The 129,065-nt window shown below is 48.5% G+C and overlaps 1 protein-coding gene and 1 long non-coding RNA gene across 2 annotated transcripts; one reads left to right on the top strand and one right to left on the bottom strand.

Annotated features, from left to right (window-relative positions):
• The first annotated feature begins 13,435 nt into the window (after nt 1-13,435).
• On the top strand, nt 13,436-51,708 carry Neurl1b (neuralized E3 ubiquitin protein ligase 1B). The gene is made up of 5 exons (XM_004836376.4): nt 13,436-13,646; nt 31,358-31,903; nt 43,517-44,236; nt 46,281-46,406; nt 46,739-51,708. The coding sequence occupies exons 1-5, from the start codon at nt 13,616-13,618 to the stop codon at nt 46,981-46,983; spliced, it is 1,668 nt and encodes a 555-aa protein (XP_004836433.2). The 5' UTR covers nt 13,436-13,615; the 3' UTR covers nt 46,984-51,708.
• Nucleotides 51,709-66,528: 14,820 nt separating this feature from the next.
• LOC147822951 (uncharacterized) lies at nt 66,529-86,931 on the bottom strand. Its single transcript, XR_015444783.1, has 3 exons — nt 86,264-86,931; nt 84,822-84,922; nt 66,529-71,556 (listed from the first exon to the last, which is right to left on the bottom strand). It is a non-coding gene; the product is annotated as an uncharacterized LOC147822951 (long non-coding RNA).
• Between the last annotated feature and the right edge of the window lie 42,134 nt (nt 86,932-129,065).

Here is a 129,065-nt window from a genome sequence, read left to right as displayed (position 1 = left end):
TATCTCTGTAAGACAGGATAATTCCAATGGCTGCGATTCTCCAAGGCACAGGATTCATGTTTCTGTGTGTCCCAAATCAGAATGCATTTTGCAATGCACCGCATCTTAGGCTTGATGTTATGCAAAACAGCACCTGCCACCCACGGCCAAAGGCTCAAGGGGAGGGTAGGAGGAGAGCCCCTTGCTGGGTGAGTAGCAGAGCAGAGCCCAGAGCACGGGAGTGGCCACTCCTCCGAGGGTGACAGGCTTTCAGAGCTGGCCTGAAATTTTCTGAGGAGGTTCCTCCCCTCACCCTTTCATTCCAGAGCCCTCAAGGTGACAACGACGCCCTGTTACAACCTGACTTACACAACAGGCTCAGTGAGCTGCTTGCCAGAGCTGCTGGCCAGAACAACACAATTGTCTCTATGGGTGGAGTCCTTGTCCTGTCACTGTGGGCTGTGATCAAAGTCCTGTCTAGCTCCCTGGTGCCCCCTCACTGGCTAATTAGGCAAATGTTATATGGACTCATTCCTGGCCCTGTCCAGGTTCATTCACTGAGGAGCAAAGCAGGGCTGGGCTCAGTGCTGACTCCAACCTTGAATCTGCTCTGCAGCTCACAGGGCTGTGGAGGATCCCCACATACAGGCTGTGTGACCTTGAGCAAGTCGTTTAACAACTCTAGCCTCCATTTTTTCATCTCTAAAAAGGGAAAATGGCACAGGCTTGCCGAAAGTTGGGAGGAATCACTCATTCATTTGCTTAACAGGTGTTTATTGAGCACCTCCTATGTGCTGGAGAGGCTCCAAGGATAACATCTGTGGACAAGGCAGATAAGATGCCTGCTCTCATGTTGGGCTTTGAGTAGGAAGAAAAGCAATAAATGAGTAAACCTGCCAGAAAGTCTTTGATGAAAAGAGCAAAGAGCTGGGATAACCCAGGCTTGAGAGAGGAGGAACAGAAAGGTTAAATATGAGCAGTGTTTGAGGGTCTCTCAGAGGAGATGACTTTTCAACCGAGACCCTAGTGATAAGATGCAGCCACTTTAGAGATCTGGAGGTGGTGGAGGGACATTCTAGGCAGGAGAGGAAGCAGGTGCAAAGGCCCTGGGGTTGGACAAAGCTCAGCATGCTTAAGGAGCAGAAGGCTGGTGTGGCTGGACCATGGTGACACAGGCCAGCATGGCGGGAGATGGGTGAGGGTCCACAGGAGCTGAATCAGGGAGGACCTTATGGGCAGGTGAGAAAATGAGCTTTACCTACTATGCAAGAGGACACTCCTGGAGAGTCGCCCAGGGGCATGTCATGAAGTGAGAACTCTGGCACTATGCACAGAGTGATGCAGGAAACCCAGCTGGGAGCCCTCACTGTGATTACTGTCCCTTCCCTAGAGTGGAATCCCTCATGCTGACTGCCAGGATTGAGCACTGGGACCCCACACACCTACCAAGCCTGCCAAGCTCTCCCTCTTCCCCAGAACCTCAAACAGTGATTCATGTGGGGAGAAGGTCCACAGCCCATGCATACACAGAGCGTGTGTGGTATTAAAAACCCAGGGAGCATGTATTTCCAGCACAGGGGATGCCAAAATGTAGCTGCTTTATTTAAGGAATTTTCAGGCTGGTGCGAACGGATGTTTATTAGAGCTCTTGCTCCTGGTGGGGGAAAAATAGGTATGTGCAGCTTGGTTGCTAAAAATAGGGGAATCCTCAGTCTGTTTTCATGCAATAGGTCCTGAAATACTGCCCCCTCCCCACTTCCCACCCTCAGACTGCTCAGCAGAGCAGAGCTTTGACCTAGAGAAGCTTCACTGGGAGAGAACCTGAAACCATAGGGTGCAGCCATCCCCTAAATTTGCATGCTCAGCTCCCCGAAAACCAGGTCCCTCTGGGAGGCAGGCTGTGTCTTTGCAGTCTGAATCCCAGCTTGGATCTTCTGTCTCCCCTGTGCAGCCTTGTGTTTAGATGCTGGTCACAGAAGATAGCGGCAGTCCAGGGGTTGTGAGTGGGGTGCACAGGGCTGGTGTCTGTGCTGGGTGGGGTAGACCTACTCATCCTGGGCACATCCCTGGTCAGGTGGGGCAGGGGCCTTCACAGCCTGCCTTGCCTGCCTTTGGCCAATGGCGAAAACTGACCCAGAAGCAAGGAGAGGTGCAGCCCGCTGGAAGAGTCCTCGATGGGCCCATTTTACAGATGGCACTGGGAGGCAAGGTTAAGGGAGGCTCCCTTGAGTCTAGCTCTTCATAGCATTCCTCTAATCTCCTCCCTCGAGCCTCCTGATATTACTCTCCATGCTCCCTGCCTGTCCAGGGATCCCCTTCATTCATTCCCTTATTCCCTCCTGTGTTCCTTCATTCACTCACTAACATCTAGAAATTGTTCTTGGACCATTTTACAGCCCTGGTTCAAGTCCTCGCCTGGAGTGCCTGAGACCAGGGAGATTAGACCAGGGGCCACTTTGTCCTCAGCAGCACTGGGCAGCATCTTCCCTCTTTGGCAGAGTGGCCCAGGATGGCCAGAGCCATTCAGAGGAGCGCTGGGTCCTGGTTTCCTCCTCTGAGTCCAGCTCAGGGGAGGCCGGGACGCTGGGCAGGCAGCAGCTTCTGCAGGGGGCACTTCAGGGTCAAGGGCTTTGGGGTCAGAAAGACCCAGTTGCCATCTCTCCACATGGCTACTGGCTCCCAGGTGGCCTTGAGTGAGTTTCTTTGCCTTTCTGGGCTGCCCTTTCCTTAGGTAGTAGCTGTGTGTTTGCCATGTCCCTCCCTGCTCGTAGCCTTGTGGTCCCTGCTGCCCAGTGTGCACATCCTCAGACCTCTGCCTGTTTTCCTTCCTCTTCCTCAGGGCCCTTCTCGGAGAGGCCTTCCCTGTCCACCCTGACTCAGGGCCACCCCCACCGACACAACATGGTGATTTCTTTTCCTCTTACCCCACCCCTTATCACCCTCGTAGCATGTTATATACATCAAGCTTTTCCCCTGTCACCCACCAGCATGGATTCTGCCTTAGGAAAGGGACTTCAGGTCCCCTCTGTAAATGGCTGCACTGGAGACCTACTAAAGGCACAATTTTACTTTGAACTTTCTGCCACACTGGCATTATTTGGATTTCTAAAAACAAATATATATTATCCTTTGTACTGACAATTTTTGAAAGCGAGAGTGGCCCTGGACCTGCTTGTGAAGTCTCCCCCATCCATCTCTGTACCCAGGCTAGGTGGCAAAGTGGCCTTCGACCTCCCTCCCCTGCCCTATCTGGCGAGGACAAGGCCTGTGTTGCTGAGAGACTCGCAGTCGTGGGGGTGGGGATGGTGGCAGATGGGTGGCCACAATTGAGGCAGCTGCTAGAGCAGGGAGCCTGCTTTATTGAGTCTTTTCAAGCTGTGGTCACACACAATGGGCACCAGGGACGCCCCATTTTTTATTTCTTCATGTACACCTGCTGGACCACCTGTTCTTTCCAGTCTTGCGGCCTCTCGCCTCCTCCAGGCTCCCTGGGCCCTGCCTCCCCTCTCTGAGTCTCCTCCTGCTCCTCATCCTGAGGCACTTGGGGTGTTCCTCAGAGCTCCATGGCACACTAGACCTGCTCCCCCTCCCCGGGGCCTTCACATCATAGTGTGGCTTCCAGCCCTTGTGTGGGCACTGTCCCTCTCTTCCTGCTTATCTTCACATGTGGGAGTCTTAAGAGAATTTTGAAAACAACATACAACGCACAAACATGTTTGGTTGGCATATGAAGGTTTTCAGCATCAGCGTAAATAGTGGAAATGGGTGTAGCTCCCTGTGTCCTTAATACTGTACATGTGCTTTGAATAAGAGCTCATCAAAGCCTCAGAGCTGCGGCTTCTGCTTGTTCATTTTCCTGAAAACTTCATCACACACACCCAACGGCCAGGCCAACCCTCCTCGCCCAGCCACACACCCACAGCAGGCTGCTGTCAGGTGGAAAATGATGTAGGTTCATTTTTCAGTTGGTAAACATGCTAATGCATCTCTTCGGAATGCTAAGTCAAAGCTGGATAAGGTGTCTCATGCCTTGGTGAAATACGGTTGCATTGGCTTGGTCTGGTTTCCTGTAGTGCTGTCCCGCATGCCTGCCCCAGGATGCCCTCTCAGCCCAGGACCCTTCCCATTGGTGTTCTCACACTGCACTGGAAGGTTTGGTCCTTTTAAACTTTTTAAGTTGAAATTTAACACAAAGAGAAACCATTATGCATGGCTGGAACACACATGAAAACTAAAATCTGCAGCTCATTTATCAAAAAGCCACAGCCAGGTGAAAAACAGAACATCTCTAGCTCCCCAGGAGCTCCCATCGGGCCTCTCCTACTTGCTACCCTGCCCCCTGTGCAAAGGTGGTCCCCATTCTGAAACCAACAACTGTCATTTCTCATTTTTCTTTCAGTTTTATCACCCACTCTTGGCTGCTTTCAAGTGTCATTTAAATGGAATTGTGCAGTATGTGCTCTTCTGTGCCCAGCTTTTTTTGGAGAACATGACATTTGCAAATCATCCCAGTAGTTGGCTGTGCTTTGTTTTCCCTCATTACTGTATGATCCATTCTACTGTGGATGGACATTTGGGTTGTTCTCAGTTTGGGTCTATTTTGAATAAAACAGCATGAGCATTCAACAGGTCTCTAGGATTATATACGTAAGCATTTGTTGGGCGTATTTAGGAGGGGAACTGTTGGGCCATTAGGGTAGAAGTGTGTTTAATTGTAGTAGATACTGCTAAATGTTTTCCCAAAGAGGCTATGCCACTTCATGTGTTCAGTGGTATATCACAGTGTACTACAGTATACTGTACAGTATACTACTAGTATATTACAGTATTACAGTATATTACATCCTTGTCAACTCTTGATATTGTCAAAATTTTAAATTTTATCCAACTAAGTTGGGGTGCCCAACTTAGTTGGGGTACCTCCTTGTGATTTTAATTTAAATTTCTCTGATTATTGATATTCATTACCTTTTCCAACATTTATTGATCATTGAACTATTCTTGTTGGGAAGTGTTTGGTTTTTGCCCATTTGTTAATATTGAATTGTTAATCTTTTTCATATCAATTTGTAGTTGTGTTTAAACAGTAAGTTCTTTGTTGATTATATGTATATGAAATATCTTTTCAAACTCTATAATCTGCTTCTTTATTCCTATATTAATGTCAAATTCTTTTGACAAAAAGGATTTTAAATTTTACTGTAGTTGATTTACTCCATCATTTTTATGGTCAGAGCTTTCTGTGTTGTTAAAGAAACTTTCTACCATTCTGAGGCCTTTTGTGCTACTTTCTAGAAGTTTTACATTTTGCCTTTAACATTTAGACCTACAGTCTCTCTGAAATCAACATTGTGATTGGTGTGAGGTAAGGGTGAAGTTTAGCTTTTTTCTGTATGAATATCTAATTGACCCATCACCCATCATTGAAAAGATTGTCCTTTCTCCCACTGCCTGGCAGGGCCAGACTTGTCATACACATGTGTCCATTATGTTGGCTTCTCTCTTCTACTCTGCTGATCTATTCATTTATCCTTGTACAAATATCACACTCATTTATCATAGCATTATAATAGGTGTTGTTATGTTGAGATTTAGCTCAGTGGTGCTGCTACCTGCCTTGCAAGGGCAAGGTCCTGAGTTCAATCCCCAGTACCAAAAAACACGAAAACATGTTGTTATCCAGTATATCCAGTAAAGCAAATTCTTACACTTTGTTCTTTTTTAAAAAAAAAAAAAAGCTATCCTTCATCCTTTTGTCTCCTTATAAATATTTTTTGAAAACTTGAATCTGTTTTCCAAGTTACACATATAGCACACACACACACACACACACACTCAAGGTTTTTGTTTTTGTGTGTGTGTGCTGGGGATCTAACTCAGGACCTTGTGGTTGCAAGGCAGGCAGCGGCACCACTGAGCTAAATCCCCAGCCCTCTCACGGTTTTTTATTAAGATTGTATTCATTGAATCTATAAAAGTTTGCAAAGAATTGACTATTTTAAAATACTGAGTCTCTCCATCTGAGAATAGCATACACCGCTTCATTTATTTTAGCATTTTGGATTCTTCTTAATAATGTTTTTGAGTATTTTTCAGGTAAACCAATTTTTTAAAAAAACTATTAAGTGAGTGATACTCCAGGCAACATGGGGACATGGCAAAATCATAAAGATGGGCACCATCGAGCATGTTCCCAGAATGTAATTATTGTGCCCCCAGCTGTTCTGGTATCAAAGAGACTTGAAGCTGAACCCTCCTGGCATGCCCACTTCCTTGGCCATCGTACTTAAGCCTAGTAAGTATATAGTGAAGTCAACATGACAAACACAATCTCATCCCATAGTGCTTGCTCACTGCCAGGAAACCAACCATCCAACCCATGCCAACAGGCTTAGGACAGGGCAGACAGTGTTTCACCTCACTGTATAAAGCTGCAGTTTTCACAAGTAGATTCTTGAGGTCGCTCCCACTAGAAAAGTCTTGTACATATTCATTGTAGAATATTTAGAAATTGCCAACAAGTAGAAAAACGTTGTACAAAAACACTTACATTCCTATTATTCAGAGATAATCAATCACTGGTCATATTTTGCTGCATTTTCTTTCAGCTTGTTTCTCTACACAGTTTGTCCTTGCTTATTTTGTTTAAACAAGCTTGAAATCATTCTGAGTGTAGAATTCTGTGTTCAGTCTTCCTTGCTTAATATTAAAACAGAAGCCTTCTTTCGGTGACTCCAAACTCTTCAGAAGCATCGCAGCCAGAAGCTCTGTAAGCTGAGTGGCTGGCCTATTAACCAGGAGGCGCTTGTGACTTAACGCTGGGGTATCTAGCATGCAGGGAGTATCTCTGGCCACTAACTAGCTCTGTGCCTAGAAGCAGGATCCAGACTCACAGACAGCAAAGAGTTTGGGAGATATTCGATAGCAGGAATTGGCACTTATAACTGTGGCTGATTGGACAGGTGTTCCTTGAGCACGAACTACTGCCAGACACTCATGTAAATGCTTCAGGCTTATTAACTCGATCCTCACAACCTTCTCAGCTAGTTTCAGATATTTTCCTTACTCCATGGATACAGAGCCTGAAACACAGAAAGGTTACATGACTAGGCCGAGGTCACTCAGCATGCCCCAGCGAGGCACTGGGCTCCAGGACCCTGTGCTTATACCCCTCAGGATGCTGTGCGTCCTCTTGTGGTTCCTTCCTCTTGACCTCTTCCTTCTGTAATGAGATGTAGGGGATCCATCCGTGGAGTCCCCAGGACAGGCCCAAGCCCTCTGTGTCCCAGGTGGGTGGCCAGGGAAAAATCCCACACCTCTCTAATCTTCAGTTTCTTCATCAGTGAAATGGGAAGAAGGTCTCATGAAGATAAAAGAGGCCATGAAAGGAAAATGGTCTGTGAACTTGAAAGTGCTGGATCTCCCCAGATGGTCTGAGTACATGAACTCTAGGGCTGGGGGAGGAAGGTGTCTCCCTCCTGGTCACTCAACTCCAGCTGTTCCAGGACCCCAGGCCTTCCCACCTTGCCCTGGCTGATTCTCTCAGACCAGCAGGCTGGGGCTACTTGGTGTGATGGGCTGTCCTTGCTGGTGACTCAGAAGGGTGGCTGCTCACCCATGATCCCATGGGCAGAGGGGCCAGTACTCCAGCAGTAACCATGGCCTGGAGTTTCAAAGAGCCCTCCTAGGATGTCACTTGGTAAAGGGACCAAGGGTGGTAGAGCAAGTAGGTCTGGCAGGGGCCAGAAACAGTGAGGGCAATAGAGAAGAGAAAGGACACTTTTCTTTTTATGCTCCTGGTGACACAAATGACCCTTAAGTCTAGCGTGCCCTTGTTTCCCAAGACCCTGGCCTGACACTGAGTCCCTGATGCTCTGAGATGTAAAGGTAAAGTCGCTTGCCCAAGTCACATGGCAAGAGAGAAGGAGAACTGGGACTTGAATCCCGGTCGCTGTGGAGGTGCCAAGAAGTGAGGATACCACAGTGTTTAAAACCAAGACAAGTAACTTCTCCTCCTGGGGCACCCATGTCCCCACTCGGTTCTCTTCCTCTAGGAGAAATGTGCCTCTACCCTGAACAACTGTCCCTGGGGGGCAACAATAATTAATAATAATTGTGGCTTTCTTTTATTGAGCAGTTACCACATGCCTGGCACTGTTATAAGTACCTGACATGTGTGATCTCATATATTACTCAAAGCAATCCTGTACGGTAGTGCTATTATAGGCTCATTTTACACTTGAGAGAAGTGAAGCACTGGGAAGTTGAGCAACATGTTCAAGGTCACACAGGGAAGCTAGATGATGAACCCCGACAGCCAGGTGAGAACAGCTTGGGCTCTGGGGTCACAGTAAGCCAAGGGCCAGCCCTGGTCTGCTCCATTTTGCTGTGTGGCCTTGGACATGTTGCTTTACCACTCTAAGCCTCCCAGCATGCAGTGTAGAATGGAGGTGATAACGGCCCCCACTCTGCAGGGAGAGGTGAGGATTAAGGGAGGTGACAAATACAAGGGCTTGAGAAACAGCTCCTTAATCCTTTCTTAACTCTCTGTCTTGTTCATGTGTTGTTATGAGGATTAAGTAAAACAGAGTCTAAAGTACTGAGTCAAGTTTCTCTGCCAGTGTGACCATGGGCCAGCTATCTACATTCTCTGGGCTTTCTTTCCTCATACTTAAAATGGGCACATAGCCATTATTGCCTCCTAGGGTTATTGCAAGGTTAGTACATCCGAAGGGCTTAGGAGGCACCTAACATTCAATAATCACTAGCTACTTCTGTCTTGAAATTATCAGTAACTGCACAATGCATGCAAGTCCTTAGGGTCATGGGCTGATTTCACTGCAGCTCTGCCTTAGGCTTCTGTCCTGGGCCTGTGACATGTTTCAGAACCTCCATACCCTGCCTCTGTGTTGTAGAAGGTAGAGTTCAGGGCTCCCATGACTCTGGCCTCTGGGAGAGCTGTCTCTATGAGATTTCAGGAAAATGCCAGCCTTTGGCCTTTTCAGACGGCCACCAGGGGACCCATCCATCTGGATGTTGTCGATGTCTTTAGGCATAGTCAGGATGAAATTCTGTCCACTCACAAGAGGAGCTCCCTTTGGAAGTGGTTTCAGGACAGGACTAAGCATGTGTCTGCAAACAGGACAAAGAAGACCATGACATGAGCCTTCTTTCCCTTTTTGCCTTAACTGCCAGATTCCATCTCACATAGAATGATTTGCTCACTGAGGGCAGGGCAGTGTGAGTGTGGGCATTGAAGCCAGATAAATTCAGACCTCCACCCCTGTGCTCATTGCTGTGCCACTTCAAGCAAGTGGCTTCATCCCTTTGAGCCTGTTTTGTCCTCTGTCAAAACAGAGGAGTGGGAACCCTGTGAGTTCTGCCTTCTGCTGGCTGTAAGAATTCGGCAACAATACTCACCTGGCAGGGGAGATACCATGATCACAAGAATTCGGCAACACCTTTCTCTTCTGAGCTTTGGTGTCCTCTCCTGCAAAATGGGACCTGTGTCCTTGACCACACTGTCAGACTGTGATAAGGACTCCAAGGGTGCAGCCTAGTGCTCCCTATGTGGTTGGCAGTTTGTAACTGGCAACTGAAAAATGATGCTTTTGCAGGTGAAGACCCAGGAGGTTTGGGAATCGAGATTTTCTAGGCAGGTTTACAAAAAAATCAGAGTCTTCCTGTAGCAAGTTTACAGCCAAGCTCTGTGGTTTGTCCCTAGCCTGGATTCTTAGTTCTTGAGGTGTGGGGAGGGGCTGGGCCCACACCCTGGAGTATGGGATCGTTCTACTCCATCTCCGAAGTGGTCTCCCCACCCCAGCTCCTTCTGTGCTCTTTCCACATGTTGCACCTGGCTGCTGCTCCGAGCTGTGATCCTGCCAGGTCCCACCACATGGAGCAGTGCCAGGGAGCTGCCAGGCCCTTCCACTGCCCACTGATTGTGGAGGCTCCCTGGATATTGCACAGTCAAGAGGCAGCACATGCACCCAGCAACCCCTGAAGCCCAAGTGTGAGGGGCTGTGCCAAAGGAAGGTGGCCTGGTTTGTGTATTGCTAGATGCCGTGTGTGTGTGTGTGTGTGTGTGTGTGTGTGTGTGTGTACATTAAGTCCAGGAGCAGCTGAGACTGGAGACTAGTGTCCAGGCCCAAATACACTCATCCCCTGTGCCCTGGCACTCAGGCTGACTATCTTCTGTTACTCTGGGGAACCGAGTTTAGAGAATGAGGCTCAATGAGAGACAGGCCTGGGTTCAAATCCCAACTCTTCTTAGTAGTGGAAGAGCCTGAGGCAAGGAACTGCACCTCTCTGAGGTTCCATGTCCTTGGCTGGAAAGGAGAATGGTAGAAGCTCTCTCCTTTGGTGTGACATGACTGAACCTCTTGGAAGAAGGGAGACTCAGATGCCAGCCATGGTCACAGAGACTCATGCGCAGCCAATGCACAGAGCCCCCCAGTCCTTCCCTTTCCTTCTTACTCTCAGCCCCAGGGCCCTCTCTGCAGACAGAGGGTCAACACTGTTCCAACTGGTCATGCTTGGGAACTAGGTTGGTGGAGAAACCAACAGGGCCTCATGTCCCAGGAGACCAGCTTGACACCCATGCAACAGACAGGGGAGGATGTTTGGCATTTCTCCTGGCCTTGAGCATGCTCAGGGTGCATGAACTTCATGCCACAAGCTGCTCTTGGGGCCAGAAGGGACTTGGTGGATGACCACCCTGGAAGATAAACTTCCGGAGATGGGTAATTTAAGGAGCCCTGCCACTGCAGGCCTCCCTGGGAACCCCACACCTGGTTTATGCACCTCCTGGGACAGGGGTCTTCCTCCCTCCCAAAGCCACCCACCCCACCTTTGTGGAGCAGCTTTGTTTTCCTTCTCCAGTGCAGTACTCAGAGCCAAAGCAACTTCTAGAATGATCTAATCATCATGTGCTGGAGCAGCAAGCCTCTCCTTTGCTCTGAAGCTGTATTTCTGTTTTGCTTGTTTTCTTTTCCCTATGTATAGCACCTTGATCATACCAGGGTCCAGGGTGGGCTTTATCAACTAAAACTCATCCCTTCACCTCTCTTCACCTCTCCTCACCTCATTCCTTCCCTCCCTCTCTCCCTCCCTTTCTTCTGTCTTTCCTGCCTTCTTTCTTGTCTTCTCCCAGATCAGAGCAACGCATCTGTGCATTTTACCCAAATATGTATGGAGCAGCCCTGCATGGGCACTGGGGGCTCGTAGATGAATGAGTCTGTATCCAGAACTTTCCATGTGGCAGTGGAGAGGACAGAAAGGTAACAGCGTAGACACCAGTGGCACTACCCTGAGGGTTTAATCAAGGGACAAGACAAAGTACAGAGGGACCTCAGAGGGGTGAGCAAGCACTGCATATGCCCAAATATAAGGCAACCCCAAAAAAGATTGAGGGCCACCCTCATTCTCCCCACAAGAAGACACACAATAAAGTTGAATAATATAAACTTTATAAGGTAGAGATAAAATAATCAGATGTCTATTTGTAATATTTATTACCCTAGACATCCATATTTAAAACTGTTTTTATATAAAATACAAATGGAAAGACGGCTTTTGTCCACTTTCAAACTTTAAGAAACTGTTTGATTCAAATTCTCTGTGTGGCTTCGACACAAATGTCCCCATCATGAGAGAGTGGCAGCCTTTTTTCTCAGAGCATGTCCCAGTCACAGGGATCTAGATTCTAAAAAGCAGCCCTTGAAATCCATACATCAGGCCCTCACTGGACTGGCCTCTCTGCCACAGCTGGATCACACCAGGACTTCATGGGAGAAAGTGAGCATTTGTCACCTTCATAACATGGCGCCTCACTGGGTATTCTGAAGGCGACCTTGAAAAGGCCTGTGTGCAACAGCCTGGTACCCTTCAGGTCACAGAGTCCTGTTTGCTCTCCATTGCGCTGGATAAAATTCCCCAGCCTCCTTCTGGAGCAGTATTAACCTCTGGGTGTGTCCCAGACTCACCTGGACAGCAGGTGCCTCAGCTAATGGACCTTTCCCACCAGATCATGGAGGTTAAAAATTAAGTCACTGAGAGGGCATCTGTAATGCATGAAATTAGTAATTCAAATACGAGGCACCACGGCAGACATGCAGACATGTGATCATTCTGGGTGTGGCTTCCCAGAGGTGGAGCCCTGAACTGACCTTGAAGAAGGAGAGACTTCTGCAACCAACACACACTCTAGGCAGAGGGCACCAGGGAAACCAAAGCCAGAGGCTGTCTCCTGGATACTCCCTCTGTATTCACACAGCTCCAGGCTGACCTTGCAGCTTCCCAGCTGGGAGATCTTGGGCACCTCGCCTCCATTCTCTCTGAGCCTCAATTTCCCTATCTGGGAAGGGGAGGTAATAACACATTTCATAAGGGCTTAAGGGATACAAAAGGATGGCAATTTCAGTAAGAAAAAAAAAATGGTCTGGAATTGGGGCTCCTTGAGCAAGTCTTTGGTCCTCTTGGACCTCAGGGTTTCAGTCTGTAAAACAGAGCTCAAGGAAGGCATAGACTAGAAGCCCACCCCCACCCCCCACACACACGTGTGGCAGGGCACCCACACAGGACAGGAGCTCAGAAAAGACCTCAGGGGCGAATGAATAAATGAATGAATGAATGAATGAATAAACGAGAAATGCCTCTTTGCCCTCTGCAGGAGCGCTGGCGACCTCTTCCCATGGGTAGTTCCTTCCTTTCCAACAGGTGGAGTTTACACCCCCCACCCCAGATGCTTCCTAAAGCCCCCAAACAATGCCACTCGTCTTATTTTTTTCTTCCTGGGTTTGATCACTGTGTTATATGACCTTAATTGTTTGTCATTTCTCTCTCCACTACTAGCATGCCCTTTCCATGACAGTGGAGACCTTGTCTGTATCTACCGGACTCAGCTCAGTGCCTGACACATAGCGTGTGCTCCAGAAACATTTTAATGAAAGACTGTGAATTAATAAATATGGGTGCCCTCCTCCCAGTCTTGCATGCAGCGTAGAGAGTAGAAAAGTCCCCAACCCCAGGGCACCTTAGCTGGATTGTCCTCAACCCCTACACTGCCCCTGTGACCTTCTGCCTGTGTGCACGTCTCCGGCCCCACCCCACTTGTATCGCCCCCGGAGCTGGGCCATAGCCCGAGGCGGCCTGGCTCCTGGAAGAGGCCTTGACACACAGTAGGCTTCTCGAGTTATGGGTCTGAGTAAAAGGCCAGCAGACCGACGAGCCTGGCATAGACCGTACCCAATTGCCGCGCGCGCCTTTCAGGCCCGGGCGCGGGAGCAGGAGGGCGGGAGGCCGGGCCGAACCTCTCCCGCCGCCCGGTGCAAACTTTCAAAAGATGCGGCGGCCGCTGCAGCCCCGCCCCTACACGGTTGGAGGCGGTGGAGGCGGGGGCGGAGCCGGCGGGCCCGGGCCGGTGGCTCCGCCTCCTCCTCTGGCAGCTGCCGCCGCCGCCGCCGCCGCCGCCGCCGCCTCCCTCCCGGCGCCCGCCCAGCTGCCGCCCGCCGGCTCGCCCGTGCAGCGGCAATGCCCGGGAGCCCGGCTCCGGCCCCGGCCCCGGTCCCCAGCCCGCCGAGGAATTAGCCTCCGCGCACCGCGAGCGCGCCGCACAGACCTCGCACCCGAAGCAAGGATGGGCAACACGGTGCACAGGACCTTGCCAGGTACGCCGCAGAACCCTGCTTGAGAGGCGGGCGCCGGGCTTCTCCTCTCCTCCGGGCACCGGCAGGGTGACTCCCGGGGAACCACCCCACACCCCTCGGAGCCCTCGGCCCTCACCGCGCTGGAGTCTAGTGCCTCCGGCTGCCCGGCTCCGTGCGCCCACCCCACAGCTGGGCTTTGCGCTCCGGGAGGCGGGTACCGAGTCCGGGTTACCTTGGGGACCCCCGTCCTCGTTCTCTTGGCTTTGGGCAGATGCCCGAAAGAGCCGCTGGGGCGATGCCGCCTGCCCCCTCGCCTTTGTTGCAGCCCGAGGGCGCTGACTGACTAACCTGGGGCAACCCGGGAGTGACTGGAGCCAGGCTCGCCCGGGTTCCGACGGTCAGGGACCGCGGGCGGTGCGGAGGCTGCAGCTGCTGACGGTGGGGGAGGTGTTCGCAGGGGTCCTCCAGTTTGCAGCCTGCTACAGCCTCCGCGGCACATGCTCCCTTGCCTTGGCCACGTTCCCCCGCGAACCCCTGCGGCGCCCCCCTCTGGTGTGCGCTCAACTAGGGGGTCCTTAGCCTCATTGGAGTCGGAGCTGCAGAGCGCGTCGCCCCCTACCTAGCCTACCTAGCTAAAAGCACCCTAGAATTTCCGGGACCCGAGTAAGGGGATCCAGAATGGTGGGGTGGGGGAGTTGGGGGTGAGAGTGAGAAAATACCTGGTAATTGCGGGAACTCGGGAGGCTGTGGGCCCAGTACTTTGCATACCCGAGCACCGGCATGTGCGGTATGCAGAGAAGCTGACCACAGAGGCAGGCATCCCCCGTTTAACACGTGAAGAACTTGAAGCTAGAGAAGGGGAAACGACTCACCCAAGGTCTCACAGTTACCAGTGGTAGCATCTGAATGGGGCTGATCTGTCTACCTGTCCCCCACCCCCAGGGCTCTAAGTCTTTAAAAGAAATAGTTTGGGTTAAAGGCTGGACATTTATAGCATCCTTAGAGCAAAAGGCGAGTTCGGGGTGTGTGTATATGTATGTGTGTGTAAAGTATAAAAGCACAGCTCAGGTGAGAAGCAAGTCAGCTGTGGGTCAAATTCAGTGTGAGGTTTTGGCAGAGGGAATAATAACCCCATATCAGCTCGAATATTCCCTCATACCCCTTTCTTCTGGGCATTATCTGCAGTTATCAAAAACTACTTATCCCCCCCCCCCCCGGAGGGAACTGCAATACATGGTGCTGAGCCTGGAGTCCCAGGGATGGCTATGGAAAAGGAGCACACTCCTTCCACCAAATAAGCCTCTGGGCAACTTCAGGGCAACTGCTCTGCAACTTTCTAATTCTGACAGGCGGAGTCACCAGCCAGTCAGTGGCAGACATAGGATTGGAACTCAGGTCTGCTTACTGGAGGGTGGCCTCTACTTCCTGTGCAGTGGCTATGGCAGGGCTGCGGGGACCCAGCCTACCCACCAGGAAGGATTCAGGAGGCTGCTGGAGGTGGTAGCAGATGTCCCAGCCACAAAAGACACTGGCTAGAAACACCGCCACATGGGCTCCTTTATTCAATTTCTTAATTAAGACATGTTTATGCTATTCTTGTAAAAAAAAAAAAAAACACAAAAAAACCCAAAAAACACTTCTGCCACCTGTGGGCCAGCTTGGAGTGACTGAAGGGACAGACACACTCCTGGGAGGCCACATAGAGCTGAGAATTCCTGCAGTGTCTGTCCCATCTGGCCCTCTCTGTGGACTGGTGTCCTAGGCTGAGGGTCCAGGAGTAAGGCTGACTACCCATGCTGCATCTTTGAGGGGGAGAGCCTATCCTCCATGAGGCTTGAGGCTTGCATTCATTTGAGGAAGGGGACAGGATGGGAATTCCTGAGTCACATCAGGTAGTGGGTGGCAAAAACACAAGGGAGCTGTTCTTGGTTTTCTAATCTACCTACTGTTAGTTTCTTGCACACACTGCACTATTTTCCATACATCTGTGCTCAGCAGGTGATGCCCCTTACAGCACCTGGAATGTCCTTTGTTAGCTAGTCTGTTTCTCCAAAGCCAGTTCGGAGGTCACTTTTTCCAGAAAGCCCTCCCCGATCACTCACAGTCCCATCCTTTTGCTCCACAACCTGGATCCCTCTGCTTGTTCATCTGACCCCAGTACATTATCATCTCCAGGACTCTCCTTAGGGTTCCCCAAGGACAGAACCCATGTCTTGATCATCTTGCATCCCTGGATGCCCATGCCAGAGCCTAGTGCCTGGCAGGGGCTTAAAACCTGGTGCTGGAGCTCAGATAGTGCCTGAATTTTCAACTGAAAGAACACTTGGCTCAGCCTTGCCCTGAAGAATCCTTGAGCTTTCATTCTCAGGAAAAGGACACATGCGTGGGGTTCTTTCTAAGGGACTTGAAATAGAGAACTGGCATTTGCCGAGCACCTGGATTCCATGCCAGGCTTTCTGCATATGTGGCTTCGTTTACATGCCAAGCACGAGTCTCCTTAAGGCTCCTGCACTTGCTGGTCCCTGAGCCTGGAACATTCTTCCCCCAGCCCCTACATGGCTTCGCCGTTGCCTCCTTTGGGTCTCTGTTCCGATGCACTGCCTGCCAGTTGCCCCTACTGCCATACCTCCCCTCCCCCTTCACTCTGCTTCATGTTTCTCCCTAGTATGTTCTACATGCTGTCTGTGTGGCTAGCTGCTTATTCTCTGGCTCCTCGGGTAGATTTTTGTCTTTTTTTCACTGCTATATGTTGAGTGGAGCAGAGGCTAATACATAGTAAAGGTTCAGTAAATAGATATAGAATAAATGGATTGAATTCTCCCAACAGTCCTACAAGGTAAGAATTATCTTCCCCATTTTATGAATGAGAAACCAAGGCCCAGAGAGGTAAAAGGATTTGTTGCAGCCCACATGGCTCATCCAGTTGGCAGAGCCAGGATTAAAATCCAGGTTTATAGAGCTCCAGAGTTCTGCATTCCTCCCCCAACATGCAGTATCCTCCCAGCCGTGATAAACATTTACTGGATGTCTCACTGTGCACATGCTATGCTACAGTGTGTAATAAGGAAATGCCAAGGTGACGGAAGTTCCTTCGTGATGGATGACAGGGAAGCCCCTTAGCAGCTCTCACAAAGTGCATTAGCTTATTCCGATGAATGTGCCCTTTACACAGGAGTGCTTAGGGCTCTACCTGGGGCTTTGCGTCTGCTAAGCTCCTCCTATGTGCTTCACCTGTTCTCTTTCCAGTTGCAGTTCAGCTCTGCAAAGTGGGGCGCCACTCTCTTCCATTTTACAGATGAGGAGACTGAGACATAGAGAGGTAAACACACTGGCCCCAACTCACAGGGGTAGTAGCAAAGTTGGGATTTAGAAGACTGCCTGTTTCTGAATACCACACAGTCCTTTACTCGCCACTCCATTAGCCTCCACCTGGGTTTGCAAGGGGAAAATAAAAGTATAAACAGGTTGGGGGCAGCATTCCAGGATGAGGCAGTCAGTCTCTCCCCAGTCCATTCTAACTCCTTCCCTGTGTGCCTCCAGGCTTCACTCGGAGTTAGGGCTGGAGAAGAGACTCAATTTAAACTGCAAGTTGGGTTTAATCATTAAGTTGGTCCGCGCTTGACCAAGCCAGTGGCTTTTTACTGTTAGCTCAGTCCTCAGGCATCCTGGAGCTTTGGGGTGAGGAAAGTAGGTTGGCCTTGCTCTGCTATGGGCATCCCAGAGCAGGCCAGAGCAATACCCACATTATCTATATTCACTTCACATTAATATCCATGTATAGCATGAAAAAATGTTCAACATCACTGGTCATTCGAGAGATGCAAATGAAAACAACGCTGAGATTCCACTTCACTCCTGAAAGAATGGCTGCTATCATGAAATCAACCAATAACAAATGCTGGCAGGGCTGTGGGGAAAGAGGAACCCTGCTGCACTGCTGGTGGGAGTGTAGACTGGTGCAAGCACTGTGGAAATCGGTATGGAGATACCTCAAAGAACTAGGACTGGAAGTCCCATTTGACCCAGCTATTCCACTGCTGGGGATCTTCCCCAAAGAATTAAAAGGATCATACCACAGTGATGTATGTGCGCCTATGTTTATAGCAGCACAGTTTGTAATAGCTAAAACTTGGAAACAGCCCAAATGCCCATCAACTGGAGACTGGATAAAGAAAATGTGGTTTTTTTATAAAATGGAGTACTACTCAGCCATAAAAAATGAGAAATGAGAGACATTTATAGCTAAGTGGATGCACATTGAGGCGATACTCTTAAGTGAAATAAATAGGACACACATGTGTAAATACCGAATAGTTTCTCTAGTGTGAGAAACTGAAAGCGTAAATAAGGACTAAATGTATAATAGGTCATGTGAAATAGGAAGAAAAGGGGCAAAGGGGAAGGAAGTGGGAGGGCTAGGGGAAAGGATAGAAGGGAATGGGATTAATATGAGAAAATGGAAAAATAGGAACAAAATCTTTGTAAATAGGGAGGACTGGAGGGGTTGAAGGGAGGGCTGGGAAAGGGTGAAAAAATAAGAACCAAGAGAGACTATGTAAAGGTGCAAATTTCCAATGCTGAATGTCATTATATTGTATACCTAAAATGTACCAATGATTAGAATGAATAATTGATAATGTAAAATAGGAAGAAAAGGTCCAAAGGGGTAGGGGTAGTGGGAGGGACAGGGGAAAGGAAAGAAGGGAAAGGAAAAAATGATGAGAAATGGAAAAAATGGAAATAAAGTCTTCGTAAATAGGGAAGGGTGGAGGGCGTGAAGGGAGGGCTGGGAATGGGGAAAAAATAAGAACCAAGATGCATTACATAAAGGTACAATTCCCAATGAGAAAAAAAATCCATGTATAGGAGCTATATTTGCCCCATTTTACAGGGCAGCAAATGAAGGTCCCAAGGTCAAGGACGAGGGTACCCAAGGTGTAAGGAGGAGAACCAGTCTTCCAAATTTAGGTGGATGGTGTGCAAATGCTGCATCCAGAGTGGGGATGCATTTGCACCTACTCAGTGTACCCCCTGAAGAACCCCTTTCTCTTTAGGACCTAGGTGAGGAGTCCTGTGGCTGCTGAGCCTCGTGGCCAGATCTGCTGCTGCCTGGCTGCCCGTCTGAGCCATGGCAATAATGCTGCCAGGTCCACTGGCTTCCCTGCCTACGTTAGCCCTTGGGAAGTCAGCAGCCTTGGTCACCTCCATGCAGCAATGACAGTGGCTACCCAGAGAGCCAATGAGTGACACTCCCCTTTCTCCTTTCACCCCTCTACCTCTTTCACCCAGCCCCAATTCAGAGGTAAGTTGAGCTTTCTTTGACTTACCCCTGGCCATTAAGAATTACTTCTAGAGATGAGCTGAGACTCTCAAAGTGATAGTGGTTCTTCCACCAGCCCTAGAGCCTACCGGGCTGTCAACCATAGTCAAGGTCTGGCTAGCCAAGGCTCCTAGTGGTGGTCTGCAAGGATGCCAAGGGCTGGGGCTTGGACAGGGCGGTAGGAGCAGCCCATCAGGAAGTAGGAAGAGGGAATGGGGTCTGGCCAGTGTGTAGGGAGCGTGGAAAAGTTGCTGGAAGTAACTAGGCTTCCTGTCTTTACCCTCTTGTGGTTGCCTCCTCTGCTTCCTTCTCTCTCGCTTTCCCTGGCTGTAGGAGTCAGGGAAGGCTTCCTGTAGGAAGGAACATCTGAAGGAACTGCAACTGGGTGCTTGCCCTGCCTGGTGTCTTTACGTGGCTTGGTCACCCCGTGGCACCAGCCTTGTGGGAGCCTGAGGTGTCCTGGCACGGGGCGCAGGCGTGCGGCTGGCCCCCGATGGAAGAGGGCAATGGGCCCTCATGGAGTGGGCCGAGCAGCTGGTCCTCTCACTGGCAAACATAGGTTCTGCGACCCTGTCCCAGAGAGGGAGAGGTCAGCACCCAACTCCCCAAACAAGGCATGGTCACCAAAGTGCTCTGTCTACTGTGGCTCATCCCCAGGGTAGGAAAAATCTTTAATAAAATAGAAAAAATTAGTGTACTCACGTAAGGTAATTTTGCTTCAGTTGTGCATGTGTGTGTGATGCGAGTGTGACAATAGTGGTCCCCTCAGTGGGGCACAGTGATGAGAACTGGGAGGCACGGGACTAGGGCGGGGAGAGAGTGGGTGTCAGAGCCTGGAGCGGAGTCCTTGGAGTCAGGCCACCCCTTCCCATGGGTGTGACCAGTGTCTCCCCCATGAACCAGGGAGGACAGGGGCTGCTCCCTCAAGGTGGTGAGAATTGAGCGGACAAGAGTGTCAGCACCATGCCCAGGATGGCACTGCCATAGTTACTGTTTCTGCCAGGGAAAGAGAGCCCCTGGTGGGTCCTGTCCCTGGGAGCTCTATTGGGCCTGGCTGACAGATGACAGTGAGCCTGGACCCCAGAGGGTGGAGTGGGGGGCATCCTATTCTTGAGCATCCTGGGTTTCGTGAGCCCCCTCCTGGGCACCGCCTTCTGATGAACAGACTGCCAATCTGCAGTGCATATCATTCCTGTGTCGACCAACCTCAGCCGGTGAACACAGTCTGGGTTTAGAAAGTCAAGTTCGAGAGGGAGTGACCAGCAGGGACACTCAGTTACAGTAAGTGGTGGAGGGAGATGCAGGGCAGGCTCCGTTGAAGAGGTGCTCTGTCTGGCGGAGACAGTTCCATGGCCAAAGGGCTGAGGGAGGGAGAGCAGGGCCTGTGGGGTCCTGCAGCATTCTGGGGTCCCAGGGCAAATGAGGATGGCAGGAGGGACTTAGGTGGTGTGTGGTCCGGTGAGGATCTGGGGTCTGCACCCCCTCGGGGATAATGCGATGCTGCCTCTGCTGGGGCTGCGGCATCCTGGCTGCTTTGTGGGTGCCTGGAGCAGGCTGCTTAAGGCGCCTCACAGAAGAGCTGAGGTAGCTGGGCCCCTCTTGTAGACCAAAGGGCTTTCTGTAGTCAGTGGTACTCTCTGAAGTCTTAAAATAGAAGCCCAAAGGCTGGGCACGTGGTCAGAGCTTGAAGCAGAGCTAGGACGCTGTGCTGCCCCCTGCAGGTAGCAGCACTCACCTGAGCAGGTGCAGGTGGGCAGAGCTTCCACCCCTTGCCCCAGCCCAAGCCCTTTACTTGCTTTATCCTGCTGAAATCCTCAGGACTAGGCTTCCAGAGGTCTTCTCCCCATGTCACAGGTGAGGAAACTAAGGCTCAGGGTGGTGAGGAGACCTGCCCTGTATCAGGCAGCCTGGGAGTAGCAGAATTGAAAGGTATTCCAGGCCCCTGCAGCTGAGTCCCTTCCCTTCCGTCACACTGGCCAATGCCCTTGGTGCCTGTTGGGTCTCCTCTTCTGATTACTGCTGCCCTGTCTTTATCCCCACCACCACAAGATGCACCTTCTGGAAAATGTCCACCCTGCCGCCCCTAGCCCACCTCACCCCAGGCCTATAGATTCATTAGCTACAAGGTCGATGTGTCCTCTGGGAACCAGAGAAGCCTCGGTTTCTCCTGCAGAGAGTGGTTAATGATGTTACCTCTCAGGCATGCAAAGCATCTGGCAGGTGGAAGCTGCTCACATGGGGTGGCACCTGTTAGAGTTATGTGCTCACTAGTGTACCTGCTCCATGCTGAGCCCTGGGTCAGGCACTCCTGAGGGAGACACACAAAGAATGAAAACAACCACCAACTGGTATCATGCAGCTCATCTGTGCCAGACACTGTTTAAGAAGATGTACTCATTTAACCCTTGGGACAGGGCCTATAAGATAGCTATTATTAGTCCCGTACAACTGGTGAGAGAACGGAGGCACAGAGAGGAAAAGTAAGTTCCCCAAGGGCACACAGCCCAGCACTCCAACGTGATTCCTCCTAGAGGGGAGGAACGAATGAATGTTCGTGTGGAAGGAAGACTGCCAGGTAGAGGTGAGGGGGTCAGGTGGGGGGGGCACACCCCATCTGCAGTGGAAGCCTTCACAGTATCTAGCAGAAATCTGTGAGCATTCAGAAATCCTGGCAGATTAACTTTAGCTGCTCCCCCAGGTCCTCAGTTGCTTGACCCACATCCCACCTCAAGGCAGGGGTGTGGCACTCTCCAGATGGCATGTGGGCACACCGTGAGGGACAGATCTTCAACCCTCCTGCTAAGCAGGTCAGGAAGGGCTGATGTCCTGAGGGCTTTCTGGACAGCAGAGTGAGGGCTGCGTTATCCTCAGGGGAGCAAAGAATCCCCAAGACATAGGGACTGCAGAGGCCGGAAAGCTGCCTGTGGACTTGATGGGGAAGGGCACTGAGCCATGGCAAGTGTGTGGACATCTCATAGAGGTGTGACTTCAGTTCAGCCGAAGGAAGAAGGTGCTAATGGTGAGAACTGTTTAAAAGCGGGGAAGGGGGAGGGAGTACTTGTCACCAGGGTGGTACTGGTGTTTAGCCCAGCTGGGTTTGACATGGTTGTTTCAGAGGCCACTGAGCAGCCAATGGGACCTGGATAATTGTCTGTTAAGGAGCCTCTGGGTCTCCTGGGAAATGCTGTCCAGTGCTCATCTGCTGAATTCCTGCAGAGCTCCTCCCAGTCTTTCATTTATACTTCTGCCAATTCTGCATGGTGAGGGAGTAGCCCTCATTTTAGAGATCAGGACACTGAGGCATAGAATGAGGAAGCTACCTGCCTCAGCCTGGGTCCCTTCCCTCCTCCTGACCCCCCAGCCTGAGCCACAGGTGTACCAGCAGGTATTTCCAACAGCTGCCCTTGGAGGGCCCCATTCCTTCTCCTCCCATTCTATTCCTGGGATTCAGAGTGACTCAGAGCTGGCCTCCTGCCTCACCTCTGCTTGGCAGGGGAAAGTTCTTTAATGAGTAAGCCATTTGGGGAACTGGGTGGGCTGGGGGATCTTGGGCTGCATTGGCGCTTGGCAGAATGCCCACAGCTATTACAAAGTGTATTTTGTTTGCATCCTCAACATCACACTTTGTTTTTATCACAGTGATATCCCTGGGGCACGTGTTTTCTTTCCTCATGCCCCAAGGATGATAGATTTATGAGATGGAGGGGCACACACCCAGTGTCTCCAAGGGCGGCTCCTCTGGGTAACTTTCCACTCCAGATAGCGGGTCTTCAGTCCTCACATCAGCTTCCTGTCCCTCAAGGTTCTGGGCCGTTCAAGGGCGGGAGATGGCAGAGTGGAATTTGCAGTGTCCTGGATATGGCGTAGAACTCCCTCTCCACAGACAGGGTGGTCTGGGGGCTCTAATGCCAGGACCAGTATACTTCAAATCACCTTGTCCCACCTACCATTTAGGGGATCAGGACACTGAGGACCAGAACCTTGCACAGGCTCACACAGTAATTATACACTAGGTCAGGCCTAGGATCCTAAGAGAGGTAGGGGCATGAGCACTGGTTTTGAAAGCTGTCCCAAGTTCACATCCCAGTTCTATCATCTCTAAGCTGTGTGACCCTAGGCAAATCTCTTTACGTCTCTGGGCCTCCATTTTTCCATCTTTAGGATAAGGATGATGATGGCATCTCCTTCCTTCATGGGCTTGTGATGATGAATACATAGGAGATTCCACAAAAAGTCTGAGCCCAGCAGAAGGTGAAGACTCCAAAAGCGGCCATGACTTTTCTTCTTTGGAGCCAAGGAGTCTGTGCTCCCTAAACTGGTGCAGAGAGGAGTGGACATTAGGACCGGATTGTCCTGCTGAATTGCATGTCTTATCCCCCGGAGACAGATTGTTAACGTAACTGCTGGTGCAGTAGGGAAGCAATTCCATATCATGGCCAAGAGCACGCATGGGCTTTGGATTCAGATGTGACTGTGCCCTTTGCCTGCACCATGACCTTGGGCCACCACTCCCCACTGGGCACAATGTTCTTGTCTGTAAAATGGGCTCGCAGGGCTCTAGAGAGGCCCGAGGGAGCCAAGGACTCTCAGGTCATCTGAGCTCAGGTCTGTGGGGTAGAGATCCTCTCCGGGGCCCAGAGTTTGTGTCTGCCAGTGTCCATCCTTGCACCTCCTGGGGAGGGCAGAGGTCCTCACAGGTGGCCCTTGGGTGTCCTGGTCTACACTTAGCTGTTTTCATGGGCACTGTGGGCATCTGCAGCACGGTGAGGGAGGGGAGAGCAGGGCGTAGCGTAGTGGCATCGATTAGAGGCACTCATCGGTCCCTCTAGGGGGCCTCAGAGCCAAAGAGAGCAGGAAGGGAAACAGCTGTGTGCCCAGCCCTGTGCTCTGTTCCTTCCCTGCTGGAATGCCTTTTACACTTTGCCCAAAGCAGCCATAGCATTTTTGTCCCAGCCCTGGGAGCCAGGTTGGCAAGGGCTCAGATGCCAGCTTCCTGGCTGTTTGGCCCCGGCAGCTCTCCCAACCACTCTGAGTCTTCCTTCTTCACTAGCAGGGGGCCTGAGCAACCACCTCCTCCAGCACTGTCAGGAAGAGGATGGAGGTCTTGAGGGCTCCCTAGGAGATCTGCCTCTCCCATCACACCCCACCCCTGGTTCTTTTTCAGACCTCAGCGACACTTGGCACTGGGGCTCCATCCCCCTGCCCTGTGATCAGTCACTCGCTTTCCTTTTTTAGATGCTTTGCTTATTGTTCATCCCGAGTTCCACCAAACTGTGGCCTTTTCAAAGCTCAAAACAAGCTGATTGATGACATCTACTGCCACCCCTGCCCACCCCGGGAGGCCTTCCTTCCTGCACCCTAGCCAGGCCATGGCTCACCCTCTCTCCCAGCAGGCAGCTTCAGTGGCTTGCACATAGCCTAGCTTTTTGTCTTTCCACCCTGTGCTGGGCTCGGGGCAGACATTTCCTGAGCAGGCACTGAGGGCAGGACAGGCCAGGACTGTGCCGGCCATTGGAAATACCATTTGAGGGGCTGGGGATTTACCTCAGTAGTTCCACTGCCTGCCCTGCAAGCACAAGGACCCGGGTTTGATCCCTCCAGTACCAAAAAAAAAAAAAAAAAAAAAAAGATAATGCCCACTTGCAAAGGATGGGATACAAGCCTGCTGTGGGCATTGGATTGATGGAAGTAACATTTGAAACCTGGATTGCTTTTCTTACTCCTGCTATTCTGGGTCATTTTGACAGACAGGCAGGGAAAAAGTAAGGCCCAGGGTTTGAATCTCATTCTTCAGAGAGATGGATCCACAGGGCTTTCTTCCCAGCCCCAAATCCATCAGCAGCCCCCAGAGCTTTCTTGGGGACTTTGAGCTCCTCTGCTGAGCCTTTATACCCTTTGTGATGCTGACCACGGCTCCATCTCCACCTTACCCATCCCTTCTGCCTTGTCCCTTCTGCAGTTTACCAGTGCTGAGCTCATTCTCAGCTCCAGGGCTCCGCTGGTGCTGGTTGCCCTGCCTGAAATACAGCTCCTGTTCTTGATCAGCCCTTCTGCTGAACGGCTCCTCTGACCACTGCCTGCAGTCCGGGTCTGTGTGTCCATCCCCGCTGTCATCTCCCAGCTCCAGAGCAGGGACTGTGTGACTCGTTGGCATGTGTGTCTGCCCCCGCAGCCAGCACGGGCCCTGGCATGGTCAGAACAGATGCTGTATAACTGTCAGCCGAGGAGGAAGTGAGGCATTGAAGAAGGAATGAGGGACATTCCCGACACCCTCACACCACGGGGGCCTAACCATGGGAGCTGGCGCCTGTGAGATTGAAGTTCCCGGGGTCCCTTTATCAAGAAGAGACCTTGGCCAAGGGGCCCAGCAGAGGGTTGGAGCCGGCTTGGAGGGGACACTGGGATGACCTCACCCTCTGAGAACTCTCACATCAGAGCCGCTTGGGGCCACTTAGGCCTGGATGGGGTGGGCTTCCCCAACCAGCGGCAGGCTGTGACCTCCAGCCTCCCATGACCCCCATTCACCTCCAGGTGTTGGCGGGCCGGCTGTTTGCAAAGGGGAGGGGAGGGGAGCTGGGGCCTCCAGCGTGGGCTGGCCCTCTTCCTCTGGGGTGCTGCTGGCCAGGCCTCTGCGACAGAGAACAAAGTCCCAGCGGCCAGCGTCAGTCCCCTGGGCTCCTGTCACTGTGTGCTTGGCAGCAGTGAGGGAGGGCTGGTTATTTGTTTTCTAACCCACTTCAAACCCAGCAATGGAAAGGGCTCCTTGTAGTCAGAGGACACCCATAACCTTGGCCTTGCTCTGGTGAGAAGGTTGCTTTTTCCCTCTCTCTGAAGCACATGCTCACACACACACACTCACACTCACACCCCACGCTGCTTCCTACTGCCGACAGTACTTGCTTGCGTTTGGCACTTGGGCAAATGTCACTTCAGCTACAGATGTGTTGTTCAAGGTCTGCAGTCCACAGATGCATGTTGTAAGGGTCAAGGAGAGCCCGAAGTGGAATGTCAGGTTGGGTGTTTCCAGGCAGACAGGCTGCCCGGCTCTCACTGCTAGTAACAAGGTCCACCCCACCTCTGACCTAAAGGTTACACACAGCTGCACAGGACTGAGGTGTGGGCAAGGACCGTTGCAGAGCCTCAGTTTCCACTTCTCAAAAAGGAAGAAGGTAAGGCAGGGGATTTAGCTCAGTGGCGCTGTGCCTGCCCCTGGCAAGCGCAAGGTCCTAAGTTCGATCCCTGGTAAAAAAGAAGGAAGAGGTAAAAACTACTCTGTAGGGTTGTCCCAAAGGTGAAACCCCATAAACAAAGGCATTCCCTGGCACATAATAGGAGCCCTGTGAAAAGTGTTAAAAGGACAGGGCAGAAGAGATGTTTCCCCCGGTGAACATTCCCTTTCCCCGTAGAGAGGAACCTGCTGAAAGTCGCAGCCAGAACGCCATCTGCTGAATGCCAGAGCGCAGGATGCCTGGGTGTCTGCAGCCAGAGCAGCCGGAGTGTGTGCTTCCTGCTCTCCTCCTGGCAGTAAATGCTATTTCCTTGAGCTCTTTTTAGATCAAAGGAAGAGCTGGGCTGGAGAGATGAGTGAGGACTACAGCACGCATTTGGGACGCTGCTGGCATGGCTTAAAAATAGGGCTCTGTCCTTGAACGCCACACAGAAGCAACTCAGGGTTTTCGAAGGGCCTGTCCGGCCAAGGTCATGAGCCTTTGGGGAGAAACCTTTCAGAATATGTCTCCCCTGCACCACTGGGAGGCATCTGTGACCCAGAAGCAAACCTTTCCAAGTCAAGGCCTCAATAAGGTGGCTAAAGGGAGACCAAACGTTTAATGAGCACCTAAATGTGCCACGCGCTGTGTCTGGTGAACTTGCCTTGTGTCATCCTCACAACGAATAGAGGTGATTTTTACCAGTTTTCTAGGTGTGCCTGAGGCCCAGCGAAGTTAAGCACAGACTTCAGGATCACAGAGCCAATGAATAACAAAACCCAAAGTTAAGCCCAGGTCTGTCTGACTCCAAGCTCATGCTCTTAGCAATGAAAATCTTCAAGAGATGGAGGTGAGGGGCTTATTTGTTGGCTGGATTTTGATGAAGTTTATTGAACATCTACTATGTGCCAGGACTTCTGCTGGGATCTTTCTGTGATCTCATTGCCCCTGCCAATGGCTGAGATGGGTGTCTAAGGTCACACACCATTTACAGATGACAAAACTGCAGCCTTGGGAAGTGACTTGTTCAAGGGCCTTCATACAAATTAGTAGCAAAGCACAGATCTTAGGTTGACCTATCTTCCAGAAAGATTTGCCTAGGGCTGGCCATGGCTACACTGATGTTGCAATGACGGATTCCCTACCACCCTAACCATCCTAAGCCACACCTCACCCACCCTGAGAACCTCCGAACATGTGTTCAGAGTTCTCTTGACTAAATGCTGTAGAGAGCCTCCTGGACTGGGTTCGGCTAGAGCAGCCCTGGTTACCATGAGGGCTGGGCAAGGACTGTCTCCTCCTCCTCTGAACCAGAAGGGGAGCTGCAGAGGACTCCACCATGTCCCCAACTCACAGAAACCTCCCTGCCCTGTTTGTACATCCCCCTGGACCCAGGGTCTGGCTGAAATCAGAGGCGCACTCCCTAGCTACTACCAACACCCTCCCCAAGCTGGTGGGGGCCTTGGCATTTTCGGGGAGGATGGGGACATGTAGTTTGTCCCTAATGTGGTTTGGGGCTTCTTCCTGGCAGAACACCCTCTCCCCAGAGACGCTGTCCATTTGAATCTGGTCTGGACACCAGCAGCTGAGGACCTCTGACCCCATAGATACAGCCCTTTGGGGAGGGGTACCATGGGGACATTTGGACTCCTGATGGACTATTCTGCAGCCATGGAAGGGCCACAGTGAAGGCGTGGAGCCAAGTGGGGAAGTGCTGGGTATGTCGGGTTCGAGAGGAAAGGGCAACATACAAAATGGGCTGTGCGCTCTGATTACAAGAAAGTTAGAAAAAATATTTAGTGCTACTTAGTCCTTCAGGACTTAGGGAAGGATGTCAGGACTGGGAAAAGAGCACTGATTTGGGCTCAGGGGGAGCTGAGTTCACATCTCGGGGCTGTTCTTGCAACTGTGTGAAGTGTCATTGCTGCCTAGAGCCTTGTTTCCTCCTGGAAAATGGGGTCAGTAATTCTGCAGGTGAGAGCTCGTGTTGAGAATAAGCTGCAGTCATATTGGAAAATTTCCAGCACAGGTCCTGAGGTATCATAAGTTCTGTATCATATGGTGCTGTCCTGGGTCAGGGCTGAGACAACAGGTTGCAATTAAAAGTGCAATTCGAGTCAGGTGTGAGCATGGGAAGATGCAGGTGGGCAGTTTTCTCTTCTTTCCTAAACTTTCTATAATGTGGCTGTCATTTATTGCAGCAACTTCAGTGATGCAGTTGAGGTTTCCTGCTGACATCTCTAAACCAGGCCACTCTGTCGGTCCCCTGGAGTCCACCTCCATATTTTTCTGTTCCCTGTATGAACAAACCTCTTTCCCTGAACCCAGCTAAAAGCAGATGTGGGTATGCAGTTTGGAGATCGCTTATTGTTGTTCTTTATTTTCAGCATCTCTGATTTGTGTAAATAGCACATCGTCTTAGAACGGTTTCACTCTGGTTTTCTTTATCACATGTCAGGGCTCTGGCCTCAGAGAGGGGAAAATAAGAGTGTTTATCCCTCATTCCCTGGAGGAAGTTGGATCATGTAATCAAGATTGAACAAATATGTAAACTTTGCCAGTGACTTGGCTGCATTTTATCCTAACATATAGTTGGGTTTGCAGGACACTTCCCCTTCCAGTAACAAAGCAGTATATCTCCTGGAGCAGCCCACCTTCACTGAAATTGTTGGACTGCTCCAGGGAAACATCTGCTTGGAATTCCCAAACTGTTTTGTAAAGGAACTCAGGTGGAGAGATAACATTGGGTGGGTGGGGGGACCAGTTTAGGGGAGGGGAGATAAAAATAATCAAATCAGCCTTTTGATCGTGGTATCGTGTTTTGTTTTCTGGAGGCTTGGCCAGTGGAAGGGGACCTTGGTCTATGAGCACTGGAGGAAGCTATAGCTGAGAGGTTGGGTGGCTTGGACAGGGCCATGGTGTGTGAAGGACACGGGCCTCTGATGTCCCCACTCAGCCTCTGCCAATGGTGTGCACTGGGTAGCCTACTTGAGTTTTGTCCTTCTGAAACAGCGCCCCTTCCTCTTAGCCTCTGGTTCCGGAGATGGCCTGCAGCCTACTTCTGAGCCTGCCCCTCCATTGCAGGCAGCCTTGGCCTGGTGGGGTCCTGATCTGTGGGGAGCCCTTTCATAGCCCCCTCTGCCCTTTGCTGTGTGGCTAAGCCCCTCGGCTTGGCATTCAAGGCCTTCCCTCTGGACCGAGGAGCGTCTGCAGCACCCTTGGCCCTCACCGCTGCAAGACAGTGACACCCGGCCTCAAGGCCCTCTGCCACAGCTGCCCTATAGTCCCGTAGGCTTGACTCAGCGACCAGTGTCCTTGTCTGGCCCTCCCCAGCTGTCCGCTCTGCACACAGTTGTCTGAGCAGTCACACTTCTCTGCTCCGAAGCTTCAGCAGTCATTTCCCGTTCAGAGTGAAGCAGTTGAAGAGCTAGCGAAGAACTCTAGGGTCCCCTCACTCTCCTCCCCCACTCATTTCCAGAGTTCTGCTCCCCTGCTGACACCACTCTGGCTCCACTGGCTTCCTTGTCCTATTAGCACAGTCCTCCCTCAGGGCCTTTGCACCTGCTGTTCCCCCTGCCTGGAATGCTCTTCCCCCCCAATACCTTCATGGCTCACTCTCACCTCTTTTAGGTCTCTGTTCAAACATCACCCATCAGAGAGGCCCTCTGAAAATCCCAAGATAACATCCTCTCTCTGCCCCCTCACTGGTACATTTCTGTCAGTAATGCACCTCACTGGGGTACAGAGCAGGCTTATTTATTATGGGACTTTTCCCACTGGAATGTCAGCTCCATCCTTGTGGAAGCCTTGTCTGTCTGGGGAATTGCTGTCTCCCAGTGTCTACCGTGTTGTCTGGCACTTACTGGACACTCACTTAATAGTTGTTAAATGACTGAATGACAGAAACCTTTAAGTTCTTTTCTAAAGTGGGGCCTTGGCTTTGTTCCTTGCACTTTGTCTTCTGTGGGGCAGTGGCTTCTGCTTGAAGAGGGGGCTCCCAGCTTCCCTTCAAGGTTCCCCAGCTCAGTGACCAGGGCTCCCTTCTCCATGGGCTGGGGAGGAGCCAGGGCATTTTCTCCATCCTGGCCCCCATGAGCCTCAGTGTTCAGCGAACCCACCGCCTCCACCCGAGTGCCAAAGCGCAGTGTGGGCTGTGGCCTGTGTGGGAGGAGGGTCCCTGCTGTGACTTCCCATTCTCCAAGGCTGCCACTCTCGCTGCACACCGTGGGCTGCCTTTGAGCTGGACCTTGGTGCTGCAGTGAGACTCAGCCTGTGGTAATCACCCACCTGCCACCACCCGGGCCTGCCCCTGGGAGGGGGAGGTGACTACTCCCACTCACTACAGAGCCACCTGGGGCCCTGACCAATAGCCAGAGCCTTTGAAAGGAGACCACCCTAGATCCTAGAACAGAATTTCCTTAGAAACAAACTCCAAAGGCGTGTGTTCCAGAAAAGCCAACGTGCTCCCAAAGAACGCCTTCATCTTCTGAGGGGAAGGGGAAGGTGACAACATCATTGGGTTATTAGCAGCCGGTGAGACCGTACTCTGCCAGGTAGTGGTTAGGGGCTTCATCTGGGTTATCTGTCAGCAGCTGGGTGAGTTAAGTTATGCTGCCATTCCACGGGCAAGAGAACTGTATGCCTGGTCCCGTATCACAGAGCCAGGAAGCACCAGAGAGCTGGGATTCCCGGACCACCTTGGGGAGCCCAAGAGAAGGCTCCCCATCTGTAGCCTCTGGTGTCTTGCTTCTGAACAAAACTCGCACAGAGAAAAGCTGCCAGATCCCCTCACCACTGCCCAAGAATCCAGGGCTCTCAGTACCCTTGGAGGAACTCTGCAGCCCAGAAATGGCCCTGAGAGGAAGCTTCCAGATCTGAAGGGATTTGATGGGGATGGAGAAGTCATTTGACCCCAGGCTGGCTGTTGTGACAACCTCACTGGTGTTAGCCTGTGTGAGAGTGGAACAGCTCTCATGCTTACAATACACACAGACACACACATGCACACATAGCATTAGGCCTCAGTTGGGCCTTCTGTGGAATGGGTAGAATGCCCTGAAAAAAATAGGGGTGGTCTCCATTTGGTCTAGGCTGGAATCTTCTAAAGTTTATCAATGACTTTTCTATTAAGATGGAATTTAACATGAAAATGATTATGAAAAGACGACTCGAGCCCTAACCTTCCTACCTGTTTCCTCCTGCAGACCCGAGTCCCCCCACACGCCTCCTGGCCACCCGTCCCTGCTGTGGCCCCGGCCCCGAGCGGCGCCCAGTTCTGGGTGAGGCACCGCGCTTCCACACGCAGGCCAAGGGCAAGAATGTGCGGCTGGACGGCCACTCACGCCGGGCCACGCGGCGCAATAGCTTCTGCAACGGTGTCACGTTCACACAGCGGCCCATCCGCCTATATGAGCAGGTGAGGCTGCGCCTGGTGGCCGTGCGCCCCGGCTGGAGTGGCGCGCTGCGCTTTGGCTTCACGGCGCACGACCCGTCGCTCATGAGCGCCCAGGACATCCCCAAGTACGCCTGCCCTGACCTGGTCACACGGCCCGGCTACTGGGCCAAGGCGCTGCCTGAGAACCTGGCGCTGCGCGACACGGTGCTGGCCTACTGGGCCGACCGCCATGGCCGCGTCTTCTACAGCGTCAATGACGGCGAGCCTGTGCTCTTCCACTGCGGAGTGGCCGTGGGCGGCCCGCTCTGGGCTCTCATCGACGTCTATGGCATCACCGATGAGGTGCAGCTCCTTGGTAGGTGTTGCGCCCTGGACGGGGACCGGGTGGGAGGTGCCTGGGTGCAGGCTTTCTGGGCCACAGGCAGCACACAGATGGATCAGACGCAGCCCATGATTCGCTGGGGAAGCAGACAGACGTGAGTCAGCGCTCACATAGCGGGCAGCCACCATGCAGAAGTCCTGGTGTTGGGAGCTCATTGGTTACACACACACACACACACACACACACACACACACACACACACACACACGCTCTCTCGCTCTCTCTCCCCTTACAATTTAAGGTTTTTTTTAATTGAGGTAAAATTCGCATAAGAGGAAAGTATTTTAAAGTACATAACTGAGTGGCCTTTTGTTGCCAACCGTCACCACTATCTAGTTCCAAACATTTAACCCTCCCAGTGGACACCCGTACCTGTAAGCAGCCACCCCCTTCCTCCCTGGCAACCACCAGCCTGTTTTCTGTTGGAGACCTTAGCTCTTAAACCTGCAGATTGCACCCGAACCAGCCAGCCTTGATTCTGGGTTAGCAAAGGGAGAGCAGGCTTTTCAGGGGTCTGGACACTGCGGCGCGTATCACCACCTGAAAGGAAATGCACAGATCTAAGGGGTCGGTTTGACATTTGTACACCTGTCCCTAAGCCCGGAAGTTCGCACCTGCCAGAGTCAGTCCCCCTGTTCCCTGGGGGGAGCCCTCTGCTGATTTATCACAGAACTTCACCTAAGTGGGATCAGACAGTGGGTGTGCACTTGTGTGTGGGTTACTCAGCACAGTGTTTTGAGATTCAGCTGTGTAGTTGCAGTATAGACCAGCAGTTTGTTCTTTTTTGTTGCTGAGTACTGTTTTACAATATGGATTTCCACAGCTGGTATGTCTGAATGTTTGGGCTGTTTCTGGTTTTCAGCCTTGTATCTTGAAGGAAACCCTGGCTTGGAGTCCTTGCCCTCTGCCCCCACCATTGGGCACAGAGGGAAGATTCGTACATCCAAGCCCTTTCCCCCAAGAAGTAAGAAGGTATAGAACTTCTGAGTGGTTGGGAGCACACCCAGGCTTGGGAGTCACAGAGCCCTCTGTCTAGACTTGGCTCTACTCCTCTGAGCTGTGTGGCCTCAGCCAGTTGGCTAGACCTCTCTGTGTCTCAGCTTTTTCATCTGTAAAACAGGTTCATGATAGCACCTACCTCAGGACTTGCTGACAGGGTCCCATGAGACAGTGGATGCAAGGGGTGTAGCACAGGGCCTGCTACATAGAAAGCACTTGAGATATAACAGCTAAGAATAAAAAGCTCTACCTGTTTGCAAGTGGGCTGTGCCGTGCCTGAATTCCAGGCTACCTGCCCTCCACGCTGGGGCCCTGCTCTGGCATTGTAACCTGTCCCACCAGGTTGTTTCCGGAAAGGTTTTGGCACTTCACCTCCAGAAAACTCAGGTCTCTAAAACCTCCCGGGTCTCCCGTCACTCTCAGAGCTCTTTATTCCTATGGCGCAGGGAAGCAGCCATTCCTCCTCCCTCTGCCCATCCACAGACCCTGTCTCCTGGTGGCAGACCGGGTGCCACAGCCACTTGACAGTCAGCACAAGTGGGTTTGGATTTTAAAAAATACACATTGGAAGCAGCCTTGATGATGCAATGAGACAGAATAAATCTGGGGGACCTGTACTCTTCCCACACACTTTTGTTTTCATTTGCTATACTGGAGATTGAACCCAGGACCTCTGCACTGAGCTACATCCTCAGCCCTTATTTATTTTTATTTTGAGACAAGGTCTCACTAAGTAGCTAAGTTGCTCAGGCTGGGCTTGAACTTGTGATTTTCCTGCTTCAGTCTTCCAGACCACTGGTTCTCCCTTTTCATTTGCTTATTCTGCAAAACTTCATGTGACCCCAACAATGTTCTGCAACCCTTTGAGGGAAGGGAGAGGCAGAGTCCACTGGAATGTCAGTGTAACACAGCAGACCTGAGCCTCAGTTTCCCTATTTGCGAGTTGTCCCTGAGCTGTGCTGGTGATGGGCTGTCCCTGGCACAGATGTCACAGGGCAGTGATCACACAAATGCACAATAGGAGGAAATGAGATCAGAAGGAGCCGCATTGCTGGGTGATGGGACCAAGAGGAATTTCACTCTTCTTGTATCTGTACAGAGTTGCCTTTTAAAGACATATACTAGGGGGCTACCCACTCTGGATGCCTCCTGCCCCTCAGGAGCTTTCCTATCAATAAATATCTTCCTACAAAAAAAACCATATACTAAGGCTGGGTGTTTAGCTCAGTGGTGCCATGCCTGCCTCGAAAGCACAAGGACCTGAGTTCAATCCCCAGTACTGAGAAAAAATATATATATATATACTATGTAAAATATTATATATGTGTGTGTATATATATATATATATGTTATATATAGAAAGGGAGAGAGAGAGCTTGTATTGCTTTTTAAAAATTTTTATTCCCATAGGAGATCGAACTCAGGACCTTGAGCTTGTGAGGCAGGCGCAGTGCCACTGCACTAAATCCCCCAGCCCTTGTATTGCTTTTATAGCCAGAAAAAGCAATAAAATTATTTTCCTTTCCAAAGGTTATATGTGATAATGGAGAGGAAGTTTCTGGCATGTGATTTCTGGCATGTGATTGCCATGTGTAAATGTTTGTTTCCTTCCCAAGGGAAAAGCAAGTTGACCTGAGTCACATCTGAGTAAAGGAAGGCTCAGTGGTTTTTATTGCTTTTTTTCTTCCAAAATTAATGATGATTTATAGTGGGGGGGTGAGTGTAATAAACATAAGCAGAAAGCTATACATTCATGATTTTGTATGGCTTAAGAATAGGCAATACGTACCTTATTGTTGTCAGCACAAGACTAGGCAATGGGAGAACCTCAGAAATCCTCCCAGAAACCTCCTGGTTCTGGGAGAGCTTAGCTTCCTGAGGGTGGGGTCCCCGGAACCAGTGGATGGATGCACATGGGCCAGATGTGTCCGTGTTCTCCGGGGCCCTCTGGACTCCTGTCCATTACGAGGAACAAGGAACACCGTGGTTCCCATGGAGGTTCTTGGCTGGAAAGTTCCAGAATAGAAAGCCCCTTAGGGCCTCTTCATCCTTCCCTTGCCTCTCTCAGACTCCACTGGGCAAAACCTGAAAACCAAAACCCAATGATGGTATCTGGGCAGAGTTGTCAAATTTAGCAAAAAAAAAAAGATTCCCAGTTAAATTTGAATTTAAGATAAACAATGAAAAAATTTTAGCACAAGTTTGTCCTGTGCTAAACTATTTGGAACATACGTATGTGGGGGAAAATGTGTTTATCTGAAATTCATACATACCCTGGCATCCTGTATTTTATCCGGCAACACTAGCCTGGGAAACACCCTCCCATCTTGTGTGTGGGGCTGCGGTTTAATTGGCCCAGAACTTGAGGCAAAGGTAAGTGTCAGAAATCTGCAGGCTCCACAAGCCTCAGTGGGTTTGGAGCTGGTGGTACAGCATGCTCTGCCCAGTGCCTTCCCGCCTGGGGCCAGCTGCAGCAGGGAATGCTGCATCTGTGGGGCCAGGCCCTGGGGTGTCCTGTTAGGTAAAGAGTCTGAGGTTCTGAGAAGGAAAGCGACCAACCAGCCTCAAGCATCCCAGCTTGTAAGTGGTAGAGCCAGGATTAGAAGCAGTTATGTCTGTCTTTAGCTCACTCTCTTCTTGTTTCTCCGTCCCAGCTGTACATTGAGACCCCTGAGGAGCTTTGAAAGTCCTGCTTCTCAGACTACACCCAGACCAATTAAATCAGAACCCCTGTGGGGCGGGGGTGGGATGCATGCATCTGGATTCCCTCATCCTCAGGTGACCCTAGGGGACAGCCAGGATTGAGGTCCCAAGGAACTGTTTTCCTGGGTACATACTTTCCTCCTTTCCTGCTTGGAAAGCTTGGGTGCCAAGCTGAGTCCCTCAGACTCTTCCATTCAGGGTATGGCACCATCATTTGCCCATGAAAGCCATGAGCTCATCACCTGAACATGCACTGCCTTCTGATCTTACTTCCCCATTATATATTTCTACGATCATTGTCCTGGCTGTGGCAGGTGAAGCCCATTATAGTACATCTGAGGGATGACTTGCAGATAAGGAAACTGAGGCTTATGTTTGCTAGATCTCATTGGCATTCTAGCAGACTCTCCCTTCCCCAAAAGACACACAGAACAGCATAGGGATTCTGTGAATGGTTGCTGCACACAAAAAGGTTGCCCTTTTTGCTTCATTCCCTCTTGCCAGGCGGCACAGTGGTGATCAGCATCATAGCGCCTCTGTCCTTCCTCTGCCCAGTGGCAGAAGGCTGATGAGACTGAACAGACAGTGCCAACCCAAGGCCATGATATTGCATACTAAACTGTTAGGAATTTCTGTTTGCAAGTGACAGGATTGTGGTTCAATCTCATTTAAGCAAGGAAAGGGAATCAATCTCTTGTGACTGAAATTCCAAGGAACATCTGCTAAAGAATAGCACCTGGCATATTTGTCCATCTCCATCTCCTGGTCCTCTGCTGTCCTTGTTGGCTTCCTCCTAAGCAGGCTCCCTTTGGGGCAGAGGGAAGGCACCAGCTGCTCCTGGCCCATGTCCTGCCAGCTTAACACATCAGGTGGAAAAGCTGCTTTCCCTAAAGGTTTGATAAAGTCTCAAGACTGAGCCGCATTCCTCCAACTTGGCTTACACACCCACCCCTGAACCCATGTCTGTGCCCTGGGGAATGGGATAAAGTGATTGGCCAGCTTAAGGGGCCCCTTATCCTCCAGGTAATGAAAAATGGGGGTGGCGCAGTTCTCCCCAAAGAAAGGCTGGTGTGGGTACAGAGGGAAGTGGCTGCCAAGCAGCCGGAATAACAGCCCTCTGCAGGTCTGGGAAAGCAGTCATTGACTCAGCTCTCTAGGAAGCATTGAGACCCTTTGTTACCACAGTTGTCCCTCAGTATCTGGGCCTCCTCACCGTGGATACCAAAATCCACAGGTGCTCAAGTCCTTCCTGTGAAATGACGTGGGACTTACATAACCTAGCACATCCTCCCATATACTTTAATCATCTCTGGATGGCTTATACTACCTAATACAATGTAAAGGACATGTAAATAGTTGATACAGTATTGTTTAGGCAATAATGACAAGGGAGTGATTCAGTACATGTTCCGTACAGATGCAGTTGTTGTTTTAGAATGCGTTCCATCAGCACTTAGTAGGATCCGCTGATGGGAATGCTGCAGATAGGGAGGGCCACTTGTGATCCATACTGGGCACTTACATGGCTAATGTTTTTACTCCCTACAAGAACCTGATATGGCCGGAAACAGGACCATCCTCATTTGTAGGCTCACTGTAGATAGATGATGTGGCATTGACCACTGATGTTTTCTCCCCAAATAAGCCAGGCTGCAGCCTGGCACCCACTCTCTACCTAACCGTGAGGCACTTGCTTGGCAGGATGGACTAAAGAGTTATCCTTTGCTAGTCTGGAGAGAACCTCCACTCTGTGGCTGCCACCTGTCCTTCTAAGGGCTCCTAAAGAACTACTCTGTGCTAGACATGATGCCACGCACCTTGTTATTCCACAGTTCCACCCTGTTTAATCCCCCCACAGGCCTGAAAGACTTTCTACTTTGCAGGTGAGGAAACTGAGGTCACAGTCAGGACTGGCCAGGGTCCAACCAACGTCTATCTACCTTAGTCCAGTTTTCTTTTGGTTGGCAGAAGAGCAGCATCTGAATCAGTATGGGCTCAGTGGCCAACAGACTGAGGATCAACCCTAGCATGCTCACACTGACATTCCAGTCTTCTCTCCTTGAGCCCTCACACCCACTCTCTGGGTCCCCTCCTCCTCTACCTGCCTTGCAGTGGCCATGGCTACTCCTGGCCCCTCCAGCCTGTTCCTACTGCACATCCACTTTTCTCAGTCTCTACCAAATCATTCCCATGAGTGCAATAGAAGAGCTCTGGTAGCTTCCATCTTTTTGTTTTTTGTTTTGTTGCAGTGCAGTGCAGTGCTGGGGACTAAACTCAGGACCTCACACATGCTAGGCAAGTGCTCTACCCCGACCCATGCCCCTACCCTGCTTCTATCTTTTTTAAGAGCCCTTGACTGTCTCTTCCAGCAGCTACTGCCTCACTTCTCTGGCCTTTTTCAGAGCAAATCTTTCTCGAAAGTATTGTCCCTACCACCCTCTCTGTCTCCCTCCTCAGCACGAGGCACAAGTCCCGCCTTCCCTGAATTGCAGCCAGGCAAGCCTGTCTTCAATCCCACACTGCCAGGCCTGCGCTCATGTCCCTGTCCTCATCTTAGTCTCTCAGCGTCAGCCCAGGTGGTTTGTCCTCCACTTCTAGAAAACTTCTCCATGCTTCTGAGCCTCTCCAGCTCCTGGTTCTCTTCCCACTTCCCTGCTGCTCCTCTGCTGCCTGTCCTGCATATGTTGAGAGTCCCAAGATTCTAAACAAAGCACACTCTTGCCTTTTTACTTTCTTAAACTGTGTAATACAAATGCATATAGAAACAAATAAAAACTGCAGACTTGAACAAGTTATCATAAAGCAAGGCCATTTCTCCTTATCTACCCTCTTTCTTCAGATGATCTGAGCATATCAGCAAGCCCTGAATGCCCCGTCTAAGCTGTTGGCTTCTGTATTATTTTCTGCTGCTATAACAAAATACCAGAGGCTGGCTATTTTGTAAAGAAGAGATTTATTTAGCTCACAGTTTGGGGATCTTAAAGTCCAAAATCAGGAAGCCTTATCCATTTGGGCCCTGGTGAGGGCCTCATGGCAGATGGCATCATGATGATGGGAGCCTGTATGGAAGAGATCACATGGTGAGACAGGAAGCCAGAGAGCTTCAGGGGTCAGGCTTTTTTTTTTTTTTAATAACAGCCCATTCTTGGAGGAATTAAATCACTCCAAAAGGCCAGCAGTAATCCCTTACAAGGGCAGCACCCCCAGAGACATTGTGCTAAGCTCCACCTTTCAAAATTTCCATCACCTCTTAATACTACCACACTTGGGACCTAGCATCCAATACAGGAACCTTGGGGGACAAACCAGAGCAGCTTCGAAATTCATACCCCAGCCCTGACGCCGGCCCTGAACTGCAGCCAACCCTCCACCTCCCATCCTCTCCCCTGGTGGCTGGGAAGCATCCCACCTCCTGCCCCACCAGCCCTTCCCACTGCCAGCAAATGGCCCCACCCACTTGGAAGATCAGTGTAAACACATAGGGTCCTCCTTGCCTCTGCTGGCTTCACTCAGCCAGCAACTCCTGTTATTTCTGTCCCCAGTGCATGGCCTGAATCAGCCCTCCAGAGACAGGTTGCTGACGGGTGGGTCCCTCTGCCCGCAGTTCTTCCTACCTTCATCTTGATCTGTACACAACCATGATTACTTTTGGGTTATAAATTCTGCTTTACTTTCATCTGCAGATAAATTTGAGCTAAGAAAGGAGAGGGAAGGAAAGGAAAGAACTGGCTTCCACCCCAGGACCAGAGCCAGACCTAGAGGCCAAAGCAGAGAGGGAGGTTGCCCTGCCATACCGGCCTCCCCATGCCTGGCCTGGGGACTGGTGCCAGGATGGGTCTCCGAGGATGTTTGTGGGAGAAAGAGGGTGCCTGGCTTTGGAATCCCACAGCCTGGATTGGAATCCCACTTCCGCTGTGACTGTAAGACCTACAGTAACTTGCTCCATCTGCGGTGTTCCCACCATGAAATGTACAGTTCAGAACTGTGGAGGATAGTGGTGAGGGTGAAACGGGGGTGCTTGCACATGTATTTGAATTTGAGAGGCACTCCGGGGCATGGCTGTGTGTACTTTCATCGGGTCCAGAGAGGGCATTTGGAGACAAATCACAGGTTAGAAGCTGGGTGGTCTTGATGTGCTCCCTTGCTGACCTCTTGATGTTACTGGATTTCTGCCTGTCACCTACAGGTTCTCCATAGAGAATTATTGAGACATGGATTCTGACATGTTACACTTAGGCCAGCACTGTGCATCATAGGTCTGGCTCAGAGAGGGAAATGGCCATTGAGGACAAAGCTCCTTGCATAGGATAAGGGAACCCTGCCTCTTCCTGGGGCTATAAAACAGTGGGCCCCGGTCTGTGCTGCCATATACATTATAACCCAGCTTCGTGAACACACCAAGCTTCTAGGACTCAGTGTTTAGGCCTGCTTAGTCACTTTCTTCATTGCTGAGACAAAATACCCACCCCTATCAATTTAAGGAAGGCAAGGTTTGTTCTGGCTCACAGTTTGTAAAGGTTTCGGTCCTTAGCTAGTCAGCTGGCTCCAAGACAGATGGTATGGCAAGGGGCATGGGGAAGAAGAAGCTGTTTGTGGCCTGACAGCAAGGGGCATGGGAGAGGAGAAGCTGTTTGTGACCTGACAGCAAGCAAGCAGAGAATGGAGGAGCTAGGTAGGGAGATAAACCCTTCCAGGCCGTTCTCCCAATGCCCTGCCTCTTCTGACCAGACCCCATCTCCTAACAGCAAGTCAGCAATAAGCCTCCATAATCCAGTTACCTTCCAAAATCCTCACCTGTGAGCCAGTGAGGCTCTTGAGTGACATGGAGCTATAAACCATCTCCACCTACTGTTGCCTGTATCTTGAGCACTTATGTCTACTCTTAACTGGCCTCTTCTCCCTTGGCCTTCGGGTCTCAGCCCCCTTATCACTATCAGAAGCCTTTTCTGGTCCACTGTCAGGCCCCACTTTAAGCAAGTCCACTTTCACATACTCTCAGAGAATCCGAGACCTGCCACTCCCTGGCTCTGTGACCTTGAGTAACTATCTCTGAGTCCCAGAGCTCCCCCGATGAAATTGTCCACTTTAGAGCCATATAGGATGGTGGCCTGTGGTGGCACTCTTCAGTTCCTCTGGAGCAGGAGTGCTGTGAGCACAGGAGCCACACCTGTTTGTTCGCCTCCCTTCACCCAGCACCCAGGAGCTCTTGGCACCTCGCCAATGCTCTATACCTTTTGTTGAATAAAATAATGACAATTCAGCTTTTGAACACATAGTGCCATGCTCTGTTATACTCTTACAAGAGTAACTCAATCTCCTTAACATAGGGTGTTGGGGCTGCAAGGTGAGTGTTACGCCACTTTAAGCTGAGGCTCCAAGAGGCAAAATGACTTCTCTAAGGTCCAAGAGCCAAGGAAGCCCGAGCCAGGACTTACACCTAAGTCTGCCCATCAACACAGGCCACACTGTTGACCCAGATGCTACACTGAGGCTCAAGGTACTATGTCTTGTACTGGGTGCAAGAAGAGGTACTGGGATGGGGGGACAGGCTGTGTGGAGCCAAGAGCAGGGCCCTGAGCAAGCAGGGGCCAAGGCAAGCAGAGGCCAACGCCTGTAGGCTTGCCCTGGCAGGACAACCCAGGGTGGGGCAGGGAGCCCTGGGGAAAATGCATTACACCAAGAAACTCCCAGAAACTTCCACTTGTCTAAAACAAATGACTTTTCCAAAAAGGTTCTTGTTTTATTCTAGTTTTGTACATGCCTTTTTTCTGATTACAAAATCTGTATTAGAAAAAAATGAGAAAATCAGAAAGCTATAAAGGAAATTTCCACCCAGAGATCGCTGTCCTTAAATTATGTACCTCCTTCTGTTTTTCATAGGCACCTATTTCCTCCTATGCATACACTAACCATAAAGTTAGAATCATACCACAGATTCAGTTTTGTACCCCCCTTTCATTCAGTGTTTTATTGTGGGCATTTTCTCACATTGTAATACATTAACTAAAAAATTTTTTAAAAAATATTTGATGGTTTTCTGGTAGGAATGTGTAGTAGACATGTTTATTACAGAAAGAGAAATCTAAAGTATCATAATCTCACTCGCTGAGAGATAATTACTGTGTTCTTACATCCTTTTCCAGAACCTGATTTCTTATGTACATAAAATGATACAGACACATACATGCTTTTTTTAAAGAACCAAGTTGAAATCCCACATCTTCCTCAGGCCATATATGGAAAAGCATTCTCTAAGATTTGCAAACTCAGAACCAGGAAGTAGCTGAGTGGTGAGAGGGCCACCTCAGGACCTTCTGAAAGGGGAAAGCAGACCACCTCAAGTCAAAGGCCAGTTGCAGCCTGTGTTACCATGCCAGAATTCAGGCCCTTTCCACACTTCCTGATTTTCTGAGGAGCTGTAACTCTGCTTATGTGGAAGGTATCTGGGGCACACACTTTGAAGAGCATGTTCATTATTATGACTTCATTGTGTATTGGGCAAACTAAAAAGGAAGATATCCGCGCCCCCCCCCCCCCGCATGATACAAACTACAGAATGGTAACATTTAACAATGTCCTGGTTAGGTAGGGTTTTAAATTTCAGAAACGTTTTGTTGTGTAGTTATTATGAGTAACAAGAATATTTTTATCGCTAAAAATCTTCAAATTATTTTTAATGAGTGTCTGCATGATTGCTTTATTTAGTATGGTGGTATCTCAGAGAGGAGATCTTGGTCATTCACTCATTCTTCCAATAAACTATTCTCCCTAAGCTTAGAGAACATGGGGTGAGGAGACTTGCAAAAACCCTGCCCTCCAAGGACTCACATTCTAATTTGGTAGAGAGAAAATAAACACATCTACCTAAGTAGGAAGACTTGTATTATCTAAATAAAAAAATGTTTTTACTTTTGCTCGTTAACTGAATACTGTATAACATCATGAACATTTTTCCAAATCACTAACAGTTATTCAGAAATACTTTCTTAAAGCTTCACCTTAGTTTTGTTGTCTAGAATAAGTGGCTCTCTTGTAAAGACCTTTTGCACTCTACCCATCTGGAGACCTGCCCCACCCAGCCATTGGGCTTCATGCTGCCACACAGTAGTGTAGACAGCCCAGGGCCTGCCTTCTCTGAAGCAGGGTGTGAAGCATCCAGACAGCCTAGGTTCAAGTCGAGTTGGGTGTGCCTTTGGTCATGTTCCCTATCCGCTCTGCCTCAGCTCCCTTGATAAATGATGGAGTAACAGTGCATACCTTGCAGGGTCGCTGTGAGGGTTAAATGAGATATTGTGTGAAGGATGACTGGTACCTGCTGCATGCCAAGGTTGCCAAGACAGGGGCCGCTTTTTGTTGGGGAGATAAAACACTACTAGGGCCTTTTCCTATGCCCTTTAAATGCTCAGATAGTATGAAAACGTATGGAGGAAGGGGATAGAGGAGGAAGAAAAGAAAGGGTGAGAGGGAAAAGGAAGATCAGTGAGAGGAGAAAGGAAAAGGAGAAAACAGACAACAGGAGGGAAAAGGAGGGGTGGAGAGAAAAGAGGGGGAGAAAAAAGTAAAGAGGGAAGGGGGGAAAGGGTTGAATAAAGACGAAGAGGCGGAGGAAGGATGGAGACAAAAAGGAGGGGTGTGGAAGGAAGGAGGCAGGGGAAAGAGCAGGAGGGTGAAAGGGGCAGAAAAGCCTCCAAAGGAAAGAGCACGTTCAGTTAAACCAAGGGTTGTGCTTAAATTAATCCAGTTGTGCGCACCTGTGGCTCGCTGCGTGCACAAGCCTGCAGACACAAGGGATGCGGCGGGCTGCAGGTCGGGGTCTGGGGCCCGGAGCGGACGGGCCGGACTCCGGGCCCGGGGCGCTCACACCACCTCCCCTCCCGCCCGCAGAGAGCGCCTTCGCCGACACGCTGCCGCCCGCGCGCCTCAGCCAGGCCCGCTTCAGCGCCTGTCTGCCGCCCAGCAGCCACGACGCGGCCAACTTCGACAACAACGAGCTCGAGAACAACCAGGTGGTGGCCAAGCTGGGCCACCTGGCGCTGGGCCGCGCGCCGGGCCCGCCGCCCGCCGACGCCGCGGCCGCCGCCATCCCGTGTGGCCCCCGCGAGCGCCCGCGGCCCGCGTCGTCGCCGGCGCTGCTCGAGGCCGACCTGCTCTTCCACGCGACGCGCGGGCCGGATGTGAACCTGTCGGCAGACCGCAAAGTGGCCTTCGCGCCGCGGCCCGAAGGCGGTCGCACCCTCGTCTTCTCGGAGCGCCCGCTGCGGCCCGGCGAGAGCCTCTTCGTGGAGGTGGGTCGCCCGGGACTGGCGGCGCCCGGCGCGCTGGCCTTCGGCATCACGTCGTGCGACCCTGGAGCGCTGCGGCCCGCCGAGCTGCCGGCCGACCCTGACACGCTGCTGGACCGCAAGGAGTACTGGGTGGTGGCGCGCGCCGGGCCCGTGCCCAGCGGCGGCGACGCGCTCAGCTTCACGCTGCGGCCCGGTGGCGACGTGATGCTGGGCGTCAACGGGCGCCCGCGCGGTCGCCTGCTGTGCGTGGACACCACGCAGGCGCTCTGGGCTTTCTTCGCCTTGCGCGGTGGCGCGGCCGGCCAGCTTCGCCTCCTCGGTGAGTCCCGCCCCGCCGCACTGCGCTTGCGCGGGTGTACCACCACTTCCCTAGCCCCTACCCCAGCCTACCATCAATATGGCTCGCTTGTCAGGAGCGCCTGTGACAGTCTGCTAGCCCAGACTGTCCCTGGTCGCACCCACCTCAAAGCTTCCCTTTCGTAGGTCTGGGCGCACCCTAGAAGATGCATTCCTAACTGGTCCCCCAGTGATGCGGGCTCTATGCCCTGGACAAACGTTTTAAACCATTTATCTACCTCGGTAACTGACTGGTCTCAGCCTGCAGGCTGTATCCAGTCTATAAATGGCCAGTGTGGTTTGATTTTCCTTCTTATGATTTATTAGTGTTTTTCATGACATACATAATATATATTGAGTATATGTAGGAAACAAAGTAAATTCAGTGGCACATGCAAGTGGACATCCAGGCAGAGAGAAAGATGGCTTGAGCCATTCTATTTTGGAATGACTCTTGTGTTCACCCATGCCTAATAGACACGGAGAACCCACAAGCAGTGGGTCAGGCCCTGGGCTCCAGGATAGGACCCCCACAGAACAGGACACCCACATGCATGTGAGCAGCTCACAGGTGTGGTGTGACAGGACTGCAGCAGTGGGGCCTCTCCCAGCATGGCCGAGTGCGGGCAGTGGTCAGGGACGCTCCCAGAGAGCACAGATCCCCTCTCATGGCTCCAGACGTCAAGACAGGAGGATCAGTTGACTTTTCATATGCTGCCTCACTGCATGTCAGCCTCCCAGTGACCTTCTGTAAACATTATCCCTATCTACAGACAGAGGAATTGAAGCACAGAGAAATTAAATGACAATCTCAGAGACACAGCTGGTCAGCTGTGAAGATGTTGGACCCATCACAGCCTCTTCTGAGTCTCAGTTTCCTTTGGGGTAGAATAAGAGTAGCACCTGCACAGTGAGTTTGTCATGAGGATGAAGGGAGGGGTGCGCCCATGCCTCCCGCAGGTGTCTGGCACAGCCTTCTTAATCAGCCATGATAGTTACAGCAGCAGCTGTTGGTGTCTGAATGAGGGCAGAGGAGGAGCAGGGTGTCAAGGGTGGTTGTTGGGTGGTTTTATTTTTGTTTTGAAGAACCTTCAGACATAAGCGTCATTTCAGCCTGAGATGATTGCCCAAGTTCCACTGGGGCTTCGAAAGGACTAAGCCTAGAATCGTTTTTACCTCACCCCCAGCACCTCTATAGTAACCAGGCAGAGGCTTGAGTGGTCAGGAAGAGAGAGTAGAAGGGTAGGGAGTGCTTCTAGAGGCCAGGGACTTGTTCCCTTGATCCCTTCCTCAGAGTAGCCCCAGTGCTACATTATCTGACTGTTCCTCTTCATATAGAGGAAGGGAAAGGGCATTTCTCTTTGACCTAAGAAGTAACATCTTGTTACCTGAATCAGTGGGCCTGGGGGAGAAAACTTATCCATGTTGACTACACTAGCAGTGAAGGACCTTAGAGTTGCCAGTGACAAAAACCCCATTTTTAATGCTCTAAGCAAAAAGGGAAATTTATGAGCACATCTAACTCAGAAGTCTAGGATGGATTCAGGAACAGCCCAGGACTCCATCTCTCTTTCCATCCCAACCCTTGCCATAGGGTGGCTTCTGTAATGCCAGACTTACCTCCCAGTAGAATGAACCCTTTCTTGCCCAGCAGGTGTAGAGGAATTCACAGAATAGGGCCTCAGTGGCCCTGCTGGGCTGTATGCCCTTCCCCGAACCACCCCTAGGACTGAGGAGTAGAAGTTCTTACTGGCCTGCTCTGGGCATGTGAGAGTGAAGTAGTGCCCCAAAGAACATCCCAAGTGCTGTTTCCAAAATAAACAGACGTAGAGGCCAGGCAGGCAAAGAGCAGATGGCCACCCCACTCACATGAGCTCCTCATCCTCAGAGAACACTAGAGGTGGGCATGGCTCTTGTCCTCTCATTAGTCAGACGGGAAGGCTCAAGTGTGAAGCAGGGAAGATGCAGGGCCCAGCAGGGTGTGTCCAGCCTCCCACTGGCACTCATAGAGTCTCTCTGGGTCTCAGGTACCCTGCAGTCCAGTCCCACAACTACAACTCCGTCAGGCTCCTTCAGCGGCTCCCAGGACGATAGCGATTCAGATATGACTTTCAGTGTCAACCAGTCCTCCTCGGCGTCAGAGTCATCCTTGGGTAAGGAAGTGTAGACCCTTGCGGGGGTCGGGGGCCTGATGCTGGCTTGGCTCCCTTCCCCCAACATCTACTCCTTCCCTCTGCTGTACTTTGCTGGAGAAGGAGGAGCATGCAGCTGTGGCTCCCACAGGGCGATGATGGTGGCATTTTATCTCGATGCTTGGTGGGATGGAAGGGTAGGATGAGGTGCACAACCGGAAAGCTAAACCAAAATTGTTTCCAAGTCATTTTCCCCACCGGTTCCTGGGTAGAAACTTCATTCTTGGGGTTGCCCCAGCACAACCCAATTGGGAACTGCATATTAATGGATGTCTTGTTCTCCCTTTGGGCAGTGACGGCCCCCAGCTCCCCACTGAGCCCCCCGGTATCCCCAGCATTCTCCCCACCAGAGCCAGCGGTCAGCAAGAATGGCGAGTGCACGGTGTGCTTTGACAGCGAGGTGGACACTGTCATCTACACGTGTGGACACATGTGCCTGTGCCACAGCTGTGGCCTGCGGCTCAAGAGGCAGGCGCGGGCCTGCTGCCCCATCTGCCGGCGGCCCATCAAGGATGTCATCAAGATCTACAGGCCCTAGCCTGGCCCTCCAGCCAGCCTTCGGTGCAGCAAGGTCACCTTTCTGAAGCTCCCACTGGGCTGGGCAGCCACCATAACCACCAGGGAGTCCAAGGGCAGCAGCCATCTCCCGTCTGCCACTCTCCAGTGGTGGGCAAGGCATGACAGTTGTAGAGATGAGGCCCTGGGGGTCTGAGCCCAGGCAAGGGTTGCTTCTGGCTCAAAAGTGCTTTGCCCCCAAAAGGCCATCCCAAGCAAGCTCAGGAACTGCCTGGTAGATGCCCTGTCCCTTGGTGACCTTTCAGCTGGGAACCAGCACCCTCTGTTGGTGCAATGCTTCTTTCTGGGGTTGGGTTGAGTGTGTGAGGGGGGAGGGAGGGGGAGACTGCACAGAGAGAATGTGAGGAGAGAGCCAGGAAGGCATGGGTCTTTTACGCAGGGATGCTGGCTCTGGGAGGTTATTTAACACTAAGGACTGTGCAGTCCAGAGCCCAAATGTTAGTGGAACTAGAAACTTCATTTTCTGGGGCTGGGACGGAAGCTGGTTTTGAATGTACATGGCCTGAACCTACACAGCACTCTCTTGGATGGTATGGAAAAGAGGCACGGAGATTTTCTAAGGGAAGGCAAAAATAACTCATTGTTTACAGCTCCGAAGCAGCCGCTCTTGGTGGCAGGAAGGTGGGTGGAGAACATCAGAGACACTCACTTTTTTTGGTTCTTAGTCTGGGAGGAGCGTTTTCATGGGTGCTAAGGCTGGGCACTCTGGGCTGTGGCATCTTTTCACCCTTTACCCTCAAACAGCGTAATAAGCACATTGCACCTTGACTCAGTCCCTGGATGCTTTCAAACTTTGTTAACACCCTGGCCTTCTCCAAGGAGAAGACTGGAGGAGGCACTTTTGTCCTGGGGAGAGGGAGGACCTTAGAGGCAGGTGACTCAAATGGAACTTGGAAATGCCACCACAGAGTACAGACAGCTGTCCGTATTTCCGGGGGTGGCCCCTGGGCCTGGCACTAAGGGGCTGTGGCATTCCCAGGGCCAGAGGCTGCCAGTGGAAGCAAGAGGGGAACCAGACTTTGATGGTCCTTGCTCTGATTCTCAGCACTTCCCTGTTGACTAGTAAAGTGTGGACTGAGGAGTGAGTTAAATAATCATTGAGATATTAACTGACAGTGCTGACTTTGGGATTCTTCCCCTTCCGAGATCTGCTTGCTTGTGCTTCCCATGACCCTGGCCCTGACCGCCTGGGCCCTCACCCAGCCCATCTCTGCAGACCCCGTCTCTGCAAGACATGGGGCTCATGGGCTGACCCAGGCCTGCTCCTCGTTTCCTGCCCCAGTCTGGGCTCCCCCTCTGTCCTGTTCCAAGCTATACCTTTGGGGGAGTTCCTTGGTCTTTCTGTTTCTGGGTTCCTAATTATCAGTCAAACACCTGACTCCTCCTCTATCAGCTCTTAGGAGAAGGGGCCCAGCATTCTAAAAAGTTTGAGCTAGGTTGCAAAGAGCAATTAGCTTCTTTCTTTTTTTTTTTTTGGTACTGGGGATCGAACTCAGGACCTTGTGCTTGCCAGGCAGGCGCGGTGCCACTGAGCTAAATTCCCAGTCCAATTAGCATTTTTCTTACAGCTCCTAATCACTTCATCTCTTGCTGAGAGAGAGAGAGAGAGAGAGAGAGAGAGAGAGAGAGAGAGAGAGAGAGAGACAGACAGACAGAGACAGAGAGAGAGAAGAAAAATGTTCAGGGAATTTTTTCGTTCACTTAACAACCCCTTGCTGGGAGCCAGGCTAGGCTGGGCCTCCTGAGATCCAGTTCCAGAAGACCAGCCCCCCACCCCCACCCTAATCTGGAGGTCCTGGGCCAAGCGCTTTTTCTCTGGCTAGGAGTGGTTCTGGTTTTCTGACCTGATCTGGACTTCAGAAACACTACTGTCTTGCCCAGCCAGACGCCCTGATCTCTGACTTTCCCCTAATGAATCTGCCCAAATTTTACCTTTGCAGCAGAATCTTTTGAGGAGCTACTAGAACCCCAATGTTTGCCATGGTAAGAATTTAAGAATCAGGCAGCCCTGGGTGCCCAGCTGAATTTGTTCAGCAGGACTTTTCCGTTTCCCTGTGTGCTGGGTGGTGTGGCCAGAGCCACCAGAGGCTCCGTCCCCCAACCGGATTGAGACAGTCACAAATTCCAATGGCACCAGTGGCCTGGGAGAGCTGGCTGCCTCCTTCCTGCCCCTTGCCTTTCCCAGCTGACTCCTTGGTTCCAGCAGAGGTCACATGTAGCCAACCCCGGGAAGCCAGAGCTGAGGGCAGGACCCAGGGTGGACCCGGCCTGCTTCTGGTGACCTGTTACCTGGGAAGAAAGGAGCCACCGGCCTGTTTAACCTGCTCTGCAGCCACTACAAATAGCCTCCCTGTTTCCCAGAGGAGCTAAGGGGGTGTTTATGCTCTGCAAACCAGACATTTCCTGATACTTAGGGAATTGGCACGTCTTCTACTATGCTTTGTCTGGAGAAGGGGTGGGAGATGGAGGAAAAGGAACGAAGATGTCTTTTATTCACACCTACTATGTGCCTTGGCGCTGAGCTACAGAGGCACCTTCATGCATTGGCCCCAGGAAGCCAATCTTAGTGCCATATCAAGCCCCTTCTAAGACGCCTCTGATAAGAAGACACCATTTTATGTACCACTAAGAAACCACTGCCAATCTTAGCTAAGATGCCACAACTATATAATCCCTTCCAATTGGAGGTGTTCAAGTGTGAAGAACTGTGATTCTTAGAATCCAGGAAAGAAGATATTGTCCCCACTTGACAGGTGAGAGAATTGAGCTTCTTTAAGTGAAGTAACTTAAGGATCGCATAACAGGAAGTGGGTAGGACTGGGATTCAGGCCTAGGCACATCTGGCACCAATCCCGTGCTCCCCACTGCTGGCCCCTGGGCCCCAGAAAGCTCCAGGTGGTCCGTGTTTTCTTCCTTGAAACTTCTGACCCGAGCCTGGGCATGTGTGCCTATTGAAGTTTCCAGGCTACAGCCCCTCTGCTGCCTGTACCATGCAAGGACAAGTGTCCTCCTTTACTGGCTCCTTGCTCACTGCCACATTCTCCCAGTCAAGCTGAGCATGGGAGAGCTTGGCTCCAGCCCGGGGTCTTCTGCTACTCAGAAGCGCCCACGAAGGCAGCCTTGTGCAGGGCCCCTAGCCCCCAGCTTACCAGGCTCACTGCCCATGGTGAGCCCTTTGGGGCTGTAGCGGCCAGGGCTCCACAGGCAGGATGGGAAAGACCAGGAGACACCACATTTGTCATGGTCTTGTCCCTGTCCACTCGGAGCCTCCTGGAAAGCTTGGCTGCCTCCAAGGCAAATCCAGCCCCCTTTTCTAGTGCATTCCCGGAACGAGGAGTCTTGGGATTTAGCCACTGGGGCAGCTGCTCCCTGACCTGCAGCCCCACTTCCTCTGTCATTTGACATTGACAAGAACAGGATATATTCTGGGCACAGGGTTGAGAACCGAGACCAAAGGCAAAGCCAATAAGGAGCTCACAGTCTGGAGGAAATGGTCAGATTGCAGCAGAAGCCTGATTATCAGTGTTCAGGGGGCTGGTACAATAATTCTAGATGCACAAAGTCGTTCAACAAACACTTGCTAAATGCCCCTTTGCTATGAGGTGCAGGGGATGGAGCAGAAGGACCATGCCCCAGTTCTGATGCCAGAGGTATAACATTAACAGGGTCCTGAGATGTGAGGGGCAGAATGCATTAGGCTTTCCTGGCCCTTCCATTGTCTCCTGTCCGTCTAGGTAAGTGCCCATTGACTGCCTTCCCAGCCAAGAGTCTGCAGCATGCTTTGCAGAACCTCTTCTGCATTAGAAATGGGGGACCCCTGGGATCTCACAGTCTCCTGCAGGTCATGCCAGGGGGGAACTGGGGAGATGCCACCTGCTACTTCCAGGTCCTAGAACTCCCTCCCAAGGCCCAGGAGAACCCCAAGGGAGTCCATGCCAGCTGAGAATGTGGTTGTGCAAAGACTTGGTGAACGAGAGGCAATAACCTCCCACTGCTGGACCCCATCAATGCCCCAGTCTGGCAGGGGGACACCAGCTCAGGAACATGTGGCCTCCTGGTATTTCTTGGTATTTAACTGTCTCATTGTCTTATCCAAGTCCCTAATGAAATGATTTGTACAACAATCTGTCTGTGCCTTATGAAAGTGTCTGTGCACTTTTTATCCTTTTTAAAAGCAACTTTTTAAAAGTGGACGGGGGACAAGCAGACATGGTAGGGTTCTGGAAACCTGTGGTTAATCATCAAAACCCTCTTGCATTATTGTGGATGTTGGAGTGATAAAGTGTCCACCCTCAGCCCACTCCCCACAACCTGTGTACAGACCTTTTAAAATGTCTATCCCTCTTATTTTTCTGTTTCAATACTGTGACCTCTCCAATACAGTCTAATCTTTGGGGAACTATACTAAAGGTTTTAAAACTTGGGGGAGTGGGTTGGAAAGGGTTTGCACTGGTCTTTGTGTATTGTGCTTTTGTGTGTTGTGTGTTTTGATTTTTGTCTGTTTTTATCTGTTTTATATTAACATAATTTTCCTGTTTGAAAAACAAATATAACTTTGGCTTGTTAAAAAAATAAAGTTTCGGGCCGGGGATTTAGCTCAGTGGTTTTGCCGCCTGCTGCGCAAGCGCAAGGACCCGAGTTTGATCCCCACTACCCAAAAAAATAAAATAAAATAAAATAAAGTTTCTTCAAGACTCAATTTTAAAAATCACACCTGCATTCAGTGTCGGAGAGTGGAAGTGAGGGATCCAAATTGTCACGAGCCTTAAAGCAAATTGCAGACTGTCTGTGGAGCCCTGACAATGTCCAGCCCTTTTGCCAAGTAACTCACTTCCACTAAAATGTTGCAAGGAAATCACTGTAACCAATGATAAGCTGTATGTGTAAAGATGATGGCTGCAGTGTTATTTATAATGGTAAAAACTGAGCAGCCCTAATGCTCACCAAGCAGAGTACATTCACCAAAACTCTTGACCACAAGTGACAGGAAACCAGTTTGAATGGACATAAGGAGATAACCAACTAGGGTAACAAAGTTCATGGGCAGACTGTGCTTCGGGTGCAGGTGGGCCCAGCATTTGAAACACTGCATTAGGGACTCCGTTTTCCCCCCTGCCCTCTTTTCTGGTCCCATTCTCAAGCAGGTTCTCAAGATGGCAGCCTACTTCCTGCCTCAGGTCTTCCCTGCTTGGACCAATTTGGATCACATGTCCCTTCCTGAACCAATCCGTGATGCCAGGGAAATACAGGCTCTGATTGGTCAGACCCAGGATGTGGTGGACTGAAAGTGGCCAATCTCTTCTCCCAGAGAACCTTGGAGCAAGAAAAGATGCAGCCTGGACAGGCAAGCAGACATCTCTGTAGGGCAAGGTAGTGTTACAGAGCTTTAGGCATGAAGTCAGCCTGTGCCTGACCATGGCATCGGGTTAGACTCTTAACATTTTTCTGCCTCAATCTCCTCCTCTGCCCAGCAAGAATCATAGTAGCTCCTGATTTTAGGGTATGCATAAACATTATTGACATGCTGGTAATGTGCTAGGTGTAGCACCCGACACTCGGCAACAGTTGTTAGAACAGTTTATAACACGGGAACAAGTTAAAATGGAGTGGGAAAAAAGTTATAGAATTGTGCATACGTTCTGATCTTGTGGGTGTGAAAAAGCAATCAATTACCCAAAAACCTGACCATGCAACGGAAAGACCAGCAAGAAGCAAGATGTCCCCGAGTGCTATGTCTGAGTGATGACATTATGGGTGATTTCCCTGTGTTTTCCACATTTTCTATAATGAGCAAGTATGACTTCTCATTTAAACTTGTTACTGAGGAAAAAAAAATTATCTCCTTACTCTGTGAAAACCAAAGAGAACAGCCGGCCCTTGCTGGAATTTGTCAGGAATTCCCAGGCTGATCGCTTGGGGTTTAACATCCAAATTTAGTCACGGTGGAGATAAAGCCTGTAAATTTCACGAGGAGGCCAGGCCAAGCTGACATGTTTGCTTGGGCTTTCTCCAGGCCAGCGCTGAGCCTCAGCCTTATGGTGGTATCAGGAGAGGGGAGTGGAGTAGAAGGCACTGGAGCTGCCCCAGCCTGTTCTTCCTGCCTAGTGACAGCCCAGCTTGGTGACACTGAATTTATAGTGAATTTGAAAGAAATGAGCCGGTGTTTATTGAGCAGTAGAAACCATGGTTTTCATGCATTCTCACAATGAGTCTTCCCAGCAATGTTCTCCACATTTTACAGGTGAAGGAACCAAGGTATCCTCCAGGGTAAAAACAGGATGAGCCTGCTCCAGAATTGAGCCACGTTTTATACTCCTTCCCCACGGCCCTGGACAGCGGCAGAGGCTCCCCAGTCTACCCAGAGGCTCCTTTCTCTAATAGTATTCTTCCCATGATGCCATCTGATTCTACTGGGCCAGAGGACATTTTCACAGATGCCATCTAATAGTCAGGATATTTTTTAAAATAAAGGAAAAATAACCATATTAATCTAGACTTTGATTGTTAAGAGACTGAAACTCAAGAAAGTAGAATTTATTGACTTACACAACCAAAGTTCTGGCTTCAGGAATGGCTGGATCCAGGTGTTCACATGGTATCATGTACCTGGCTCTGTCAGTTCTGTTTTCCTCTGGGTTGTCAGTAGGCAGGCTCTCCCTTTGTAGTACTCAAGATGGCCCCAGTATTTCCTAACTTACATCATGCCAGCTTAGTCACCCTTTAAAGAAGCTTCATGAAATCTCCCATGCTTGTCTGACCCCATAGATCTAAGACCCAATCCCTGAGGCAATCTCTGTCACATGGCCACTACACACATAACACAAAACCAAGTATGACATGGCCCTTGCTCTCAAGAGCCAACAATCTGGAGCAGAAGGCTGACTCTTAAACAGAAATGTTCAGACCAGTGAAGTTCCGAGGCTTAATTTAGTGATGTAATGAGTACCCTTCTTTCTCCTGACTACTTGAATTCGTACTAAGGCCTGTGCCATGCTCCTTGGCCTGTCTTGTTTCTCCTCCAATGCTTTGGCACCCTGACCTTCCTCAGCCCCTGCTGCCTGAAGCTCAACCAGCTTCCCAGGAGTCTGGCCACAGTATATATACACACATTTCTTTTTCCTTCATTCCCTGGGGTGCTGCAGGCCAAACAGTCCTACGCAAAGATAATAACTAGTCATTTGCTGAGCATTTCCTATACATAAAGAACATCAATAACGTCATTACGTCCTTTCAACAGCTCTTTGACATAGGTTTCATCACAACTTGCACTGTACAGGGGAGAGAAGACCCAGACTTGAGACTTGGTGTTTATCCCACTCTCTATGGCCTCTCAAAGACCAAAGAATTTTTTTCTTTCTTTCTGTTTGTAATTATTTCCCAGGATCAGGGTCCAGCGGTCTCCAAGGGCGAATGGGCCTGGGATATTTGCACCTGGGATGTCGTTGGGTCCCACAAGCAGCCTCTCGTAGGTATCATCACCCCATTTTCCCAATCCATGAGGAGGAGCTCGGAGAGGGCAGTGGCCGCCCTGGATCACAGAGCTTGTGGGCCAGGACGGGAGCCGGACCTGGCTCTTTCCAAGGCAGGCACAGCTTGTCTGGGAGTAAATTGTCAGGAGGGAGGGGGGACAAAGAGGGAGAGAAAGCAGGAGCCAGAAACAGAGAGAGAAATAAAAAGAGAAAAAACAAGAAGGGTCCCGGTGGGACACCTAGCCGGGCAGAGAAGAGCCATCCTGGGTGCTGGGCTCACACGCTGTCCTTTCTCTCCATACCAGGATGGGAGCTGTGTGTTCCCTGCACACTCAACTCTCCCGGATCTGGGAAGCTGGTTTTGGCTCCTACACAGGGATGCAGAAAACATGAATATTCCAGGCATCCAGCTCTGGGAACAGAACCTGACCTTGACTGTTAAATGCACCAGGGAGAAACTTGGAGAAGCCTGAGGGGAGGCTGTGTCAGCGCCGAGCACCTCACCAGCCTGCTCGCCTCTCCTCAGCTGCCCCCTCTCCCGGCTGGCCTGCCCGGGTCTGAACCTTTCTCCTCAGACTGAGAGCCCTAGAATCCTTTCCCATCCCTCCCAAGCTGCTTGGGGAAGGCTTCAGGGCTCCAAAGGACTGGCTTAGGGTCATCTGAGCAGGCTCAAGTTCCTATCCCTACTCCTTCCCAGCAAATGGGCTGACGCCTCCCTGAAGGGTCTCCCATGTGAGGGTGCCCCACAAATCAAAGTGACTGTGCCCCTGGAGCTGTGTGAGGATGAGGAGACCCCATCTCAGAGCCTCATTCTCTTCAGTCGAAGTGGGCCCTGTCAGAGGAGGCTGCATCTGGGTATCTCAAATCAGAGCAGGTGCTTCTGACTCTAACACAAAGTCTAGATTGGTGGATGACAGTTCCCTCTGGCTGAGACAGACAAACCTGGGCCAACCTGGGTCCTTCTGGGGGATCTTGGATGAATTACTTGCTCTCTTTGAGCAAGTTTCTGGGCCTTTGGAGAAGTGGAGTGTCAGTCACCTTATAGATTATACCAGGTTGAACTGTCCGGAAGTAGCTGTCATTTAGCAAGTACTAAATACAGTAGTACTCCCCTTATCCTCAGTTTCCCTTTCTGTGATTTCAGTTATCCATAGTCAAACTTGGCCCAAATATTACATGGAAAATTCTAAGGTAAACAATTCATAAGTTTTAATTCATCACTGAGTAGTGATGAATTCTCCCATTGTCCTGCTCTGTTCCACCTGAATTGGGAATCCCTTTGTGCAGCGTATCCACACTGTATGTGTTACCCAACCTCTACTCATTTAGCAGCCACCCAGCCAGGGATGTAGCTCAGTGGTGCCATGCCTGCCTGGCAGGTGCAAGGTCCTGAGTTCAATCCCTGGTAGCAGAAGAAAAAAAAAGAATCATTTAGTAGCCATCCTAGTTGTCAGATCAACTGTGGTGGCACCACGGTACCTGTGTCCAAGTGACCCTTACTACTTCATGGTGGCCCCAAAGCACAAGAGTGGTGATGCAAAGGAGGTACCAGGGCATGAACCACAGAGAGCAGATCAGCTCTGGTCCTGTGTGGCTACACTGCCTGGCACATAGGAGAAAATATACGGTATTGAGGGTTGGATACTTTTGGATGCTTCAGCCATCCACTGGGGGTCTTGGAGCACGATCACCATGGATAAAGAGGGACTAGGCAGCATTGCTGGCTACACCATGTCCCATCCCTACCCTGGAGCTGCCTGTGTCCTCCCACAGCCCCCATCAGAGCCCAGTGTTCAGTGACTGCCCCACAACACTCTTAGCAGGAGCTACAGGTGATGTTCTGTAGCCCTCAGCACAGGGTCCACAAAACAGCCCAACTTAACCCTGACCAGTGTGCAGTTTCTGGCATTAGTACACCTCCTTCCCCCAAGAACAAAAACCCAGGAAGGTCAGATAGATGACTGGGCTTTCGGGTCCTGTGCTGAGCCTGCCCCAGCCCCTCTTCCCTCTCTGTTTTGGCTCCTGGTCAGGAATGCTGGCCCCAGGCCTGGGAGGCTGACTGACCTCGGCTCCAGAGGGAAAGTCACACTTCTGCTCAGCGTCCAGAAGCGGCCCAGCATTCCAGGGGAGGCGTGGGAAGGGCCAGGCTTCCCAACCAAGGGGGGGGGGGACCTGCCTACAGCAGCAGCTCCCACAGTGTGGGCACTGGCCCATGCCCACCTTGGGTCCCCAGGAGGATCCACCCCACAAGGAGGGACAGAAATGGGGCCCTGGGAGGAGACCCCACAGCCACCATAGGACAGAAACATCAGAGTTCCCAGTGGGCCCTGCTTGGCCCTCCGCATCCAGTCCTGGCTGCCCAACCTCACTGGCTCCCCTCTCCCTGTTCTGTTTCACCCTCTCTGCCTTGAAAGAAGAATCCTCGAAGTGATTTCTGGTGATTCTGGCCTTCCTTTTGCTGTGTCTCCCTCTGACAGGTGGTCCCAGGCTGTCTAAATTGTACATAGGGCCATCCCCCAGGCCTGACCTGCCATCCTGCCTCCAGGGATGCGAGCTGCACTTGCTATTAACAGAAGTCCTGTGACTGGGGACCTTCCCTGAGGCCGTGCAACAGCTGGGCCGCAAAGGCTGAGCAGCTAGCGTTGGCCATCAGAGAAGACAGGCTGAGTACTCCCAGCAGGAAGCAGCTGCCTGGGCCAAAGAGCTGAAGGCGCTGTGCTGGGGGAGCTGTCCAGGGCGGGACTACAGTCTCAAGTGTCATTCTCCTGTGACAACCCCGCCCCGCTCCGCCAAGACGTTCCCATGATTTCTGGCTGGCAGCTTCTAAGCGAGTTTCCTCCACCGGGCCAGACTCCCGTAGCCAGTGACACTGGGTGACGGCTCTATACCCTGTGGACCACGCTTTCTCCATCCTCTCCACAAAAGTGTGGACCTGGAAGTCCTAAAGCTCAGGGAACGGGCTTTCCAGGCAGGCTCCTCTGAGGATTGGGGAGAGACGGGTCGGTTTCCTTCTAGGAGATGGAGCACTCTCTCCCTCTAGTGGTCATGGTGAGAAAGTGCAAAGATTTAAACAAAGCCCGCTGGGCCAGCCCTCCAGGCCCAGGCACTAGACAGATCTACTCTCCCCTCCACCCCAGAACGTTCTTCAGATGTCACCAGAACCAGACATCCTGGGAAGCCAGGATCCTGTGAGTGACCTTGGCGATCTGGGTAAGCTTGAGGAGGGCGTTCAGGGCGACATTGGGTCTGGGATGGAGTTACACCTGAGTTTGGAACTGCCTGCCTCAGTTTGGGGTGGGGACCCAGGTCAGGCAGGCTGGTACTGGGAGCCAGCACAGGCTTCCTTCCTAGACCCTGCCCCACTGGGAGGGTGGCTCATGGCACCTAAGTCAGGACCTCCCTCCAGCCACTGACCTCACCAGCTTCATTTAACCCCCACATCCAGCCCTGGGCCGGGCACATTAGAATAAACAAAGAGGAAGATATGTGACCTTTTAAAACACCCTCAAATATAGATAGCAATGGCAATGCTCTAAAACTGCCTTGGCCCTCAGAAAGATGTGCCTCCCCACTGTGAGACATTTGCAACCTGGCTGGCTCAGGAAGTCCAGTCTGGGTAAGTGACAAGCTCTGTAGGCTGCAAAGCCCACTCTTTCCAACAGGGCAACAGAAACCCAGCAGACAGGCCAGTGTCCTGGTCACCATGGAGAGTGTTCATCAGCTGCCGAAGTGCTCGATGCCCCTGCACCAGGCTGGAAGGGCCAGGACAACGACAGGCCACCCTGCTCTCCATCCTTACAGCAAAAAATCTGAGCCTGAATCTCACCAGACTAACTTTAGTATGAGGTGAACGTCACTGACGAGTTTTAAAGTTTACACAAAGTTATAAAACCATATATACAAAATGATGTTATTTAAATCAAGATTGTATTCAGAAATCACAAAATAAACCTGTATAGGGCTGGGGATGGAGGTCAGGTGTAGAATGAGTGCTTAGCATGCTTGAGGCCCTGGATTGGCTCCTCAGCCACAAAAATAAGTGAATAAATAAATAAATATTCATGATAAGTCATGGAAAAAAAGCTGACAGAATATACCAAACTGCTAGCAAATGCCATCTTGATGGAGGGATGACTGAAGTGAGTACAGAGTGGTTTTCTTTTCTCCTTTTGCTTTTTTGTGTGTAAAAATTTAAAAATAATGAATTTTAAAATCTATAAGGAGCACATATTGTATCATAACAAGAAGAATGTTATTATCATTAGTGTCAGAAGGGTTGGTGAGGGGCATAATGAAAAACTGAGAAGAGGAAATGGTCTTCAACAGAGAGTGGCCAAAGTGGGGCCACTTTGGGATTCAATCTCTCGGTACTGGGGTCTGGTAGAGCAAGATTAGCAAGTTAACCCACCACACCTCAGTCTCTTCCCTCACAAACCTCCTCATCAGGGGGCAGGGAGAGAAAGAGTGGAGTGGAGAGGCCAGTGTTGCGACCAGAGTGAGCTCCGCCCGTCATGGGAGTCGGGGTGAGGAGCCTGAGCACGTGGTCTCCAGGTGGAGATGAGGAGGGCTTGCCGGGCAGCTAGAACGGCCTGTCTAAAGGCCTGAAGCAGCTCCCTCTGCTTGGGTGACTCACCAGGCTAATAGGAAATAAGGGTATATGAAAGGCCTGATTAGGGAGCATATTGAAGTCCACCTTGAGAATAGCTTTTGAATATTTCTATTCAAGTCATCCCTTTTAATTTCCCTTCCTCCTTCACATAAAACAGAAAACACTACAGCTCTGATCCACCTGCTAAGCTCTCCCCTGAGCTGTGGCTTGCCTGATAAATTGCAAAATTGACCTGCTGGTCTTACAAAGTTAAGGCAAATTAAATGAGAAGAGAGAGCTGCCGAGAGCTGTTTATCATTCACTACCTCTTGCAAGGGGAGAAGGAATTGTGCCCTGCGCTGTGGATAAGACACAGGCTCCAGTAATGCAGTCGCTGACATCCGCCACCCTTGGATTCTCTAGCAAAGGCGTGAACTTGTGAGGGGCTGGTGAGAGCGCCCTCTGCTGGAAAGAGCAACCCGCTCCTGCTTCGTGAGTAAAAAAAAAAAGAGGACAGGATGTGAGAGCCCACCCCACTCTGCAAAACGGCGTGCCTTGGGTGCCTTGAAATATGTTGCTCAGAGTTCACTGCAACCTTTGGAGTCAAGGTCAAGCTCAGACTTCTGCATGCAACATTCAATTTCTGTGCCTTAAGCCTTTGACTCCTGCAGCCTCCCGTCTTGCTCCTCCATCGTTTCCACCACCAGGCTGCATCTTAATGCACCCCAGCCAGGATGAGCCACCTCTACAGATGTGAAAGGCTCCTGAATTTTACATATTTCCTGGATCTCTCGAAGCCCTGGCATTGCCTACCTCTCATGGACTCTCTCCCTCCCTCCCAGCCCCATGGAAAGATGCTTTAGGGCAGAAAGTAAATAGGAAGGAAGGACTCAGAAAACTTGGTGCTCTAGGCCCAATCTGGGTTACCATGGGGACACCTAGGCTCTCAGCTTCCATGCTAATACCTTTGTACTAAACAAGGCCCTGGAACTTGGCCATGACCTTGGCAGAAAGGGAGGCAACCGCCCACGTAATGGAGCCCCCAAATAGAAACTAAATTGTTTCTATGGGAAACGAACCCATGCCATGCATGCTTGGGTTTCTGATTGAGACTCATACCTGTTGACCACATGTTTCTCTCTTAGTCTAGAATGTCCTCCTCTCACATTCCAGGTACACACACACACACACACACACACACACACACACACACACGCATCCTGGATCACCTCTACTCAGCATTCAAAGGTGTCCAGATGACTTCTTCCAGAAAACTTTCCCTGCTGCCAGGTCTCACCCCAACCCCTACACTGTCGGGCTTCATTAATCTGTGATCATTTAATTTCTCCTCTGGATTTCAGTAAACCATTAGTTTCTCAAGGGCAAGGGCACTGTCTAGTCCACTGTTGAATCCATGATGCTCACAACAGTGCTTGGCACTTAGTAGACACCCATGAGTATTTCTTCACTAAACAGATGGTACCAGGTGAGTGAGGAAGACAAGGGCAGGAAGGTGTCCAGAGGGGGTTGTTTCCCATTCTGCAGTGACAGAAACTGGCCTCCAGGCCATGCCCAAGGGATAGCAGAATTCCCGGACAGCGCCAGCTGAGCCTTCATCCTCCAGACTTCCCTGTTCCACGGCTCCTCTCTCCCCTCTTTGGGAGGGTTCTGGGGAGGAGAGACAGAGGGGAAAGCACAAGAGAGGCATGCAAGTTGGGCTAGGGGGAAGGATTTTGCCAAATTTGGAATCCTCTGTGGGTGGAGAGGGAGCCAGGATGTTACCTCTTCATGGTGACTGAAAAGTATAGGTCAAGGGATTGTGAGAACTGTGGTTTTTTTGACATTGCTTTTCTTTGTTTGCTGGACTGTTTGTGGTTCTATGATTCTCAGGTGGAACCACACAGATCACAGCTTTATAAGCGTTGTATCTTCGAGAGACCAGGGGAGGTAGCCTGCCTCTTCCTCCATACTCCTTTTGAATCCAGAAAGGGAAGAGAGATTTCTCTTTGGCATGCACAGCCCGTCATACCCATTTGCTCTCCTTGAATAAACACTCACTGAGGCCTGGCGTGTCCCCCATGTGGAAGGCCCCTGTGTGCTGCGCAACTGCACAGAGCAGCTGTCCTTCAGTGTCCGTGGAGGGCTCGCTCCAGGACCCTTGAGAACACCAAAGCATGACTGCTCAAGCCCTTATAGCAAACGGCTAGTGTCTGCAGGTAACCTATGCACTTTCTTGTACGCTTTAGATCCGCACTAGCTGACTCACAGTTGTCTCCATTATCTCCAGTTTTGCTTCCCATAGTTTTGGTTTCCCAGGGTCAACCTCAGTCCAAAAACAGCAAATGGAAAAACTACAGAAATAAATAGTTCATGAGTTTAACATTGTGCTGCCTTCTGAATACAGTGATAAAATCTCAAGCTGGCCCTGTTCTCTCCTGCCTGAATGTGCATCATCCATCTCTGTCCAGTGTGTTCACACTGTGTATGTTACCCTCCCATTAGTCACTATATGGCCCTCTTAGTTGTCAGCTCGACTGTTGCAGTGTTGGCTTCCATTCAGATAGCCCTAATTTTATTTCATAGTGGCCCCAAAACACAAGAGTAGTGATACAAAGGAGGCTCCAGGGTGTGAACTACAGAAGGACACATTAACTCTGCTGCTGTGTAGCAGCCTTGCAGGGCACACAGGAAAAAAACAATAAATACAGGATTAGCTACACACTGACATCAGTTTCAGGCATACTTGGGGGTTTTTGGAACACATCCCCTGTGGATTGGGGGACTGCTATAATACCTAACATAGTGTAAATGCTAGCTGAGTGGTCATTATATTATTTAGGGAATAAGAACAGAAAGAAAAGTTGGTACATATTCAGTCTAGACACAACTTTAAAAAATACTTTTGACCTTCGGTTTCTTGGATGCGTAGATGCATAATCCATGAATGGAGGGCCAGCCCTGTGCTCCTTGATACATTCACCTTGGCTCCTGAAGAGGACGGCTATTGTTTTTCCCACTTAGCCATCATTCCTCTTCTTTTGGAAACAGCCCCTCAGCTTCCTCAGGAAGCCCCCAGCCCACCCAACTCCCCTCTGTGGATCATGTGAGTGGATCTCAGGCCCTGCTCCAAACATGGCCCTGCTGGTCAGTGCTTCCCTCTATACCTGACCCTCTGCTCCCAAGATCACTGTCCACACAGCAGCTGGAGGGATGTTCTCCAAGGATAAACCACGCCCTGTGATTCCCCGGCTTAGAATCCTTTGAAGAGTCTCCTGTCACACTCAACCTCCTCACCACAGCCTGCGAAGCCTGCACGAATGTGTTAGTTTCATCCTGAGTGTCACTGACTCAAAAGCATCCCTATGACCACAGCATGTACCCTGCTGGTTTTCTTCACAGCACTGATCACATTTTCCTGGTTTAATTCCTCCCATGCCCTGTTAGAGGGTGAACACAGGACAGGTCTATCTCTCTCACTTTTATTCCCAGCACCTGGCATACCAGAGTGGGTGCCCAACCATTGCTGAAGAGGGTGCCTGCAGTGGTCTGGGACAGAGATGGGGCATGAGCACTGGGGGGAGAAGGACAGACACAAATGGTTGGAAGGAGGGTCTTGGTTTCTGACACTGTAACAGATGAAGTCAGCTCCTTTTCGTCTGCAGCTTCTGAACCTCTGGGTTCACCCAGCCATGGATTGAAGATATTTTGGGAAAAAAATTGCAACTGTACTGAACATGTACAGATGATTTTCTTGTCACTAAGTGATACCGTATAACAACTATATGCATAGCATTTGTGTTGTATTAGCTATTATAAATCACCTGGAGCTGGGTTAGGCATGCAGGATGACATGCATAGATGATATGCAAATACTCAGCCATTTTAGACGAGAAACTTAAGTATCCCCAGATTAGTATCTGTGGGGTTCCTGGAATCAGGCCCCCTGGAGCACCAGGGGATGCCTGTATCATGGCCTAGGTGCCTTATAAAGCACACATTTTTTTCTCACAGTTCTAGAGGCTGGAAGACCCACACCAAGACACCAGAAGACTCAGTGGCCAGTGAGGGCCCATAGATGGCACTTTCTTCCTATGTCCTTACATGGTGGAAAGGACAAGGGCGATCTCTTGGGTCTCTTTAATTGTGGCTCTAATCTCATTCATGAGGGCCCCACTTTCCTCTCCTAACATCATTACCCTGGGGCTCAGAGTCTCAACCTATGAATGAGAGGAGGGCTGTAGACAATCAGACCATGGCTGGGAAGTTGTGTTTTAGGGCAAAGATAACAGAATGTGCTTAGGAATTAGCTGTGAGGGAGGAGCCAAAGATGAGCCCTACATTTCCAACGCGAGCCACTGAGTGAACTGTGGAGCAGAAATTCAGGACAGTGGAGGGGCAAGTTCTCCAGGAAAGCTCACTTTGAGTCCAAGACAGGCTCATGCTGGGACATCTGTAACACTCCTGAGGAACTCTTGCAGAGGGACTGGACCTATGAGTCTGGAGCTGGGGGAAAATTCTAGACTCAAGATATAAATATGAGCATCAACAGCATATGGGAAGTACTTTAAAACATGGATTGTAGGAGATCAACTAGGGAGACTGCACATGAGGAAAAGACGAGAACTCAAGACCACCACACTTGAGGATCTTCAAGACTATGAGATCAAGCAGAGAAACAGCAGCTGCAAAGAGAGCCAGGCAGGTGTGGTGTCACTGAGCTGAGAGAAGAGCTTCTCAAGCAGAGAGAAGTCCACTGTGAAGCTACCACTGACAGATGCAGGATTTGGGCAATGGAGATGTGGACATTAGACCTGCAGCAGGAGGACACTGGAGCTTGACAAGAGCATGCCCAGTAGCTGCAGGACCTGGATGCTTGATTAAAGTGTCCTGAAGATCGGCTTCCCGCAAGTTTGGAAAGAAGAGGAGAGAAATGGGGTGGCAGCTGGGGATATATGGTGTCATGAGAGGTTTCCTGTGTGATCAATTGATTGATTGACTTTAATGGTGGAAGAACTTGGCACTTGGGGTAAAAGAGTTCTTTGTGACCTGGCACTATTCTGTGTGCTTCCAGATGTTTGACATACCTGGCTCCTCCCAATAAAAGCAGAACTTCCCAAATACAGTGCTGTATAATGACAACCAAACTCCACTCACACTGCCCAGAGCCTACTAAGAGGTGTTACCAAAATGTAACTAAAAACTAATGATCTTGCACAGAGGCCAACAGGGTTTGTTTTTTTTTTTTTGTAAAGGGCCAGAGAATAAAATTTTTCAGTTTTGTGGGTCATGTAGTTGCTGTGGCAACTGTCCAATAGCAGCCATAGACAATACCAAAGCAAATGGCTATAGCTGCGTTCTAATAAAACTTTATTTACAGACACAGTTGGAGGGCCAGATTTGGCCTGTGGCTTGCAGTGTGCTGGCCCTGCCCTGGTGTGTTTGTATGCTGTTAAGGATGCAGGGCAGGGAGGATAGTGACAAGAGGGTGAGGCCAAGGGACAGGGACAGTGACAATTATGGAGCAAGTGAACAGGAAGTGTGGGAAATCAGTGGCAGAGGTCTGGGCCCTTGGATTTGAGATGTCCAATGTGATGCAGTTTCTGAGAGCGACAGCATCCACATGTGTGCAATGGAGGCAGGTAGCTGAAGTGAGGGGACAAGAAAGTCACTGGAGGAGGGGAGGGGAAGGGCCAGCAAAGTCACACCTGAGAGGCTGAACTTCTCCTGTCAGTGCACAGGAGACGTCCAGTGGCTGGAGCATGGCAGCTTGACTGAGGAAAGGTGGCGGCATAAACTGAGGACAGACTCTCCCAGGAGAAGGATGGAGGAACCCATAAGCTGAGCTCCAGGCTCTGGGGCCCCTGGTGAGGGTGAATCATCTTCTACCTCAGAGGCATCACGTCCTCAGATCAGCCCACTCTGGTCAGGCTCTGCTGAAGGTTCTCTTCCTGGATTGCAGGTGCTGCCTTCTCGCTGTGTCCTCCTGTGGGGTGGGGACAAGCTCTCTGGTGTCTTTCCATAGGGGCACGGATCCCAACACAAGGGGTCCACCCTCATGGCCCCATTGCCTTATAAAAGCCTCCCCTCCTTATGCCAGCCCCCAAGGTCACTGCCTGGACCAGCCTTGGGATGCAGATCTTCACAGATACAGAACCCTCGCTGATCCTCAAGCCCTGCACAGAGCATGCAGGAGGTGCAGGGAGAGGGTGGGGAGCGGGTGTGAGTGAGCGTGAGTAGCAAGTGAGGGTGAGTGTGTGGAAGTATATGAAAGAATGTCCAGTGTGCGAGTCAAGGATAAGGAGGAGTGTTGAGAATGTGTGCAAAGTACAAGTGAGAGTGGGGTGAGCATGGGAAAGTATAAGCCAGGATGTTGGCGTGTCCCCGAGTTTGAGACAGTGGGTGGGTGAGTTGGGTGGGAGTGTTATGTGTGGAACTGTGTGTGAGAGGGAATACGGATACTAGATGTGTGAGTGTTGCTGTGTGGGAGTGTGTGGGAGGGATGAGGAGGGAGAGGGGAGACCTGAGGATGGGGTCTGTCACCTTAGGGCTTGGACCAGGCAGCACTGTGACAGTCCCCGAGAGGCTGGAAGCTGGGTGGGGCCTCCTGTGGACTGGGGAGGGCAGCTGCCACCCAGCTCCTCTCCCAGGTGCTCAGGCCTCAGGGAGTGGTGGCTTCCAGGGCAGCTGCTCCCCAGATTCCTTTCATTCACTGATGGGCACTTTCTGGGCTGCTGCTGTCTACTTTTATCATTCATTTCAAGAAGTACACATTATTCCATTGTTGGATGCTCCATAATACATCATTCCTTTTTAAATAAACATTTTTGTGGGGTTTTATTTTCCTGTACCGGAGATCGAACTCAGGACCTTGCACTTGCCAGGCAGGTGCTGCACCACTGAGCTATATCCCTGGGCCAATAAACACTTTGATTGTACAAAAAAACTTTCAATTATCAACAGCACTGTTACACAGGTCCTTGAAGCTCTCTTTTTGCTCTTGCCCAGTTGCTTCCTTGAAGAGGAATTGTTAAGTCAAAAAAATATGCAAAGATCTAAGAAGTTAGAACCAAGATTCCCCAACAATGGGGAAAGGGCCTCTTTCCTACATCCTCTGCCAGCTATTAGATACTTTAAATACATGGCCTCTCAGTGCTGTTGCAATATACTGTTGTTTGATTATTAATGGACATTTATACTTAGTATTTCAGTTTTGGTCACTTTTTTATTTTATTGGTACATTTTAGGTATACAATATACTGATATTCATCATGGGAAATTTGCACCTTCACATAATCTCTCTTGGTTCTCATTTTTCCCCCTTCCCCTTCCCTCCCTTCAACCCCTCCACCCCTCCCTATTTACAAAGACTTTGTTTCCATTTTTTCATTTTCTCATATTAATTCCATTCCCTTCTTTCTTTCCCCTACCCCTCCCACTTCCCCTTCCCCTTTGTCCCTTTTCTTCCTATTTCACATTATCTATTATACCATTTTGTCCTTATTTACACTTTCAGTTTCTCACACTAGAGAAACTATTCAGGACTTACACATGTCCTATTTATTTCACTTAAGAGTATCGCCTCAATGTGCATTCATTTAGCTATAAATGTCTCTAATTTTTCATTTTTTATGGCTGAGTATTGCTTCCATTTTACTAAAATACCCCCACATTTTCTTGATCCAGTCTCCAGTTGATGGGCATTTGGGTTGTTTCCAAGTTTTAGCTATTACAAACTGTGCTGCTATGAACATAGGTACACATATATCACTGTGGTATGATTCTTTTAATTCTTTGGGGAAGATCCCCAGCAGGGGAATGGCTGGGTCAAATGGGACTTCCAGTCCTAGTTCTGTGAAGTATCTCCATTCTGATTTACACAGTGGGTGCACCAGTCTACACTCCCACCAGCAGTGGAGCAGGGTTCCTCTTTCCCCACAGCCCTGCCAGCATTTGTTATTGGTTGATTTTATGATAGCAGCCATTCTTTCTGGAGTGAAGTGGAATCTCAGCGTTGTTTTCATTTGCATCTCTCAAATGACCACTGATGTTGAACATTTTTTCATGTGTTTATTTGCTATTTCTACTTCTTTGTATGAGAAACATCTGTTCATTTCAGATGCCCATTTTTGGATTGGATCTTTAAATTTGGGAGGTCTGATTTTTTTTTAAAGTTCTTTATATATTCTAGATAGTAGACCTTTGTCTGAGGAACAGCAGGTGAAAATTTTTTCCCACATTTTGGGTTGTCTCTTCACACTGCTGGTGGTTTCTCTTGCTGTGCAGAAGCTTTTCAATAAGAAGAGATCCCACTTGTTGATTGTTTGTGCTAGTTCACAGGCAACTGAGGTTTTGTTCGTAAAATCTTTTCCTACACCAATATCTTCAAGAGTTCTACCTAACCTCTGTTCCAGCTGGTTCAGCATTTCTATTTTAATATTTAGATCTTTACGATTTCGATTTTAGTTTAGTGCATGGTAAGAGATACAGGTCTAGTTTTAATCTTTGGCAAGTTGAAAACCAGTTTTTCCAGCACCATTTATTAAAGAGCCTATCTTTCTTCCAGTGAGGGTATTTGGCTCCTTTGTCGAAGATGAGATGGTTGAATGTGTCTGGAGTTGTTTCTGTATCTTCTAATCTGTTCCACTGGTCCTCAGGTCTGTTTCTTTTCCAGTACCATGCCATTTTTATCACAGTAGCTTTGTAGTATAGTTTCAAGTTGGGGGTTGTGATACCCCCTGCCATGTCTCTGTTACCTAGAATTGCTTTTGCTATTCTAGGTCTCTTCTTGTTCCAAATGAATTTTTGGATTGTTTTCTCAAGGTCCGTGAAGTATGCTCCTGGGATTTCAATTGGGATTGCATTGAATCTATATAGCACTTTTGGAAGTATGACCATTTTCACTATTTGATCCTTCCTACCCAGGAGCAGGGGATGTCTTTCCATTTTGGATATCATCTTCATCTCTCTTTCCAGAGTGCTATAGTTTTCAGAGAATAGGTCTGATTTCTTTTGTTAAGTTGATTCCTAGGTATTTCCGTTTTTTGGATGCTATTGTGAAAGGAATTGTTTGCCCTATTTTTCACTCAGTAAGAGAGAAAGCTATTGATTTCTGATGTCCATGTAGAGGAAAGCTATTGATTTTTGTGTGTTTCCAGCTACTCTACTGAATTTGGTTTTTTGGTTTTTTGGGTTTTTTTTTTTGGTACCGGGGATCGAACTCAGGTCCTTGCACTTGCACAGCAGGCAGTGAAACCACTGAGTTAAATCCCCAGCCCCTGAATTTGGTTAAGTCTAGAAGACTTTTGGTGGAGTTCTTGGGGTCTTCTATATAGAGCATCATGTCATCTGCAAATAATGACAATTTGATGTCTTCATTTCTTATCTTTATTCCTTTTATTTCTTTCTCTTGTCTAAGTGCTGTGGCTAATGTTTCCGAAACTATATTGAACAGGAGTGGTGATAGTGGACATCCTTGTCTTGTTCCTGATTTTAGTGTGAAGGATTTCAGTTTTTGATCATTTATTGTGATATTGGCTGTTGGTTTTTCATAGATGGCTTCTATCAGATTGAGGTAGAGACTGTCTATTCCAACATTTTGTAGGGTTTTTATCATAAATGCATGTTGGATTTTGTCAAATGCTTTTTCTGCATCTATTGAGATGATCATATGGTTTTTGTTATTGGCTCTATTAATATAGTGTATTACATTTATTGATTTGGATATGTTGCACTATCCCTGCACCCCTGGGATGAATCCCACTTGGTCAGGGTGTATGATCTTCTTGATGATCTTCTGCATTCTATTTGCCAGTATCTTATTAAGGATTTTTTTACATCTATGTTCATTAGTGAGATTGGCCTATAGTTCTCTTTTTCAGTTGGGTCTTTCTCTGCTTTGGGCATCAAGGTGATGCTTGCTTCCAGGAATGAATTTGGGAGTATTGCTTCCCTTTCAGTTTCATTGAAGAGTTTAAACAGTAGAGGCAGTAGTTCCTCTCTAAATGTCTTGTAGAATTCAGCAGTGAAGCCATCAGGACCTGGGCTTTTCTTAGTTGGTGAGTTTTTAATTACGTTTTCAATTTCATTGATTGATATTAGGTTGTTTAGAATTTTTTGGTCTTCTTCATTCAACTTTGGTAATTAATACATATCTAGAAATTTGTCCATTTTTCTGTGTTTTCCATCTTATTGGCATATAGGTTCTTGAAGTAGTTTTTGATAATCCTCTGGATTTCTGCTGGGTCCATTGTAATTTCAGCCTTTTCATTCCTAATTGCATGGATTTGGGCCTTTTCTTTCCTTTTTCTGGTAAGGTTGGCTAAGGGTTTGTCAATTTTGTTTATTCTTTGGAAGAACCAACTCTTGGCTTCATTGATTTTTTGTATCATTCTCTTAGTCTCCATTGCATTGATTTCTGCCTTCATCTTTATAATTTCCTTCTTTCTATGGGCTTTGGGTTTCTCCAGATCTTCTTTTTCTAGAAGCTGGAGGTTCAGCATCAGGTTGTTTAATTGGGCTCACTCTGTTTTCCTAATATGAATATTCACTGCTATGAATTTTCCTCGTAAGACTGCTTTCATTGTGTCCCATAGATTCTGATATGTTGTATTGTCATTGTCATTTAATTGAAGGAACTGTCTGATTTCTTCATTAATTTCCTCTGTGACCCATTGGTTATTCAGAAGTGTGTTGTTCAATTTCCATGTGTATATGAAATTTTTGTGGTTTCTTTTGCTATTGATCTCCAATTTCATCGCACTATGGTCTGATAATATACAGGGGATAGCTTCAATTCCTTTGCACTTACCTAAATATGTTCTATGAGGAGTATGTGGTCTATTTTGGAGAACGACCCTTGTGCAGCTGAAAAGAATGTGTATTCTGATTTTGTGGGGTGGAACACTCTGTAAACATCTGTTAAGTTCATTTGTTCAAGAGTTTGATTGAGTTCTAGTATTTCATTATTTATTTTTTGTGTAGTTGATCTATCTATTTGTGACAGTGGGGTATTGAGGTCCCCCACTACTATTGTATCATGTCCATTAGTATTTGTTTTATATAGTTGTGCACACTAGCATTTGGTGCATAGATATTTATGATTGCCATCTCTTCCTCTTGGATTGTTCCCTTTACAAGGATGTAGTGTCCTTCTTTGTCTCTCTTAATCAGTGTTGGTTTGAGATCCACTTGATCTGCAATGAGGATAGCTACTCCTGCTTTTTTGGGGTTCCCATCACGTGGAGTATTGTTTTCCACCCTTTAACTTTCAGTCTATGAGTTTCTTTTTGAATTAAGTGTGTTTGCTGTATGCAGCATATTGTTGGATCTTCCTTCTTGACCCATTCTGTCAGTCTATTTCTTTTTATTGGTGAATTGAGACCATTAACACTGATGGTTATAACTGATATGCACTGAGTTATCATTGTCATGACTTTTTCTTTTTGTTTGATCCTCCCCTCTTGCTTTTAATTTCTTGTCATGTCCAGTGGATTCATTCTGCTGGGCTTCATGGCATTGTGATCCTCATTGTCTTTTCCTAGGATTTTGTCTAAAAGTTTTTGGAGTGCTTGTTTGGTATTCATGAAGTTTCTAAGGTGCTCTTTGTCATGAAAGTAGCTTATTTCTCCATCAGTTTTGAAAGATAGTTTTGCAGGGTACATCAATCTGGGTTGGAGGCTGTTTTCCTTTAGAGCTTGGAATATGTCACTCCAAGCTCTTCTTACCTTGAAGGTTTGCATTGAGAAGTCTGCTGTGATTCTGATGGGCTTTCCTGTGTATGTGATTTGTTTCTTTTCTCTAAATGCTTGTAGAACTTTGTTCTTCTGTTGGGTTTCTGGAATATTAACAATTATATGCCTATGTGCAGACTTTTTATCAAGACTAGTTGGAGTCCTATATGCCTCATTTATCTGTATGTCAAGTTCTTTTCCCCTGCTTGGCAAGTTTTTTGCCATCACTTCTGTGAACAGTTTTTTTTTTTATGTCATCTGCACACTCTCCTGTTTCTTCATTGAGTCCAATCAGTCTTATGTTATTCTTCTTTGCCTCATCTAGCAGCTGCTGGATTGATTTCTCATGGTCCCTTACAATTTTAAAGCAATTCTTCTTTTCCTGGTCACTAATTGGAATCTTATCTTCTATATCTGAAATTCTGTCCTCACAGTGGCTCATTCTGCTGTGTAGACATTCAGTGGAGTTTTTAATCTCCTGGAAATGTTTGCATCTCTTTTATGGATTCCATTTGGTTCCTATGTTGGGATTCCATCATGTTCCTCAGCTCCTCTCTAGATTTATTAATCATTTCTTGCACTATGAGCACAATTTCTGCTGTTATCTGAGAAATTATTTCTGATTTCATTTTTTCCAGATCCTCTTTTGTTGCCAGTTCAGGGAGTCCAGGTGATTGAGTATCAGAGTGTTCCAGGGCTGGGGATTTAGCTCAGTGGTTCTGCTGCCTGCCCCACAAGCACAACGATCCCTGGTACCAAAAAAAAAAAAATCAAGTGAAACAGAGTGTCCCATCTCATTTCCCTTTGGGGTTGCTGTAGGTGATCTGGAAGTCTCATTTTGAGACTTGTTTATGTGTCTTCTCATTTCGACCGGGTGTATGTGTGTGTGTGTGTGTGTGTGTGTGTGTGTGTGTGTGTGTGTGCGCGCGAGCGTGTGCTGCCGCCGCCCATGCAGCTCACCTCCTCTGTGCTGGGAGTGATGCTACAGCAGCCCGGAAGCCTCCTCCTCTGTGCTGGGAGCAGTGGTACGGCAGCCCATTTTGGTTATTTCTTGTGAATTCCTTTTCCCTGTCCTTTGCTGGGTTGCTTTTTGTTTGTTTGTTTGGCAAAGTGCCATTGTTTGGCTAATAAAGAGTCCTAATAAAGACAATCATTGGTTGGCATTATATATTTTTGTTTGGTTTTTGAGACAAGGTTTCATTATATTGCCCAGGCTGGCCTTAAATTTGTGGCGATCCTCCTGCGTCAGCCTCCCAAGTGCTGGGATTACAGTGCCACTACACCCAGCAGCACTGTAATATGAAAATATTCCTCCTAGTTTATTATTTGACTTTCATTTGGAATGAAATTGAATTTTTTTCAATGAAAAGGCTGTTTTTATTTTTAACTACATAAACATCTTGATTACTGAGAATTTACATCGTTTAAAATATTAAATTGTCCCATCCAGACAATAAGTATTTCCATTATTTTTTCAAGTTTTATTTTTGTTTGCTTGTAAAATGTCGCTGTTTTCTATGATAGGTACTTTCATGTGTCAGTAAGTTTATTACATGAAGATTTCCCTTTCCAACAATGGAAGGCAGTACGTTACCTCGTCTCAGACCAACCCTCCCACCTAGAACCCCCAGAGAAGCTGGATGACATATTCTATAATCTGTCTAAAGAGTCAGAGGTGCAGATGGCAGACAGGAGCAGAGGGACACAGGCTTGGCGCCAGCTGCCCTGAGAACAGCACAGGCTCAGCCACATGGAGCACACAAGGCTTAGGCCAGTGGGGCTTCCAGAAGCTACAGTAGCACAGAGGAACAAACTCTGGACTTCAAGGCCCACTGATCAGAGAAGCAAAAGACCTTAACAATCCAGGCCCTCACTGAGAGCCCTGCAAGGCAACTCTCTGAAAGTCAGAGGAAACCAGGAAAAGGTCAGATTTTAAGACTACGGAAGTCCAGCACGGCATCACTTTGGTCCTCCTTAGATCCAGGTGATCTCTCCAGATGCCCACCAGGAACAAAAGCAAATCCTCTCTGGAGAAAAACTGAATTTCTGGGGTCTCCGTAGTTCATCCACGATGCCTACCATTCAATAAAAATTAACTAGACAAGAATTCAGTGATAAACAAAACAACAAAAAGAAATGAGCAAGCAAGAGACATGCATCACATATCAAAGTTATAAGACACAAATTTAAAATAACTGTGATAACTGTGATTAATATGTTGAAAGCCTCAATTGCCGTGATAGAAATTTTCATATGAGAATTGGAAGCTATTTGTAAATGGGAAAGTGGAAATGAAAAACACAATAACTAAATAGATAACTAAGCACAATAACTAATAGATGAGATTCAAGAAATGATTAAATACCACTGAAGAGAGAATTGGTGAACGACAGCATTTGTCAAAATGAAGTACCAGAACTAAGTGTGGGTGGTTAAAGGATGGTGAAGGCAGAAGGAACTGTAAGGGGTAAAGTCCACTGTGTCGTGGTCTGGCATAACTGCCTCAGTCTGCTCAAGCTGCTGTAACAAAACACCAGACCAGGGAGCACAAACAACAGACATTTAATTTCTCACAATTCTGGAGCCTGAAGACTCAAGATCGAGGTGCTGGCAGTTTGGTTTCCTCTGAGGCCTCTCTCCCTAGCTTGGAAATGATCACCTTCATGCTTCATCCTCACAAGGCCTTTTTCCTGTGCACTCCTGCACAGTGTTCCTCTTTGTGTATGGAAATAATTTCTTCTTCTTATAAGGACACCAGGCACATTGGATTGAGGCCCACCCATGTGACCCACTTAATATCAATCACCTCTTTAAAGGCCCATCTCCAAATACAGTCACATTCTGTGATACTGGCGGCTGGGGGTTCAGTACATGCATTTGACAGGGACACAACTCGATCCATAACATACACATTAAATGTGACTTCAAAAAGAAGAGTAGGGCTGGGCATGGTGGTGGCACACACCTGTAATCCTAGTGCTCGGGAGGCTGAGGCAGGAGGATTGCCATGAGTTCAAGGCCAGCATAGACTACATAGTAATTTCAAGGCCAGGCTGAACTAATAGCAAGACCCTGTCTCAAAAAAAAAGAAAAAAGGAGGGGCAAGGGATTTAGCTCAGTGGTGCTGCTGCCTGCCTGCTTTCTGAGCACAAGGTCCTGAGTTTGATCCCCCCGTACCCAAAAAAAACCCCAAACAAACAAAAAAAGAAAAAGGAGAAAGGAAGGGAGGGACAAAAAAAAAAAGTGAAAATGCAAAAATGGAAACAAAGTTTTTATACATAAGAAGGGGAGGGGTTTCAGGGAGGGGACAAATGGGATAAAATAAAATTTATGTTTTTAAAAAAGGAGAGAAGAGGGCCAAGGATTTAGCTCAGTGGTTCTGGTACCTGCCTCGCAAGAGCCAGGGCCTGAGTTCGATCCCCGGTACCAAAATAATAATAAATAAATAAGGAGAGAAGAACAGCTACATGTGGTGGTGCATACTTGTAATCTGAGTACTCAGGAGGCTGAAGCAGGAGGACTGCTGTGAGTTCAAGGCCACCCTAGGCTATATATCGAGACCCTGTTTCAAAACAAACAAACAAACAAAGAACAGAAAAATAAACAACAACAAAAAAAAGGAAAGGAGAAAGAGAAAAGGCTAGAAGCAGTATTTGAAGAGATAATGGCTGAAATTTTACTAATGTTATGAAAGCCCGCAAGCTACAGCCTCAAGAAGGGGTTCAAACCTCCAAACAAGACAAATACAAATAAAACCTCATCTAAGCACATCCCAGGAAAATGGCTGAAAACTAAAGACAAAGAAAAAATTGTATAAGCAGCTGGAGTGGGGAGGGGGGTGGTATTCCTTTCAAAGAGATTTACAGCTAACTTCTCAACAGTAATGATGCAGACAAAAGACAATGGAATATTTCCAAAGAGATGATTTTTTAAAAAAAAAAAGTCTTAACATGCAATTTGATACACTGAGATAGTCTTCAAAAACGAAGATGAATACTGGGGATGTAGCTCAATGGTAGGGTGCTTGTCTGGTGTGCATGACACACTGGGTCCCATCCTAGGAACGCTGGCACCAAAAAAGGACCTTCCTCAGGGCACAGAGGAAGGCTATGGAAAGGGAGGGGAATGTAAAGAAGTGGGAAGCATTACAGGACCAACCACACAGTGGAGGGTGGGGCAGGAAGGGGGCATTTGGAGATGGAGATGCATGTGGTACACTGAGCCTGGATGAGATCTTTGAGGAAGGGCAGCCCAGCCCAGGCAGAGGCATGCCTTGGGGGCTGGGTGCTGTTCAATCCAGAGAATCCAGCCCTGAGCATCCACTGCATCCCATCCATCCTGCCTTAGTCTGTTTGGGGCTGCCATAACAAATCACCTGAGACTAGGTAATTTACAAAGAACAGCGATTTCTTTCTTATGGTTCTGGAGCCTGAGAAGCCTATGGCAAAGGCACCGGCACCTGGTGAGGGCCTAGGGCGAGCAGAGGATGTGCACTGTGTGTCTCTGCAGGGAAGAAGAGTAGAAGAGAGCGAACCTCCCTGTGAGCCCTTTCTGTAGCTGCATTAATGCACTCGTGAGGCAGAGCCCTGGTGAGCTGAAATCTCTGCCAAGACCCCACCTCTCAGCCCTGTTGGTGGGGCATCAAATTCCAACACATGCACTTTGGGGGACACACTCGGATCATGCCACTTAGATTAGTCCACCTGTTGCTGGTGGGCTCTGCCTGGCATTCAGAGCCAGCCCTGGCCCCACATCCTCTCACTCATGCTCACTCATGGCCTTACGAACCCCCAAACCCAGGTGACTCCAGAACCTCTGCCTCACACAGGCTTCTCCCAAGTACTGATCCCTGCAGTGTGGACACTGGGCAGCTCCCCCAGCACAGCCTAGAAACTGCAAACTGCCCTGGGCCTCTTGCATACTCCAGCAACTCACCCCTGCCAATCAATCACTCAACCTAATAGTCAATCAACTAACAAACCCAAGTCCTCATCTTCTGCCCTCTGTAGCTGTGAAGTCCTGGGTCTCAGGAGTTAAGCTGGACCTGCTTTCTAGTTCATCAGCTAGTCCAGGGATGTCACTTCCTAGTTAAGTCTGGAATGTGTCCCCTCCCCGTCTCCCAGTTAATGTCTAACCAACCTCTCATGGCAGGGCCTTGGCCTTGGCTGCCAGCCCAGCCAGTCCCTCAAGCATGTACTCCTGTACACCCTGAACTTTCCCTTCATACCTCTCTGTTTATTTTAATTTTCTGGTGCTGGGCTTGGCATAGAGCTCTAGCTTTGAGCCACATCCCCAGTCCACTCCCACATATTTCCAATCTGCATGAGCATATGCATAACCCTGTCCTCTCAGATAGAGCAGCTGTCATGTCTGTCTTGGTCCCAGTGTGTCTCATGCGTCTAGTCCAGTGGTGAGCACTCAGTAGCTGCTTCAAACATTTTGTGGAAACCAGGAGTGGTGGCACACACCTGTAATCCCACCACTCAGGAGGCTGAGGCAGGAGGATCAGCATGAGTTCAAGGCCAGCCTGAGCTATATAGCAAGGCCCTGTCTCAAAGACGATGACAACAACAACAACAACAACAACCACTGGAGAAGGTGAGCCAGTGCCAGAACCTGGAAGGAAGCTCCGCTGCCACCATCTCAAGCTCCTAGGGCAGAGAAGTTGAGCCACGTGAGCGCCAGAAGCACCACCCCTCCCCCGTGGAAATGAGAAGACACGTGAACAAGCCTCAAAAACAGACTTCTGGATCACCTACAGGAACCTCAAAGGGAAATGAGATGGAACAATCTGACACTCAACTACCTGGACTCTCTGAACTGGCAACAAAAGAGGATCTGGGAAAAATGAAATCAGAAATAATTACTCAGATAACAGCAAAGATTTTGCTCATGGTGCAAGACATGATTAATAAATCTAGAGAGGACACAGATAAAAAAAATAGAGGATCTGAGGAACATGATGGAATCCTAACACAGAAAACAAATGGAATCCATAAAACAGATGCAAATAGATTTCCAGGAAATTAAAAACTCCATTGAAAGTCTGCACAGCAGAATGAACCGATGTGAGGATAGAATTTCAGATATAGAAGAAAAGATTTCAATTAGTGACCAGGAAAAGAAAAATTGCTTTAAAATTGTAAAGGAACATGAGAAATCAATCCGGCAGCTGCTAGATGATGCAAAGAAGAATAACATAAGACTGATTGGACTCAATGAAGAAACAGGAGAGAGTGCAGATGACATAAAAAAAACTGTTCACAGAAGTGATGGCAGAAAACTTCCCAAGCAGGCGAAAAGAACTTGACATACAGATAAATGAGGCATATAGGACTCCAACTAGCCTTGATCAAAAAAAATCTACACATAGGCATATAATAGTTAGGATTCCAGAAATCCAACAGAAGAATAAAATTCTACAAGCAGTTAGAGAAAAGAAACAAATCACATACACAGGAAAGCCCATCAGAATCACAGCAGACTTCTCAATGCAAACCCTCAAGGTAAGAAGAGCTTGGAATGATGTATTTCAAGCCCTAAAGGAAAACAGCCTCCAACCCAGATTGATGTACCCTGCAAAACTATCTTTCAAAATTGATGGAGAAATAAGATACTTTCATGATAAAGAGCACCTCAGGAACTTCATGAATATCAAACCGGCACTCCAAAAAATTTTAGAGAATACCCTAGGAAAAGATAAGGAGGATCACAACCCCAGGAAACCCAGCAGAATGAATCCATTGGGCATGACAAATTAAATGCAAAGGGGGAGAATTCAACAAAAAGAAAAAGTCACGACAAGCCTTTTAAAACGTTTAACTTCATCTCCCTAATGAGTGTATAATTCAATCTTGTTATTGTACTGATTAGTATTTTTCTGATTCTAGAGTTGCACACCTTTCCTTGTGCTATACTGGCTATTTATCATCTTCTTGTATCTACTTTTTAATTGGGTTGTCTATTAATGAGCTCTAAGAATTCTTTATATATTCTGGTCATAGGTTATATGCATTGTAAATATGGTCTGTTTAAGGACTACTTTTCATTTTAATGATGTCATTTAAAGTTCTAAATTTTGATGGAATCTCCATTTATCAATTTTTTTCTTCTATACATCATGTCTTTTGTATACTAAGTAGTTCTTGCCTGCTCTGAATTCATAAACATTTTCCCTTATAATTTCTTCTTAAGGTTTTATACTTTTAGGCTTTCATATTTAGGTTCATAGATCCCTTCAAGTTATTTTCATGTATGGAAATAAAGGGTTGAGGTTAATTTTTTATATACGGATACCAGATGTTCTAGTGCCGTTTGATGAAAACACTATCTCTTCCTCGGCTCTTGAATTGAGTTTCTATTCTATAAAATGCTAATGTTAAATAATCTTTCAAAACTCAGTGGACCATATATGTGTGGTTCTATTTCTAGATTCTCTGTTTTATTCCAATGATCTATATGTCTTTCCTTACACCAACACTGCCTTGATTACTGCAGCTTTAGAAGAAGTCTTAAAATTAGGTGCTAAATGTCTTTCAACACTGTTCTTTTTTTTTGTTTTTCTTTTTAACTTTTCTAGGTCCTTTGTACTCCTACATAACTTTTAAATTTCAATATCCGATTCTTCATTTATAGGAAGTATACACAGACCTGAATTTTTATATATACCTTGCGTATTCTAATCCTGCTAAATTTAAATACAAGTTCTAGGGGCTCCTAGAGATTTCTTAGTATTTTCTCTGTAGATGATCATTTCATCTACATATAAAGATTTTGCTTCTACCTTGCCAATCCTATCCTAATTGTGTCATTTTATTGCCAGACTATTTTGGTGGGGCCTAGGTTTCAAAGTTTAATGGGCAGATAAAGAGTAAATATATCTGCCCTTGTTCCCCACCTTAAGGAGAAAGCATTGTATCTTCTCCATTCATATAAGGCATTCTCGCTGGAAGTATGGAGTACATGTCTTTAATCTGTTGAGAAGGTTCTGTTCTACTTCTGGTCTCCTGATAGCTTTTACCATGAACAGCTGTAGAATTTAGTCCAATACTTTTTCTCCAACTAGTGACAGGATCATATGGCTTTTTCCTTTCCTCTGTTTAAATGATGACTTTTGGGGGTGGATCTTCCAATGCTGAACCAACACTGCCATTCCTATAACAAAACCACTTTTTACATCCTGCCAGATCTGACTTCTAATAGTTTGTTTTGTTAAACAAATTTCTATCTATGTTCATACTTTTTTCTATTATCTTTATCCAGTTTTAGGATTAGCACAATGTTGAGTTCCTAAAATGAGGGGAGAAGTGTTCCTTCTTTTTTCTGCTTTAATTGTTTGATATAATTTATCAGTTAAAATGTATATGAGCCTGCTGTTGTCATATAGGTAGGTTTTCAAGCCAGGAATATACTTTCTTTAATAGGTGCTATTCAAATTTTATATTTCCTCCAGAGTTAGTTTCATTAATTTGTCTTCCAAGGTACTTCTTAGAAGTTGTCAAATTTATTTCAAAACAGACTTTTGAAATATGCTTTCTTTATCCTTTTAAATTCTGTAGAATCTGTGGTAATGTCTCCTAAATCTTGATATTGTAGTTTAAAAAATGTATAATTGATATTGTGTAACAGGAAGAAAAGGTCTAAAGGTGCAGGGAAAGTGGGAGGGGTAGGGGAAAAGAAAAAAGGGAAAAGAAAAAATATGAGGAAAGGAGAAAATGGAAACAAAGTCTTTGCAAGTAAAGAAGGGTGGAGGGGGTGAAGGGAGGGCAAGGGAAGGGGGAAAAAATAAGAACCAAGATACTCATGTAATGGTACAAGATCCTATGATGAATGTAACTGTATTTTATACCGAAAATGTACCAATAAACTCAATGGGGGAAAAACAACAACAACAACCACCAACACATTTTTTGGAACAGATAGTTGAATAAAACGGATAAACCCAGTACAGAAGGGATCAGGCTCCCTGCCGTCCTCTCCTTTGCATGCTGACCAGTAGGGGGCACCATAACCCGCGAATTCGCCAACTGATTCACCTGGCTGCTGCCTGTGCAGTCGTCCTCCCCTTGTTCTCTGGGAGTGCCGACTTCAAGAACCCAGTGGATGCCTGAAACCGCAGATACTGTAGTATCAAAACCTGTATACACCATCTGTTTTCCTACACCAACATACACAGATTTAAAGCTTTTCCATGATATCTAAGAACCTAGCACACACTTGTGGCTGTAAGTTTGGCAGTTTGAGAGGAGACAGCAAAACTGGCAAGAATTTCTTTCTCCTTCACAGTGTCATAAATCTTACTATTGCAAGTCTCAATAACCTCAGCATATAATTCTTTTCATTCTGTATTAAATCGAGAGCTTTTACCTTTTCACATAAGTGAAGCATATATGAATTACCAGCATCACTAGTCTTGCTATTTGGGCCCATTTATTAAATCAAATAAGTGTTACTAGATACAAGCATTGCCATACAGCATCCAGTCTCACAGGAAGATAGATATGTATAAGTGGGTAGTATATATAGAGTGGATACATTGTACAGAAGGATGATTTCTTTCTCAGGTAAGATAGAGATTTCATCACACTACTCAGAAGGATAGACAATTCAAAACTTATAAATTGTTAATTTCTGGAATTTTCCATTTAATATTTTCCAACCTAGCCAAGTATGGCAGCACATGCCTGTAATCCCAGCACTCGGGAGGCTGAGGCAGAAGGATCACCACAAGTTTGAGGCCAGCCTGAGCTACATAGTTCAAGGCCAGCCTGAACTGTATAGCAAGACTGTCTCAAAAACAACAACAAAGTAATTTTTTTATGACCATGGTTTTAACTGCAGGTAACTGTAATCATGGAAAAGGACAATGTGGAGAAAGAGGGACTACTAGAGTTGGAGGGGTGTTTCCACCTGAGGGAAGGAGCCAGGCCCCAGGGATCTCCTCCTTCAAGGAGTGAATATGGCAGGTAGCCAGGGACTAAGCAGTTACTGTTCACATCCAGATGTTCCCCCAAAGCCTCATGTGATCGCTGGGGGCTGATTCAGTCATGAAGAGATTGGAGCTGACACATGTTAGGAGGTGGGATCTGGTTGGAAGTAGACAGGAATACAGTATCTCCCTTCCTGACTCTTCCTTTCCCTCTCTCTGCTTCCTGGCTGACATGAGGTAAGTAACTTCTCTTCCACTGTGTGGCTCTGCCATACTGTTTCTTCTTGGGACCCAGCCCGCCATGGGCTGAAACATGAGTCAAAATAAACCTTTCCTCCTTTTCGTTGTGGGTGTCAGGTATTGTGTCCCAGCTAAGAGAAAAGTAACTAAGACACTAAGCCCTAGCTTTACTCCTCCCCTGCTGCTTCCCAACTGTGACCAGTGGCCACTGTGTCCCTTAGGGCAAAAAAATCCATGCTGCCCCCATGGGAACTGGAGCCCAAGAGACTGGAGAAGGGACAGATGTATTTGCACAGCAAGCATTTGTGAACAGAGCTGGCCTGAGAAAGGGCTTCTGAGTCAGGGAGAGATAACTTCTAATCCTCTTTTCCTCCTGTGCCCTTCAATCCTCACAGCTCTAAGAGGTAGGAGGAATTGCTGTTCTCCATGTTTGCAGATGAGGAAACTGAGGCACAGTTACACCCAGTGCAGCTTGGTGACCCTCTCCCCACCTCTTGCCTCCCTCATGGCCACCCCACACCTGGCTTCCTCCACACCAGAGGTTCTCAAAGTGCGGTCTTTAGAGCAGCACCTGGCACTTGGCTGCTGTAGGTCCCAAATCAGAGACTGAGGGAAGTCCCATAGTCTGTGTCTCTCCAAAGCCGCCATGAACAGCCCTTGCTGTCCCTCTGCAGGCTTACATTCGGGGCCCTCGGGCATGGGAGGCTTTGGACTGGGTGGACCCAGGTGTGGACTCTGACACTGCCCAGCCTTGGCCCTATGACCTAGTACAGGACTGGTCCCTTCTTTGTCCCTGGGATTTCTGTCATACAGAAAGTGGTTCTGATGAAGAAATGAGAGTAGTTACAGGCACCAGAAATGGCTTGGTACATTTACAGGGGGTGTAATCAGGCTGGGGAAATATGGACAGCAGGAGGCCATGGGCAGAGGTGAGTCACAGAAGAGGCTGGCCCAGGAGAGATCTCAGGAGAGGTTGAGCAGGCAAGAGGCTGCACCAGGTAAAGCCCTTTGCGCCAGCTGTGGGTGACTGCTCAGGTCAAAATCCCTGCTCTGCCCACCCCCACCCCCGTGGACTTTGGGAATCAATTAACCTGCTGGCACCCAGTATCCTTATCTGCCAAAGGAAGATGAAAAGATTACCAGTGAGAATTCAGTGAGAGGGCCAGAGTGAGCACTCTATCCATGGCGGCCATCATGGTTGTCAGTGAGACAGACTGTGGTCAGTGACAGCCAAGCCACCTGGTCGGGTAACCAAAAGGGACAAGATCAGTGAAGGCCTTTTGTGAGTAGCTCTGGGGACAGTGTAGCCCTAGGGCAAGTACAACAGACCCCTTACTCCTCCCTGGGTGCCGTAGCACCTGCTGGAAAGGATGCTGGATCCGGCCATCCTCCCCGTGCCCTGGCTTGGGCCCGCCCACACAACCCAGCTTCCTGTTTGTGATGCTAAACTGGCAGGAGGAAATCAGAGCCCCCACCCTGGGGCTGGAGGCAGGAATGTGGACGTGCTGACGTCAAAGTGTGTCCTAGTTCTGGGGAAGTCGGGATGGGAAGGGCTTCCTTCGGCAGCGCCTTTGATCCCCAGCTTGTGTTGGGGGAGCTGGCCTGGCACAGAGACCCAGAGCTTTCTCCATTGGATGCCACAGGGCAAGCACAGGGCCCTACCCCAAGACAACTGTGGGATCCTGGTCAGATGGCCTCAGCTTCCAAGCCTCGGTCCCCGCATCTGTAAAAAGGGGGTGTGAGTGTGTATGGAGTGGGGGTCATTCATCAGAGACATGGGAGCTCCCACTGTGTACTTGCTCCTCACTGAAGGAGCTAAAGGAAGGTGGTTCTTACCTTTAAGAAGATGCAGGCCTTTAGGACAGACACTGCCTGGGCTGCAGTGGGCCCCTGCCAGCACCCCTTGGCCAGGCTGGGAGGGGACAGGGAGGGGAGGCAGCACACAGAGGCACAAAGCATTTGTGGAGGTGGCTGGGAGGAGGTTTCCTGGCATTCAGGCTGTGACTCAGGCTGAAGCCAGGGCCTAGGCACTTCCTGGCCCAGTAACTCAGTTTCCCCAGCTCTGCAGAAGGATCACAACACAATGCCTGCTTCCCAGCCTTGAGAGGCTTTGAGGGAGCAGTTATCTGTCCATGGGGGGGGTGTCCTTCAAATACCACTCAGGAGGGATTACTGTATGCTCTGGACTCTATGTCTCACTTGATCCTTGGGGCAGCGGGGGGGGGGGGGGGGGGCTGCAATTAGATCCATTTTACAGAAGGTTAAATTGAGGCTTAGAGAAATGAAGGAGGTTGCCCAAGATCATGGAGCTACCAAGCAGCAGAGCCAGGAAAAGAGGTGTCCTCTGCAGATACCTCCTGAGCCTGGCAAGGTCATCTTGGAGCACACAGGAGGTCTCCGGGGCCACACCACCAGCCCAACCCTCAGGCTCTTGAACTTGAGCAGCTCATATAGGCTGTGACCATCTACCTTCTCCAGGTGGGTCACCTGAGTCCCCAGGGCAGCAGTCAGGTCTCAGTCCTGCTCTCCTCTGCCCTACATTTCTGGGAAGCTGTGGCCTGGGTTCCCCACCCCTGTGTACATCAGTTTCCTCTCTGTGACACTGGCGGGGTGTGTGTCTAGGGAAGGACAGAAAGATGTCCTGAGGAGGATAAGGCCTAGCGACAGTCAGACGCTGAGAGGAAGTGACCAAGCGCAAGCCTTTCTGGAGTCAGCTGTGCCCTGTAGAGTCTCTGACCTTCCTGCCACCCTCTTCTTCCTGCTCCACTCTTTCCTAGTTCTTGACTCAGGTCCATTTTGAGGCCAGTGAGACCTTGGCTGGAATTCAGGCCTAGCCATTCTCTGCTGTGGGCCTGCACCAAGCCATTCTGTCTCTCTCTCTGAGCCTCAGTTTCCTTTCTGTCTGTGCAAATGCACAGGAATATCACCAGCCACACTTCAAGGTTCTTGGAGATGAAGACTGCTTGCCTTTACAGTACTTGGCTTACAGAGACCTTTTAATAAATCATAGCTGTTGTTACGGCTGTCCTTGTTGATATTTATGTGTGAATGTATGGCGGGGCTCTCTGGGTGACCCTAAGAGCCCTTTCCCCAGATACCCAGCAGGTGGCAGCAGAGGCCCCTGGTTGGTGCCCAAGTGTTCAATCTGAATGAAACCTTCCCACCATGGGTGAGAATCTAGCCTAGGATTTGAGGCACCCTGGAGGATTTCTGGACTTGCTCGTTAATCCCATCCATAGATGGTTCCTATGCACTCCAACAATGTTCCTAGGCAGGTCCACCACCGTTGGACGAAGTACAGGAGGAAAGCCCGGGCTCCCTACCCGCTGTCGCCCTCCCTGACCTTCCACAGACCTCCAATGTCCCCCTCTCCTCCCCTTCACCTCCCCCTGCAGGCCCTTTCTTCCTTCCTCCTCTCAGCACGTGTGCGCTGTGCACCTGCTCCGCACCCAGCTCTGTCCTGTGAACTGGAGGTACACAGGGAAGATAAACGAAAGGGGGAGTCAGATAACAAATGAATACATCAAAGAAAGAAGGCCCCTTTATATCCTGGAGTCATCTGCAGAAAATAAAACACAATGGTGCAACAGGGACTGAGGGGAGGGAGCGAGGAGGGAGGTAGGGAGGTGAGCAGGGGGAAGGCTGAGCCAAGCGGGGGAACCAGGTACCCAAAGGCCCTCATGCCAGCCTGTCATGCCATTGGGGGGCATCCAGAGCTGGCAGTGGGGTCAGGACAGACGCAGGACATGAAATGCCAGCGGAGCCCACAGTTTGGCAAGGTAAGGGCTAAAGAGTCAAAGGACTTAGAGTGACCACAATAGCCACTAGTATTAACTGAGCACTTACCAGGTACTGGGCTTGGGTACTGTCCCACTTTACAGATGGGGGAACTAGGAGGATCACAAGCAAAGCAGGATTTTCAAGGGTCCTGGAAGTCCCCAGAGCCACTGGTGAGAAGAAAGAAGGAATGGACAAAGAACATTACATTTAGCCGTCCTAGATGCCTGGACCCGTGCCAGGTTGTCTGGTTGTTTTATGTATTTTATCGTCATCTCTCAAGAGTATTCTTGAAGTAATGAACCTGGGGTTCAGAGAAGGAGGTGATCTTCCCACAGTTATAGACAGGGTCATAGGAGGTCAGAGCAGACTTGAGACACGAACTCAAGTCTTCTCCAGGTAGACAGGTGGTTCCCTGTGCCCCAGAAGCCTCAGAACTTTTGGGAGGGCTGTCCTTCCTCAGGCCTACAAGTGCTCAGGCTGCAGCTTCTTAGGATTCCTTGAACCTACCCAAGAAGTCCACTCCATGCCCCGCTGGGGTCCCCCCTCTCAGCACTCCCAGAACCTATCACCTCTTACTGGATGGCTTGAGCCTATTTCCTTGCTTAATGACACTGACAATATAGTCATGTGGGTTTGTCTCTCCACCAAATCCTACCCTGGCTCCTGTGGATCTCACAGCTTTGTGCTTCAACCCCGAGCATCCTCCGCACTCCACCACACCGAGGTGCCTATTCAACCTTTTCCTCAAAGAGCTTAGCACTGTGCCCAAGAAAGGTCTTGTCGAGGATGAATGGATAGCGGAACAGATGAATGGACAGGTGGATGGAGGGAGGCTGAATGGCGGGTAGTCAAACAGATGGATAGAAAGATGGACAGATGAATAGACAGATGATAGGTAAATGGATGTACAGGGGGGATGGATGGATGGATGGATGGATGGATGGATGCATAGACAGATGATGGACTGGATGAATGGATGGACAGAGAATACACAAATGAAAGATGGATACAATTTCCCATAGGTTGAAGCAATGAAATATAAAAATAAAAAAAGGAAAAAAGAAAGATGGATACATTAATGGATTTGATAGATGGATGGATGGATGGAAGCGTGCATGGATGGATGGTAGAAGACTATTTGAGCTAAGCCTGTGTTGGCCCCTTGACACAGGCAAGGTCAGAGAAAAGATGGCAGCATTAACCCAGGTCAGCAGGTCCTTCAGTATGGGGCCATCCAGGGCAAAGGGAGGTGTGTCAGTGCTGGGGACAGGCCATCAGCAGTTCTAACAATGCCTTGTGTGCAAAGAGCAGTGATGAGTGAACCCCATGACGTGAGCTGGAGCATCTCCTGGGGACAACAGGGAGAGGACGGACGCCCCGGAGCTGCATGGGCACTGAGACACGTCAAGGGGCTGACTCAGCCAGGAGCCATGGAGTTTGGGAAATTGGTTGCAAATACCCACCCTAAGCACAAGCAAAGCCCTAGACAAGGTACAGAAGACTCTCACCTGTGATGCCATGACTGGTCCTGCCATGAAGGGACTCTGCCCATTATGCTGATAAAGAAACTGATACTTCTGCAATAGAAGAGATTTGTCTAAAACTGCTGGGCCAGAAAATGCCACTGCTGACAGGGGGACAGGCTCACAGGAATTCAGGGGGGAATTGTGGAGCCAAATGACTCTGGAAGGGCCAGAGGCTTGAGACCCAGGGTCTGTGGAACCAGAGTCAAGTCCTCAGATGCAGACCCCAGCCTGGCTCTTTGAGTGAGCTTCCCCAAGTCCAATCTGACGTATCATGCTGGCCTTTGGAACCCTTCCATGGCTCCACATTGGTAAAGGATCCATCCCTGGTATTGGTTTGGTCATCTGGTTCCTTCATCCCCTAACATCTGAAAACCTCTCCACTTAATCTCCCCAAACCTGGCCCCCTGCCCTCCCTACTCATGTGCTTCCCTTTTCCTGAACATACTGTACCTCTTCACTAAGGTGTGCACAGGCTGAGCCCTCCCTCCATCAGGAAGGCTGGGAAGGTCCCCATCCTGCTGTCTTCAAGCTCTAGCCCTGGCTTTGACAGCCTCTGACCCGCACCCAGGCAGGGTGAGGCCACCCTACTTTCTGCTTTAATTACGTGCTGTGCAAGCTGTGCCATTAGGGCAATTAGCATAGGTGATAATTAGCTAGAACTAGTCTGCCTCAACTAGACTGCGAAATCCAGGTGGACTGGCTTCATGACTTATTCACCGGTATATTTGAGGAGCCTGGCATAGCACCTGGCTGGAGACTTTGTCACTATTTGTAGAAGGAAGAAAGAAAGGGCTGGAAAAGGGAGGGAGGGAGGAGAGCACTTTATAATTTGCCAAGTATCCACTTAGGTATATTATTTTATTAAAAGTTGGGGAAACAAGCAAAGTTTCAGGGAAGTCAAACACCTCAAACAGCACTACCATGCAGCTTTGTACACCTGATAGCAGCAGAAGGAAATGGCGCCAGAGTTACATCCACATTAGACTTAGAATGTGGACACACAGAGACACAACTTATTCTGGAGAAAGGACTCAAGCTTTGGAATCCTGAAGTCCCAGGTGTCAGACTGTTTCCAGTGGCGAGAAATAGCCTCATTCCAAGTCTCCAAGCGGCTTAAACACTAAGGGAATTCGCTGCCTGGTGTGCATGGAGCAAACATTGAGAGTGCTGCAGGCTCAAAAGCAGCATTTCTGTCCTTGCCACACCTCTCCAAGTCATCGTAATCCTGAGCTGTCCACAGAGGCTCTTGGCGCCAATTCCTGTCCAGCAGAAGACAGGGCCCAGGATCTACTCAACAACCCATTACATAGTTATTCTGACTGGACAGTCTTGAGTCACACACCCATCCCTGAACCAATGTCTGCAGGATTGATTGGACAGTCCATAGCATTGATTAGATGGATCATATGACCATCTCTGAACCAATGTCTGGAGCCTGACTGAACAATCTTGGGTCCCATGACCACCCCAAACCAATGCCTGTGGCCAAGAGAATGAAATGTGCCAACTGGTTCCAGTCCATCAGAACACTTCCCTGGAGCAGAGGGAAGATTCTCAGCTAACCCCCAAGCAAGCAGGCTGAGGTTGGGAGGTAGATCTCAGAAGGTGATCTGGGAACTGTTGGAAGGAATGGGTACAAGAAAGGCAATCAACAAGTGTCCTGAGCACCTGTGCTCAAAATTTGTCCCTACCTCTTCTTAGGTATGTCACCTTGGGCAGGTCACTTCACCTCTTTGGGTCTCAGTTTCCTCATGTGTAAATCAGGAGAGTCATGTTCATGTTGAAGAGCTGTTGTGAAGATTCAGAGAGACAGAACCAAACTCCATGGGAAGGCCCTGGGATTAAAATTTAGTCTCATCTATTGGTTCCTGTGGTTCCCAGGCTAGCCCACATTTCTTCCACTAGGGAGGAGTGGCCCATCCTATGAGAAATGTTACCCTGTAAGGGGCAGGTCTTGCTGTCTTCGAAACAAGACAGTATGCTTTTCCTCAGCAGAGCAGCCAAGCCAATCTGAGGACAAGAAGGACCTGCACTTTACCTGGCTTTGGAATCTGTCTCAGCAACACCAGGCACACCCTCAAACTCAGCCCTGATCCATCCCAAACTCACTGGAATCTGCCATGCTTCTTTCTTCCCTGGGCCTCAGTGTTCCCTTCTGCAAAAGGGGCCTGCCCAGCCATGCTGCCAAAACCACAGGCTCTGGAGTCAGACCTTCAAGTTTTTAAAACATTTTATTTATTTATTTGTGACCTTGGGGATTGAACCCAGGGCCTTCACACTGAGCTACATGCCCAGGCCTTTTTTTCCTTTTTTAGTTTGAGACAGGGTTTTGCTAACTTGCTAACTAAGTTTCCTAGTCTAGGTTTGAACTTGAAATCCTCTTGCCTCAGCCACCCAAGAGTGCTAGGATTACAGGCAAGCACCACCACGCAAAGCTTAGCCATGCCAAGTTTGCATCCCACCTGGGCAATTTTAACCTCTGTGTGCCTCAGTCACCTCACAGATATAATGGAGATCATACAAAATTTCTGCCTCACAGTGTTGTTTGCAAAAATTCATATGAATGGGGCCGGGGATTTAGCTCAGTGCTTTCGCCATCTGCTGCGCAAGCAAGGACCCAAGTTCAATCCCCGGTACCAAAAAAGAAAAAAAAAAATCATATGAATGAAGCACTTGGTCAGTGGCTGGCACAAAGCATGAGTTCTTTGAGTTGGTTAAATAAAAGCCAGTGTATTTACTCAGTGAGTCTCATAGATTTTTTAAAATGATTTTTGCTACAACTGCAAAGTGCTTGTTTCAAAACTTAATTTTTATCGTTCATTGGTTCGGTGAGCTAAATGGATCCTAAAAGGAAATATTGTATCACTACCCTGAATGGAAAACTGGAATTACTTCCTATCCATGGAAGGTTGTCATAAAAGTGAATATAACTTGTACTTATCATGTGCCGGGGCCCTTAGCCAAGCACAGGGCTGACATTAACTCATTCTTCCCCATTAACAACTCTTTGAAATGGGTACTATGCTATCTCAGTTACACAGATGGGGACAGGTCAGGGATTTAGCTTGATGGTTCCTCCATCTGCCTCAAAAGTGCAAGGTCCTGAGTTCAATCCCCAGTACCAAAGAAAGAAATCAGATGGGGAAACTGAGGGACGGTGCTCCTAAACTACTTTCACAAAGTCCTCGCTAGAAAGCAGTGGCATTATAATTTGAAAGTTGGGCCAGGGATTTAGCTCAGTGGTTCCGCCGCCTGCCTCGCAAGTGGTAGGACCCGAGTTTGATCCCCGGTACAAAAAAAAAAAAAAAAAAAGATATAATTTGAAAGTAGGCAATCTGGTTCCAAGAAGCAAACCAACATCAACAGAAAGATGCATAAAACAATGTCACATCTTCTATGTAAATACCTGCAGGCTGGTTCCTGAGGCCTCCGCTCTTTGCTAAAAAGTAAAGGGAGATCAGGAAGCGGTGAAGGGGGGTTAAAGCTGCAGCATCACCAGGGTGAAGCTTTCTCCTTGAAGTAATCAGAGAATGAGAGGAGAATCTGGAAGGAAATTAATTTCACACCTGTGATTTACTGTTCTTCAATGTCAGGTTTATGTGCCACAGTTTCTATAGTGCTCAACCCACTTCTTGGGAGACCCTGAAGCTGAAGGAGCTCCCTGATATATTACCAGCATTTGAATTTCCCCTCCCCTGGTATTTTTACTTAGGACATAGTCAAAATCAAGGGAGACAGAGTCAATGTGAGAAATTCAGAAAGATGTTGTTATCATTTGTGCTAAGTTCATGGTTTCACAAGGTCAAGGAACAAAGTTGCAAGCCAAAAGGAGGAAGTTGGGAAATTTTTTATTGGAAATAAGAAGAGGACAGGCACAGTGGTGTATGCCTGTAATCCCAACACTCAGGAGGCTGAGGCAGGAGGGTCACAATGAGTTCAAGGCCAGCCTGAACAACATTGAGAGACCATGTCTCAGAAAGAAAGAAAGAAAGAAAGAAAGAAAGAAAGAAAGAAAGAAAGAAAGAAAGAAAGAAAGAAAGAAAGAAAGAAAGAAAGAGAAGAAAAGAAAAGAGGGAAGAAGAGGAGAGAGGGGAGGAACTCCTGGATTTTCAGGAGGGGTCCTGAGTGGGTGGCCACATGGCCCCTCTAACCTGACCCAAACTAATTATAGATAAGCAGTCCACAGGAATAGCAATTGTTTAGTGGTCACCGATCACAGGTGGCTATGGATTTAAAATGACCAATTGGAACTCAGCCTCTCTAACCCAGTTGTTCAACATGTAGAGTTTAAAGGAAACTGTGATTTTAGAGAAAAAGCTTGGTTATTTTGCATTTTAAACTCCTTGGAACTCAGGAGCTTAGGAGGGAGGGGGCTGCATTCCATATTTGTTTTCAGTGCAAAACAACAAATTTTAATTTGTTCACAGTTAAACACAAGTAAGTGCCTTGACATTTTAAAACATTCTAAGGACAGCAAACCCTTTGATTCCAATTTACATTCACTGAGCTTGTAACATGTTCTCTTGCAGTACATATTTACTGCATTTGATGTTGATAATTTGATCTGCTTTTAAAATCAAGCTGGGAAAGTTGAAACCTTTTGATCAGAAATAACTTTCTTCCATATAACTAAAAGCTGTCAGTTTAAAAAATTGGATTATTTTTACTGACAAGATCCTTTTAAACTGCAACTTACCCATATATGGTTGACCCGTGGTTGAATTATAAAACTAGATTTTTTTCTGCATGCATTCCATATTGTCTGAGGAAGTTCATTGCATTTTAAGTTCCTCAAAATCCGAGTTCAGTAAGGAGTGGCTGAAAGTCCCTTCTACAGGGAGGGGACTGCATCCCACACTGGCTGAGGAAGTTCATTCTTGGCCCAAAGTCCTAGTTCACTGTCTTTTTATTCTTACTTTAATTCCCATCAATATGGCTGATTACCCAACTCTAGTTTCCTCACTCATAAGCCAACTAAATAAACTTTTCTACAATGCTAAATCCAGTCAACAAGAATAGACAAAAACCACAAATTAAACAGTCCTGTGTCACTTCATGATGGGGTCACATACTGAGAGATGCATTATCAGGTAATTTCATCACCACACTAATATGGTAGTGTGCATTTACACAAACTAAGATGGCTACAGTGGCATCAGTGGGTGTGTTAGCTTTCCATCACTGGAATAAAATACCTGAAATAATCAATTTAAAATTTAAAAAGATTTATTTTGGCTCACAGCATTGAAGGATTAAGTCCATAATAGGGTGAACCTGTTGCTTTTGGGCTGGTGGTGAGTCAGCCCATTATGGGAGGGAGCACACAGCAGAGCAAACTGCTCTCATGGTAGCAGGAAGCAAAAAGAGGGGGAGTGAGAGGCCAGGGTCCCACAATCCTCTTTGAGATTTCCAAGCCCCTAGTAATGTAAGGCCTCCCTAGGCCCCATCTCTTAACATCTCCACACCTTCCAATAGCACCAAGCTGAAAGCCCGTCCTTTACCTCATCAGCACTAGGCTGATTATGGTAGATAGGTCAGTTTATTGGATATCAGACAGGGGGCGCCCTGGAGGGGTCAATGTGAAGGATGATGGAGACACAATCACTGAAGGTCAGCATTATAAAAAGAGAGAAACTACTACACACGTACTTCCTCTAGGGATGAATAGCAGTGGCTGATATTCTAAACAGGTATTGATCACCTGGGTGGGGGACCAAGACCTTAGCCCATCCCTTCCAGGAAAGGTCCCTGACCCATCCCTTACCCACAATCCTTGTTTGGTCCTTGTAGCTTGCTACGTGACTTGCTTCCCCATTTGATCCTCATTTAATCAATATTACCTAAGTGACTACACTTGTAATCTTATTGGTTGATTATAGTTTTGTCCCACCTCATACCCACCTTGTGATTTCCCATTGGATCAGTATTACAGAAGTGACTGTGCTTGTAATCTTACTAGTGTTTTGTTTTGGTTTTTTGGTACTAGGAATCGAACTCAGGACCTTGTGCTTGCCAGGCAGGCACAGTGCCACTGAGATACATTCCAGGCTCATAATCTTACTAGTTGACTATAGTTTTATTCCACCTTAAACCTGCCTCACCTTGTGGCTTTGCTCCATAAAAACCTCCTGGGAAACAGGGTCCCTGGGTAACCCACTTTCTGGTCCCCCTTCTGTCTCTCTTAGACAAAAACTATCTTTCTCTCAATAAATTTTTCCCACTCTTAACCTCCATTATTCCATTCATTCTTCAATTTTAGAGAACATGAATTTGCGTTTAGATATCTAGTAGGTTTGGGAGTTACATCTATTCCCCATATCAATATCACCATGTGGGACTGCTGTGGCAGTGGCTGTCTATCACTGACCAAAACATTACACAGCACACAACCATTACCATAAAAGCAAGTTAACTCACTGCTACCATGACACTGTGATACGGGGGATGCTTCCGAGAGGGGGAAAAGAACAAACCCACAGAACCTGTTAGCATAGCCTGAAGATACGTCACCCTTAATCTAAAGGCAATAGACCTGGAAATAAAACCTGAACTTTAATGGGTTCTTTGTGACAGGTCCCTAAATTGGACCTCGCCCAACCAGAAGAGAAACCGCTAAGCAGACCCCCTACCCACATCCACAGGAGCACAGAGATAACAAGAAACCTCCCTGCTACTCCTACCACTACCCTGTTTATCAGCCAGCCCCAGGCCCATGACCCATGAAACTCTAAAATTTTCCACCCTCTCAACCAGTGCCCCATCCCCTACCTAAACTCCCCTGTATCAACTGCTCGCACTCTCCTCTCAGTGCCAATGGCCTTTTTGCCCTTGGCCAGTCTGCACCCAGATAGCAATAAACTCATTGCATGTTGCTTGAACTTTGCCAGCCTTGGTGGTCTCAAGTGTGCCTTGGTCTGACCTTACACATTGTAGTTCACCAAGTCTGAAACTCTTTTGTGAGTATTGTAGCACTGAGCACCCAGAGCAAATATATTAATGTTGTTGGGAATCAAGGTCTTCACCAAGGGTACATAAGGAAAGAAAAGGTGAAAAAGGAGCCTATAGTTAGGCTGGAGTTTGAGATAGATGTAGGAGCAATAATAAAAGAGAGGGAGGAAGCTAGGCATGGTGGTGCACTCCTGTAATTCCAGCACTTGGGAGGCTGAGGCAGGAGGATTGTGGCAAGTTTGAGGCTGGCCTGGGCCACATAATGAGTTCAAGGCTGCCTGGACTAAATAGTGAGACCTTGTCTAAAAAAAAAAAGAGGGAGGGATTTATTGGACAAAAACTCAAAAGCACACATGAATGTTGATTCTACCTCTGTCTGCATTTAGGGTCTGGAATCAGTGATACCCCAATATGAATGAGTCACTCCCTCCCAGGCCTCAGTTTCTAAATAGCATTCCCCAGTAAAAGGAACCAGGGTGATTGGGGAAAGAGGTGATTCAAGGCTGAAACAGGAAAGATGGGAGATGAGCCTGGAGCATCAAATTTTGGCAGAAAATACAACAGTGGCCAAAAAGTATAAGGGATTTGCTGAGCATGGCATTGCACACCTGTAATTTCAGCACTTGGGAGACTGAAGCAGGAGGATTACTTTGAGTTCAACTCCAGCCTGGCCTACATAGCGAGTTCAGGGCCAGGCTGAACTACTTAGCAAGAACTGTCTCAAAAAACCAAAAACAAAAAGAAAGAAAGAAAGAAAAAGAATGATAAGAATGTATAAGGGAACAGAGAAGCCAACTTATTTTTAAAGAGGCATAAAGGGATTTATTAGGCAAAAATTCAAAAGCACATACTAGTGGGCCCTCAAGAGAGAGGGGTGGTACAGTTTGGAGCTGAGGATATTTATGTGGTTTTGGAAGTGGAAATCTTTATGAATATATAGAAAGTTCTGTCATGGTGTTGGTTTAATGGGAACAGGGATGGCCCAGCTACAGAAAGATAATGGCCTGGCTTACAGGTGAAAGGCATGAGCCCTACCAATTTTTTTTAAAAAAATAAGGTTTCACTATGTTGTTCAGCCTGGCCTTGAACTGTGTAGCCCAGGCTGGCCTCAAACTCACAGTAATCCTCCTGCCTCAGCCTCCCTGGGTTCTGGGGTTAGAGGCGTGCATTACCATGCCTGTCACTCCATCATTTTTTGTTTAATGAGTAATCTAAGATGTTTTGCCTAAAAAGTCTTTTGAACTCTCTTAATGTGTTTCTTCATTTTAACATCAGGTTTCTTCTCATTAGTTAATGAACTAAGCTCATTTATGGATTTAAAGTGCTGTATCTTTAAGGGATCTTGGGTACGATGGGCCTAGAAGAAAAGAAGCATAAACTAATCTAAGGAATACTGATTTGGATAATCTTGGGTAACTGTATGTCCCAGAGTTACAGTCTTCTTAAAAGTACAATTTTTTTAGTTATGATTTTCCTTGTCTCCTTTCTATCATTTTTTGGTTTTTTGAGATAGGGTCTTACTATATAATTCAGACTGGCCTTGGACTCATTATGTAGCCCGGGCTGACCTTGAACTTGCAGCAATCCTCCTGCCCCAGCCTCCCTACTGCTGTGTTTACAGGCATGTGCCACCACATTTGGCTCCTTCCTGCCTATCTTTATTTCTTCTGTCTTTTCTGTGATCAGGTAGCTCCTTCTAAAAGTGGCTCGCCAATTAAACATTACCGGGTTCTGGATTGCTCACCTCTCCCTCTGGAGTTAGATTCCAGGTTCTTCTCATCTCAAACAAAGAATTAAACAAAATGAGCAAAAAGCAGTGGCCAAGTTTACTTGAAAAAGTAGAAAGTGAAGAGTAAGGGAGAAACTTACTCTGCAGAGTGAGTTTGGGCTGTGTAAAAAGAGAAAAAAGCAATAAAAAGACACCCTGGAGAAAGCAAGGTAGGCTACCATAAAGAAAGTCATGATAGTGGGCTCCTCGTGGCGGCTCTGTCCTTATATGTTGTCCAGATATCAAGGAAACCTTCAAAAGCTTCTAAATACTGGTCCTAAGAGGTGGTACTGGAATCCAACGACCCAGGCTGACCGCAGATGCAGGCATCCTACTGAAAACCTGCTCAGCTTCTCCAGAGAAGTCCTCATGCAGGGCTTTGGGAACCATTCTGCACATATGTCTGGGATCTTGTAGTTCATAGATCATGCCTGCTTCCCCAGCCAACTTTGCTACAGAGGGGCATTGATTTTGTCTAGCCAGGACTCACCCTGACTGATCCAAAGGAGACGAAGGAACATAGGTATTGTTTGATGAACTATCATCTTATGATAATCTGGAAAAGAGACAAAAACATTAGCAAGTTGACACTTAAATTTCATTTTATTACCATGTTATAAAAGCAGGGACCAGAAATTAAAAGAATATTGATGAATAGTGACTGTGTGTGGCATAGGCCTTTTATCTTTAATATTAACCTCTATTTGTTTTGCGTGTGTTTACTCAAGTACAACAGGTGGAATTTAACAGCACTATAGACCCCTCCCCATTTGTCAAGGAAATCAAATGTTCTCTTATTTTAATTATAACAATGGTGAAGGAATATATTAAAGATTTCTAAGTTTTTGTGATCGTTGGGCCATTAAATTTTTTTACTATAGGGCTCAGAACTTGCATCTGGCCCCTATTTTGTAAACCTGAAGACCTATTGTAGTGACCAGACCAAGGAGCCAATTTAAAGAGGCCACTGATCCAACTGTGGAACAATTTGACTCACAAGGGACAACTGAGGACTGAACAAGGACAGCAATGGATTACAGTATATTCCAGATCCTGATAAATATAAAATAAACAGAAAATAGGGAAAACAGGAAGGAGAAACTTTCAGAAAAATGCAAGTGCTAAATGAAGAGGGAACCATTGAAAATTAAATATAAAATAAAATCATGCATTGGCAGCTATTGTAATAAAATTTTATTTATTTATCACCAATGGGTGCTGGAGGATCAAGTCAGAATCGTCGAAGAGCAATGTAATTAGAAAACCATTTAACCCAAAAAGAGTAAAACTTGAGTTTGGTAGGAATCGTGGGTGGAAGTTTGTTGGGAGGAACACCATCTCAAAGCACCATTCTGCATGGATAGTACTGATTACTCCTTGTCCCCGAGGGAAAAGTGTTCCTTTAGAGGGGAGAAATCTGATAGACACCACTTTGAACAAGAGTTCTGCTGAGAATTGACACTATGTGCCCCCCCCATAGCATTGTGGCATGCTGGCCCCAAACACAGGCTCAGAGTTTAATTATGAGGAAGCCATCAGACCAACCCAAGGCCATGCTACAAAACAACATTGTCATGTCAAGGTCATGAATGAGGAAGAGAGCTAAGAAAGGGGCTACTCTAGATTAAAGGAAAGAAAAGACACACGACAGCTGAGTTCGGGTTCTGAGTGGGTTCTGGGTGGGAAAACTAAATGCTATCAAGGATATTATTGGGACAAGTGGCAACATCTGAAAAGACACTGTGTATAAGATCATCACAGTGTATCAAGGTTTCAGTTATTACACATGTAATGTAAGTATGGAAAGGTAGCGGAGGTTGATCAATCCTTGGATGGCCTGGAAAGGGGAACAGCGAGGGCTGAAGAAAAAGACAATAAAGACTTCTGTAGTTTCAAATAATGGGGGGACGCTGAGAGGTCAGTGCCCCAGAGTGGGCAAAGACAAAGACATTCCAAGCTAGGCACTGTTTATTGGGTTGGTTCACAGGGAGTATCAGATGACTCAGCCGGTGGCCATAATCCTATGAGGTGAAGATCTTATGCTAAGGAGGATCTTAGGTCGATGAGGGGCTTATGTTGATCAGGATGGTGGGATGAGCAAAACATTCTTACAACAATAGGTGGGCTGAGTTAAGCTGATAAGGAATTTGTCCCTCCCCAGGTGAAACTTTTCTCTTTTTGTATTACTACTCAGTTCTCAAGGACCCAGGATGTCTTCAGCTGATGTAATCTTGCCCTTGAGCATCACAGCATCACAGGACTATAGAGGCCTCAGACAGCCCTAATCATAATTTAATTGTGGGCCCAGGATTTAGCTCAGTGGTTTCGCCACCTGCCTCGAAAGCACAAAGTCCAGAGTTTGATCCCCAGTATCAAAAAAGAAAAGTCACCCATAATTTAATTGTGGAATGATTTTTCCCCTAAATTATGTAGAATGACTTCCAACAGAAAGGGGGATACTGAAGTATTTAGGAGTAAAGAGTCATGATGTCTACTCACAAAGGGTTAAGCAGAATCCATCTACCTACATGGAAAGAGAGAAGGAAGAGGGCAAGGGAGAGGGAGAGGGGAGGGAAGGGAAGAGAGAGGAAGGGAAGGAGGGAGGGGAAGGGGAGGGAAGGCAAGACAGGATGAGAGGACAAGAGAAGACAAGAGAAGAGGAGCTATGAATAAAAACTTTAACCATTTAACTGTTTAATTTAAACATTTAACCATGCAGAAGCTTGGCTTATGTGGAGTCTGCTAGCTAACTGGAGTTTTTTTCCAGCCCACTATTTGTTCAGTGTTGGTTTGGGGGATCTTTCTGAAACAGATCACATTCTCTGATGTCTTGTTGGTGCTTGAGATGCTTTTTTAAATTATATGGAAAAATGTTTAAGTGCTTTTCAGTTTTGTTTTGGTTGAGTTCAATTGTATTTGAATATCATTTTAGGGTTTTTTTCCCCTTGCATTGTTCTTCTCTGAATGGTTTTAATTTTTGTATGTGTGTGTGTTTGATAATAAGGTCATTTATTTAAAAAAAAACTTTAACCATTGATCAGTTTAGGGCAGGGTCTCTAAACTTTGTCATTGACACTTGGATCAGATAGCCCTTTGATGTGAGAGACAGATGGCCCTATGTCTCATAGGAGAACTAGCAGCATCCCTTGCCTCTATCCACTGGATACCAGTATCACCAACAGTTGTAAGAACCCAAAATGCCCTCAGACATGTCCACTGGATGAGAACCACTGTTCTAAGTGATGGACACATGGGTGTTTATTGCAGTATTTTTGCAACTTTAGAAAAATTTCCAAGTAAATTTTAAAAAACAAGCAACCGTGTACCATAGGAAGATGGCTCTGCATAGGGAGGCTGAGAGCAGAAGGGTGCCTTCTCCAGCCAGGTTTTCACAGCTCAGCCTCCCCTGCTGCCTCCAGGCTCCTGCATCCCATCTCCATCATCCGCGGAGTGATGCACATCCATGCCTGGCAAATTAATGACACCGGGGAGCCATTGTTTGGCCACTGGGCAGGCGTGTCCCCAGCTGGCGACCCAGAGCCAAGAGTGAGCCGAGGCAAGACAGGAAGAGGCACCCTAAGCCTGAAGGGCAAGGGAGAAGGAGACTGGTTAGGTGCTGGCAGGGGCTTCGGAAGACGCTCAGCGTGCTAGGCAGGAACCACCCACTGTGCGGCCTGGAGGGGGACAGAGAAAGCCTGGAGTCATGAAGTTCCCTTTAAATACCAGCATCCAATTAGATGATGTTGGAACCCTAAAAAAGGTGAGAGAGAAAACCAGGCCAGGTCTGGAAAGCAGCCAGGCAGAGGGAACAGGCAGTGTGAAGCGTCAGGCAGGAGGTCACCTGGTGCTTTCAGGGAGGCCAGTGTGGCCCAAGTAAAGTGAGGAAGGTAGAAGAGGAGGAGATGAGGCAGGGGGCTGAGGGGACCACGTGGCAGGACCAAGGCCACGTGCGGGCTTCATCTTTCACTGTGTTTGGGACACAGAGCCACTCCAGGGCCCATGAATGCGTGGAGGCGGAGGTCAGAGGCACAGTGCCTGCAGCAGTCTGGGGTGAAGACCACAGGGAGGCCTGTGTAGGGGACGAACTGGAGGGGAAACTCGCACCTGGAAATACCTGAGAGTACAGCCGACCACTCTTCCTGATGGATGAGATTCGGTGTGTGGGAGAAAGAGAAGCACCCCTAGAATGCCAGAGCTGCCCAGTCTTTTACAGATGAGGAAACCAAGGCCCAGAGAGTCAGTAATGGGCCCTAAATCACACAGCTGGTCTTGGTAGAGCTGAGATTTGAACCAGAGCCCTGGCTTTGGATCCACTGAGCTCCTCATCTGCTCCCCAGCCTGCTTTGGTGCTCAGCAACTGTTGAACTTGGAAAGAAAGATTTTTGAGAGAAAGAGATAGAGGCTGAGTCAGCTCCCGGGGCAGAGATGAAAAGTGTAGCTTCAGGACACCCAGTCTTGGGGGCTGGAGATTTAGCTCAGTGGTTCCACCGCCTGCCTCACAAGTGCAAGGTCCTGAGTTCAGTCCTCAGTACCAAAAAAAACCCCATCCAGACTTGGAACTCCCACGGCTGGCCAGTCCTCGAGCTCTGGCACCTGCCTGGGTGAAACAGAGGCAATAACGATAACTGTTGTTGTTTATGCAGTAGACCTTGGACTTGCCCCACATTACCCATTAATCCTAGCCTCAGCACCTCAAGGTGGGTGTTAATATCCTTGTGTTACCAATGAGGAACCTGGCGGGCAGCTAAGAACCAGCAAAGCCAGGATTTGAAGTAGAGTCACCTGGAAATCTGAGGCCTGAGTACTTAACAACCCTTCTGCCCACCCAGACTGTTGGGAGAGAGGACCAGGAGCATCACACAGGGTCCCTTGAGCCATGCAGGCTCCCCTCCCTGCTCATGTTCCCTGCCGTGCTTCAGCCTGGGGGGTTGGACTCCCATCGAGGCCCATGTGTCCGCGGCACTGAGGCCTGGCTGCCCCTCGGTTCTACCTGGAAGGCGCTGGCCTAGGATGGGCCAGCTGTTCCCCGCAGTGTCCCCGGATGGGAACAGCACTTCAGATATCTGGCACGGACACTACTCCCTCGCCCCCACACAGCTCAGGGCACCACCCATCACCGTGGAGACGCACCAACAGGCCGGTGCATTATCTGGGCAACAGGAGCTGGAAGGGCTGCTCCTCACCGGAGCCCAGGCCCAGGCACGTCAGGGTGTGAGTGGGGTGGGGCTGGGGAATTCTGGGGCTCAGCCTAATGGCCTCACACAAGAGCGGAGCCGAGGAAGGGGCTCTTCACACCCTTTTTCTCATGTCCCCCTCACTCAGCCCCACCAAAGAGCACACTAGTCCCACTCTGAAGATGGGGAAACTGAGGCTCAGAGAGGCAAGGTCACTTGGCTGAGGTGAAACAACCAAGCAGTGGTAGAGCTAGGACTTGAACCTGGACACCTGTTCTTCCCCCTGCCCCAGCCCTCCCTTGGCCCAGCCAGGGTCTTCCATTCTGCTCACATCCCTTAAAGGGCTCTCATTATGTGGCCCCAAAGATTGCTTGGCAAGTACCAGACCCACCACGTATGAGCTGTGAGACCCTGAGCAAATAACCTTGTCTTTCCCAGCCTCGTCTGTAAAATGGGGTCATGACCCTGCCATCCTCGCCAACTTGTTTGGGGGCATCCCTCTTTTAAGGCATCCGCCTGACCATGCCACTCCCCTGCTCTAAAGCCTGCCTTGGCTCCCTACAGCTCTCTGGATAAAGTTCCAGAGCTGAGGATTTAGCTCAGTGATTCCACCGCCTGCCTCACAAGTGAAAGGTCCCAAGATCGATCCCTGGTACCAAAAAAAAAAAAACACTTCCAGAGCCTTTGCATGACCAGAACTGATGGGAAGCTGTTTCTTGATAGCCTTTATTTTTTCCATTTTTCAGACATTTTAATGTAGAAGCATCAATGCATTTATGGGAGAAGTTCCTCCCTGAATGTATTGGGTGATAAATCATTTATTTTCCTTTTTAAAACCTGAAAACTCAGACTTCTGAAACTTCTGTCCTCAACAGTTTGGGGTAAGGGACTATAGACCCCTAGTGTTCTAAGGCACCTTCTGTTTGCCAGGGTAACACCTCATTTCAGCCACAGCCAGCAGGAGATGACTTTGAATGCTGGTTAGAGCCTTTAGGCTTTATCCAGAAAGCAATAGGGAGCCATGGGAGGCTTTAGAGCAAGGAAATGGCATGCCTTTATAGAATGGCATTCACTCATGAGCACGCAGCAGAACCTTCTAGAGGGCTTGTTGAACTCAGACCCCTGGGAGGAAGGGAGTGGAAGGGGGCAGGGGAGGGGCAGGGGAACTCTTATTTCTAACAGTGGGGAAGGTGGCAGCAGCATCTGGAGTATCTACTGTGATAAGGGCTGTATGGATGGGACGCCTGCCAGGGACGGAACACCCAGGTCACTTAGTCTCAGCTCACATGTGACGCGACACTGAGGGTCAGTGGAGAAGCTACCTGCCTGGGGCCACACAGCTTGCAAGTGGTGGGCCAGGCACTCTGTCCTGGGGACTTGGGGTGCCAGAATGATCCCCCGCTGTGCTGATACAGGCACTGGAGGACATGCCTGGCTCTGTGTCCTTAGCAGGCTGCACTGAACCATCACTGCCTCCGTTAGCAGTCCAGGGGGAGGCAACTAGACAGGGCCATGTTCCAGGCCCCATCGGGGACAGCCTGCCCTCTCCCCATCCCTGCAGCAAGGCCATGAGCAAGTCCAGCCGACACCCTGAAGCTGCCTCGGAGGAAGAAGAGCAGGGCGAGCCCAGAGATCCCATGCCCAAGGAATTCTCTGCCTCAGCCTCCAGTCCCCAGATGGCTGCCTCAGAGGGATCAGTCTGTGTCCCTCGAGGCCCCTTTTCTCCAAGCAGCCTTGTCCTCAGCACCTCTTGAGAGGACGCAGCCTCTTTCCTATCTGCAGACTAGGCTGCCTCGTGGGCTTCCAGATGGCACACAACAAACAGTGTCAGAGAAGCACCATGTCCTGAGCACCTACTGTGTGCCCTGCCAACTGTGAGGCGCCCAGTAGGCACCATCTCCCCAGCACGTTGGCGCGATGGGTAGAGGTGCTCTCTCTCCCCAGCAGATCCATTTCTCCGGCCTCGCTGCTCTGCTTGCTCCCCTGACAAACCTGGGGACACCCCTCTGCCACCCCCTAGAAAACAAATCACTGGGCCGGGGATTTAGCTCAGTGGTTTTGCCACCTGCTGTACAAGCACAAGGACTGGAGTTCGATCCCCAGTTCCAAAAAAACAAAACAAAACAAAACAAAACAAAACCAAAAAAATCACTAAGGGTTAAGTAGGAGCGATGTGTGCTTGTCTGGAGTAGGAATTTCTGAACTTTTCCATGTGCTTGAGCTATGTGTTGATGCACTCACGCCAGCCCACGGAGCATGAGGCTGACTTGGAAAAGGGAGGCAGCATTGGAAACCAAGTTGGAGATGGCGCAGCTCCCGGCCATGCAGATGTGGGGATGGAGAAGATGGGAGGCTGTGACTCACAGAGAGATGCCAGCGTGATCTGGATGTTTCTGAAACTTTGAAGTCCCCCGGGCCCTGTGAGCCTCTGAAGAGAGGGTGGGTCTGGAAATCCCACTGACCACAGAGCAAACCAGCGTGCCCCGGATGGCCGAGTTTGAGATGGGAGTGCCCGGGAGCAGTGCCTTTCTCGGCTCCCCTCAGGGCTGTCAGTGGAGCCCACACTGGGCGCCTGTGGCTTCACATACAGAGTAAGCTGCAGCTTGTATCCTGGTGGATGCCAGGCGCAGGCCTGCTCCCAGAGTCACGGCCTGCAAGCCACCAGAGAGGAAGCCGGCACCCCAGTCCCGGCCTCTGGCCCTCAGAAAGCACCCCAGCTGCAGAACTGGGTTTGCTCTGGCTTGTTGTGCTGTTGCTAAGCTGTGCACTGATCAGTTGGGACCTCGTGGGTTTCCCCCTGGTTTCGTGTTCTGACGGGAACTGAGAGAATCTGGAGCGAGTTAATTACAGTCACAGCGTTCCAGAGGGTGTTACGCCGCCTGCCAGGCTCCTCCAAGTCCACACCCTCCCGGCTGTGGGCTGCAGGCTGGGATATGAGCTGAGCTGCAGGACTGGACCCTCAGGAATCTGAGGAACTTTCTAGAAGCTAACTTGACTGCTAGTGAGAGGGACAAGACTTTAATGTCAGTTCTGAATCCCACTTTCCGGTTCCACAGCTCACTTTTCTGGCATGTAAACGTCCACACACTTTATCCCAAAAGTCATCCCTAGCCTGCGATCATACAATGGCCTGGCCTTCTTTGAACAGCTGGACAGGACGCTCCCAAGTATCCCAGAGCCCGGGGTTTCCCTTTCCTCTTTCCTGTCTTCATCCAGCCTGCGCTGACCCTTAGTTCTCTCTGCCCTCCCTGCCGTCCTTTTCCCTCCCTCCCTTCCTCTTTCCCTCTTCCTCTTCCTTCCTTTCTCTCTTCCTGCTTCTATGGAGCATACACTTTTTGTTTTGCTTTGTTTTTTGAGCAGGGTCTCCCTTTGTAGTTCAGGCTGGCCCTGAACTCACTATGTAGCCCAGGCTGGCCTGGAACTCTCAGGGATCCTCTTTCCTCAGCATCACCCAGTGATGGAGCCTATACTTTACAGAGACAGACAGCATTATACATTTTATAAATTGGTTTAGAAATTTCATGAGCAAAATTATAATTTCAGGTAGAAATAAACACATTGAAGAAAAGCTAAGGAAAGGAAGGGATAAGAGGAGACTTGGGAGGGGGTGAAGGTAGGCCTCTCTAAGGCAGGCATGTTTGAGCAGAGACCTGGAAGGCTAGGTGCTGGCCTTGAGACCATCCAAGGGGGTGTGTGAGGGGACACAGCAAGTGCAAAGGCCCTGAGGTGGGTGGAGCAGGGAAGTCTGCAAGGTTGAAGCAAGGTGGGTAGGGGAGGCTGGAGAGGAGCCAAGCCCCCACCCCCTTTGGTGGAGGCAGTGGGAGGCAGCTGACTAAGGATGTGTTTCGGAGGGAGAGCTGAGTGACATGGGGTGTAAGATATGAGAGGGAGAACAAAGGATGTGGGACTTGGTGCTGAATGGCCAGGAGGAAGGGGCGGCGAGGCCTCAGTGGGGAAGATGGGGGTAGAGCAGATCTGTGGGGGGCAACAGCAGGAGGTGAGCTCGGGTTCCCAGTATGGGGAACCTGTGAGTCTGGGAAGGCAGAGCCAGTCCTGCTCTCCGCCGGCCCCGGGGCCAGGGATGGACCCAAGGCAGGGAGAGTCCAGCACAGTTGGGGCGTCACCTCTGAGGGCTCCTGACACCGGATGGCTCGGGCTCCCAGGAGCTGGACCAGCTTCTGTTCTGTTCCATTAGTGATGGGGGCGGACTTTACCACTCCACAGTTTCACAGGGGAGGGGATAGGCACAGAGAAGGGCAGTAATTCACCCAAGGTCTCACAGCTCAGAAGCTGAGGTTTTCAGACCCAGGCAGCCTGGTCACGGAGTTTGTGTGTGCAAACAATGCACTCCACTGATCACACACACACACACACACACACACACACACACACACACACCCCTGTGTATATGGAGATGCTGTAGTGGAGGATCCTGGCCCAGTCTGGTTTTATCTACAGGCCTCTTCCTGGTGTTTATTCATTTGCTGGATAAATATTTATATTCAAGGGCCAGACTAGGGGGCTGCCGGGAAGCCGGGAGCCTTTGTTTCCTGCCTGCACAGTAATGAAGGAAGTGGGAAGGGGCAGGGAGCATGATCAGGCAGATGCTCAGTGCCCAGGGAGAAGCCCCACACAGCACCCAGGATCTAGCCAAGCAGGGGCCGGTACTGGGGCTACCAGAGCACATCTCGGTGCCATCCAACCTGGTGTGACCACAGGCAAAAGTCACCCCACTTCTCCAGCCTCAGTTTCCCCCTCACTGTAACGGGGTTGGTGACACTCACTTGGAACTGTAGTGAGAGTTCTAGAGTATTCACGTCACCAAACCTCTTCCAGTTGTTCTTTCTTTTCTATCTCAGTGAAAAATTCCTATACGGTTACTTACAAGGAAGAGCAACATTTCTATTTCACAGGCTGGGGTTAATTCTCTCTCTCTCTCTCTCTGTCTCCAACTCTGTCTCTTTCTTTTCTCTCACCATCTCTCTCTCTCTTTGTCTCTGTCTCTCTGTCTCTGTCTCTCTGGCTCCATCTCTCTCTCCTCTCTCCATCTCTCTCTGTCTCTGTGTGTCTCTTTCTGTCTGTCTCTCTGTTTCTCTTCGTGTCTGTCTGTCTCTCTCTCTCTCCTTTTCTCAGAGAAGCTGAATGGAGGGCTGGGAAAATGTCAGGTGGCTCTTGGCTGTTTAGCACCTGTCTCCCCACCCCAGGCCCAGTCACTCTAGCAGATGACATGGGACTACATGGATTCTCAGCTGTCACTTGACCCAGAAGATCCAGGGTCCTGATTTAGAACTTTTGCTGTGGGTGGGGGCTGGACCTACCCACTTGCCCTCCCAATGACAATTCACCTGCTGTGCCCCTGTGCCCCCCCGGCCCCACCCTTCCCAGGGGTGGGAAGCAAGAGCTTGGGTTTCAAAGCCAGGCAGACTCCATAGCCTGGGTAGAGGCACAGAGCCTCCCAGAAGCCCTCCCTCCATCCCTGCCCATGGCTGCCCAGTTGTGTCCCGGACTCCTGCAGGTGGTGGCCACTGTAAAGGAAGCTAGTGACCCAAAGTGGGAGGAGGCTTCCTCTGGGAAAGGAGCAATGTTATAAAGACTCTTCTTCCTGCAGAGACACTGAACCCTACCATGTCCTTAGGGTTAAACCTCCATCACATGCCATGCACCCTCATGAGCATATGTAACATACATCCTACAAGGAAAGACAGCAACATGTTGAAAATGCCTGCCTCTGGTGATGTGAGATTAGGAAGGGTTTTATTTTTTTCTAGATTTGCTTCACTGAAATTTATATTAGCTTTTCATCACTGGGACCACATACCTGACACATACAACTCAAAAGGGAAAGGTTTATTTTGGCTCACAGTTTCCCAAAGTTTAGTCCATGGTCAGCTGGCTCCAAGGCAGGAACATGGCAGAGGAGACTCATGACAGCCAGGAGGTGGGGAGAACAAGAAAAATCCTGGGAGAGGAAGGACGGGGCTGGAGACAGGATACACCCTCCCAAGACACACGCCAGGAGGGCCGGGGATTTAGCTCAGTGGTTCTGATGCCTGCCTTGCAAGCACAAGGTCCCAAGTTCAATCCCCGGTACAAAAAAAAAAAAGACACACACCAGGATCAATCCACTGGTGAGGTCAGGGCCTTCACTTGCCTTGTGAAAGCCCCGCCTCAAGGATACATGAGACTTTGAGGGGGCATTTTAGATCTAAACTATAAAAAAGATGTTCTACTACTAAAAATCACACACAAAAAAATCTCACACCTTTTCAAAAATATCAAATGTTTTTGTGGAAAAGAGGAAGCTCAAAGATACAACAAATAGAAAATATTTTCTTTTCAGTTGTGAAAAGTATAACCCTGGAAGTAAAAATAATATGTAAAATTACATATAACCCAGCAAACAGAGTATGTATGCTCTTCATATATTCTAAATGAGAAGACCGTGTGTGAGATAGGGTACAAATAGGCCCTTACACGCCACCTTGCAACATAAAGACGGGCTCTGTTAATTCACTTTCTTACTGTCTTGTGAGGCTATGAGGCCCTTGAAGGCTGAGATCAAGTCTGACTGGCCTCTGTGTCCCTCTGAGACTGTAGCACATAGCAGGAACTCAATAAACATGTGATCATCTTCTTTAAAAACAGAGATGTGCATTAAAACTCTAAGAGCAGACAGCACACCAGGAACTAGTGTGAGGATGCGTGTGACACGTTACTAGAACACAGAAGGGTGGCTCCTCTCTGGCAGGTGCCCAGGGCCCATGTCACCTTTGAGCCTTTTTTCCACCTGAGCTGCTTGCGGCCTCTCTATCTGGCCTTGCAGGACGAGTGGATGGTGACGGTCTTTGCTCATCTCTGAACCCAGGGTACTCGGCACAGCTCGGGCTGTTCCCAGGAGTCTGGTGGAAAATACGCCAACAGTCAGAAAGATGCAACAGGCAAGATGCATCGGTCCCATAAGAGAACAGGAGTAGTCTCAACGTCAGACAAAAAGACAGGAGCAGGGGGCCCCAAGAACAGGCCTTTAAAGCAGACCTGGGTCCTCCTGAAGATGTGGCCTTCTCTCCTCACTTGTGGTCTGGGGCTGAGAGGCATTGCACATAGGCATCCAGGGGAAGGAAATGCCAAAAGTGACTGGGAAAATGGCAGGGTCACTGCTTCCCTTCCTGTTTCTTACACGCAGGGCTTGAGTGGGGCTTCTCCATATGTATCCAAGGAACTCAAAATAGTTGACTAACTTCAACTGGCATTTAAGTCAGAATACTACATGCTACTGTATTTTATTCAATGAGTGGATGGACCTAGATTCATTTTTGTCACATTTCCAGCCCTGGGCCTTCTCACTTGGGACACCAGAATGGGTAAGAACTGGGGCTTTCATTGCAAAACACTCACTGAGTTTCTAGGTTCCAGGCCCACCTGTAGCTGTTATACTCACCAGGCCCAGGCTCTACTGTAGCCACGCTGCTGACATTTTAAATCCATACCATACTCTACATATTTGGCTGATTTTTTGTTTTAGAAGAACATACATGAATGCTTGCAGCAGTTTTTCATAACAATCAAAAAATAGAAACAACTCAAATGTCCATCAATCAGAAGATGAATAAATACAACGTGACATATTCATACAATGGAATATTACTTGGCTCTAAAAAGGAATGAAGCTTGAACATATTATTCTGGGTATAAGAAAACGGTTAAAAAACAGTTGCACACTATATTGTTTGTGTGATTCCATTTATGTGAAATATCCAGACAGAACCTGAAAGTAGGTTAGCAATTGCATCGGCCTGGGGGTCCAGGGTAATGGGGGGTGGTTGCTAATGTCTAGGGGGGTTCTTTTTGGGGTGATGATAACATTTTCAAGCTGATTGCGGTGACAGGTGTACAACTGTGAATATACTACAAACTCCTGAATAGTACATTTTAGCTGGGTGACTTCTATGGTATGTGAGTTATATTTCAATAAAGTGGTTATAAAACAAAAAAGAAAGTGGAGAAGTTCCCCTTCCAAGCATGCAAAGTGTCAGGGTAATTGATGTTGCAATCCAGTGGTCTGCTCTGGTTTATGGGTGGAATTTTTCTCTTTCAACAGCTTTTTTTTCTTTTCTTTCTTTTTCAACAGCTTTGAGGTCACTCTTGCAGGCAGCTCTTCTCAGGGTTCAAGGTGTCCTCAGAAGCCTCCCAGTAACCCTATCTGTGGCCCTGGCCACCTCCCCCACACCCACCACCCTGCACCGGGGCCCACACAGCCCAGCTGCTGCCAGCTCCCAGATGCCTGGGCTGCCACCTGGGGCCCTGGTGACGCCGGGCCTGCAATGTTGTGATGTGTTTGGATGAGGCGCGCGTTCGCTGCCAGCGTTACCAGGCTCTAAGGGTGACTAATCCCATCTGCATTTTTGGTTTCAGCTGCCTGGACTGTTTAGCCGAAGGACCTCAAATCACTCAGCTGTTTTGGGACAAATTCACCTCCTCCTCCCTGTTCCGGACACTGTGCTTCAGCTTGTTCTGCCTTCCCCTCAGCTACCACTTACTCTGGGTCCAACAAATACTTACAGAGCACCTACTGTGTGCCAGACACTATTTGGAAAACAAATAATAGAACGTGCACAAGTAAGAGCAAACATAAAAATTATACAAGAGAAAGAAAAGAGAAACATTGGATATGGTGGCACAGGCCTGTAGTCCCAGCATGCGGGAGACTGAGGCAGGAGGATGGAGAGCTCAAGCCCAGCCTGAGCAATTTAGTGACTTAGCGAGACCCTGTCTCAAAAGAAAAAAGTTAAAATTAAAAAAGGCTGAGGATGTGGCTCAGTGTAAAGGTCCTGGGTTCAATCCCCAGTACCACCAAAAAAAGAAAAGAAAGAAAACAGAAATGACAATAGAGGTGTTGTTCAGATAAATTAAACAGTGAATACAATCATCCCTCTATAGCCACATCCATAGGCTCAGCCAAGCAGAAATCAAAAAAAAAAAAAAATGTAATTTTGTCTGCACTGAACACATACAGATTTTTTCATTATTCCCTACACTATCCAGTATAAGTGTGTACATAGCACGTGCACTGTCTTAGGTATTACACGCAATCTAGAGATAATTTCAAGTATACAAGAGGATGTGAGTAGGCCCACGCCAATACTACGTTGTCTTATACAGGGCACTGGAGCATAGTAGATTTTGGTACCCCAGGGAGTCCTGGGTCCAACTCCCCAACCCCAGGACACAAGGGACAGCCATTCTTAGGATTCCCAGCAGGGGCAGAAGTGGGGCCCCATGAAGGCAGCCTTCCTGGGAGATGGCTGAGGAAGAACAGGTGAGGGATGAGGAGTAGGAGGAACGGTTCAGCAGGGCGCCCACCTAAAGTCCCTTGAGGAAGCAAGAGAAGCGGCAGAGGAGCAGTGGCAGGGGACCAGGGACTGTGGGGCCTCTGTCAGCTCTCTCTGAAATGCAGCAGGAAGCCCCTGGGGTCCCATGTTTCAAAGGTCACTCTGACCAGGAAAGCAGGGAGCCTGGTTCTGGCAGCCCCCACCTCTTCCACCGTCCCCAGGAGGCTGAAGGAACGGGCAGAAGTGGCCCCCTCTTCTGGGATCCCAGTGGTGGGCAACACTGTTGCTATGCGTCTGTGGAAGTGTCATTTAAACCCACTGCTGTTATTTTCACTGAAATAACATCTTTTTAAAGGAAATTATATCACAGCCAAAGGTTATGGTTTGTTACACAAGTTACTGTGTTTTTTCCTAATCCACATGAATGTAAACACACAACTATTTTTAAAGTTTTTAAATGTCCAAGTATGTGCAGTCTTAAGACTAAAGGTTTATAGTGAAATTATAAGTATAAAAATTTACCAAGATTACAGGAGCACGATACATTATTTTTTTCTAGAACACGTTAAATACTTATTTTTTAAAAAATATTAATCCAAATACCAGTTTGAATCACCTCATGTGGGTTTGGGAAAGAGTAATATGTGTTACCGGCTTTGCTGCTTCCTGGTTGGGCGGCCTTGAGTGGTTATTTCGCCACTCTGAGCTTCAATTTCCTTCTCAGTGAAGTGGGGACAATAATAATCCAACCTCATGAGGTTGTCATGAGAACTAAATGTGTGGCGAGCATTTAAAATAGTGCTGCACAGAGCACTCCGTAGGCTCAACAAACATTATGTAGTTATGCGAATCAAACAGACTGCAGTCAAATTCCAGGCTTTTTTGAGCACCAGCTACATACTGGGCACTGGAGAAAGGGCTGAGATTCCAGAGCTAGACAAGAATAATCCTGCCCTTAGGCTAAACATCTTTTAGTCTGGGAGAGAGACAAGCCTCTAGGTAATCTCAGCTCACTGTGAAGAGGGCACAATAGCAGGTTACAAGGGGCACAGGCGGTCCAGAGGAAGGAGGGATCGTTCTGCTTAGGGCAAAATCATAGACAGCTTCTGGCAGAAAATGTTCCTTAATCTGGGTTTTGGTAGACGAATAGGAGTTTGCCAGGTAGCCAGAGAGGAACTGGAGCATTGCAGGCAGAAGGAACAGCATAGGCAAAGTTATGGAGGCCCAAAATAGGCAACTACAGGAGAGTAAAGTGTGAGAGGCTGACTTGAAAGAATACTGCCTTTATTTTAAGCTTGAAAGGTACCTAAATCAATGGGGCAGTGAACCCAGGTCCCGGCTTCTACTCAAGCGTGAAGTGGATATGAAGAATGCGTGGTCGTGGACTTAAAAATTCTTAGCTGTGCAAACCGGATGCACGGATCTGCTCCCCCACACGTGGGAGTGAGGTGCCTGAGAGGTAAGGACACAGTGAGTGAAGGGCTTGGCCTCACTCTGGTCCCCACTGCCCGCTCCCCACCTTCTCCTCCACAGGAGGTGGCGGGAAGGAGTGTCCCCACAGTCCGCAGGTCCAGCCCAGCAGCAGCCAGACCGGCAGTGCCAGCCTGTCCTTGCCCGAGCCTCGGCCTGCTGCCCCCATCCACACCCGGGCAGTTCCCACGTCATGGCTGGGTCCGGCCCAGGAGGGAGCGCCATGGCACACCAGCAGCACACACAGGGTAAGGACAGCAGAGGGGCCTGTGCCAGGGCTCCATCACAGAATGGCACCCAAGGACCCCCGCAGGGGCTCTCACCACAGCCCTTGCCCTCCCATCTTGAGCCCATAAGAAGTCCAAGGCCCCACAGCCAGAGCAAGAATCAGAAATGGGGAGGGCTCCAGGGTCCCCTCTGTACTGTCTCCCACACGGTGCAGTGTCTGTGCGCAAAAGGCCCCCACATGCCTGCCTGGCCCCCGGCCACCCTGCCACATCACCCACACTCCCTGCCCCCTCACAGGGTCCACTCGCAGCTCCCCTGGTTCTGCCCAGGTCACACCTGTGCCTTTTGCAGGCCCTGCCTGACCTGCCTTCCTTTCTGCACTCTCTCCCTTCACCCACCCCCACCTAGCAGGCTCTCACTGGTCCTGCAGGACCCAGCCCAATTACCTCTCCTCCAAGAAACCTTCCCAGATCCTCAGCCCAACAGGGTCAGTCCCCACCTCCTCCTCAATCGCAGGGCACCTCCGAGTCCTGATGGCTGACAGTCACAAGCAGGTGGTCTAGTATCATCACCGTCTATTGTTAACTTGTTCTTGAACAAATGAAAGAACTCTGAGTCTACTGCTTTACTGTTGCACATTCTTCAGGGCAGTGACTGCTATTGAGAGCAGAGTGGGTGCCCTGACAGGGTCACCATGTGCAGCCGTATAGACTGTGCATTACACAACACCAAGGGGTGCTGAGCACACACACTGCTGTGTGAATGATGCCCCCTGGAAGTGAGAAATCCACCTGCCTGACCCTTGGCTGTTCTGAAAATATTTATAGGTGGTGGAGCAAAAAGGGCACAGGCTTTAGACTCAAGCTCACTTAGATTCAAATCCCAGTTTGGCCACTTACCTGCTGTGTGCCCTGAGGCAAATAACTTACTCTCTCTGAGCTGCTGTAGTAAAATGGGAACAGGTACCCACCTCATCTATCTTCTGTGAGAATTAGAGAATAGGTAATGCCTAGCATATAATAGGCCCACAACACCTGTACCCTCCCTTCCTTGGACATCTGGAATTCTTGTTGCTCTCTCCTAACTTCCCAGTTATTTGCCAAGAGCGTAGGCCAGGATCCTTCCAGATTAGCTGTGAGCCTTTTTGTCCTTGCTCCCAGAAGCCAGGGTCCTGGGACCACATCTGATACAAATTAGTAAGGTGCTGGTTCTGTAGGAATTTATTTCACAGGTGCCCTCATACATGTGCTTGAGAATCTACACAGAAGCACTGTGAATAAAAGCAAAAGACTAGAAACAACCTCCATGCCCACCAGAAGAAGCATAAATGAATTACACCCATGCAAATGGTGGGCACTACATAACACAGAGGCAGTCAGCTGTATCCTCACAACAAGCCATCCCCAAGATAAAAGAAGAGAGAATGGAAGGACATGAAGTAGGGTGTGCAACGGACCAGTCGGGGCTGGGGCACAGACCACTGAAAGTGACATTTGCCCAAGATCTCACTTTGCCCAGTGGTGTTGAGTAACTGGTAGCTATCAAATGCAGAGTAGAGTGGCTTATTCCTTGCACACCACAGATACTGTGGAGCACAGAGACCTAGTTCTCTCTCTGAAGCCTGCTGAGAAAGGCTGGCCAGGACATTCTGGAAGGATGTGAGACACAGATCCTAACAGTTTCCTGAGTGGAGAAGGGGGAGAGGGGAGGCAGGCATGGAAAAAGCCACCCATCTTAGGATCCTTCAGGGTTCTTTAATCTTAGCCAAAAGGACGAGAAGCGATTCCTTCTGAACTTTTGAATCGTTTGTCATAGACGTGATGTGACTTGTTAAAATGAAAGCAGCTTGTTTTAAATATAAACTTTGTAAAGCCGTCATGTAGGATATAATAATCACTTGCTGTTTGACCTTGGGCAAGACTCACAGGGACTCCATTTCTCCATCTTTGAGATGGAAGAATCACCTCAAGAAGTGACCACAGGACCAGCAACAGAGGGGTGTTCTGGAGCCCCAGAAGTATGTGTGGTCAGTCAAGTGCCTGGCCAGAGCAGACCACTGCTAAATCCAGTGGGGCTGAACCCCCCTGGAGGGCCTGTCCTCTCAGGGCTGCCATGTCAGCACTGATGAGCCACCAGATTCTGGCATACACTGTGTTCCAGCAACAGGAGTGCTTGTTGACATAGTTGCTGGGGCAGCAGGATCACAGCATCCCAGGCTCAAGGGGGCTAATTTTAAACACCAGGTTCTGGGTAGATGGGACAAAAAGGTCAGATCCTGGCTACCTACAAGAGGCAAGCACTAAAAAAAGATGACTCTAAGAGCAGAGAATAGCAGAGAAGAAATATCTTTCCCTCCTCCCTGGCTCCCTCCTTCCACAAACTGCCTGATGGCATGTGGGCCTTTCTGCTAGGAGCTGGGGGGCACAGTAGGGACCAGTTCCCAGAGGTGTCCCCCTTTTACCCTAAGTCAGGACTCAAAGCAATCTGATTCCAAGAATCCCATCTAGGAACCTGGATTCAAGACAGAACAACAGGTACTAGACAGGTAATTCTTAGGGCTCTATTTGAATTTCCTGATTATTTTCTAGCGGTTTTCATTTGTCTGACTTGTTTCACTCAAAGTCCTAATAAGAGGTACACCTGGTGATTGGCTGAAATGTTTCTAAGTCTCCTTTTCTCTTTAGATTTCCCACTCACTTGTTTATTGTTTCTGTCTTTTTTATTTTCTTGCAATTAATTTGCTGAAGAAACCACATCTAGAGTTTACTGACTACAGTGCATCTCTGTAGTGATATTCAACATGTTCCTCTGTCCCCTGTAACTCCTGTAAAACATTGGTTAAATTTAAGGGCATGATCAGATTCAGTTGGAAATTTGGCAAGATTACTTCATGAGCGGGTCCATGTTCCTCCATCTGCAGGCTCAGAGTACTTGTTTGGTGTTTTTTTGTGATATAAGCAGCTGTAGCCACCCAATGCCTAGTTCATTACTTTGTCAGAGGTGGAACAATGAGCCTCTATCATCCCCTTTTAAACATTTTTAAGCAGGAATAAGTCTGTCACCATTTGATTACCTGGGCATATCACACATACAGGAAAGGCAGAATGAATTATGATTCTTTCCCCTTAGGAGCTTCAGTTCTTTCTTGTACATTGAATAGGTGTCTGCAGCATGTGTGAGCATGTTCCTGAAAGCCTCGGTCTCCCCAGCTGTCAAATGGGCTCGCTGGGGACCACACGGCCTCACCCTGGTCCTGGGAAAAGCTCACACTCTTAAAGGCTGTGCGCACACGCAGGGTTTCTACCCACGGCAGAACCGAGCTCAAGGCAAGGCTTCCAGCCTCTCCCGGGCCCCTACCCTCAATCCAATCCCACTGCTGGGAGGCGGCAGGTGCCAGCCAGCCCCACCTGGGCAAACATGCTAGAGCTGCCCTCCCAAGGTAGCAGGGCACTGAAGGAGATAAGCAGCCCCTCCTTGTCTCACAGCCCCGGTGGGGAGAAGCCCTGCCCTGGAAGCTCAGCGCCCTGGGCTCTCAGACCCGGACACACACACACACACACACACACACACACACACACACACACTCACACACTGGGCGAGGGTCCATGTGTGCAGCCCCGTGCAGCTCTAGCAGCCCGCAGAGCGGCCCGCGGCCCTATTGTTCGGCCGCTTCCCCAACACAGAGGGGCCGGGGTAACCGGGAGGCGCCCGCCCTTCCTGCTCCGTGCTGACGCGGAGCTGCGGAAGGAACAGCGCGTCTCCCGGCTGGTGCGCATTCCATTCGTGCCGGGCCGCTCACGCACGTCCGCACCTCCTGCGCCCCATCCCAGCGCACCGCCGGCCATCGGGTCCCCACCCGCCTAGTGAGGGGGACACCACAGGAGGGAAAGGGGAGCAGAGCACACCGCTCCACCCAACCCTTCCTGAGCCCTGTGAAGTCCATTCTAGAGCTAGGACAGTGGACCCCCAAAGCACGTAAGACCCCAGTAGTATTGGGGACTCCAAGCCTCTGTTCTTCCCTACACCGAGCCGCTTTCCTCCTGCACTGCCCACCACAGGAACCCGAGGGGGCAGCAATTCAGAGGCCTTTGGGTAACAAGGGACAGCCACAGGACAAGTAAAGGGGTCTGCCAGGTGTGGGACATCCCCAAAAGAGACGTTCAGTGGGGAGCAGAGCCAAGACCTCCCGGGCACCTGCCGGTGTCCGGCCTGGTACGCAGTACCGTAAGGACAGCTTCTCACTTAAGCCTCAAGACAACCTAGCCAAATCCATACCACTGACCCAGGTTCCATGTCCTGCAAGGAAGTGGCTGAGCTCAGGTTTCTAAAGGCCTTATTTCCCTGGCATCAGAACAGCATGGTTTAAGGGTTGGGGATTTAGATCAGTGGTTCCAGTGCCTACCTCGCAAGCACAAGGTCCTGAGTTCAATCCCCGGTAACCCCCCCCCGCCCCCCAAACAGCATGGTTTAGACACTTACCGCATCACTCTGCTAGCTACTACTACCAGGAAAAAGGCAAGTTGTGGCTGCTCTTTGTGCCTCAGTTTCCTCCTGTGTAAAATGGAAATGATCTACTGCATTGTAATATCATGAACATTCTAGAAGATGATACACAGAGCTGGGTTCATTGTTATTATAATTTAGCTTTTGGAACTTAATAGTCCTGAAAGGAGGGTAAGCAACTGGCCTTGAAGGGTTTCCTGGATGCGGAACTGAAGTGCTAAAACCAGAGCAGTCACCAATAATGAAGCTGATTCTTGTAAAGTCCATGCTGCTCTCAAGAGGGCGGGAAGAGGGCCACTCCATGCTCTCAGCTGGGGCAGATTTTCCCAGCCACCCTTGGGCTTCAGTGTCTTTGTCCCCCCATCCCCACTCTGCCCTTGTGTAGCCAAAGGGAAACCAGGCATTCTTGACATGAAAATTTTCCACATCCTTCAGGGCAATCTTTTGGTGCCAGGAATAGTCAGCAGGATTTGGGAGTTAGCCCAGGCCACTAAAAATATCTTCCACTGCCCCCCTGGAAGGCCTGTACCTTGTCTCCCCAGATGGCCTGCCACCTAATGAGCTCCCTACCCTGGGCAGCACCTTAAATGACCATGAGCGCTGCTGTGCCAGCCAACCTAGGACACAGAGCAGGTCAACTTCCACTTGGCCTTCACGGGTCAGCTGCCAAGCCCAGATCCCGAAACCTTCCTCCCAGACATGTCCTTTCCCCACACCAGGGACCGCCCCTCCCCTCTGTCCCTAAGAGCAAAGCATATCACCCATGTCACCAGTGCTCACACAAGCAGGAATACATGCCACATCCTCCCTGCCACCTACACCGGCCACAGGTGTTGACACTCTGCAACACACACCCAGCATCTCATTCCCTACCCAAACACCCGGCTATCCTTCTCCATCCTTCAGGCTGTGTCTCCATGTCTTTTCTACCTTTGCCTGTGTTCCTGCCTGTATTCCTCCACAATTCCCTCATTAACCCCTAGAAGATTTCTGTTAAACTTATTTCTTGCTGTTGGTGATTGGGATTGAGAGAGAGACAGACAGACAGACAGACAGAGAGAAACAGAGATTTTAAAATTATTTTCGTACTACCTGCTACTCCAATAAAACTGTCCCCTACCTGCTCCTGTCAAGTTGGTAAGTCTCCCAGGCCAGCAGAGAAGCGGGACTCCCAAGGCTTCAGACTCCGGCCTTGTAGCCAGCTTCTCCTGGCTCTGGTCTAAGGTGGGGCTGGTGGGGAGGCCCTGTGCCCAGCAGAGGGGGCAAAGCTAAGAGGCCATTACCCCTGGGGGTCACTGCCACATGCTGGAGTACAAATATTTCCCATCGCTACTACCCACACCCCACCCCAGCCTGCCTGGTTACTTGCCAAGGGGGCAGGAGAAGAGGAAGAGGAGGTGTGTTCCAGAGCTAGCCCACCTAGGAGCAGAGGCTGCATGGTTCTCCCTGCAGAAAACCAGAGAAAGGAGACATGTCTGCTGGGTTTGACAAGACTCGAGCAGCAAGGCAGGCAATGGTAGTCCCACTTGGGACCTCTCCACCCGTGCTCTGATCTGAGCCAGGCCCTCCTCCTCCCTACCTCAGCTCCCACTGACAGGAGTTTTGCACAGGCTGCCTTCCTCCTCATCTGTTATGGCTTGTATCTAGATGTCCCCCTCAACGCCTCATCCGGTCATAGGTGGGGGAGTTTCAAACATGGTTGGATGGATTAGAACGTGTGACTGTGGATTGAAGGTGTGATATTGGAATTAAGGGGGTGGATAGTAGAAGCTCCACCTGGGTGTGGGTGGCACCAATCAATAGGTTTGTAGCCTGTTGGAATAAAAGGGAAAAGCAGGCTAGCTCTTGCCATTGCTGGTTCTGCTGCTGCTGCATGATGCTTTGCTGTCTCCTCCCTGCTTGCCATAGACTATTTCTTCTCTGTAATGCCACCCTGCCTTGGAACCAGCCACCTGTGGACTTAAGCCTCTACAAACTGTGAACTGAAATAAACCTTTCCTCCTTTAACTTTGAGTGTTAGGTATTTTGTCTCAGCAACAAGAAAAGTATTCAAGACATCCACTCACTTGTTTGCTTCCAAAAATATTTCTTCAGCACCTACTACTTTCCAGGCCTGGATCAGTGCTGAAGGATACAACTGTGAACACTGTTGAACTAGCCCCTGCCCAAGAGGTGCACATAGCACAGGAGAAAGAGGCTGCAGTCATTACCATTACCCTTGAACTAAACCTAGAACTGTGCCTGGGGCCCTTGGTTGCTCAGTTAGCATTACAGGGAGCGGTCCAGGCCAAAGAATGAGGAGCAAAGGTAAAGAACAGCAGAGTGGGGCTACAGTAAGATGATCTGGCTGGAGGTGGCCTCACAAAGAGTGGGGCTATGAGCATGTGCGTGCATGAATGCATGTGAGTAGGTATAGGTGCATGTGTATGAGTGTGTATTTGAATGTGAATATGCACACATGTGAATGTGTGTGGACATGTAAGCGTGTGATAGTGAGTGCTTTTGTGAGCTTTTGCACGTGCCTATAAATACTCAGGAATGTGTGAATTTGAGCATGTGTGGTATGAACATAAGTGTGAGCACGACTATTTGAGTGTGTGTGAATATGTGTGTGTTGGTTGTAGGGTTAGACTTTCCAGACAGAAGGGAAGACCCGCATGGTCTGCAGTGGGGGAAGCTGCTAGAATTGGGTTGAAAAGCCCAGCAAAACTATGGCCTAAACAACATGGGAATAGAGAAGTATAGTTTTCTTTTCTATACTGGGGATTGAACCCAGGGCCTTCACACTGAGGTATAACTCAATCCTTTTTTAAAAATTTTTTTTATTTTGAGACAGGATCTTGCTAAGTCACTGAGTTTGCCTAGGCTGGGCTCATATTTGCCATCCTCCTGCATCAGCCTCCCAGACTGCTGGGATTACCCAGAGTTCCTGGCCTAGAAATACAGATCTCTTAAAAAACAAAATGCCCACCAAATTCAAGGAGAAGACTAGCTGTAGACTGGGAGAAAATATTTACCATATTTATCATTTTATTTTTGGTACCGCGGATCGAACTCAGGACCTTGCACTTGCCAGACAGGCGCCCGAACCACTGAGCTAAATCCCCGGCCCTACCATATATATCTGATACAGGACTGACTGTTATCTAAAATATACAAAGAACTCTTAAAATTGAACAATGAAAAGGAAAACCACATACTTTAAAACAGGATGAAAGATCCAGACACCCCACCAAAGAAGACAGACAAGTAAGGTTAATGCTTCACATCATATAAAATCAGGGAAATGAAAATTAAAATAACAGTGAGATGGGGCGGGGATTTAGCTCAGTAGCAACGTGCCTGCCTCACAAGCACAAGGTCCTGAGTTCTATTTCCGGTTCCGCAAAAAACCAAATACACAAAAAAGTGAGATGCCACTGTAGACCTGTCACAGTGGCCAGAATCTAAAATAACAATACCACCAAATGCTGGCAAGGATAAGGAGCAGCAAGAACATCTGTTCATTGCTCCTATGGATACAGAATGGTACAGCCTGTTGGGAAGACAGTTTGGCAGTTACCTATCATGCTCTACCACACAGTCCAGCACCTGGATATATTGCTATTTACTGAAAGGAATTGAAAACTTAAGTCCACACAGAAACCCACATGCAGACATTGACAGCATTCACAACTTCCAAAACTTGGAAGCAACTGAGTTGTTCCTCAGTGGATAAGAGGACAAGCCATGGGACATACCGCACTAAAAGTAAACCAGCCATCTAGTCATAAAAAGACATAGAGGAAACTTAAGTGCATATTACTAAGTGAAAGAAGCCAATGTGAGAAGACTCTGTACTGTTAGATTCCAATTGCATGACGTTCTGGAAAATGCAAACATATGGAGGTAATAAAACAGATCAAGGGTAGCCAGGGGTAAGGGAAGTAAAACGTTGAATAGGGGGAACACCGTAAAACTACTCTACAGGATATTGCAGTGCTGGATATATGTTTATTCTACATTTGTCCAAACCCACAGAATGCACAACACCAAAGGGGACCCCCTAATGTAAACTGTGGGTGCCAGGTGATAATGATGTGTCCATATAGGTTCACAGATTGTAACTAATGTGCCTCTCTGGTGGGGAATAGTGAAAATGGTGAGCGCTGTACCTGCAAAGAGGCAGGAAGCATATCAGAAGCCTCTCCACCTTCCTATCAGTTTTGCTGTGAACCTAAAACCACTCTGAAAAATAAAGTCCATTTATTTTTTGGTTTTTGTTTTTGTTTTTTTGGTACTGGGAATCAAACTTGGGACCTTGCACTTGTGAGGCAGGTGGCAGAACCACTGAGCTAAATCCCCAGCCTATAAAGTCCATTTTTAAAAAGTTTAAAGATCTATGGATACACACGTGGGTTAATCTAAAGATTACGTTGATTATGAAGGCGACACACACCAGAAAGGACACTATTTGATTCTACTTACATAAAACCTTCGAGATCACAAATCTGCTTTACAGTGACAGAGAGCACAACCCTTTCTGGCTGGGTGGAAAGAGAGCAGATGTGTGGGGAACGGCACAGGGATCTTTATGGTACACATGCCCCCCATCGTGAATGTGTCGATAGGTTGTAACATATTCTGTGGATAGTTCTTGAAGTAAAAATACATAAAACTGTATCCATTTGTCAAAATTCGTTAAACTGTATGCTTAAACTAGACATACTTATTGAGGTAAGTTTTACTGCAATAAAGTTAGAAAAAGGATGAGGGAGCCCGGCAGGGCTGTTACATTGTGCTCGGCCTCATGTGCTCTGTTTGTCAGAAGTACGAAGCTGTGAGGAGTTTTTTTCCTACTTGCACACTAACACCTGAGCCCCTCTCAGTTTCATAGATCCCAACAGAAGACAAAAGACCCCAGGGTCAGAGGCAGAGGACTTTATTAAGCACAGCACAGCAGCATGGTTCCTTTTGTGTCTTTATGAGATCTGATTAAAAAAAAAAGCTGCAAGTGCATCCAACAGAAAGACAGGCATATAGAAACATCATGGTGTGTCCTCATCCATCTTATTCACAGGATCTGGCATCGTGTGACTTCCCCAAAGTCAAAGTGACCATGAAAAGTAAAAGACCTGAACTGATACAGGACAAAAACGCTCACCAAAGAGAACTTCCCAGAACAGCTTCAGAAAGTGGCAAGAACGATGGGGAAAGTAAATTTAAAGTGAGGGGGAGTAGCTGGGTGTGGTGGCACACGCCTGTAATCCCAGCACTCAGGAGGGAGAGGCAGGAGGATCGTTGTGAGTTTGAAGCCAGGCTGGGCGACATAGTAAGCGAGACCTAAGTAAATAAATAAGTAAATAAATAAATAAATAAATAAATAAATAAATAAATAAAAGGGGGGGACACTTTGAGAGGAATCCATGGCAATGTGTTTGTTTTGTTTTGTTTTGTTTTTGAGATGGGGTCGGTCTTGCTATGTAATTCAAGTAGGTCTTGAACTCACTATAGAGCCCAGGCTGACCTTGAACTCCCAGCAATCCTCCTGACTAAACCTTCCAAGTGGTAGGATTACAGGCATGCATGCCACATCCAACAGCAATGTGTCTGTAATAATTTTTTTTATTTTTGGTACTGGGGATCAAACTCAGGACCTTGCACTTTAGGAGGCAGGTGGCGGCATCACTGAGCTAAATACCGGGCCCTGTAATAATTTTTTTTTTTAATTTAAGCATTCACTGTATTTTATAGTCATACTGTGTCTATAGGGTTTGTTACTACCTGGAGTTTCAGTACCCACTGGGTATTTTAGAATGTAACCCTTGCACACAAGAAGAACTGCGGTACTAAGCTTAGGAAACCCGTAATGTTACAAGAGGCTGCTAGCAAATCCAGCCAATATTTTCCCTGGAGAAAGGTATTATTTTTATTATCCTAGTCACAAGACAAATCTGTCTTCTGCTCCAGAAAGACAATATCTCTGTACTCTCAAGCTATTTGCCTTACAAACATCCTTAAAAAGATAGTTCCAGACCAAAAAAAAAAAAAAAAAAAAGTGTTACAAGAGCTACAAACATGTCAGGGGGAATTACCCTCAACAGTCCTCAGGATCCAGCCTCCTTCTGTCTTGCTACTCTGCCATCATTGCCAATATCACTACATGGTTCAAAGTGGTTGCATCGACTCCAACCATCACTCTATATTGCAAACAATAAGGATGAAAGGGGAAAAGAACCACTGTCTCTCTCTTTATGGAGACGTCTTAGAACTTGCACATACTTTAGGCTTGTCTTCTCCAAATGGCCATGCCTGGTGGCAAGAGAGGCTGGGTAATCCAGGACATACATACCATTGACTAAAAAATCCATTATTTAAGAAAAAATAGATATCGGAGGACACCCAGCCTATCTGTTCTACATGATCAGCTTAGCAACTATTTGTGGATTTACTGAGTACTGGAGACATAAGGACACATATCCACCCCTCTTTCCAGCACCTCTTTGGGGAGTTTCTCCTCTTGCAGCCATCCCCGACATTTTCCACCTTCCCCAGCCTGAAGGAGGAATGTTAGGCCCCGAAGTGAGGGCGGGGTCCACCCTTGACTTGCCAGGTGCACTGGAAAGACCCCAGCAGGCTCAGGCCCTGAACTACCCACTGTGTTCAGCCAGGTGCAGGTGAGTCCTCAGCTCCTCCTGGCCTCGGGGACCTCGTCCTGGAGACACGGCAGGCTGATGAGCCTCCTAAACAGCCAGATGGTGCATTCAGTAAAGCATGTGCAAAGCAAATAGCCCCAGCAGATGGTCCGAAGAAGAGGCTTCTCTTTCACTGGCACCCTGAGCAGGCAGGGCCGGACTGCACACCAGCTCCAGCCAGAAACACTGGGAGTAAAGTCCCTTCCTGCTGGTGGGAAGCAGCTCGGAGTAGATCAACTGGGCTTAAATGCTGGAGTAGCCCGGCTGTGCCACGCTGGATCTGAGGTCAGCGTGAAGGGACCCAAATGGCCCACTCGGAGCTGCAGACAAGGCAGATGTGACAGCATCTTCTCACCTTCTGCAGCTCCCGAGTCCATAGTGAGTGCTTCAGTTCATCTTTTCCATGTTCTATGACCAAATCTAAATGCCAGAGAGGTTATGTAACTTCTTGAAAGTCACACAGCAAGAAAATACTACTCTCGAGGCCAGAATACAAAGCTCATGAGTGAGGTCTTTGGTTCCTGCTCAGAAAGTGCTAGTTGTTGGTAGTGATGAGGATCACATGTTGAAGGAGGGTGGCATGGCTGCAGCAGACTCTCCATCTGTCCTGTAGTGGAGGATAGCCTAAGTAACATCCAAGGACAATATAAAAAGGAGGCAGGGGCCAGCCTTCAAGCTGGTGCTTTTTAATCTTTCTTCCTTGGTGGTCATTTCCTCAGCTTCAGGACCCCACAGTGCCTGCACTGTGACATGCCCAGTACAGGAGGCCCAGTCACAAAACAAACCTGTCACTTGGACTGGTTTTGTATAAGAGCCAGACAAATGCAAAGGCTCTCTCGGGAATCCAGTTCTAAGCCAAGCAGGTTGGGCCTCGAACAAGTGCCAGGGACTTTATTCCTTCCTTAAAATTGATTGGACAGCTGGGCATGGTAGCGCATGCCTATAATCCCAGCACTTGGGAGGCTGAGGCAGGAGGATCTCTGTGAGTTTGAGGCCAGCCTGTGCTACATAGTGAGTGAATTCAAGGCCATCCTGAGCTACACAAGGAGACCCTATCTTAAAAGACCACGAAGTGGGGGGGGGGGGAGAACTGATTACACAGCCGTAACTTGGCTGCAGACCATCCCTCAATGTCCTGCATCAGGAATCCTTCCTGTGCTGTGTCCCCAGCCTTGTAAGGCCCAAGGACACTTTCCCCGGGAAGCCTCCCTACCTTATTTCCCCCTACAAGTTGCCAGTCAGCCTGTCTGGCTCTGCCATTCTCCAGGAAGGACTGAGATGGGGAAGCACGTCCCCTCCATCTCTGTGGGCCCAGGGCCTGACACTGCTCTGCCTGGAGCCCATGCCTTGACCAGAGCCGTCCGCCTGGGCCTCTCGCACCATCCACAGTGGACACCATGCCCTGCTCCACTCTCACCACCTCGAGTCCCTACAGGTGGTGATGGCCTCAAATTCAGCCCCACAGGTACCCCAGGAGGTTCCTTCTTTTATTCAGCCATTCACTTCCCACAACACATGGCCTTTGCACTGAGGATGGGGACACAGAAATGCACGGGCACCGTCCTGCCCTCAGGGAGCCCACAGTCAGGAGGAGGCAAGTGCCTCTCCCTTGCCACCTGCCCTCCTCCTGCCCTCACTGCTCACCTCCTTTCTTCACTGAGCCACAGACAGAACCGATGGTGCCAGGAAGGTGGATGTGGGAGGCCAGAGGAGAGTCCCTGTGATCACTAGACAAAGGACCTTTCCGGAAGATTCAGCATGGACACCAAGTCTTCCGACTAGATGAGAAGCTGTGATTCATAAGCCCCAAGGAGCCCTACAGACTTCCCCATGAATCACTTGCTGCCCTCTACTCCTCAGCAGAGGCACACACTGTGGGGAATTCTCCCTCGGGCAAAAGGGAGGAAATACTGGGGGGAAGTGGTGGGAGGACGGAGCTCAGAGAAGAGTCCCTAAGACAGATTTCCCATCATGCTCCTTTCCAGAAGCACAGCCCTAATCCCAACAGCCAAGTCTCAGAATGGCTGGGCCTTCAATGGTCAGAAACTCTCCTGGTGCTTCCTGCTCACAAAGTGCTTTCATGTGCTTTATTTCAATTGCACACCACTGTGTGTTATGGGAAGGTGTCCAAGGGAAATTGCCTCATGTGAAAGGGAAAGAAACTGGCTGATCTGAAAACAATAACTTCCCCCTTCACTCTGGGCCAGGACCCACCCAGAGAGGAGGAGAATTGTCCATGGCCTTAGAGGTCTTTCATTCATTCCTCACGGACTTGGAGCACCTTCAACATGCCAGGCAGTGTTCGCAGACCAGGGTGCCTGGCAGTGAACAAGAAATACAAGGTCCCCGGGCCCAGGATTTAGCTTAGTGGTACCAGGCCTGCCTCGAAAGCACAAGGTTCTGAGTTCAATCCCCAGTACCCCCCCAAAAAAGAAATATAAGGTCCCCACTCTTGTACTAGTGGAGAGACAGGCCCTAAGCCAATAAGTAAACTTTGAGCGGTGATAAGCACCATGAGCAAAAATAAAGCAGAGAAAGGGATTTGGGGCCACCAATGGCTAGCAAAGAGTGGACACTGGTTAAAGTGGGGTGGTGGTTAGGGAAGGGCCCACTGATGCGATAGCATTTGAACAGAGAGCTGAACGGAGGCAAGGAATGGACCGCTGGGGATGGAGAGAAAATCAGTCCTGGTGAAGGGCAGAGCAGGGGCTGACACAAGAGAGAAATTTGCCCGTGTGAGAGAAAGCAATGACCAGCTTGGCTATAAGAGAAGAGCTGGGGAAAGAGTGGCAGAAGAGATGGCCAGAGATACAACATCGAGACAAGTCATGCTGGGGCTCATAGCCCTGGCAAAATATAGAAAGACAAAATATTTTAAAGTAATAGTTCATTCTGAAGACATCAGAACACTGAAAGGGCAATGTAGAATGCCCAGAGGGATGACCACAGTATGTGGAGCCTCTTTTCACCAAAGGATATTGGCCAATTCTGAGACTTTAAAATATAAGAACAAGGAGCTGAGCTTTTAAAGACTCATGGGTCTAGTAAGATGAGAATTAGGGTTCAGAGTATTCCAAAGGTGAATCTGGTAACCCCCAAGCTTTCGGCTGAAACTCCAAAGGGATACAGCCTCAGACTAAGAGTGAACCAGCTGTCACAGGGTCTAACATCCAGCTTCCAGTCAGCTCAAGCCATCACAGTCTTCGACTGGATGAAAGTTACCTGGGATTCATAAGATGACTAAAACACCTGCAACAAGGTGAGCACTCTTTAGAGGAAGATAACAGCACCTTAGCCCTCAAATGATCTCCAAGAATTTTCACACACAATGCCTGACACTCCATTAGAAATAACTTGGCATATATAACAAAATCCAACATCAATGGATGATAAAAACCTGGATGAAAATAGGTATAGGAAGACCCTGTAATAAATGGTAAAAGCCATTTATAACAAACCTACTGCCAGCATCATACTAAATGGGGGAAAACTGAAAGCAGTCCCTCTAAAATCAGGAACACGACAAGGTTGTCCACTCCCACCTCTCTTATTTAATAGTGTATGCAAAACTTTAGCTAGAGCAATGAGGCAAGAGAAAGAAATAAAAGAGAGTTGAGTATCAAAGGGAGAATTCAAACTTTTCTTATTTGCAGATGACATGACCCTTTACACAAAAAAATCAAGAAAACTCCACCAGAAGACTCTTAGAACTGAAAAATTCAGCAAAGTGGCAAGAATACAAAATCAGCACCCAAAAAGCAATAGCGTTCCTAAACACCAACAATGAACCCACTGAAAAAGAAATCAGGAAAACAATCCCATTCACAGTAGCTTCAAAAAAATTAAGTACCTAGGAATTAACCTAAAGAAAGAAGTGAAATAACTCTATAATGAAAACCATAGAACTCTGAAAAAAGAGATTGAAGAGAACAGTAGAAAATGGAAAAACATCTCCTGTTCTTGGATAGGAAGAACCGACATTATCAAAATAGCCATATTACCAAAAGTGATACTTAGATTTAATGTAATCCCAATCAAAATATCATTGGCATTTTTCACAGGACCAGACAAAACAATTCTAAAGTTTACATGAAAACAGAAGAGACCCGAGATAGCCAAAGAAATCCCAAACATCAATAGCAAAACAGGATGCATTACAATTCCAAAGTTTAAATTATACCACAAAACTACAGTCATAAAAACAGCATGCAGTACTAGCAAAAAAAAAAAAAAAAGACATAGTGCCCAGTAGAATAGAGGATGGATCAACAACTCCAAGCACCTTCAACAATCTGATTTTTTACAAAAGGGGCAAAAACATACTCTGGAGAAAAGATAGCCCTTTTTTTTTTTTTTTTTTTTTTGGTGCTGGGGATGGAACTCAGATCTTTCCACTTGAGCAGCAGGCAACGAAACCACTGAGCCAAATCCCTGGCCCAAAAGATAGCCTTTTAATAAATGGTGCTGGAAAAAGTGCTCATCCACCTACAGAAGATTGAATCAGCATCTATATTTATCACCCTATACTAGAATCAGATCAAAATGGATCAAAGACCAGGTATAAAAACAGAAACACTGTATCTGCTGGGAAAACATTGGTAAAACTCTTGAAGACGTAGGAATAAGCAAGGACTTCCTGAACAGAATCCCAACTCCACAAGACATAATACCAAGAATTTTAAAATGGGACTATATCAAATTTTTTAAAGTTCTGAACAGCAAAGGAAACAACCAACAGAGAGATGACCTATGGAATGGGAAAAAAATTTTGCTGTCTACTCTTCAGACGGGGAAGTAATGTCTAGAATATATGCAGAGCTCAAAAAAATTAGACCCCCTCAAAATAAAAGACCCAATCAAAAAATGAACAACTGAAATAAATAAGTACTCCTTCAAGAAGTATAAATTGCCCATAAATACATGGAAAAAATGCTGAGCATCTTCAACCATTAGAGAAATACAAACTAAAACAACAGAGATTCTACCTTACTCCAGTAAGAATGGCTATTATCAAGGACTGTAGAAACAACAAATGCTGGCAAGGTTTTTGGGGAAAAGGACCCCTTCCACACTGTTGATGAGAATGTAAACTAGGATAACCATTAGAGAAATCAGTAGGAACATTCCTCAATAAACTAAAGATAGAAATTCCATTTGACCCAGCTATACCTCTCTTGGATATTTTCCCAAAAGAGTTAAAGGCATCATATTACAGTGTAATACTACATATTACATATGCATATCCATGTGTATAGCAAGACAACTCACAATAGCTAAATTATGGAAGTGGCCTATATACCCATCAATAGATAAATGGGTAAAGAAAATGTGAGATACACACACACGCACACACATACACACATATATATATATATGAAAATGTGATAACTATATATGAACTACTACTCAGCCGAAGAGGATAAATTTGGGCCATTTGTAGAAGAATACATGGATCTTGAGACCCTAATACTAATTTAAATATATCAGACTCAGAAGGTGAAATATCACATGGTTTCTCTAATATGAAAGACCCAGGGATGGTGAGAAACAAGTAAGTAGACTCTGAGATGGCCAAGAGCTCTGTCAAAAGAGGGAGAGGGGAGGGTGGGAGTAGGCAGAGTAAAATTGATTAAAATGCAATATGTACCCCTACCAGTTTACACTCATTTTTAAAATGAGTGTAATTACTATGTGACAGTAATGTACTAGTAAAAAGCTTTTAAAAACCTGAGATATAAAGCCGGGCGTGGTGGTGCACGCCTGTAATCCCAGCACTTGGGAGGTTGAGGCAGGAGGATCGAAGAGAATTCGAGGCCAGCCCAGCCCACTAGTGAGTTCAGGGCCAGTCTGAACTACAAAGGGAGACTGCCTCAAAATAACCCAAAAAACAAAAAACATAAAACAAAAAAAAAAAGAAAGAAAGAAAAAAGAAAAAACAAACCTGAGATATAAAAATATTAAATGTGATTTTAAAAAATTAGAAAAGGGCCAGGGATTTAGCTCAGTGGCACCGCACCTGCCTCGAAAGTCCAAGGTCCTGATTTCAATCCCCAGTACTGAAAAAAAAAAACAAGAAAAAATTGGCAATAAAAATAAACACAATTCACAGAGTTATTTGTCAGATATTAAAATAAGTATGCTTAGGTTAGGTGTGGTGGCACATGCCTGTAATCCCAGCACCTCAGAGGCTGAGACAGGAGGATCTCCATAAGTTCAAGGCCAGCCTGAACTACCAAGCAAGATTCTGCCTCAAAAAACAAACAAACAAAAAAACCTGGAATCCCGGATGTCTAGGCTTCCTCTCCCCTCCTCATTCCTCAGTTACACCCTGGGTGAGAATCCTGAGACCCACAGACTCACCTCAGCAGGCCCAGTCCCATCCCTTCTCATTTCAGGAAAACCCTTTTCTGATTCAGGTAGGGAGAGAGGAGGCGTGAAGGGCTCCTTTTACTCCCAAGTCATGGACTTTTTCATACCCCATTTTTATTGCTAATATACCTCTGTTCCCAGGAGCTACTAGAGCACCAAGTATGGTGGGAAAAGGCTAACTGTAAATTAAGTCAATTTTTTAAGAAGAAATGGAAGTTTATTTTTATATCAATGTTACTATGTGATGAACTGAGTATTGAGATGTTAAAGTGGAAGGAAATTTCAGAACTATAATCCTAGAAGAAATGGGCCCTTTTGTAA

Source organism: Heterocephalus glaber, unplaced genomic scaffold, assembly GCF_053883595.1.
Source record: "Heterocephalus glaber isolate CG9 unplaced genomic scaffold, H.glaber_assembly_v1.0 deba00001606, whole genome shotgun sequence".
NCBI classification, from domain to species: domain Eukaryota; kingdom Metazoa; phylum Chordata; class Mammalia; order Rodentia; family Bathyergidae; genus Heterocephalus; species Heterocephalus glaber.
The sequence above is the reverse complement of the archived record's forward strand: the minus strand, read 5'-3'. Positions and strand labels throughout refer to the sequence as shown.

What these genes read in the sequence shown, in the direction of transcription:
- Neurl1b (XM_004836376.4), top strand. Translation starts at nt 13,616, where the DNA reads ATGGGCAACACGGTGCACAGGACCTTGCCAG. An exon ending in CGATGAGGTGCAGCTCCTTG is followed by an intron (nt 31,904 to 43,516) that starts GTAGGTGTTGCG and finishes TCCCGCCCGCAG; the next exon opens with AGAGCGCCTTCGCCGACACG. An exon ending in GGCGTCAGAGTCATCCTTGG is followed by an intron (nt 46,407 to 46,738) that starts GTAAGGAAGTGT and finishes CCCTTTGGGCAG; the next exon opens with TGACGGCCCCCAGCTCCCCA.